Below are 121,896 nucleotides of genomic sequence, written 5' to 3'. Positions count from 1 at the left end.
ATCTGCTGAACATCAGCATTATTCATACACCCAAGCAGAAAAACAGACATATAAAGACGTTCAAGTTTTAGCCATAAATGAGTGTAAGAGAGAACGGACTGTGCGAATCACATCAATAAGAACCCAAGGGGATCTTTGGCATCAGCTTTTGTAACACATTTTATTGCCAAGACCGTTTGACTGCATGACCAGATGAATATGCCACATTTGGATTCTCACATTCATAATTGATACCATTCAAATGGTTTCAAATGACCGAATCATGTCACTTTGTTCCAGGATATCCAATAAACCAGTTCCTCAAAAATGAGAGGTAGGTGAGACATGACCAAAGAAATCAACGCCACAAAACCTCTCTGTTAAAACGCACATGAATGTTGAATGTCAAAGTGTTAACAGACTGAAGTTTGATTAGGAGTTAGGTAGCGAGATAATGGTTAGGAATAGGGAATGTCTGAGGCTGGGTAAAAGTGCCATATTTCATAGCAGGTACAGCAAGTGGAAGTTGGTGGCAATTTGTTTGAAATGAGAAATCAAGGATGTGGCATCAGTTTTACTGCTGGTTAAGTAAAATCTCATTCAACTGGCTGGCAGTTTCTCTTCAAAGCAAACTTTTGTGTCATTCCTCTACAAAAAAAATCACCATCACACAAGAGCAAAGACCTTGTACAGAGCAGACTTTCAATACAAGCATTAATAAATGATTTATGAGAAGCATGGGAAAAAAAAACTGAAGCTACATATATATATTTATACAAACACATTATATACACTCAACAAAAACAGGCCTCAACAAATCTCTGTACAGGTAAAAAATATACAATTTGTGGAGGAAACAAATTAGCACGTGTTACTGTAGCTTTAGGTTTGTGACAAAGGTCGTTACTGAAGCAGCATAAGCGTGTGGTTATCGATTTTCTATAAAGAGGCACTGCCTGTGTCCCTGAACTAACCAACTCTATTCCGCCCATCACATGCACGCATACACACACACATTCACATTGTGACTTCCCTTCAATCCCTCTCACAGCAAGCACGGCAAAAAGAAAACACTGCAGAACATTTAGGAGACAATGCCCCATCACATCACTTTAAACACAGTCCAGGAATACCTCGAACTGAGCCAGAGAAAGCACCACTTTCACCCATCATTTACCAACTTTAAGGTGCTGTACAAGTTGTGCCAGACCAAAAAAAAAAAAAGAAAGGAATCAAAAGGACAAACCGTGGTCCACTGATATATTAAGGCTGTGTCTGAAGGCCACTATCTGATATGGGCTTATATATTGAACAAAGTATTGAAAGACACTTGCAACTAGGAAAACTAAACGTAAAAAAAAAAAGAAATTGGGAAAATAAATACATAAATACAAAAAGAACCAACCTCACCTTCATCAGGGGGTTGGTTTGAGCAGAGAGAGAAAAAAAAACCAAGTCTTAAAAAAATACTAACAATTCATTGGTTTCAGTGCTGTGTTTTACATTCCAACTTAAAGCGACTTGTATGCCAGGTAGTCTTGCATGGAGAAAGGAATGGGCAGCGTATAAACCTGTTGGGTGGGCATGACTCGCCGCAGGGTCAGGCGGCACAGGTGCTGGAGGCTTGCAATGCTGCGGGGAGAAGCCCAGAAATGCACGCTGCCATCACGAGACCTGTGAGAAGACAAACGGATGACATTCAGTCGATTTAACTTACCACTGACACATTCTGCCGTTTTTCGTTAAACTATACCATGATCAAATGTCATCTTGAACAGGGTCTGGTTGTGTTTGTACAGTACAACTAGCCAATTCAGCTTTGTCAGATTGCTGTTATAAAGTGACGTGACATACAGCCAAGTTTATGGAGTCATCTAACTGCTTTTATCTACAAAGGAAGCTGCAGAACCTGTTTAGTGTATTTGTTTTAGAAGAGATCGCTTGGGATACTTTTGAACAAAGTGTGATGAAAGTTATTTATGGCGACGTTTCAAAACAGAAGAACAGTTAGAAGCCAAAACACAGATTTGATCATTTATGTAGTAACACTACCCAGCAAACAATGGAGTAACAGATTCGTACCCAGCAGCTAAGACACTTCCGTCAGTAGAAAAGGCACAACAGAGGCCGTTAGTGAGAGGGGCGATGGCTTGAGGACTCTTCTCACAGATACTCCAGAAACGCATCAGCCTGAAAAATGAAAATACAAGATGATCATTTTATCACTGTGGTTTCCGGTGTCTTGCAACTGATATTCAGTTAGTGAGTTCAGACACTACCATTACAAAGTTTAAGTTTTGGGACAAGAAATTAACTTTTATTCAGCAAGGACACATTAAATTGATAAAAAAAAAAAGTGATAGTAAAGCATTTATAAGATTGTTGTATCTTGTTGAATGTAAAATGTTACAAATAAATTCTGTTTTTCAGAACCATTTCTAAGAAAAAAAAAAAAACCTTCACAGTTTGCAGAAAATTATTAAGCAGCACAACAGAGTTTAACAGTGATTATAAAAATGTTTCCGGAGCACAAAATCAGCATGTTAGAATTAGGGATGCACCAAAATAAAACCTGAAAATTCTGGATGCACTTGGCTGAAGTGAGCATGAGCAGTACATTTATAGAGCACAGCGCGACATTTTCTGCGTTTTCGCTTTTGGCCAAAAAACGAAACTACCATTTTTGGACACTAATTTTTGACAGATTAAATTTCAGTGCATCCCTAGTTAGAATGATTTCTGGAGGATCATGTGACACTGAAGACTGGAGTATTGGTGCATAAAAAAAATAAATAAAAAAAAGTCCGCTTTGCGTCACAGGTATTAAATACATTTCAAAATAAATTAAACTAGAAAACTATTTTGTAGTGTAATAATATTTCAGAATATTTCTGTATTTTTGATCAACTAAAAGCAGTCTTGGTGAGCATGAGAGAACAGTTATTTCATTTGTACATAAAAGCAAAACAAAACTAATGCACAGTAGTGCAACTTCTCTATGTCTGCCATTTTGTAGAGCATAGAATGGTTTCATTCTCTTAGTATGAGAGAGGGACGCCTCCACTCAGAATCTGCAGGAGGCGTGGCGAAGGCAAACCAGGCGCCTCATAGTGATTAATGGACGTCATATGAAGGGCATGTGATCTTTCCCAGAAATAGGCCCTGTGACAAATCACACACTCCTTCTAGAGCCCCGATCACCTTAACGCTTAATGCATGCTACTAACTGCGACACAAACGATCAATATTGTGTTTTAAAAAGCAAATAACCAAGTGTTTGCTTTATCTTACCTGTCATCAGTGACGCTAGCAATGTGCCGTCCGTCATGACAAAAGGCAACGGAACGAACCCATCGATCATTTGCTCCTCCTGCAAATATGGGTGAGGGAGGAGGAAAGAGATGCCTGAAGGGAAGATAAGAGATCAGTTGAACAACAAGAACTTGAGTGAGAAATCACACTGAGCAGAAAAAGCTAGAAACTAGAAGTTTAGTGGATGGCGTAGTCACGTACCCCAGCTCAAGCAGAACGGTGGCTGTATGAGGGTCCCACACTATGATACGGGTGTCGTAGGAGGCTGTGGCCAGCAAGGCCCCGTCAGGAGAGAACTCGCAGGACACCACATCGTTATGATGGCCCTCCAGCTTACGGATCAGAGTGTACTTATCCATGTCCCACAGGAAGACCTGCAATGCAAAAGACATGCATTATAGCCTACTGTGCTTTTCCACACAGTTCAGAAACAAAAGAATTCCAGCAAAGAATTAATTCAAATTAAACCGCAAGATCAAAATGTGCTCAGTGTCATTTTTTAGGAAAATCTTAAGCACTACAATCAAACCCAGAAAAAGTAGCACATGCCAATGAAACAGCAAGGCTTAAATTGCACAATGACAAACTGTACAGAGCAGCTAGCAGTTGCAAGTCTTTAAATTACATCAATGCTCACATTTTCTAAATTAAAATCTACGATACAAATCTGCATAGAAATACTACAGTGTACATATATACAATTACATTATTCCAAGAATTACTACAAAATGTGTAAATAAATATAAAAATACAAAGTAGTAACTTAAGGTAACATAATGTTACTCCACTGGTATCCCCTTTCAGTTTTAGTTCACGTGAGTTTACAATAGGCTTGCACCACGCCGGTGGAGGCCTACGAAGAGACAGAGATACTGCAAGAGAAGAGAACATTTGATGGCCAAAAGGTTGACGGCCTTTGGCAAACACAGAACACAGACATGTCACAACTGAAAACTAATGAAGTGCTAAAACTAGTGCTAATGAATCAACCATGAGGCTTTCTAGTGCTTTATTTGCTCCAGCACAATTTTTACATTTAAGGAAGTGTGAAGGTGTGGTCACATTTACTGCTGTTCGACAAATTTTCTAAATGGTTTTAGAAAGATTGGGAACAGAAAGCCACTTTGTTTGAAAGGGACTTGAGTGTGAGCTATGCTTCATTGCTGCACTGTTAACAAATGATTACAGAGCTTTTTTGACTGCTAAATTCCCCTAATGTGACCACACCTTAACACTGTATATTTTTGAGTGCCAAGAAATCAAGGTGCCTGCCTGCATGGTCTTCATTTATAAGGAAACATTCTTGTTTATTTCTTATAAGCTACGGACACTGCACTTGAGGAAAAGTGTACATATTTATTCAATAGCTATTTGCCGTTTAAACATTCTGGTGTTGGTGGAGAAACTAATACGGTGCATATACTAGGGTAATTGAACATTATCGAACGTGGCAATGTGAGATGAAAAGGCTTCAGGGTGCACAACTACTGCCAAAATTCAAGGGCCAAGCAAAGACCGATATCTTGCACAAGAAAGAAACATTCGTTTTTTTTTGGAAGTTAAATTAGTGCGATTTTATCTACTTTAGGAGAAATAAGTGCTACTATTATTCAGTGGATTCTTGTAAATGAGGAAAACAAGTTGGTGTTTGCTAAAGTTTTCGGGCTGGCTTCATTAAAACAGACTCCGCTTTCAGAACATGACAAATTAGGTTATCCACAAATAGGGAAAAAATTTAAATAATTTCCACTTTCACACAGTAAATACAACCAGCATGGAAAATACACACAGGTCTCGCTTCTGGTGGCTTCATGTATGATGCAACAATGAATGATAAATTTGCGCAACCGGTTTTCCAAATCCGAGTCATTCCACATTAGACCAACATTATCAGTCTGCAGTCTTTTGAGACACAAGGAGCCTTTTCATTGCTCACACATGCCAACAATGCTCCAAATCCCCCCCTCACCTACTAACCCCATTACAAAAGAGTCTGAGTAGGGCTTTAATTACAGAAAAATCAATCAGCAGTCGAGCGTTGCATATTAGAGGTGTCTTGAGTTCAGTTAACTAAGACACTAATGAGTAGGGGGGGGGGGGGGGGGGGCTCTACCAGCTGACTCATGTACATGTACAGCAGACACAATGTCTAGAGCTCCTGTTTTAGGGTAAATGTGTAGATGATGGGACTGCTACTGAATATAGAAATGAAAAGGGAGTTAAGGAAAGGAAGTAGGGGGTAGGAAGGTGAAGGGGATCTCACGGTCAACTCTTCTGAGAGATAAGGTAAAAGTAGTGAGAACTGTGTCAGCGGGAGTTAGACATATGGAGCAGAACCTACGTACAGGAAGCCCTTGTGGGCAGGAGCATGGAAGCCCCTGGGGCATGGGCACATGAGCGTCCAACAGGGGCCACGATGGCAGCCGTGCCCCACGTGGTCCGCACCGGCTGCTCTATATGTCAGCGCGGCGCTTCCCTCAAAATCACTCAAACACAGAGCTCTGCCACCACCTGGGACAGGGAAAGCAAGACACTTATGTACACACAACCATACAGTTCAACCCCTGCTGCCTGTTCATGGGAGGGGAGTTGGCTAGGAGTCAGAAAGACTCCAGAGCTGGTTTCATGGATGACTTACTGACTGGAATACTTTCTTTGTTGTGCCATAAGGGCTTTCACACAACCAGCAAGACAAATACATCCAATACACTACTGTTCAAAAGTTTGAAGTCAGAAAGATTTTTTTAAAGTTTTTAAATAAGTCTCTTATCCTCACTAAGATACAAAAAAAAGAAAAAAATAGCAATATGGAAAAAAAAAAAAAATTACTACAACTTAAAATATCTTTTCTTTTTGATAGATTTTGAAATCTCATTTATTCCTGTGATGGCAGAGCTGGAAGTTTCTTAGGATGTTATTAATAGTAATATGAAGAACAGCTTTATAGGTGGAGAAAATTCATAAACCATTTGCATTTCTATCTACATGCGCATAAAAACCAGGCACTCATTTGTATAAACAAAAACAAATCAAAAACCAAAACTACAGGTAGGTTTTACAGAAGCAGGTTATGGCACTGAGCATTATGATATAAAGATTAATTTAGCACTCATTGATTGGTCATACCAGAACTATTAACAGTGAGAAACACACCAAACAGGTAATAAAGACAAAAAAAAAAAAAGAAAAGAAAAAACTGCAAAACGTACCGCTTTTCCGGCGCCTACGGAACAAAGGACAGATGAATCAGGTGAGAAAGCACTACAGTAGACCCAGTTTTGATGGCCACGGAGTACTTTCACCATGTTACCTATTAAGACAAAGAATTTAGACTGCTTGAACGTATAATAATTTTAATTTGTCGTTTTTATGTTACAATTAAAGATAAACATTATGCAAACCGTTTACAATAATATCAAGTCTTTTCCTGAATTTCATTGTATATCCTTTGAAATGCAATGTTGATGCATAGAGAACAATAAAATAAATATACTTTAGCAAGTAGCTGAATTCCTTCTCACGTCCTAATGGTGCCCACTTTAAGACTGGTGAGAATTTTTAGCTGAACTCTGGCCAACATTCCTTCATGCTTAGTAAAAAAAAAATTATCTTTGCAAATAAGGTGAGCTCCATTTTATCTTCAAGTTCTCAGCATACAAATATGATTCATATGATCCTATTAAAACAGCAAGTTTGTCCTCGGATATTGCAAGACATGGAGAAAATATCAGCAAACATTCTTTTGGGCTTGGCATCCAATTATTTTCCAACTATCCCCCCTGAGTGGGTGTGCTCATGCATGCTCAAGCGAGTGTGTGTGCTGAACTCCATGGAGATAAAATCTAAATAAATGGGCTGCAGAAAACAAAGCAGGCTTCTGTGCAGGAAACTTCTACTCCAGAGACTTTTCAGTTTGGGGTTACACAACGTCTAGCTTTAACATTTTAACATTAATATGTAATGCTTCAAAAGAAAAGAAAAAATAGTAGTGGCATTAAATACAAAATCAACCTTTGGTCCTGCTCACCATCATCTTTGAGGTCCCATACGCGTAGAGTCTTGTCTCTTGAAGCAGAAACCAGCACTAAACTCCCATCTGGGGCAAATGTTAGGTCTCGCACAATGTCAGTATGGTCCATCAGGTTCAGCAAAAGTTTTCCTGTATACAACAAAACAAAATTGAGGATAAAAAGGTAGAAAAAAAATTGGGCCTCAGCCAAATAATTTCAGATCAACCACTGTTTACAGCACAAAGTCCATGTTAATCGATTCAAACTGTGTCAACATTGCTTCAGTATCAACATCTTGTTACTGCATTTCACACATAATTTACCTTACACACTTTTTTTGACTTCTTAGGAATCAAAGAGACAGATTTAAGATATGTTAAGGCTTTTATGCTTATTAAAGCAGATGTCGAAAAGGAACTTCCTGAGGCGATTCAGAAAATAAAGCAGTTATGCACCTTTCTTTATGAATGGTGTTGAATTGCCTAGAGGCATGTGGGAGCACAATCATTGACACCTGCCAGACTAATCCATGTGAAATCCCTATAATTAGCTGCATCTACAGTCATACACAAATCTTTAACATGTGTTTTAAAATGATTACGGATTAGTAAAAGGGACTATTTGAAACCGGTCAACCATGAAAATATACATTCACTTTAGCATATAGAATGATGGGTGTACGCCACAAATCCTGTAGAGATACTGTAGAATATGTTGCTATCAGATTTACAGAATGTTTTCTGAAGGGAGAAAAATACAGGCAGCTAGAGGAGGAGTCTCGCACCCTGAAAAGAGCAAGTCTGCTGGGTAAATTTATTGCAGTGTAGTTTCAGTTAGAAGGGAGGTGGAGTCAAACACTGAAGAAAACATCTCTAACCCCTCAGAACAACCAATGGCAGTGTCTGTACAGGACCTGCCCACTTATTAATACATTTTACAGCTGTGCAAAAATTAATTATATAACTCAGAAGACCTGCAAAGTTTTTCAGCAGTCAACAACCACGTCTCCGTTTCACAAAAACACCAACGCAGTGATTCATTTTCTGATTTACACTCTGTTTATGCCTATTAAAATATAGAACTTAGGCATAACCTAAGTGGCCAAGAAAACAATGGTGAGTTTCATAAAGTGGCAAGATGTATTGTGTAAGGGAAAGCAGAGTGTACCTAGAAGTTTGAATAAATATGTACATTTAGTACTGACGGATGATTGCATAAAAATGCTAAAATCAGTAGGTGTATACAAGAAATTTTAAAAGGAAGTATGATTAAGTGATAGAAATGGGTCAAAATTTAAAAAAAAGGTAGGGCTTAAAAGATCGTGTCAACATCTTATATAATCTAATCACCACCTCCCCTCTCTCTTACACACATGTGAGCACACACATCTGTTGGGAAACAGAAAAACAGGAAGCTGGCATGCAGAATTGTTGAGAAAGGATGGCATGGGTGGACTGATTTCTAAAACATTTACTGTAGCGCAGAAACATAAAAATAAACATGATAAACATTAACTTAGATACTAGATTAGTCTGTGATGATTGATTCAATAAGAAGACCCTCACCTGTATAGACATCCCAGATTTTAATGCGCCCGTTGTTGAGGCCTGTGGCCAGTAGCAGCTGGTCCTGGCCGAACTTGAACCGATGCCATTCGATATTAACACAGCGACTCTGCTTTTCGGGAACAGAAGAGCCAAATGCCAGGCCCCAAACAATGTCACCACAGTCGATGGTGTGCTCTCTGGGCTCACCTGGCAGCAGACTGCCTTCACTGTTCTGCCGGGAGAGCCGTCGAGGACCTGCACCGCTCGACCGATCTTCCTTTCTTACAGAACTAGGGTAAGAGGAAGGGAAAGAAGAAAACGTAATTGTGTTGGTATGAGAATCATGTATCTGCTTGATGGAAAAGAAAACAAATTCACTTAATTAATAAACAGCAAGAGTACATTTTACTTAAAATGGCTTAAAAGCACTAAGAAAAAAAAAAAAAAAAAACACTATCTAGCCTGTCTGTTGAAACACGCAGCACATTTTAACTCCTAGGAATATTTGAACAGTAAGTAAACTCCCAGCCTTTCAACTTTGACCCATTTTAATGTCACTTGGCCAGTTCATGAAACTCAAACAAGGTTCTGGAAACATTACAAGGTTATTGTGTGAAGGCACTGCAGAACTGAAATAGCCTGGCATGTGTCAGCTAAAGCTTTTAATGGCACAGTGGCTTCCTTCTGTTTTAGCATTAAAGGAATAGTTCACCCAAAAAGGATGATTCTGTCATCAAGTACAACTTGAACTTTGATTTTGGTGCCACTGAAATACAATCACAACTTTTTTTTTTTAAGTAAACTTTAAAGTTTTAGAAATGTTGCCGTGTTATCACTTATTAGAACTAGTTTTTTTTATATCTATATTTATCTATCTATATCTATATCTATATATATCTATATCTATATATATATATAAATCATCATGAAATATATTTAAATGAAAATAAACTGAAAATTCATAACATATGGATATATATATTTTTTCCAGTTTATTTTCATTTAAATATTTCATAATTTAATTCATATTAAGAAATTCTAGTTCCAAATCTAAACATACATTTAACTGCCAAATGACATCCTTTGTGTTTACACCTACTAATAAAAAGTTACTACATTTCAACATAGAATGACTGAAAATAGTTTTACAATACCATGGTTCTCTTTTATGGACACATGGAGAAACTGTTTGTTCCAACTATTGTAAATTCTGTTAAAGTTTTACTTGTTTTAAAGTTGTCTGCATGGTTTATGGTGAAATGATGTGTCTGGCATTATTTTTAATGAAGAATATTAGCTTAAGGATGCACCAAAACCACAAGATAATTACTTTTTACAAGAACCCAGAAATACATTTAATATAAATGACAGCCGAAGTTGTTGTTGGGTTGATCAATCCGTCCCCCACTCTTGGAGAAGAGTACAAGATCTACTGTATTTAACACAGGCAAAGAGAGGAGTAAAAAAAACAGCCCAAAAAGTTGCTCACTTGGAGGCATGCAGCCAAAGGGCAATGATGTGAACCTCATAATGAGGACTTTGCATTCAGTACTGGATAATAGCTGGTTGGCAGGGCTGCATGCTTAGTGGCGGTCTCTCTATCCACACAGGGTAAGGTGAGAGGATAACTGGTGGTCTATGCAATGCCACTGAATGCTAAACAATCCCACTGTGGCACAGCCACCATGTGAAAGCCCAGAGGGCCACACCAGACAACCAGCACACGCGCAGACTGCCTTTGTCAGTCCATCAACACACAAGCTGTATTGTAACAATTCACCATAGTGAGAAACAAAGACATCAGTGTGTATACTCACAAGTTGGCTAAGCATTTTTTCCATGGTACAAGTCTCACAATTCGATGCCCTTGAGACCAAGCGAAGTAAGAACCATCAGGTGCAAAAGCTACAGTCCAAGTCTCCCGTCCAGACTTCTGGTCAAAGGGAGCAACAGGAGGTATGAGTTCCCCGATGAACTTAGCTTTACCTGTTGCAACAGAAAGCACATGTTTAAGCTTTAAAAATGTTTAGAAAACCAAACCACTTTTTGTTACTGTTTAACAGCAAACGTGCATGTATGACTTCATAGCCATCATTAAGTTAAATTACATTTGTTCATATAGTTTAACAAATTAAAAACCTTTTAGGTAACAAACTAAAAAGTAGACAATTTTATGGATAATTCAACCAAAAATTATGATCATTTAACTCGCCTTCATGTTGCTCCAAACCAAAGATTTTTTTCCTTGCTGAACACAATTTTTTTTATTTTAAAGAATGTTGGTAATTAAACAGTTTTGGTTACCATTGTATGCTATTGTATGGACAAAACTACCTCAGGCATTTCTCAGAATATCTTCTATGTTCCAGAAGAGGAAAGAAAGTGGATGCAAATGATGCCAATTTTATTTTGGGTTGAACCATCTTTTAAATTAATTTGTTTTTAATTGTACCTTTTTAGACAAATAACATTTTTTTATGTTGTGGATCATCTATTTTTGTGTTTCTAGCACTTTTTGGTAAATAGTTAAGTTAAATTTCAATAGTAACTATTCATTGCTAGTACTGAATTCAAAATTAATATGCATCAATTAGAATGTATAATACTTAATAGTAAAAAGCCAATGCATATAGAATTGAGTGACCAAAAAAAACAATAATACATTAGAAGCTGTTGCCCCCATCAAATTGAAAAAGGTTAGAGAAAAACGTACTGTACCATGGTATAACAGTAATACTCACTCTCTCAAGAAAGTAACTCGTAGTCTTGAACGCAAATGGAGAAAAACTAACTTGGAGGTTTTTAGAATTGCATGGAAAAACAGTATGTCCAGCTATAGACAGGCTCTAAAAACTGCTAGGGCAGAGCATATACACAAACTCATTGAAAATAACCAAAACAATCCAAGGTTTTTATTTAGCACAGTGGCTAAGTTAACAAATTACCAGACGCCACCTGATTCAAATATTCCACCAACGTTAAATAGTAATGACTTTATGAATTTCTTCACTGATAAAATAGACATTAGAAATACAATAGCGAATGTAGATTCTACAGCGTCTAACACTTCAGTTTCATCCATCGCACCCAAAGATAAACTGCAGTGCTTTACAAATATAGGACAGGAAGAGCTAAATAAACTTATCACTGTATCTAAACCAACAACATGTTTATTAGATCCTGTACCCACTAAATTACTGAAAGACCTGTTACCTGTAGCCGAAGAACCGCTTCTCAATATCATTAACTCGTCGTTATCTTTAGGTCACGTCCCAAAACCATTCAAGCTGGCGGTTATCAAGCCTCTTATTAAGAAACCAAAACTAGATCCTAGTGTACTGGCAAATTATAGGAACATTTCAAATCTTCCATTTATGTCTAAAATTTTAGAAAAAGTTGTGTCTGCTCAATTGAGCACCTTCCTGCATAAAAATGATCTGTATGAAGAATTTCAGTCAGGTTTCAGGCCCCACCATAGCACAGAAACTGCACTTGTTAAAATTACAAATGACCTGCTCCTTGCGTCAGATCAAGGCTGCATCTCATTTATAGTTTTACTTGATCTTAGTGCTGCGTTAGACACCATAGATCATGACATACTCATAGATCGATTACAAAACTATACAGGTATTCAAGGGCAGGCTCTAAGATGGTTTAGATCCTACCTGTCCGATCGCTACCATTTTGTTTACTTAAATGGGGTGTCATCTCATTTATCATCAGTAAAATATGGAGTGCCACAAGGATCCGTCCTAGGTCCCCTTCTATTTTCAATATACATGTTGCCCCTTGGTAATATTATTAGAAAATACGGAATTAGCTTCCACTGTTATGCTGATGATACTCAGCTATATATCTCAACGAGACCAGATGAAACTTCCCAATTATCTAAGCTAACAGAGTGTGTTAAAAATGTAGAAGATTGGATGACAAATACTTTTCTCCAATTAAATTCGAATAAGACATATATGAGATATTAATTATTGGACCAAAAAACACTACACAGAATCTTGTAGATTACAATCTGCAACTAGACGGATGTACTGTTACTTCCTCTACAGTCAGAAATCTGGGTGTTATATTAGACAGCAATTTGTCTTTTGAAAATCATATTTCCAATGTTACAAAAACTGCATTCTTCCATCTTAGAAACATTGCCAAGCTACGAAACATGTTATCTGTTTCTGATGCAGAAAAGCTAGTTCATGCTTTCATGACCTCTAGACTGGACTATTGTAATGCACTTCTAGGTGGTTGTCCTGCTTCGTCAATAAACAAGCTACAGGTAGTCCAAAATGCAGCAGCTAGAGTCCTTACGAGGTCAAGAAAATATGATCATATTACCCCAATTTTACAGTCTCTGCACTGGCTACCTATTAAGTTCCGTATCAGTTACAAATTATCATTACTTACCTATAAGGCCCTAAATGGTTTAGCTCCTGAGTACCTAACTAGCCTTCTACCACGCTACAACCCATCACGCACCCTAAGGTCACAAAACGCTGGACTTTTGGTAGTTCCTAGGATAGCAAAGTCCATTAAAGGAGGTAGAGCTTTCTCACATTTGGCTCCCAAACTCTGGAATAGCCTTCCTGATAATGTTCGGGGTTCAGGCACACTCTTTCTGTTTAAATGTAGATTAAAAACACATCTATTTCGCCAAGCATACGAATAATGTATCTTTTAAATTGTGAGTGTAGTTGCATCTGATCAAATGTGCATTTTTATTCATTAGCTTGGGTTAAACTAATTTTACTTTGTTGGATCAGCAGCTATGCTAATGATGTCTCTATTTTGTTTCTGTGTTTTGCCACGGGATGTAGGATTTACACAAGCTCCAGTCTGGATCCAGAACATCTGAGAAGAGATGATGCTGACCCTCAGAGGACCCCAGATGGTGCTAACCTTGAATCAACAAACAGAACTAACAATTATTGCTACATGTGTGACTGCATCATATAATAACTATTAATTAATAATATTGATAGTTCATCGTCTAGCTGACTACGTCTTGTATTATTATTATTTTTTTTTTTTCTAAAATCCTGTCAAATGTGCACAAACTACTAGCTACTACTAAATATTGTAGAAACAATTTTCTGTAAAGTTGCTTTGTAACGATTTGTATTGTAAAAAGCGCTATACAAATAAACTTGAATTGAATAAACTTGAATTGAAAAAAAAAACCGTAATTCGTTACCAGAAAAATTGGATTAAATAATTGTTATTAAGAGGATACAGACTAGTAGCAGGTAATATCTCATAACTGTATAGATACTAGTCACTATATGAACATGTCCTGGATATTACAATTTAAAACCAACACATCACATTAAGCTCTTTTTTTGCCCTTTAAAATTTTTAAAGTGTATATAATTAACACAAAGCATAAGTGGGTAACGTGTAGCTAGCTGATAGTGAATCACTGGTGTGGTGGTGAGTCATTCACAGTGTATGGAAAGCCAAATGGGTCAGAATACGCGTGCTTTTCAACGCCGTATTCATTTTAAAACGCCGTTTTCATAACGCCGCCAGGCGTTAAATAAGCGCCGTTACGTGATAAGTTAACGCCAGACGCCACCAGGCGTTAAAATAACGCCACACGCCGACCGACGTTAAGTTAACGCGACACGCCACTTAAGATGCAAATTTATTCGCTCATCTACATGGACACACCTCTCATGGCTACGAGGACTCTACGGCAAGTCAGAGCATCCAGTTTGCAAGAGCGCGAAGATGGCAAGAAGAGCCCTTACAATTGTACATATAGGGGATAAATGCCCCTGAATAAGCTTTTGTCTCATGAAGTCTCATGAAGTGAAAATGTGGAAATGATTTTATTCAACAGTTAAATTAATAAGGAAGTAATATTATTATTTTATTATTATATTATATTTTGAGTAGGATATCATTTCAATTTAATAAATAGTTGGCCATAGTTTTACAAAAATAGAAATTCTGTTTATTTACATTTACTCAACCCAATGTTGTTTCAAACCTTATGTCTTTATTGCGTTTGAGGAACATAGGAAGATATTTTGAAGAATGCTGATAACCAAACTGTTTTAGTCTGTAAATATATGTTGATTCAGATGCAACTTCTGAAACAAAGCATAGCATGTGTAAACCTAAATTAAATATACATTTTTAAAGCTACATTTTGATTCTGTTTTCTCATTCTTTGCTTTTCTCATTTAACACAATTTGGCTATATGATAAAATATCTTTTGAGGGTACTTTTTCTTCCTTTTTAAAACATAATAACATATGATAAACTGAAATCATACTCAAAAGTAGATACCTGAATTTTTACAATAAAGCACTTACACACACACACACACGTCTGGTCAGCTATCCTTGTGGGGACTCTCCATAGGTGTAATGGTTTTTATACTGTACAGACCGTATTTTCTATCGCCCTACACCAACCCTACCCCTAAACCTAACCCTCACAGGAAACTTTCTGCATTTTTAGGTCAATTTAGGTCCCCTCCGTGACACGAGTCCCCATGAGTCTGTGTGTATTCAGGTTTAAGTCCCCACCAGAATAGAAAAACAAATACACACACACACACACACACACATATATATATATATATATACATATATACATATAATGAATATTGTTATTACATGACACAAATGAGTGTAAATTTGGAAATTATTACAACAGTTAAATAATAAATTTCTTGTAATATATTCCAAAATATATTTATAATCTGTGTTGGAATATATATATATATATATATATATATATATATATATATATATATATATATATATATATATATATAATGACCTTTTGGATGTATTTCATTATAAATCTCTTTGTAATCTATAATAACATTACATTTATTTCATATTTCTATATGTCCTTCTTGAATATTAAGCAATTTTGGCCACATTATAAATACTTTGTGAAATTGCACATGCTAAAATATAAGCATTATTAATGTGTTTAATAAAAACATAAACATTAATTAGTGAAAAGAAAGAATTATTTAATAAACAATTAGAATGATTAGTACTTGTCTCTCATTGGACTGATTAGCCTATCTCTCAAAACCTTTCTTAATTAGTTGTACAGTATTGCATGATTTGTAGATTATATTTAATACACTTTGCGTAAACGTTTGCAATTAGTTTTTAAAAGGTAACATTAAGGTCTTAAGGCGTCTATGCTTACATTCCTTTATATATATATATATATATATATATATATATATATATATATATATATTCAAAGAGTTTTCTTTATTTTCATGACTATGTAAACTGTAGAGTCAGACTGAAGGCATCAAGGGCTATTTGAGCAAGAAGGAGAGTGATGGGGTGCTGCTCCAGATGACCTGTCCTCCACAGTCACCGGACCTGAACCCAATCGAGATGGTTTAGGGGTGAGCTGGACCGCAGACAGAAGGCAAAAGCACCAACAAGTGCTAAGCATCTCTCTGGGAACTCCTTCAAGACTGTGGAAGACCATTTCAGGTGACTACCTCTTGAAGCTCATCAAGAGAATGCCAAGAGTGTGCAAAGCAGTAATCAAAGCAAAAGGGGGCTACTTTGAAGAACCTAGAACATGACATATTTTCAGTTGTTTCACACTTTTTTGTTATGTATATAATTCTATATATAATTCCACATGTGTTAATTCATAGTTTTGATGCCTTCAGTGTGAATCTACAATTTTCATAGTCATGAAAATAAAGAAAACTCTTTGAATGAGAAGGTGTGTCCAAACCTTTGGTCTGTACTATATATATATATATATATATATATATATATATATATATATATATATATATATATATATATATATATATATATATATATATATATATATATATATATATACATTATAGGGCGATATTTGACTCCTTAAAGATTAGTTTTTTAACCTTTATAATCCCCTTTTTCAAACTTTATTAAATGTATTCCATATTTTAAAGCCAAAACATTTAGATTTTAACTTAGCATCAACATTTCATCTTTGCCATGCACTTAACTTTTTTTGTTGCATTAAGGAATATTTACAGACTTCATGCATAATAACGATGTTATGAGATTAATGTTTAAAATATGAAGTTTTGAATATAGAAATATTAAACAATTTAAATGACTCAATTTATAAAATGAAACTGAAACCGCCAGTAGGTGGCAGCATGTCACTGAATCATTTATTAAATCGATTCGTTCAAACGTCTGATTCATTTATGATTTTAAGACAGCACCGGATGTAGTGTCTGGCGCGTTTTTTAGATTGTTAGGTCATTATTAATCTCTTTATCAGAGAACAACAAAGATGTCTGGTGTACCTAATAATTTTAGAAGACGTCTCAGTGGGATTAGGGATCGCATAAATGCCCAACTTGACAGTTTACTTGAAGCATCACCAGCAGAGCTTGGAGAACAAAGTCTTGTGGACAGGTAGGGAATGTCTGTCTGCCTATCTATCTATCTATCTATCTATCTATCTATCTATCTATCTATCTATCTATCTGTAAAATCTTTAAATAAAATCTATTTATTAGCCCTATAAATTAATTGGATGATTTAATTCGACAACTTAAATCATGACATTATAATAACAAACAATAAGTATCAAACTTACTTTATCTCAGATCATTAATTAGGTTATAGCAAATATGTTTAAATTTCGTAGTAGAGTTATGTTTAAATGTTCTCTGAAAGGTTTGAGATGTTCCGCAACGAACAGCCGTTGCATGGTCCTGCTCGTCCCAGAAGGACGCGGAGGAGAAATGTGACATGTACATTTAAAGTAACTCTTCTCCGCACTGGTATTGATCGGTTATCTTCTTTGAGAGGTAAGTCCTTTGCTTATAATGCTATTCATGAAATTGTCATGTTGATTGTAAACAAATTAAACTAACAGCATTTCACATTGTTGACCAATAGATGCCATTGCCAGTCAGAGACTTGTTGTACAGAGAGAGCAGAGTGAGACACAGTTTGCAGAAATTCTCAGAAGCACGTTTCCACAGCTTCAAGGGAGAGAGTTTGAATTATGCAGGGTTGATGCACAGAGGCAGGTTTCACGTTTGAGTCTGGAGTCAAAAACCCCAGCAGCCATAATTGCTAGTGGGCAGCTAGGAAGATCGGCACTTTATGTACAAGAGAAGGTAATCTAATCTAATATTCAAAAGGCCTCTTTGTGTCTGCAGTATTATGTAGAAACTGTGTTCCTATTGTTTGATCTATTTCATATCAGTCTTCGTTTTTTGGACAGCCTAATATTTTATTGCTTCCTTTATATTATGTATAAACAAAAGTGCTACAAATAGTGCAATAGTACATTCAAATGAAAGATCACAGTTGTTCAATTTTACAGAGTACTTATGCACTTGCACAAGTGAACTCCTCTCCAGCTCCAGCCGTGGCCTCCTTCTCATCTCCAGCCGTGGCCTCCTTCTCAGCTCCAGCCGTGGCCTCCTTCTCAGCTCCAGCTCCAGCCGTGGCCTCCTCTCCAGCTCCAGCTCCAGCCGTGGCCTCCTTCTCAGCTCCAGCTCCAGCCGTGGCCTCCTCTCCAGCTCCAGCTCCAGCCGTGGCCTCCTTCTCAGCTCCAGCTCCAGCCGTGGCCTCCTCTCCAGCTCCAGCTCCAGCCGTGGCCTCCTCTCCAGCTCCAGCTCCAGCCGTGGCCTCCTCTCCAGCTCCAGCTCCAGCCGTGGCCTCCTCTCCAGCTCCAGCTCCAGCCGTGGCCTCCTCTCCAGCTCCAGCTCCAGCCGTGGCCTCCTTCTCATCTCCAGCCGTGGCCTCCTTCTCAGCTCCAGCCGTGGCCTCCTCTGCTGCTCCAGCTCCAGCCGTGGCCTCCTCTCCAGAAGTTTCAGTGGCATTTTCTTTACTCAGTCCAGACACAGATATTTATATCTCAGATGAAGATGAGTATGAGTAAGTCAATTGATGTTGTTAGACATGTATTTATACTGTAGTTGGATCAAAAGACGGAGTAACATTCTCTTTTATTTATTTTTTTCAGTGTTGACCTGAAATCATTGTTAAATACAATGTCAAACAAAGTGGATTTTACAGCTGCACCCATTTCCAACCAAATCAATGTAACACGATGCAACATCCTAGACAGTGGCATCAGAGCCTTCCGACGCCAACGTTTTAACCCTGAGGCAAAACTAGATGTTGTGTTCAGAGATGCTGATGGGATTGGTGAGGGAGCCGCTGATGAGGGTGGACCAACGAGAGAATTTTTAACTTTGCTGATGAGGGAAATCCACTCATGCGAAATATTTGATGGAGAGGACTGGAAAAAAACACTTGCCTGCAATTCCAAAGGTAACCTCCTGCCTAATTTGTGTGTGTGTGTGTTTACATTAAGCATTTTGGAAAAATAGTTTGCCTCCTTTATAATTTTCTGTAATTCTGCACACTTTCACATTGAATGTCATTAGGTCTTTATAAAAATCATCTTTAATTATTAAAATTAAAACATAGTCCCCTATGAAAAAAGTGATTAATTTTTTAAGAAGCACCACACATTTTCTAAGCATTGTTTATAGACATAATAATGCTTTTCCCATGTGTTACAGCACTGTACAATGGAATGTACAAAATAGTTGGACGGATGATAGCTGTGTGCCTGATACATGGTGGTGTGGAGCCAAATTTTTTTTCAGAAAGACTGTTCTGTCAGGTGTGCAACCTTCAGCCCCCAGTACCAGACCTTCAAGAGATTGCTGACTATGACTTCAGAGCAAAGATGACCAAGGTTAGTTTATATATTGCACATTTTCATTTATGCCAGCTGTTGCTTTGTTAGTAACTGTAATTTGGCGATAGTGGTAATATCTTAGAATGTTTAAATTGTTAACCTTAACCTTAAAAAGCTCTTACTTAAGGGTTTGTGTGTGCATTAAATATTTAAATGTTTTATATAAGTATTTTGTTTCTTGTATTTAATGGCTAATTTTGTGTTAAATTCATTGTCAATTTAGATCCAGTTGGCACAGAATGTAAATGAAGCACAGTGTGCTATAATGGAGGCGTCTGACCAATTAAGTATGCTGGGGTCTCTATGGCACATCCAGACGCTAGAAGACAGAGACAACTTAGTGGAATCAGCTACGCTACCAAGTTTTTCATCGAGAACAGGTTGAGGGATTCCTTGGAACAGTGAGTATAAGAATGTACAGATATTTTCACCTGACAAATTACCAGTACTATTTTGTCATTGTTTCACATTTGGTACATGTTTTGCTTATCTAGATTTAAAGAGGGCCTGGAGTGTCTTGGGCTTTTACATTTGATGCAAAAGCATCCTCAGCTCTTTAAAGAAGTATTTATGTATGAGGAGAAGCCACTTTTGGCCGAAGACATATCTGCTTTGTTTAAAGCAGAACTTTCTCCAGTTGGCAGCAACAGGAGAGTAGTGGAGAGTAGAACAATCTGTTTCTGGAGGGACTGGCTCATAGAAGTGGAAGGTATGAGATCAAACTGAAGCTATGTTGGATCTCTCTCTCTCTCTCTCTCTCTCTCTGTCTGTCTGTCTATCTATCTATCTATCTATCTATCTATCTATCTGTCTAGTCTGTCTGTCTGTCTGTCTGTCTGTCTGTCTATCTATCTATCTATCATATTTTTTTAAGATAAATTAAATAAAAATGTATATATGTTTGATGAAATCCCATAGCTCATGTGTGCTTTTAACATATTATCCCTGTATTAAAATGTATTTAGTTGCCACTTGAACAAATCTTTCATACACTTTTAAATATATACTGAACCATAGCACACCTTTAACTAATACACTTATAAAACACTTGTATATTTGGTTTACTTTATCTGACTACACTTAAAATCAATTTATATTAAGTGTACTTATGTGGTACAGTTGGGAAAATGTACTTATATTTATTAAAAGTTTAATTTAGGATTACTATATAAAAATCTACTAAGATTGAACTAATTTTTAATGTAATGAAATCAAACTTTAGAAGTACACAAATAAAAGTCCTCTGTATATTTTTGTGATAGGATACTTTATTTCAATGCACTAAAAATGAATTTGAGTATTAGTGCTACTTAATATACTTTTTCAAGTGCAAGTAGAAATACACCTTTAATTAGTGTCTATATAAAATATAATCTTATTTAGCACAAAAAAATGAATTTACTACAAAAGTACTTGCTTGTTTTTAAGTATTTTTAGTACATTCAACTATACTTTATTGTTATCTGGGATGAGGATACTTATATGGGTTTGGAAGAACATGAAGTACAATAAACTGTGACAACTACTTTACTGGTATTCTGTATCTGCAAAATGGTCATTAACTTTTTTTTTTCCTGTTCATTTTTACTAGAAGGAACTGCATATCCCCTCACCTTAGACAAGATTCTTGGATTTGTGTCAGGATCTACTGCTATTCCGAGGCTAGGGTTCCCAGTGGAACCCAAATTGGAGTTCTTACACCCTCAAGAGAATGAGGCCCCTAAAATTTTTCCAGAGGCAAATACCTGCAGCATTGTCTTGAGGCTACCAATCCATCCCAGCTATGAACTCTTCAGAGAAAACATGGAAAGTGGTATTTTGCAATCCCCCACTTTTGGAGTGATGTAGAAAAATTGTGTTGGCTGTTACTGATGTAATAGTTTTAAATATTTTCATGTTTTAAAGTTTTATTATGAAACATGAAGAGCTAAATTGGCACACCACTGCTCTAAGAGTAGAAAAATATTTATATTCTCACCAAAAGTGACATTTCAAGCCTACAAGCTCTTCATCAGACAATGATCACATACATCAAACTAGAGTGACATGATCACCCACATGACCCCCCGCCCCCCAAACCGAATGGCAATCAGATAAAGGCAATAAACATAAAAGTGAAAACAACCATTAACTACAAATGCTGAACCTCAACATATTAAAAAAAAAAAAATACTTGCAAAATATACATAAAAGAACAATACTTTATCTCTCACAAAAATCATTAAATAAAATGCCTGATGTTAAGAAAACAATCAACATCAAGATAGAATCAAATGTAAATTTGATTCTATAATTTATGTATACTTTACAGCTATTTTTTTTATATAGGCTTAGGTTCAGAATTTGTAGTTAGTGGTTGTATTCACTTTTAGGTTTGTTTATTGCCTTTATGTGAGGTGATTTCCTGATTGCCCTTTTTTGGATCATGTGGGTGATCATGTCATTCAGGTTTGTGCTATATATAAAACCTGAACTATGTATGTGTTCATTGTCTAATGAAGAGCTTGTAGGCTCGGAATGTCACCTTTGATGAGAACATAATACTTTTGGAGCTGTGGTGTGCCAAATTTCTTCTTAGTTTTAGGTATTTACGTGGTTGAGCACTCACATTAAGCCCTTCAGCCTGTTGGATGTGTGCACTTCGATTATCTAAAGTTATACAATGGACATTTCATCATACAGTTCTACTACAGCTTTTTGATGTTTGTAGGGGTTGCTAAGTTTTGTCCCTTTCTCCAGTTCTGCTCTGTCTTGGGATATCTGATAAGAATCCACATCTGAAAGTATTCAGATTATACTACAAATTAATGAAATTTACATCACAATTACAATAAAAAGTTGTTTATTAATGTGATTTAGTGTTTTTTTTTTTTTTTTTTTATCTCAGGGATATGACTAGCCCTTACATAAACTATAAATGAGTCAGGAAAGTAGAGGGGAGATACCGATCAGAATATGACACATGCCATGTAAAACACTTCAAACAAGTAACAGTGACACTGTTAAATGTCAATTTACATTCTTAGGTTTTCCACAAAAGAAAGGACATCTTTAAGTACATTTACTCCAAGATTTTCCCGGGGACCTTCAAGTGGATCAATTTGTTCTGTGAGTTGTTTCATCTCATCATCAGTCACAGTGAACTGGTTTGGAGGTACGGTAACTCGTTCAAGCCAATGCACATGAGATACCGCTCCAGATACAGAATGACTGTCACCACCAACAAGCTCTGCTGAATTAGTCTCTCCTCCAGTGGAGTCTGAGGGTCTTGCAAATATCTCCTGCATTGCAGTACTTGGCAGACTCTGTTGTGCCAGGCAATCCCGGACAAAGATTTGTAGAGGTGACTGGTGTCTCTCGGTTCGTAAACCATGATTGTTCCACTGGTGTTTAAAATTTGTCAAGTCTTTGTTAATTCTTGGGATGTAGACATATTGCAGAGCCCACATGTGCATTTCATTATCTACATCCACAATGCCCTCACTCTCAAGAAAGTGGAAAAGGTCATAGTACACATTTGACACCCCACGCCACAGATCGACCCAAAGTCTTTCAATCCTCTGATTGTGTGTACTTCTTCCTCTAAGAGCACTCCCTCGTTCAGTGCCTCTGAACAGGTTCATGAACAAGCACACTGCATTGTTCTCTCCCCCATGGTCAGTCCTTACTCTGGAAGGGACTCCATATTTGGAAATGGCATCCAAGAAGCAGTTCATGACAGTGCTGCTGCGATTGTTGTTAGATGCTTGGAGAAAGGTGACAAGCCGACTGTAGCCATCAATGGCACCATGAATTACTATCCTCCATCTAAATTAACACAAATACATAATTACTTAGTTGAGCATAAAACCTGCATTAGACAACAACAAAATATCCAATGAAGGGTGTGCTTTAGATGTTCTACAAGAGCACTGTTACATCCATTTCAACAACCCTTTTTATGCAGCCATACTGATTTCTGTTAATCAACTGCTTAATTCTGAAATTTAGACTTTTAAAAACAAATTTTAAATTTAGTGACTTAATGGCATTTTGTTAAAGCAACAGAAGAATAAAGTGGTTAAGGCATAATGCAATGTTTAAGATTGCATTTAAAAAGAAAATTACCTTATTAGTTTGTGATTTCCATCAAGATGCCATAAAGAATTAGGTCCTGCGACACGGTAGGACCTTCTACGTAGTCTCTGAGACATTGCTCTGAGAGCTGCAGCCCTTGGGTTGACACGATGCATACTGCTCCGCACTCTGCACCTCTGAACCCGAATTCCCTCTGTCCTCAGTTGTGCTCGAACTGCCTCTGGTCCAAGTTGGTCATTTCCAGCCACTATATCCCTAATTTTTTCATCTAAATCTGCATCAGATATATCTGAGTATGAGGAAGACTGCAACAGATTGAAGCACCTGGAAATATATATCCAAGCATTTTAACATTTAATAGGAGCGCTAAAATAAATCAAAAGTTGCACTCAGCATTTTTCCCAACTCATTATGATCTAATGAGATGAGTACTCCAGTCAGCCTAAACATATGACATTTTAATCTAGGTGGAGCAAATTCCCAAATATGTTTCTATTGTTATAAAATGCTTTGGATAAAAGTGTCCACTAACTGACTAAATGTAAATATAAATAAAATTCACTTTATTAATCGGGTTACACAGTGTAATTACACATTTAAGTACTAAATAATAATAATAATAATCTAGATGCACTTACTATAGGGTTGTGGTTAGGAATAGGATTAGGGTTTAGTTTATGGTCAGTATCATGTAATTATGCACACTACATGTAACATATGTAACTGGGATAAAATAAAATGTTTCCATCATTTTATTAGTTTTGCATGACAAATACACCTGTGAACAGGGTATAATGTGTGTAGTCAATGGATATTAGTTATTATATTATATAACTTACCTTAAACGTCGCTTGACTGTGGATATGGAGGTGTGTAGAATTTGTGCAATCTGTTTTACAGTGAAGCCACAAGACAACAAAAATGACAGCTGATCCTGTGTAATGACATAAGATGGTGCACCTCTGGATCCACTACGAATCAGTGGAGGTCGATATACAGTGCTGTCTGTAGAATAATTATAATATATTGCTTTTATAAACAATTATAAACAGACTTCTTAATTTTTCCAATAGTTTGTATGTCTGTGTGATATGTTATGCTTAGCAAAATTATTCAAAATATATTACTGTAGATGTCAAGTTACTGGCCATCAAAATCAGACAATCTAACTGAAGTTTACTGTGAGTAATTAAGATTGTTTGATTGCATTTACCATCCTGTGCTCTTGGTTCAGAAGTTTGAATCTCCTGAATAAAATCTGATACTTCATGGATGATCTCATCTGCTGCCTGAGTATGTAGAAGAGTCCCCTTTGCCCATTCCAGGCTCCTCAGCATGGTTTGAAGTCTAAAAAGTAAATGTTTTTTTTTTATTATTATTATTTTTATATTAAATAAATTAATAACAATACATAATTTTTTGCTTTGTTTTAAATAGTATATCATGCTATGTTTTTTTAAAAAGAAAGAAAAATAACCTCAAAACTTATTTTAAAGTCTAAAAAATGTTGTTCTAACATGTTGCTTTAGAAAGAAATATTCAATTTACATTTAGGCTACACTGTCAATTTTTTATTTATTTATTTATTTATTTATTGAAGCTGCATCTGAATCATTATTTACATACATTTAATGACTAAAACAGCTTGGTTACCAGCATTCTTCAAAATATATGTTCCCCAAAAGAAATATAGACATTTAGGTTTGAAACAACATTGGGGTGGGTAGATGTTAATAAAAAGAATTTCAATTTTTGAGAAACTATATAGCCAATATATTTTAAACATAAACTAAAAAAGATACTCACTGCTAGTAGGTGTCAGTAAATGTTTAAAAATCATTCAGTCCATTCGTTCAAACGACTGATCATTTTCAAAGTTGGAATTATTTGTGATTCCTGTAATAACTATATGAGACAGTTCATTCTGGCATTTCCAGCAATGCACATTTTGTGTGTCTACCTAATCAAACACACCTGATTTAACTCATTAGCTCATTAAAAGAAACTCAGGGGACTGAAAAGGCAGTGTCAGATAAGGAAGACATACAAAATGTGCAGTGTTGGGGGATGCCCAGGTCCAGGGTGGAGAAACACTGTAATGCATCTTGTTTGCTTCCAAACAACTGCATAAAATGTATTAAGATGACTTAACATAGTTCTGGGGCATAAAAGTTAGTAAATTGTGTTAAAAAAAATATTGTGCCATTATTGTGCCATTAAAATTAGCAAGTTAAATCAACAGCTCATGTAATCGTGTCTATCAAAACGTGACCGTTACAACTCTAACTAAATTATTTTGGAGAACATAAACACAATCTTTACCTGTTTAATGATGACTGAAAAACAGCAGGCCCGGGATTATCAGACAGTAAAAGGCGAGTGCAGTCATTAACAGTGTGTTTACACTGCAAAACAAACGCTCTTCTTGCCATCTTCGCGCTCTTGCAAACTGGATGCTCTGACTTGCCGTAGAGTCCTCGTAGCCATGAGAGGTGTGTCCATGTAGATGAGCGAATAAATTTGCATCTTAAGTGGCGTGTCGCGTTAACTTAACGTCGGTAGGCGTGTGGCGTTATTTTAACGCCTGGTGGCGTCTGGCGTCAACTTATCACGTAACGGCGCTTATTTAACGCCTGGCGGCGTTATGAAAACGGCGTTTTAAAATGAATACGGCGTTGAAAAGCACGCGTATTCTGACCCATTTGGCTTTCCATAACAGTGGTCTGGAGAAACCGCTGCTGAGGTGGGGGAGGGTGTGGAAGCGCTCTGGGTACAAAACTAAAGCACTAACAATAGCTAAAGAAGATTCAAAAATAACTGTCAATATTTTAACAGACATATGCGGCGTACCCATTTGTTTGAGTTCAATCTGAGTCTTACCGACAACTGGTGTTTTAATATGGCTAAACACTGGAATTAGGAGGAAGTCGTTCATAGCTGCACAAATGTAAACACTCATTATATAGGATAACACACACGTTAAAAAGGAACAAACGTTAAACAATAAGACCCTACTACCATGGAAAAACAGTTAACTTAACGTTACGTGAAAAGGAGAAACTCACCTATTTCATTTTCGTTGACAAAATCTGGGAAGCTTGCCATCTAAATCGAAGCGAGTCTCTTAAATCTGAATCTTCTTGGTTAACGAAAACACAGCGTTCAAATGAATGCTCTGAACGGACGGAGAAGGCTGTGTGTTATGGCGCGTCTCCGGTTTGTCAACTGCCTGGGAATGCGGAGCGTCTCACGTCGACGCAACGCCTGACTATATTTACATATACGACTGTTAGCCAAAAGTATTATCTTTAAAGTTCAAATTGAGTTTCATAAAACTGATATTTAAAAAAAAATCAAGCCGGTAATAATCTAGTTCCTTAAATCGCGTTGTACTCGGTTTGAATATAACGTATTGTAATGGCTGCGTGCTTCTTAATGATTCGAACACACACACTGATGGGCGGGATACATTGGCGACGTCAGAACGGTTGCCAGGGCGACGGAGGATCACCGATTTCTGATTTGCGGAAATGCGTTTACGCGTGTCCTCTGATTGGCTGTTTACTCCAGAATATGAATGGAATGGATTGAGACGAAGAAGCGCTAAATTAATCCAGTGGTGTAATTTAAATGTTTCTTTCTGAAAGAGCAACAAAATCTCCAATTCGGTGATGGAATTGCTTGAAAGGTGTCAGGAATTTAATGTCAAATTTATTTCGTGTTATTTTTGGTCTGAAGTCATAGACTGAAGTCATAGTTTTGTTGGAGTCATAGACTGCATAAAAACAGGTTGCAATGTTTAATATCAACGATTCTCTGGAAAGTGACGATTAAAATATGTGTGTGTTTGTGTGTGTGTGTGTATGTATAATATATATATATATATATATATATATATATATATATATATATATATATATATATATATATATATACTTATATATTTATTTATTTATATATATATTTATTTATTTATATATATATATATATATGTGTTTATATATATATATATATATATATATATATATGTGTTTATATATATATATATATATATATATATATATATATATATATATATGTGTTTATATATATATATATATATTTGTTTATATATATATATATATATATATATATATATATATATTCAGGGTTATTTTAATAATTGTATTGTTATTCAGAATAAATGTTATGGGAACATATCTGTTAATTTTATTGGTTGCAAATAAATAGTACTGTTTTATTATAATACATTTATACATGTATATTATCTTATTATATTATAAAAAGCACAATTGTTAATTCATACTGACATGACGACCACGAAAAGTGTTAAACCTGGAGAAAGTTAGAATACTTTTCTAGAACTGTGTTGACCCTTTCAAACAAAATGGGTGAATTTTTTTTTAAATGGATCAAACTATGGGGGTGACACATAATATACAGACTATATTCAAAAATAGCACAGCCTCAAGTGCCTTTTTTATTATACAATGCTTAGTAGGTTAAAAAAAATTTCTTCCGCTAATGGATGTTATGGTTTAATTTATATCAACGAGAACATATGGGCCAGAACATTCTGCTAGCACAGTTCAGATAAGAACTGATAATGTATGATGAATGCAATCTTACAGTTCTGTCTGTCTGTTCTCTTTGTTCTTTATCTGTGGTTTCAGCTATTTACATTTTTTTTCCTACTAAAGTGTTAGATTGAAAAAGAGTTCTGGAATTATGTTTCTGGGTCAAGAGAAATTCATGTTTATTTATTAAGAGATCATTTTGTGTTGAGAAAAACTCTTCAAGGTCAACTTAGCTTGTCACAAAGATAAGTGTGTTAGATACAGGAGAGGTTGTTTTTTTGCCAAAGTGGTTCAGTGAAATGTTTTTATTTTGTCTTTGTCATGTGATGTGACGTTGAATGGGGCTTTGTGTCATGTTTCCTAGTAATTCCAGGAATTTCAGTTCACAGATAGTTGATCAAGGGAAGGTCAATCAACTGTGTAATGAACCAAAAATGGAAAATCATTAAATAGACAAACGTAAATTGATCCATGTAAAAAAAAAAAAAATACATCAATGAGGAAAAACACACCCATTATAAAGACTTGTGCTGCCATCTACTGGTTGCATTTCTATAGAACAGTGGTTTTCCAACATTTTTAATGCCAATAAACCACAAATATCATCCCCCTTATGATGATAAAATTTATAAATACACACACACACACACACACACACACACACACACACACGTGTATGAATACTCATTTGATAAAAAATGAAGTTAAAAAAATTATATTGTGAAATATTATTACAGCTCAAAATAACTTTGAATATATTTTAAAATAGTTTATTGCTGTGACGGCAGGGCTTAATTTGTGCCGGAACAAGACGGATCCGGCACCTCCGAAATCGGATCCGGCACCTCATTTTGGCGGATCCCCCTCCTACGGGGGTGGCGTTTCCAGACAGATATGTGCCGTGATAAATTAACCAAAATTCATATCTCTATTATAATTCGTTATTATTATTTTAAATCAGAGGGTTTTTACAAATATTTCAATGATAATTATTTGAAAGGGCTTGTCAGTAAAACTTCATTACGCCATTGGATCCTCAAGCTCTAAGAGAAACCTCGTCACTTCCCCCGCCTCCACTCAGACGCGCGCACAGCCTGGAGGAGACAGATCTCCGCTTATTCGCAAAGCAAGGGTAAACAAATAACTGTTTGAGTAGTACAGCATTTTTTTTACTCAAACACTATGTCTGTAAAGGCTAATGTCTTTGTGTTTTTGCCATCTAGCCAATATACTTTAGTACGTTTTAAATATCCTGCACATAAGCGCTTTATCGTTTATACCATGAGACATTGGCCAAGTTTACTAAACAACAAGAAAAACTAAGCGCCCATATAGCAACAATAAACGTTATATAGCACGTAAAAGGTGATGATAGCATATAATGCGCTGCACTTTCCTCAGATGCGGACAAAACACAGATCTCCTCATTCGCCGGCCAAAGACGTTGTTAACTCCATTTGAGCTTGTTTTTCATATAGCCTAATGTTAATTGCACTTGTCTGATACAACAAACACTGACGACGCAGTGTTGTTTAATATTTGACCCCCCCCCCCCCTGTATTTTAGTATTAAACTGTTTTATTTGTCTACAACCATCAGACATCGTATTGTGGGTATTTGTTTGCTTAAACTCAACAAACTACGAAAAATAACTCTTATATAGGCCAATACTCGCGAGGCGGCTTGATGCGCGCGAGCTTTTGACAAAGACATTAGCCTTTACAGAGGGCACATTGTTGGAAATTGTTTTAAAATCGCATGGCATTTTCATGACCTTACAGACCCTAAATGCAACTGATGCACGCTCTTAAAATCACTTAAACTGGTCCAGCAATGTGACTGCGCGAATGTTCCGTTACCTCTCCCTCCTGTAATCACATGCCGGATCCGTTACCCCGCTTTGTTCCGGGACCTCGCAATTTATAAATTAAGCACTCTGTTCTTTTACTGTCTATGTGTGTGACGGCAAAGCCGAATTTTCAGCAGCAAAGATCCTTTAGAAAAAATTCTAATAAGCAGCTATGGTGATTAGATATTATCAATTATATGGCTATTTATGACTAATTTAATTACTAATTATAACTAATCAGAGAATGGCATAGTTAGAGTACAACAATTGTATTATTTATTCCCATAGCTAATAAACATCTGCATTGTAAGAAAAGAACTGGAAATAGTAATGTGATGTGGAACAATCACATCGATTTTGGACGAGTAGACAAATATTCAGTTTAATTGGTTTGAGAATCATTCTTCAGAAGAACGTAAGGGGACAGAAATAATAGCTAAATATTTCATATATATAAAAATTGCCAATTTGCATGTACAGTTGCTTTCTTCTAATACAGTATAGATAGTACATTCCACTAATTGTTAAGAGCCACTCAAACTCATGTGGCTCACACATAACACTCTTTGAATCTGCCAGTGATTTCAATCCCATACAATCCCATATCGGTCCCATACAAACACCAATGATGGAAATAGGTATTTTGAAGAGTTTTCAGGTAAACACACAAGGACATGTGATCAAGAAAAAAACTTGACTAAATACTGAAGGAGATCAGCCACACAGTCCTTTTTCAGAATTTTTTCATACCAACCTCAGGTAAACAGATGGTGCTACCTTGCCTATTAAAGAAGCTTCTGCGTTGTGCTTTTAGCAGAAAGTGAAATGAAAGCAAGTTCCCTGAGAGGATAAAATATGTTAACAAGCAGGATGGAAGGGAAAAATCTCACACAGTCGTGCCCGTGAATCACAGGCAACAACGGTACAAGCTGGAAACATTGGCCCTGTGCTGTATGCATTATTTCTCTCAGCAAGGTTTTGCTCTTACAAAACATTTGTTCTTTCAATTCATATTTTCAAAACAGATTACAGACTTGTTTTTTTTGTGTGCTCGAAGTGTGTCAGTAACATGGAGGAATAAAAAAACTGACAGATTTAACTGTTGGACAATTTGATATACATAAAAAAACAAAAACAAACAGCAATGTCACATAGTGTCCTCCAAAGCGCTACTTCACACTCAATCAATACTAGGATGCACAACACTAAAAGAAACATAATGGCACATTCTTATTGGTGGATCACAATTAGACCTCTGACCTTATGACAGTCACCTGACTTACTTGGAAGCACAGCGTTAGGGTAAATCATTCAGTGTGATTTGCAAAAAAAAAGCAAAGCACACAGCAGCGTTTTGGTTGGTTCAGAATGATTCAAACTGTTCTATTTCCATTCTGTTCGTTGCGAAGATAAAAAACAAAACAAACATGTCTACATGACCGGTATACTGACTCAATCTAATCAACTTTTCACCAAGAAACAGTAAAAACAAAAAAAAACAAAACAAAAAAAAAAGTATTTCAATATTTCATAAAACTGATATGGCAGTGCAAACATGAGAAGCAGGCAAACTCAATTTGCCTTTCTTTTTTGTGTAAAACTGAAATCAAATTTTGGCATGTAGGATATACTACATAGAAAGTGTGCATTGCCTTTCTCTTAAAGGAGGGCATCTCATCTGAATGAACTATTGGTTTTAATTTAACTGCATGAAAAAGGAGAATGGAACTGGACTATTCAGCACCTGAAAAATCACACCAGACTAAATGGACACCTGAATAATGATTTCCTAATAGCAATGATAAAGAAAGGTTTATGATTTAGTAATGAATATGACAATCTGGGTACTTTGACAATTAATGTGCCGATTAGACTCTGAAAGTCCATTAAAAATAAGAAATGAGATATACTAATGTGCTGAAATGACTGACCATTAATTTTGGACTGTTATAAACAAATAATTTGCCTCTTTTCAAATGGTGTCAAATTAAATCAAACATATGTGGTGAAATACAATTCCTCAGGTAAATTATATATATTTTTAAACAAACATAAATAGAATTTATTTTCAAATGATTATGGATGAAAAGAAAAAATACATAGCCGGAATCAGTACTATACCCGTTGAGTGTTACATATGAAACCAAATATTAACAAACTGTTGCGCTAAAATAATTATAATAGTGATCAAATGTAGATAACAATCTTAGGCTCGCAAAAGGCTGCTACAAAATGATCATACAGTCCTGCCTCGGCTGGTCTGGGGTGGGCTGTTCCTCTGGAGTCTGAGCTAAACACCAGAGCCACTGGGATACCGAGCTATCAGCCATGGGTCATTCTGAGGTCACCATGGAAACCCTAATTTCCCAAGAGCACAGAGGGATCTGGAATGAAATTAGCAAGAGGTTTGTTACTACTAGATAAATCCATGTCAGTTATAGGACTATGGACCCTTTTCACAGACTGTGATGACACAACAGTTTCTCTATGTTTTAAATAATAAAAAAAACTATAATTAAAATGCACTATAAACTGGTTACTACGGCTGCATGAGTGTTTCTAATGAACAGCTGAGTGAGAGATCCTTCTCTTTTCTGACAAATGCAATCTTTCTGTTATTTCCTTATAGTCAATGAAACGCTAATGTGGATTTTGCTTTGCTGTTGGAACAAATGAAAATGTACAATTACTTTTTTTCTTGTGTTTGTTCACCAATATACAAGTTTATGCAACTATGACGACTTATGCTTCTGAGCTCCCCAGAAATGTGAAAAGGGTACATTATACTAGTGGATTGAGTGAGAACGAATATGAATGAGATCAATCAGTATTACCAAAAGCCCCTCTAATGGGTTTAAAAAACACAAGAGGATACAATGGGAAAGTGGTTCAACTAGCTGCATGAGACACTCACCATGATAGTGGTTCCTTATGTGGCTCCTCCTCTTCCTGTGCAGTCAATCGTCCAAGCTGATGTTCTTCATCTAGAAAGACACATCAACACCCAAAATTAAGCAGGTTTTTACTCCAAAGAAGTGCTGCACAATTAACTAAATTCATCATATGGCCTTATTCAAAAATAAAAGGCTGCTAAATAAATATTATAATAATAATTATACACACTTACCGGCCACTTTATCAGGTACACCTGTTCAATTGCTTGGTAACACAAATTGCTAATCAGCCAATCACATGGCAGCAACTCAATGCATTTAGGCATCTAGATGTGGTGAAGACGACTTGCTGAAGTTAGAACCGAGCATCAGAATGGGGAAGAAAGGGGACATAAGTGACTTTAAACGTGGAATGGTTGTTGGTGCCAGACGGGCTGTATTTCAAAATCTGTTGATCTACTGGGATTTTCACGCACAACCATCCTCTAGGGTTTACAGAGAATGGTCCGAAAAAGAGAAAATATCCAGTGAGCGACAGTTGTGTGGACGAAAATTCAAACCAAAATTTGACAATATACGATTGGAAAAACATTGTCTGGTCTGAAGAGCCTCGATTTTTGCTGCGACATTCAAATGGTAGGTTCAGAATTTGGCATAAAGTCCATGAAAGCAAGGATTCATCCTGCCTTTTCTCAATGGTTCAGGCTGCTGGTGGTGGTGTATTGGTGTGGGGGATATTTTCTTGGCACACTTTGGGCCCCTTAGTACCAAATGAGCATCATTTAAATGCCACAGCCTACCTGAGTATTGTTGCTGACCATGTCCATCCCTTTATGACTACAGTGTACCCATCTTCTGATGGCTACTTCCAGCAGGATAATGCACCATGTCACAAAGCTCAAATCATCTCAGACTGGTTTCTTGAACATGACAATGAGTTCACTTTACTCAAATGGCCTTCACAGTCACCAGATCTCAATCCAAACAGAGCAGCTTTGGGATGTGGAGGAACGGGAGATTAGCATCATGGATGTGCAGCCGACAAATCTGCAGCAACTGTGTGATGCTATCATGTCAATATGGACCAAAATCTCTGTTTGCAAAATCTTATAAAAAAAATATATGCCCCAAAGAATTAAGGTTCTGAAGGCACAAGGGTGTCCAATACGGTACTATCAAGGTGTACCTAATAAAGTGGAAAGTGAGTGTGTGTGTATATATATATATATATATATATATTAATCAACTAGACAGCCCACTCTATCTAGAAAAAATTTCAGCAATCTCAGCAATGAACTCTACCCAAACAAATATATTTTCAAATACCCGGAGATGTAAAGAAAAAATGGCTAGGAACATTGGAGAGAAAGTCTCTTACCACATGGGTTGCCTTCCACATCGTCAAGGAGGTTGGCAGTGGAGTTGGCTGTGCCCAATCTGAGAAAGTGCAGTCAAAGTAAACAGTCAACACTAAATTTACTCAACTGAACTGAACCGAAGTTACTGTGCCAAGAACCATAAATAACATTTGCTGGGAAATTCACAGCCTACTGAACACAAAATAAGAGAGCCACTGAGATTAACAGTAAAAACACAGCATCACAACTTAAGCTATATCTCTAAAATTTTGAGGACTGAAACAAGAAAATTATGCATATACACACAGACACCATTCAGGTGAATGATATCTACCTGTGGAGTTCTCCATGCTAGCTGATAAATGACAGGATTTTAATTTTTTTGACTCATATATATTTAACATTCCTTTAGCTTGCCCATCTGTGCCTTAATTTCTATTTCATGTTTGCTCAAAAAATATTCAGATTTCTCACAGTATTTTATTGTGTAAACTCAAACTGTATTAAATTCAGCTAACATGGTTCTGGCACATTTTGAAGGATATGAATGATGCCGTAGCAACGTTCTTCTTTTAGACTTCCTCCGCTTTGTCTTCTCTGAGAACCCTCTGGCAATTTCGAAAAGCTTTTTCCTGGTTGCTGTAGATGAGATTGCACCAGAAATCTTAATGTCCTGTAAAATCCTGACTACACATGATCTTACAGTGAACTGGGCTGTTTTAGGCAAGTCCCTTACATTTCCCCATGTGCTTTAGCTTGTCTCTAAACAGAGCATCATCTGAGACTGCTGTACAGGCCTCTACTGATCCGGAAGCATAGTGGTCACCTGTGTTTAAACGTAAAAAAGAAAAGCATCTTGATAGCACAAATGTTGCGAGATCGGTCACAGGTTAATTTAATACATTTTTAAACAGGTTGTACACAATTTACTACAAGCCTTTTGTTATCTGATTGATATTACAGGGTTTTATTAAGCAATTAAAAGGCCCTGAGGCAACTTAGGTTTGATTATCCATATGTTAAAATATAAGGATCAAATAAAATAAAATAGGCTTTTGTGGTTTTTTGTAACATTTATTTGTACATCTCTCAATCATCATTGTGTTTTATTGCAGAGATCTTTGATCATAAATCCAAGCATGTAAATATCATTTTACTACATTATTAGGAGATACAGAATGACAACTGATGGAAGTTTTCTGCTATACTGTTATAAAGATCCCATTAATTTACATTGCAAACTAAAAGGATTTCATCAAACTTTTATTTTAAAACTTAAGACTTTTCTGATTATTTCATGTGTCAGGATTTAGAGTTTAAATTTTGAGGACTGGGGGTTTTGAAACAAGAAAATGATGCATATGCACACAGACACACACAGACACTGTTCAGGTGAATGAAATCTACCTGTGGAGTTCTCCATGCTAGCTGATGAATGACTGGATTTAGATTTTTTTGACTCGTATTTCAGTCGATCTACAACACAGAAAGCAGGTATTATGGAAGGAAAGTCTTTGACATTTGGCATTCAACGAGGATATGAGATCATCTAGCGAGGACTGTTAAAGTGTAAAAGCACAAAATGTGCATGACAGAGCATAACAAAATCTCGCTGTGAGAAATAGACAGAGTTAATGGAGAGAAACAGTCAACGTTCACAGCCAATTGTGTGAATTAGCATTAGAATTGACTCTTCAGGTTTTGTGTAGGTGGAGCTGTGAAAGGAGGGAAAGTGGAGTATGCCAGAAACTGCTCATTGTTCCGTTTAGCATGTGGGCGAGCGTCTTCCTACCTCTTTCCAATGCAATGAGGAACTCTCGGTTCCTTTGCAGCTCCTTCATGAATTCCTCGTTCTGCAGGAAGAGTGCAATACGCTCATCCTCCAAATATTGCTTCAGTTTGCGTTCCTGCTCTGAAGTGCCCCCTGTTCCCGCGGCGGCTGCCACAGTGGGGATCTTCTGGGGGACTGAGGAGGAGGAGGAGGAAGAGGGTTTGGAAATGCTACTCTGAGAGCCCTGCAAAATATTGAAGGATAGAGGGATATGTAAAATTACACTAGCTTTTTAAAGCAAACTTAAAAACAGGATGTTTTAGCACAGCTCACCACAGTCAGAATTTCATAAAACATTTCCGAAAATTATCTACTGCCACGAGGTTCATTTTGGTTTGAAAAAACCCCCCCCAAAAACCCTGGTTCTCCAACTAACAGTTTCGCATCATACACAAAGATTTTGCTTATAGTAGATGAAGGCTATTTTTTAACTCTTCAGATTTTGTTTTGTGTTATTTAAATTATTCAATGAATCAAGAATATTGTCCAACAAAATCTGCATTATCATTTTTCTGATCATTTTATTACTACCATAAAGATAATTTTATATATGATTTTGATGAATACTATAAAATACTACATGCTATGGAATAGTAATTTCATTTTTTGTCCCATTATGGTAATGTAAAAGAGAACTGTTCACACTATGTTAATAAAAAAAAAAAATAAAAAAAAATGTGATGGAAATATGCTTAAAACAGGCTGTGTTTAATGTCCATTTAATTTTAAGATAAAATATGACCCGTACATGTTGAGGGGAGATTCATTCTAATAAAAACACACACTGTTAAAGTGAGAAACTTAACATGATTAATGTCATGGTGCTTTAAAAACCAAATACAATCAGTATGACTGTATATGTTTAGGGTGCTCCGATCAGGATTTTTGGAGCTGAACACTAATCGTCATTCACAGGAAGAGCAGTATTTGCAGATACGATCACCTATACAGATCTTTTTGAAGCCTTATTTTTATCATGTAGAATTACAATTATTTCACCTAAATGTTAGATCATGCAGTGTATTTTTGTCTGTACAATGGGGCAATTCTTGCACAATAGCTTACACTCAGCACAAGCCTAATTTTGTGAGCTGCATGTGAGGCGGACTTATGTGTGTGCATTTTGAGTGTATATGAGCTCACTGTCTCTAGGAGAGTGAACGAGTGCTGAATGGTTTAAACACTGGCTAGACGTAAAAATGCAAATTATAAACTTTAGTGACGATGCGACACTGCCTTGATTGTGCAAGTGACATTTCCTGTGTCAACTGTGTAGTGTGAAGATCGCTTATAATGCAGACACGATGTGGTGATTTGAAGCCATTTGTGCATTTTGAGATGTAAAGAGACAGCGTGCAGTGATTCACTAACGCTGTTTGTGAAATGACATCTCACAGAGACTATTCAAATGACTTTGTAAGTAGTTCAATACAAAAATTGGAATTGTACCTCAGCTTTAGCATAATAATTGTTTTACCCATGCCGGTCAGAGACTGAGATGGTCGTGCTGCACGTCATGCCAAACCTCTCAAGGCAGGCCCATCATCAGCTTGAGATTGGCCATCAAACTTCCCAAAACTATTATTGGCCAATAGCAAACAGTAGCCAATAAATCGGAGCACCCCTAGTAGATGTACAGTGTATGTACATTGACAAGACCAAAGGAACCAGTTGAGTCCTCTGCACAATCTGACTTTGCTGATGATTGCAAAGATACTATTTAAACTGAACTGAGATGATAACATCACTGAATTCAATGATGAACTGCCTTTAACTGTCATTTTGCATTACTGACACACTGTTATTCTAGTTAATGTTGTTCAGAAATAGATTCATAAAAAGAAACGATCCACTCGCAAGTCTCTGCTCATCATGACAGGACCTGGATCAGTGAGCTGCGTCTCGGGCGGATGACGTCACTTCCAGGGAGGCATGTTGTACACGTCCCCATCCCTTGACTCTGTCCCCACGTCAAAACAGTGCCACAAAAAGAGACGTGCAGAAAAGTGAAGCGCAAAGGAAAAATGGTATCGCAAGCTCAAACTAGACTGACAAAATAAAAAGCAGCGTTGCAAATGAATTAATAGATATGACCATGGAAAATATGTATTGCAAAATCATTGCTTTCGTGCTGTTTCATTTATGTTTTGCAATTCTTCATTTTTGTTTGAAAAAAGCAAATTTATTTTCCTCAATACTTTAATTTTAGTTTGCAAGACTTTATTTTCTTTTGCAAAACGTACATTTTTTGCGTATATTTAGCATGAACTAGTTTTTGACATCAGTCAAGCCCAGAGGCCGTGTGGACTCAAGAGTTTGAAATAGGTAAAGTACAGACCCTTTTTAATCCTTAAGTGTTAAAGGCAGTGTGATACTCTAGATAGGCCTATGAGACACACCACTATTCAGTTTGGAGTCAGTAAGATTTTTTTAACCTTTTTGAAAGAAGTCTCTTATGCTCACTAAGGTTTCATTTATTCAATCAAAATAAAATAAGACCAGTAATATTGTTAAATAGTATTGCAATTTTATATAACTGGTTTCTATTTTAAAATGCAATTTGTTCCTTTGATAATTTTTTTTTTAATAATTTTACTTCAGTGTCATATGATTTTGCAGAAATCACTTACTATAATGTTGAAAATAGTTGCTGCTTAATATTTTTTGGAAAGTGTGATGTATTTTTTTCAGGATTGAACTCTCAGATAATCAGACTGTTCAAAATAAATTAATTTTAAAATCGAAATATTCTGTAGCACTGTAAATATCTTTGTGGTCACTTTTGATAAATTTTATGCATCCTTGCTGAATAAAAGTACTGATTTCTAAATTTCTCAAAATATTACGTCATAACTAAAAATTTAATGAAAAATAGCATAAAATATCTTACTGAATTTAGCCATTTCTGCAGTACATGATAAATGCTCACTTGTATACTGTCCAACTGTTGGGGCAAGATTCGCAGGAAGTCATCAGGCAGATTGCCAAGTAATGGTGGGTTCCAGTTTTTGTAACCTTGCACTTGTCTGTGCGCAGGAGGAGGTTGGGCCTCAAATCTGAAAGATAACAGAGCCCAGTGTCACTGACACTTGTTTCAATGCCAACTCTCAATACTTACATCAAAGTTATAATACAATTACAGATTACACAATTCATTTACAGGTGTGTCTAACCTTTTTAATGTTTGTGAATTCATGGATATTACTATCTGTGCTATATAAATGCAATTACATGCACATTGTACATTAAACCACATACAGAAGGATCAACAAGAATAAAAGTTAAGTTAATGAACACCAGGGGGCATCATTTAGATAATGTTACTAAAATGAACAAGGATCTTGAGACAGATGATGACCCCATTATGTTTCATGTTATTATACAAAAGTTTCAGTTTCAGCTTAACTCATTTTAAATTCCTCTATAATTCATTTTTTTTGTTTTAAGTGGAAAGAAAGATAAGTCAAGAACATCAAAGTGCTTTTTATAACCTGGGTGGAGGAACAGGAGGAGCATCCGGGTATTTCCTGTCATATATATGCATGTCATATGTTGGTGGCGAGTAGACAGGGGGCGGCTCTTCGTCTGAGCTGTCTGGCTCGAGGGTCCGCTCAAGAATCTGGTAAAAGCACATGAGAAAACAAATGCAAGTAGCAGCAACATGAAACTTTTAGTGCAAAAAAATACCAAATTATATTTCTATTGCACAGATAAATTCACATATTTAATAGTGGTCAGCTAATAAAACTGTTAATGGTAGAAGGAATGTAAAAAACACATAGGTTCTTTGGTAAGTCGATAATTAAAACTAGACTAATCTTTGCTTGAAAGCCATCACTTTCATTTAATCTGTTCATAAATAAATTGAATTAAATTAAATTACTGCTATAAGCATTAGCTAGTGAAATTCTGGTATCATGACAACTCTAAATTATGGATCTTCTGTACACGATGTAATGAACACTACTAATATACTATTTTGTCTTTATTTTTATTGTATCACAGATCAATGTTTGCTCTCATTTTCATATAAACAGAATATTTAGCACAATCAACATATCCAAGCTGATACTAAAATAAAAATTTCAAATGAAATATGAAATGAAAAAGCCATTCTTTAAATGTAATTGTTTAAGCGTAAATAAAATAATAATTTTACTTTTTATTGTTTTTAATTGATTAATGTTTGCTGTGATATTCATACAAACTGCATATGCAGTACAGCACGTGTATATAAAAAAAAATAAAACGTAATGTCTTTAAAAGCCATTGTTTTAATCAGCCGGTTAATATTTGAATTTTAACGACATTAAATTCAATTAAACATTATTAAAATCAAATTAAATGTAGGTTATATATTAGACTGACATCATCAGTATGAGCTTTAATTTTTTTTTTTTTTTTTTTTATTGTGCTTTTGGGCAATGTTTCCTGTGTTTTCATACTAATAGCATATGCAGTAAAGTACATACTGTTTCAGCACATCCCTATCTAAACATAATATCATAAATAATGCAACAGAAAAAAATACACCAATGGGGATGTCCTTAAAAGCAGAGAATGACGGCAGAACATAAACAAAATGCACTGCAGTTTATGCTTCACTTAGGATCGCATCAAAGTCTAATAGCAGAGCATCTCCACTGGTCCATGAAGTAGACGCTGACAGAGACACAGAAAGATAGACATCTCGGGGGGCCCAGTACTGACACACTTTCTTATCAGAGCAGTCAGGAGTAAGAGGATTGTGGGTAAGAAACGTATTGATTACTACCCCCTGCTTAAAATAAGGTGTGAAAGATTGCAACAAAACAGCTTCAATTTCAGTGTGTTTCTGATGCAAAAACTATTGTATGACTTCAAAAGACTTTTATAATAAACACTAATATAGACCATAAGCTGTTTGGGCTACTTTATATATATATATATATATATATATATATATATATATATATATATATATATATATATATATATATATATATATATATATTAGGGGTGTAACGTTACGCAAAAATCACGGTTCGTTACGTACCTCGGTTTTAAAGTCACGGTCCGGTCCATTTTCAGTACAGTAAGGGAAAGAAATGCAAACATTAAACTGCAGGTTGTTTATTACTTTTTTTTAACAATTTGTTTACACTTTTTTTTTAAATACTTTTTAATAAAGTATATATAAAATAAAAAAAGAATAAGAAATAAAATACTGCTAAAAGTCCTCCAATAAATAAAATACTCTCAGTCTCAAACCAATATCATATAATAAAATATAATGAAAAATATAAATAAATAACTATTATTACAGTGCAGCATTACCAATCCCAGCTTGTAGGCCTGCTCATATTTAATATATATATATATATATATATATATATATATATATATATATATATATATATATATATAACTATAATATATATATATAACTTTTCCAAAGTGTAAAGTGCAGCATCAACAGTAGACCTGCTCAGATTTCGTTATTGCGTTGGACCGATCGGAATTAAGAGCAAAGGTCTGTTTAAATGCCGACGGGAGCTGCGTTTGAATTACAATTGTTTTTTTCCTAGTTGTAGTGATGTTCACACTCGCGTGATGCCTTTTGAAAACCTTAGGCCGGTGACACACTGGCATATTGCACCTGTCAAACATAGTCTATTTTGCCGTCAATACTGTTGACGGTGTCCTTTATCAGTAGGCTATATATTTATGCTCAACATGAAGTATAGATATTGTTGTCGTGAAGACAAGATCCTGGTCTGTCTGCGGCCTCCCTCTATGTTACCTACAGTAGCAGCAGCGCGCCAGCGCCACGTCAGGCACGATTCTGGTGTGTAAAGACTCAGAAAACGCGAAGCAGCCGTCACACAACTGACATGCAGCAGAAACGTCACGCAGCCAGTGTGTCACCGGTCTTAGAATCAGCTGCAGGGCGGGATTTACGCTGAACGTGGAGACTTCCGACACTTAATATGTTCGTTTGGAAACACGAAAATGTACCTATGTTCCGCAAAACAAAATATTGCATTCGGTACAAACATGCACCGTACCGAAAGCCCTGTACCGAAACGGTCCGGTACGAATACATGTACCGTTACACCCCTAATATATATATATATATATATATATATATATATATATATATATATATGTCAATTTTTGTCTTCCACTGAATAAATGCAATAATACGGGCAATAAGTGTTATAACAGGTACTTTAAAAAACACTGACCTCTGGTGGGATGCTGTCATCTGAATCCGAACTGTCATCCGAGCCTTGTCCGTCAATGCTCATCTGCAGGAGTTGGTCGATGGTGGCATCCACAGCCCCATTATTAGAGCGCAGTACACACTCGATCACCTCATAGTCCATGCCAGGGAACATGGTTTTAAAGTCCTCCATGGCCTGGTTAAACTCCAGCCTTCGAACTTGCCGGTTGGTCCTGGAGTTGTTGAGCTCACCTGTAGCTGAGCCCTCGCCACCCCGAGACCCTCCATTACTGCTGCTGCGTCGGAAAAGGCTGGTCATCCTACAGGACCTGTTCTCTTACTCGACCAACGGTGCCACACGGGAAATGTTGGCGCCTACTACCACCTGAAGTCTCCCACAATACAAATCGGTCCTCTTTAACTGGATTCTTTAGTTTCTGGAACTATTCAAGTTCACTTTTTCATCATTCCGAACACAATCTAGTCCATTGGAGTGAGGGAAATCCTTTCTTTCTCTTCTTCTGCTTGTTAAGCTGCATCCAACACGACTGTATGGAGTCACTGACACAAGGGAAGTAGACGGTCTTGAGCTCTCTAGCTTTGTGTCCGACTGTGCGATCTCCCCATTAGCCCTGCTAAAACTGAAAACAAAAACAAAAAGACAGGGTTCAAAATCATACAGTTCATTATAAAAACATCCGACTGCCAAACATCAACCGTTTAAATGGTTTGAACTTGCGCTTCTCATTGGCTCGTTAGGAAGACTAACCAGCCTGTATTTAGTCCACACACGTTGCTACAAAGTCATCTATCCCTTAGAAAACAGATATAATGACATCCGCAGATATAATAACACAGGCAGAAATTAGCAAATGAAAGAGGAGGAAGCCAAAACCCAAAGATAGCGAGTGTAGTCAAATTCTAGGGGAGAAAATATATATAAGGGCGAGAAATCCAGGAGCTGGATGACAGAAAGGGTATCCAAATACTACATACGGAAAGGCATCATTATACTAAAGTCAAGATTAACTTGCCCTGCCAACGTTTTCAGTGGCCCAACCAGTTTTTTTTTTTCTTCCAATAATAGCTGTAAATAATACAATAGGTCAAATTAAGTTCATAAGCTCATGTACACTAATGTTCAAAAGTTTGAGGTTGGTGAGATCATTTAATGCTTTTGAAAAGAAAAAAAAAGTATTTTATGCTCACCAAGCTGAATTTATTTGATCAAAAACACAGCAAAAAAAAATTCAGGATGTTTTGATAAATAGACCGTTTGTCACGGCTTACGCTGCTGGAAGGAACACGGAGCCGAGGGATAAACGAAACAAGGATTTATTAAGTCAAACATAGGCAAGGTAAGTAGTAAATAACAGGTGGCAAGTGGCAGGTAACAGGTAAACGAGTGGACAAGTAGACAAGTTGACAAGTAACTAGTAACGAGTTGACAAGAAACTAGGAACGAGTAGACCCGACAAAACAGAACTGAAAGGACAAGGCTTTTATACAAGGGATAATGGGGAAACACAGGTGGATGGCATGACTAAATTAACAGGGACATGGAACACATGCGGAAATGACTAGACACACCTGGGAACTAATCAAACCACACACGGAAGACAGAAACTGGGTCACAGGGGCAAAAACACACAAAATGAGTCCAGGTGTGTGACACCGTTCAAAGAAATATCATTTATTTTAACAATTTTTTTTAAATATCTTTGCTGAGAGAAAGTTTTCATTTCTTTAAAATTAAGTGTATACTGGAATATATACTTGCAATTTCAACAAAACACTATATTAGCCAGCAACGTACTATGACCTTATTTGCTAACCTATATGTCAGACAAACATTTAAAACTGAAAGGTATAAAAATACTAGGGATGCACCGAAATGAAAATTCTTGGCCGAAACCGAAAACCGAAAAAGAGAAAACCAAGGCCGAAAACCGAAACACCGAAAGAAATTATGCCAATTATTAGTACCATTGCATTTATTGCTATGACCGTGTACTAACTTTACTAAAATTAGGACATTGCAATTGCATAAATTAATATTAAAGTTTCAAAGATAATTACAATTACATAAATTATTTAAAAAAAACCTTAAAAATACTTATTAAGCACATTGCAACAATGCACAGTATTAAAATAAAATTCAAATTAAAAATTTTAGTTTTAAAAAAAATTGTTTAAAATTTGAGTGTATTTAAATAGGGCCTGGGCATAAATCATTTTTTTTAATCAAATTAAAGCAGAAATCTAGCAGAAGCAGAAAAATGGCTACAATCTGATATTATGTATATGTGTGTGTGTATATATATATATATATATATATATATATATATATATATATATAAATAATGTCACATATATAGTAGCCTAAGAACAAAATAGCCAACGTATTATTATTATTTGAGGCACTTTCTTGCAGAATTCCACTGAACACATCAGACAACGAGGGTGCATGCCCCTCATCTGGTGCAGACACGAGTCTTTTTTTCTGTGCTCTGATCTCAGTCTCCTGCGCTTGGCGCTTCTCCGTCTCCACCATAGACTGTAATACACGCGGGTTCTCCGCATCCAGCGCGGCCTGGATCATTTCTCGTGCGCCCTGTTTCGCTGCCTTATTTCCGCATCCAAGTAATGGTCTTTATAACGTGGATCAAGCGCATTCGCGATGAAGTGCAGAGGATCCGAAAAGATCTCAGTGAGACGTGTGCTAACAGACTCTACTTTTCTTTGTTTTCACTTCGTGGTCCGTCTTAATCTCTTTGTTAGGAGCCGCTTTAGTCCTGCGAATAAAGGAATAAGAAGAGAGAATGTTCTCACTGGTGTGAAGTGAATGTCGAGGGGAGCTCGTGGTCTGCGCTATGCAGGTGCACGTGTATGGGCTGAAATGTGTGCCACCAGAAACTGAATTTGAATTGCTAAACTTGAATAATTGCATTGAATAACTGAATTTGAATAACATAATTTGAAAGTTCTATGTTTAATTTGAATCATTGCATTGAAAAACTGAATCTGAATTGTATAATTTGAAATTGTATTTATTCAAAAACTGAATCTGAATTGTAGTCTAATAAATTTTGTCCAATAAAATTTGATCCTCACTTAAAATTAAACTCTCCATATATCTTCACATTCACATCTCACAATTCAGATTCAGTTCTCAAATTCAATTTCAAGTTACTGAGACAGACATCCGGGTAGTTGGAGGATGAAGGAAGAGCAATCGAGCACCGATCGATAGATAGCGTTCATTGGCGCACAGGAGCCAATCAGAACCTACGTTTTGAAGCATAGTACGTACCCACCATGAAACAAGGAAGAAGTGCTTGCCTTGCCGACTGACTTGACCACCATGGATCCGGTGTGATAAGAATTTTTATTTTTAAATATGAAAGACAAGAAAAGGAAAGTGCTAGTATTAGTTGGTTAAGTGCTGGCGAAAAAGATGAGTCTTTAGATGTTTCTTGAAAATGAGTAAAGACACAGCTGTACGAATAGAGATCAGGAGGTCATTCCACCAGCTGGGCACAGTCCAGCAAAAGGTCAGTGAGAGTGATTTAGAACTTTTTTGGGATGGCACCACGAGGTGTCGTTCACTTGCAGAGCGCAAACTTCTGGAGGGCACATGAGATTTAACCATTGAGTTTTGGTTTGTTGGTGCCGTGCCAGTGGTCGTAATAAGTGTAATAATTAATTATGTTGTTATATATGGTTTTGCTTACAGGCAGTTAATGTACTGTAATTACTGATTGTCTATTATTTAAGAAACTATTGTTTTCAAAGAAAATCATACAGTAATTATCACACTATTTAAATTATGATGACAGAAATTACAATTGTAATTGACCTTAACTCATAACACAGTACATAAAATAGTACATTATAATAATAATTCTACTGATTTTTTTTTTTTACACATAAATTGTCAAGCAATATGCACACTATCAATGTAATCCATTATTACATTTTTCGAAATACATAACATTTCAAAGAATCTTTACAGAAAGACATACTGTTGTGTCTATATGGTCAAAAACACCCTCACTATTTTAATAGTTGGTGCTAAATGATTTAGTCTCCATACATACAGCAAGCAAGCCATAGGCAACAGTGGTTAATAAAGAAAAATCTGCAAGATGTTGATAATGGAGAAAAAAACCTTTGGAGAAACCAGACTAATCAAAAACACTGGGGACCAGTTCTCCTCTGTATATTCAGTCTGAACATTTGGTACAATGTCAATAGTAGTTAACAGTGTTACTGCATTGATTCAGCTGTAAGGTTAAAGGTTAATTGTGCCATGTACAGGCAGTAACATTGTTTTCTCTGTGGCCCAGGTGATGCAGGCAGTGTTAGTGAAGAGTTCTAAGGTGCAGTCATCCATTAATGAATCCTTGCTGTTTTGCTGAAACTGGAAACAGTTCATCCTACAGTATGTGAAGTCCATTGTGGAAGATTGGGGAATCATCAGTCTCAACGTAACTCGAGAGTGTCTCGGGACAGAGTTTCTGTGGTAAATAAAAATATAAAAATGTTTAGGAACTGTAATATAATAACAATAATTATTTCCTCTCTGCCGGTGTAATATACAGTACAGTATGCTGGAAGACTTTCTTGACATCATGCAGAACGGGGTCAGAAGACATCAGAAGCAGGAAACATCAAAAATCATTGTTAACCGTAGAGCATCGGTTTACAAATCTTTCAAAATCAAGTTATGATTTATGTTTATATGTTGTTATAAAAACAATTAAACAGACATAAATGTAATCTGTTCAACTCAGTCTATTTTGCATTCAAACATTGCTTTAAATTCTTTCACCTGCCTCTTGTTTCTCAGAAACTGTGGTGTGTGTACGTGAATTATTCTTTCTCTATTGTGTGTTTGCAAATTTGTGCCATTTACTTTTTTGTTGCTTCTGTAGGGTCATCGCTTACAGGTGATCCCTGGATTCTTTGACATGATATGAGGTACTTGGCCCCAAAAGTTTGAGAGGCTTAGGTTATTTACATTTGAAGGAGACTATAGAAGAGTACAAACCTAGAAATGCTCACTTTTGTTTTGAAGTTGAAGGAATGAAGTCAGCTTTGCTGAAATGACAAAACACAAGTATGAAATATAATGTAAAATTAAAATGTAAAAATGTGTACAATAAAGTTAAAAAGTGGACTTTTGAGAGAAAGCAATTTTGCTATGGTCAGGACTAACTGATCAATAATAATCATATGGGAACAGTGACAACCAAAAAAAAAAAAACCTTTGTACTGTTGAAAATAAATGTATATCACACAGCACAGTCAGCCTTTATGGTAACAGCTCAGTCAATTTAAAAAGTATTAAATCCAACTGGTCAATGCATTAATCCATTGGTGGGGAGACAGATGCTTGGAGGGATATATCTAACTAAAATGCGACAATATATTGACATTTTTTTATTGACTAAAAAAATATACTAAAGTTTGATGTTGGGCACTGGGCCCAACAGGACCATGGGAAGGTATTGCATCTGTGAGCAAATATGTTGAATTTACTATTTCTGAGTTGTCTCCTTGTAAAAACATAGTGAGACATACAAGCTTACTACTCTCTCTCTCCCTCTTAGTAAGCAGTACCCTGACAATGACAATCACGAGGAGTAGTTATCGTAAATAATCACGCTGAAGACATGACCAGTCTACTTGGCGGCAACAACATTTTCACCGGAGGAAGAGGCAAATGCTTAGAAATAATAAACGCCAAGCAAAGATGTTGTTACCAGAGCTACATAACCACAAAAACGTGGGATAATAGCTACTGTGTTTGCAACATCTCGAGAAAGATGTAATTTCCCCCGTTTCTACAAAATAGCTACAACATTAAACTAAAGATAGTTAGATCGTGAAAAAAAAAAATTGTCATTACCATATTTGTCCCAGGCGGATCCATGGTGGTCAAGTCAGTCGGCAAGGCAAGCACTTCTTCCTTGTTTCATGGTGGGTACGTACTATGCTTCAAAACGTAGGTGCTGATTGGCTCCTATGCGCCAATGAACGCTATCTATCGATCTGTGCTCGATTGCTCTTCCTTCATCCTCCAACTACCCGGATGTCTGTCTCAGTAACTTGAAATTGAATTTGAGAACTTAATCTGAATTGTGAGAAGTGAATGTGAAGATATATAGAGTTTAATTTTAAGTGAGGATCAAATTTTATTGGACAAATTTTATTAGACTACAATTCAGATTCAGTTTTTGAATAAATACAATTTCAAATTATACAATTCAGATTCAGTTTTCAATGCAATGATTCAAATTAAATAATACACTTTCAAATTATGTTATTCAAATTAAGTTATTCAAAGCAATTATTCAAGTTTAGCAATTCAAATTCAGTTTCTAGTGGCACATATTTCAGCCCATACACGTGCAGGTCGCGGTTTCTGTTTGCGTCATCATAACATTTCGGCCGTATTGTTTCGGTGATAAAAGTCTATCGGCCGAAAACCGAAAATGCCATTTTCGGCCGAAAATTTTCGGTGGCCGAATTTTCGGTGCATCCCTAAAAAATACACATGATCAATAAATGTAGTATTCAATGACAAAGCAGTCTTGGTCCAGTTATCATATATCTGGCCCGTACTCTTCCAGACTGGTCCCATAGGGCATATGTTATTATATATAACATCAGTTCAGCTCCAGTAACAGCACTAGCTTGGAGGAGCTGCAGCGAGGGGAGATTTGAGAAATTACATCTTGCCAGTAAGAGATAGCTTGGATAGACACATAAGCTCAAGAAAAAGTCATGCTGAGCTCATCCCAAAACACAGTGAGGCCAGGCCGGATTAGCGAGAAGGGTCGGGCTGCAGACTTGCACTCAGACACTTGTGCTTCCGCTAGCGACGTCACTTGCAGTCTTTATTTTTTTATTTTGTTCTGTTTATTGATAACTTTTTGTTTGAATCTCTCAACATTTTACAACAGTAGCCAGGTGGTGAAGACAAGAAAAAAGAAACTAAATTACAATGTCACTTGCAATCGCCACTTTCACTCTCCGCTACCTGTGACGTCACTTGCAATTAACACAAATCGTGGGTGTTGCCAATGGAGACAAGACGCTGTGGTGGTGATTAAACGATTAAACCTAAATTAGTACTTTAACGTACAGGGTCCTGCAAGAAAAAGACAAGACTGGCAAATCTGTGGCCAGAGAACAGCAGAATATGAACGCAATGCACAAAGTCTTTCGTTAAGTGTTTTCCTCCTGTAGAAAAAACAAACACTTAATATGGCATAATGTATTAAGATACATGAAGTTTAATTAAAAGACCAAATTCGATATATAGTTATTAATGTACTACAAGGCAAGTCGATGTCTATGAACACAATGCGCAAACTTTGTCCTCCCATACAGCAAAACGCTTAATGTGGCCTAATAACAGACTAAGATGATAAAGACAATTCAGTAGGCCTAGCCTATATGTCTTGTTGATGACTCAACGTATATCGAGACCAGCAAATATGAACGTGCATTATGAAATGTATTAAGTGATTTTAAAAGGATCAACTCCGTACGAGTACAGAACGCAGTGCGTTAAATTGTACTTTAAACTTTTTCCTCCTATAGAAAATCATTACACAATGTAGTTTAACGGACAAAGACAGTGATATAAACGAGTTGTAGACAGTTTATTCTATATGGAAAAATTATTAACGCGAAACTTTGCATGTTGCGTTTATTCTGGGCACACCTGGTTGCCTGTACATATTAGTTATGAATTTTAATAATGTAGAGAAGCATATTGAGTTTGGCCTTTATCATCTTAGTCCATTATGCCACATTTTGCGGTATGTGAGGAAAATACTACATACATATTCATTAAAATAATGAACTGTATATTTAATTTGATATTTTAATAGCATCTTAATACATTAAGCCATTAAGTTATTATGTTTTTCTACAGGAGGAAAACGCTTAGCAAGAGACTTTGCGCTAGCATTCATATCATGCTGTTCTGGCCACGGATTTGCCAGTCTTGTCTTTTTCTTGCAGGACCCTGTTCGTTATAGTAGTAGGCCTACTAATTTAGTTTTAATCGTTTATTCACCACCACAGCTTCTTGTCTCCATTGGCATCATGCACAATTTGTGTCGATTGCAAGTGTCGCAGGTAGCAGAGAGTGCAAGTAGCGATTGCAAGTGACATTGTAATTTAGTTTCTTTTTTCTGGTCTTCGCCACCTGGCTACTGTTATAAAATGTTTGGGAATTAAAAAAATAAGTAATACAATTAATACAATTCAACAAAATAAAAAATAAAGACTGCAAGTCTGAGAGTGCAAGTGCAAGTCTGCAGCCAGACCCTCTTGGGATTAGCACTAGTCAGTGTCCATGAAAAAAAACCATAACTAGTGAGTAATGGGAGTTAAACCTGGAGTAACTGAGCAACTGTAACTAGTGGAATTGTCTCCACTCAATAAACTAGATCCTGTAGGGCTTGTACAATTTCTTATTTCATGAATCAGTCAGTTATATTGGTTCTTGTCCTGTATGAAATGTAAGTGATAATATTAAAATGACTCTTCATTATCCTGCTCACTATAGGACTACCTAACAAACAAATAAATAAATGGACATGAAATATTGACTTATATTGAAATTATTTCATCATATGAAATCAAAGTGACCATGGAGACAAGAAACTAAAATAGTTCTGTTGAAAACTGGTTGCTGTGGACAATGGTCAATTATATATTATATAGTTTTTCTGAGCACAGAATGCCATAAATAAAAAAAGTTATAATTTCAGTGTAAAGTAAAATAAATAAAATAAAAATGATATAGTACACATGCGTGCGCGCACACACAGACACACACACAAACATTTTATATTTATAAAATTTAATAAATATATTTTAAAATGATATATTTCATATTTTTTTAATGATATAGAAAATAATTTCAATTATTGTAGTATTACACATTTAACATTTTTCAACATCCAAAAACTTTTATTTCGAGGTTTAAAATTCCTTTTTTTTTTTTAAGAAAAATCTATATCTGTTAAATAGCAAATATTATTTTAAAATGCATTCATTTACCTTTTCTGGACTACGTAATGCAAATCCTGACCATCCTCAGGCCTCAGTCTAGGCCTGTCACGATAATATTTTCGTTCTAAGACCAGTTTCAACTAATATAATGATAATGGCATAATAATGCAGGTACACCTTTTCAAAGATCAATAAACTTTTACTTCTAAAGAATATTTAACACTGAAAACATTTTAAATATCCACAATAAATGAACAAAACAACCAAAAACAATAAAAGCAATGGACTCTCAGTCTCTGTTAAAAAAGCTCTTTAATAAACACCAAAAACAACAAAAAACAATAAATAAAATGGATGTAAACAAAATTGCACTTCAAAAAATATTAAACATTAGGCTCAGACATAAATAGTGCCAGTAAAGGACCTTTGTAAACAAACAAACAAACAAACAAATCCTCAACAGGCCATATGCAAAAAACTTAAAAAAAAAATAAACTCCAGCATAAAGCTTTGTTCAAATAAAGCAAAAGTGAATTGCCATCTATGTCTACCAAGGACGAGAGAGAGATTTTATGGCAGATTCCGAGCAAGAAATAACAACATGTTGACTTTGTGTGGCTTAAAATTAATTAAATTTGTATGTTTTTATGTTATATTATGTTTATATGCAGTTAGGGATGCTCATATAAACCGTTTAACCATTAACCGAAAGTAAACATTTTGACTGATACTCTCAGTTAAAGGTTTAGTTTTTTTGCTGCATGGTAATATATTATATATATATGGTATATATGGTATATATATATATATATATATATATATATATATATATATATGGTATATATATATATATATATATATATGGTATATATATATATATATATATATATATATATATCTAACATATAGCCTATATTCGTTTACTCACTGGGCGCAATGACATGCGCAACCACACACCCACAGACATATTTAGCTGAGCAAGCCAAATGAAGCGAGTGAAAAGGCTACTATGTGGGACCATTCTGACAGAAAGGGCAATGAAGTTACTTGCAAAATATGCTATGCGGTATTAAAATAAAGCAGTAGTGCAAGTACAATGCAATATTACTTGCGACGCAAACATCCACAAGCAAATGAAAGGCGATTCCCAAAGCTGGTCACTCTAGCGAGACGTTACCTCTTTATTACCGGGACATCTGTGCCATCTGAGAGTGTTTTTTCTGCCACGGGCTGTCCACAGGCTGCGCTCCAGACTAACCCCACATCACATAATGACATGTTACATTTTTTAAATAAAAATTGGTAAAAGAAATTATCGCGGCAGGAAAAATTATCGAGCTCATTTTTTTTTATCGTGTGATTAATTGATTTATTGACTATTGCGACAGGCCTACCTCAGTCTTCTCCAAATCTAGTGGTCCAAAGTTTTCCATATATCTGCTTTCGGTTATGATGCGAAATTGGAATGCTAAAAATATGCCAGTCTGCAGAGCACAGCTGCAACTTTGTTGTGATGTTCTGGGATCTCATATGCCTGTCTCCTTAGCTGCCCCATTTCCACCCTCCTTTTCTCTCCCCTCTCAGTACAGGGCAGAGAAATCCCTGCTTCACTGAAACAATGCACACAGCCGAGCCCAACCATAGCCCACATGGCACTGCCAGGACCCAGCACCCCTTTACCAGCCTCTCGTTGGCAGAGGTGGAAAGTAACGAATTACATTTACTCGCGTTACTGTAATTGAGTAGCTTTTTTGTGTACTAATACTTTTTAAAGTATTTTTTTAAATCTGTAATTTTACTTTTACTTAAGTATATTTTGTTTAAAGTATTGTACTTCGCTACATTTTAAAACACATTAATTACTGAGTAAAAAAAAAAACAAAAAAAAAAAATCGCTCCCTGGAAACTACGTCAGTAAATAATGGGCAGGAGGGCAAACTGGCGCTAAAATCACAAGAAAGATGCAGACGGTCAAAACAGGCGTTAGTGGTGCAGACACCGCTGAAAACGAAACCCCGTCATATTCTGAAGTTGAACTCGAAGGAAATGAAGTGAACCCCTGGCCATATGTATGCTCTATTATGCAGTGTAAGCTGTACTTGCCTAGGAAGACCAAACTAGCAGCTTATAAAATCTCGACAAGACATCAACCCTTCGCAAGAATGTAGAGGTAAGCTAAATAATTGCATCGTTGCATTGGTGGTTAAAATGAAGCTTTGACATTTTAGCAAGAGGTTTTGCACAAATTAGCCAAAAAGACAGTGGTGAGGAGTGTGCTATATATATCATCTGCGATAATATCATATTTTTTGTTTTAATGATGTGCGCGCTTATAGTGCGTTCTTTCACTGTGTGATTCAGTCTCCTAAAATGCATTTAGAATCATAGGCGCCGATACCGTGGAGCACCCACGGAAAATACCGAGCACCCACGGAAAATGAGCACCCACGTGTGCCAGTGCCAGACTGCCAGTAGGCTACATTTATTTAAAATTAAACATTGCAGTTGGCGCTATGAAGCGTCTGCCACACTGTGATTGGTTATGTTGTTGTCAGTGACAGTGACATAACCAGTCGCATGCATGTTCCATATCCTATCCACCAATCACAGCGTCTCTGAAAACGTCCCATCCCCCACTATACAGTGCCGTGCGAGTATGTAATCATTTAATGCTTTCCGTAATCACTAAATCATTAATCAGACTAAAATGGACAGATTTGTTATAAAAAAAAGCCAAACCTATTAATATTGATATATCGACATTATTTTACTGGATCTAGTGGCTTTGGCTTTTTGTGAATAAACGTCCAGTATTTTTTCTCTTTCAAAGTTTTGTCTGTCATGTTCTTCCACCTCATTTCATACCCAGCAGTACGTTAATATGTAAATGTTACGGTACATTCCCTAGACTCCTTAAAGTTCGTAACAGGGTTTAAATGGGAACATTTTTCTGCTCAAGTATAGGCCTATATACGGTTTAAAAGAGGAAAAACTAATGGACACAAAAGTAGCCTACTTTTGGACAGAATACAAGTTCTTTGTTAAATACATAAAATAAAAAAATATTTTTTTAGCCTATATGAATAATGGATTCGAAACCTCAAAGAAAAGCCATGCCACTATCAAAAGAAACCTCGAAACATAAATGAGGTAGACATTCCCAGAAACTCATTATTTTAGTCGCAACAATCGGTTAATGGAAACGCTGTCCTTTCGCAATAGTCTTTTAATCAATATTTACAAAACATTAATTTCCCAAGAAGCTGAACGCATTAGCGGTTACTTGTCAGTTAAACTTTTCATCTCCAATCCTGTTTGTATTTTTGAGAAGTGACGCTGTTGTGTGTGTTTGTATCGGCCGCTGTCCATTAGCCCTAAGGTTCTGAAATGCAATATTTTTTTAACAGCCTAGTCTATTTTTTTATTTTTTAAATGGCTTGCGCCCTTGAGCACCCACGGAGAAAAACATAAATCGGCGCCTATGTTTAGAATGATCACAAAATTGAAGATATAGGGGCAGAAAATTCACATATTTATATAATTTCATACATTAAATCAAAATCACACAAAGAATGCCGTCTTTTCCTCCAAAAATCATCATGAATATATACATACATACATATATATATAACAGTTCAGTAAACAAGTTAATTAAGAGACTTGCGTTTTAGACACCATATTGCCTTTTTTAGCTCTATTTCTAAAACAGAAAATAATTCCAAACACAGCCACCAAAGCACAGTTTTGCGTCTCTGAGCAACGTGACAGTGTTTCGTTCCTGAATGAATCAACCGTTTAAATGATCCGGTTCAATCGCAATGACTCACTTATTAACAGTGACTTGCTGACACATACTGGCCATTTTAATATCACATTTAAAGTATCTTTTGATTTTTTTAAATAATTAATTTCTTATAATTTCAAATGAGTATTCAACATTTTATGTTTTGTATATCAAAACATTATTCATGCATTTGTAACTGCAGGTTAAATGCATTCTTGTCCTGCACTAGTGTAATACATCTAAATGCCACTTCCAATGAATCTTCTGCATTTCCTCTGCATTAAAAGATGAGTTTGTTGATACTGATTTGCCTGGTAACAGCCCAAATGTTTTATTATTCTAAATAACTGATTCCTTTAATTAAAAACAACTAGTTTGAGATTAATAGACCTATACCAGGGGTGTCAAACTCAGTTCCTGGAGGGCCGTAGCCCTGCAGAGTTTAGTTCTAACCCTGCTCCAGCACACATATCATGTAGTTTTCAAATAAACCTAAATGATTAGATTAGCTGGATCAGGTGTGTTTAATTAGGGTTATATCTAAACTGTGCAGGACTGTGGCCCTCCAGGAACTGAGTTTGACACCCTTGGCCTGTCCCATTTTTGACTCCCTCCCACTGTTAAAATGTAACTAAGTAATTTTTACTCTGAGTAAATTTTAAATGAGCTACTTTTTACTTTTACTTGAGTTGATTTTTAGACTGGTACTTTTACTTGTACTTAAGTAAAATTTCATTAATGTAATGGTACTTTTACTTGAGTAGAATATTTTTGTACTCTTTCCACCTCTGCTCGTTGGCATGGAGACATTTTGTGATGTAAACAGGATGCTCCTCCGTGCACTGATATGAAAGTGCATAGACGTCTGCAGGGATGCACGGTTTAGTGTTTGAGGAAAAATGATTCTCGTGGACTTGAGTATTGTGTTCTGAGTGAAATGGTATTGTTTTATCTCCCTACTGAACCAAGCTCCTATTTTGCATCTACTTAGTCGTTCGGGTTAGACGCTGCGATGCCTTGACGATGCACAACAAGAAAGGTCACTGAAACAAGAGTGGCTTTCTAAGAGGATGACCTATTTGGCTAGGAGTAATGGCAACTCAGAAAAATAAGCAGAGGAAAACTGTGATTTCTGGAAAATCCTTGGTATAGGAGAAGTTAAAGGGTTCATCATAGTACTTTCAGGGAATGCTGTGTTGATATTCCTTAAAACATGCAAATTCAGGGTTTGGCTAAAATTAGACTTCTAAAATAAATTCTGCCTGAACCGCTGAACATATAAAAAATATTTTCATTATAATTTTATAAGCTTTCTTTATAAAAGAATAAATGTCTGGTTTTGTGACAGCGCAAAGGAAATCTGTGTGCGAACAGAGAGACTCGCGCCCGTGCATTAATTTAATGTGCTTTCGTGTTATATTTATATGCTCTCGCTGGTCACCGCATACACATACTGTATACACACTGCAAACACCTGAGGCACCGCTACAATTAATGAGCTCTATGAACAATGCATGGCAAAAAATAAAAAAAAAAAGTCCCTGGACACGGGATTTTTTTTTTTTTTTTTTTTTCTCCATAAGTCTATACATTTTGTTACATCTTTACTAGTGATAATTTTGACTTATGTCTGTTCTAGAGACGTTACAACTTTTTGATAAAGCTCTAATTGGTTTTCTTTTGGAAATATGTTTCAAATTAATCCTGAATGCATTTATGACTGTAAAAGCATATTAGTGTGTGTCACAATCGCAAAATTTATCAAAGAGATCGCGATAGTTTTTTTTTTTTTTTGTCCGTATCGCACAGCCCTAGTCCATTCAATAAATACAGTTAACAATCTAGCTTCTGAGTACTTAGTTATTAACCCAACAATAGCGGGGTCAGTAAATTTTTTTTAAGTGGGCCGCGCAAACATATGTGTGTGGTTGTGTGGGCCGCGAGCTGAAAAAGGTTGGGAACCACTGCAATACTATATTTAGGGCAAAGCTGCTCGTTGCCTAGTGAAGTATTCCAGTATGGAATTCTTTCAGTATTATTTCAACTCCCATCAGGGATCCCTGGAGACCGGAAATGGGGAACAGTATGCTCCATAACAAAGCCTTTAGAAGTCCCAGAAACTTGTAGCACGTTTAGTGCAGAGACTATATTCTATAATGTAATATGAATGTCAACACATCCTTAGTGTAAAAGATTATCTATTTGTTCACAATGAATGCAGGGACATAGACATAATCTGGAGTTTGATGCAGACAGGTACAAAAAGCTGAAGTCAATGAGCTCATCATAACACTTTCCATGCTTGAGACTCTCACTTCCTGTTGTGAAATACCCGTCTGACCCATCACTAACACCCCATATCAAAGAGCTCTGAACTGAAGATGATGAGCTGCAGAGCACGTATATATGTGTGCGCTCAGAGTTGGCAGAGACTGCACAAAGTCAAGGCCGTACATTCCACAGAGCTATTTTTCACTTGACTATGATCTGTATCCGAGAACCTTCTATAATGGGAGCCAGATCTTGATTTTACTCCTCCGGAAAATCAACTCACTCTCTCCACTGCCAATGTAATGACAAAAAAAAAAAAAATCTGAGCAGATGTGAACTATTTATGCTAAATGTGCTACCTAAATTGTTCTGTTACCTGCCTAGGAATTACGGCTAAAGGAATGTTTTACAAACAAGCAAAGGTAGTGGGACTTTGGGCAGTTATTCTTACTAGGTAATATATAACCTAAAAAACACCTAGGAAAGTCCTTTGACCACAATCCAATGCTTTAACAGTCGTCATATAGCTGAATAGAACACTGGTTAAATATCTATACAAAAAAAGAATAATAACTCCAGAAATGTACTTTTTCATTACAAATGCTGAAAACTAAGCAGTGTTGCCATACCTTTTTTATTTGGATGAAAAGAACAGCATTTATTTAAAAGAAAAATAACTTTAAAATTTAAACAATATTTACTGTTACTTATGATCAATTTATTCCACACATGCAAAAAAAAAAGCATTATTTTCTTTCAAAACATAAAATAAACTAATATTTCCTCTTTTGGAAGGCCAAACAAAGTAGTTTCGCTTTCACAATGAAACATAAAGCATCTCTACAACGGTGGCAGCAACAATACTACAGCGAGAATCAAAGTTACGCCTCCTTTCTTTGCGTGAACATTTGGGCGGTGTTTTGCAAATCTTCCCACATCGTGATGTAGACATGGTGTGGTTTAATCGTAAATTTTATAAAGAATATCTCTTTGGATTTGAGACTTTAGTCTTTGCAACTTTACAGATCTTCTTTATGCACCAAGAGCTTGTAACACTTCAAAGAGAAAAGACAAATTGAAATCGCATCATATGACCCCTTTAACATTAAAGGGAGAGTTCACCCAAAAACTACAATTCTGATATTATTTGTTCACTCTCATGTAGTCCCAAACCTGTATAAAATTTATTTTTTGTGCTGAACACAAAGGAAGATATATCAAAAAGTTGCTGGTCCCCAGAGACTTCCATAGTACATATTTGTTCCTACTATTAAAGTCAGTGGGGCCCAACAACTGTTAGGTTATCCACATTCTTCAAAATACCTTCTTTTGCGTTTAGCACAGGAAAGAAATTAATACAGGTTTGGGACAACATGAGAGTGAGTAAATAATGGCAGAATTTAAAATTTAAGCGAACTATGACTTTAATGACAAGCGGCAGCATGTTTAGTACAATTAGTTTGCTGTCCCTTTAACCCTTGTGCGTTGTTGGGGGCGTTTTCGTCCACTAGGGGGTAAAGTTGAGTCTTATTTTGGCCACAACTTTCTCTGTGTTTGAGCTAATGGAATGATTTTTGGTGACAAATCTTATTTTGACCCATATTTTGGGAAAATGCTTTGAAACTTTTCAAAAACTCAGCGGTACACTGTGGGCAAATTCACTACCCTTTCGGGATGTTCGTAGATGAAAACATCCACTAAATTAAACTGCTGTAAAAATGTATCAGATAAATATTTTTTTCAATTTTTTTTGCATAAATCTATTAATCAACCTCAGTCCTGATCAAAACTACCAAATTTTTAAAGAAATTCCAAGATTTTAACTTTTTAATTACCAAGTTCATAAATGATGTAACTGATTTGGGGAAAAATACACAAAATTACATATTTTCAATATAAAAAGTGATTGTGGACTGGATTTTTTTTTTACCTTTTATCACAGTCTTGGGCATGTCAAAGATTAGTAAAAAGATTAGCTTTGATGCATTGTTAGCTTTTGTGCAGCATTAGATTTAATTTTTTTCTCCCTAATTTGTTGTTGGTGGCTGTTTTTGCCCCATTGACTTCCATTATAACAACATTTTTTGATTGCAAAGCCATGACACCATATAATCATGCATTCTTGATTGTTTGTGGTTTTCACTTTTGGGAAGAGGTAAAAAAATGTATTTTTACAGTTGATCACTAGGTGGGACCATTAACCCTTTAGATAGGCCTGTGCAAAAAAAGGCTTCGTTTCTGGCTTGTATATGGAGTTATATGGAGTATAACAGTAAATTATAGTGTTTGTGTGTGTGTGAGATTCTTGATTGTTGGTGGTAAAAAAAAAATCCAGCCACAATTACTTTTATATTGAAAATAAGTCATTTTGTGTGTTTTTTTCCCCCAAATCAGTGACATCATTTATGAACTTGGCAATTAAAGAGTTAAAATCTTGGATTTTTTAAAAACATTTGGTAGTTTTGATCAGGACTGAGGTTGATTAACAGATTTATGCAAAAAAAAATTGAAAAAAATTTGAATCTGATACATTTTTACAGCAGTTTAATTGAGTGGATGTTTTCATCCCGAACAACTCGAAAGGGTAATGAATTTGAACAATCCACAAGGGTTAAGACCTGCACAGATCTGTTTTTTTTCTCTCACTTTTTACTTTCAAAATGTAGGTGAAGCAGAGATCTGTTAATTCCTCACCGCGCTGACACTGAGATCATTCACCAGCTTAACTGAAAGTTAACGTGCCTAGCGTTTTCGACTCGTACATTACTAGGGGTGTAAGAAAATATTGATACACATAAGTATCACAATATTTTCTTTGGCGATACTGTATCGATTCTCAAAAACATAATATCAATATTAAAAAATACATAAAAAATCATACATACAAATTAAACTCTTTGTGGCTGTTATGTTTTGAGCCCAAACTAACTCAGATAGTCATAAATATATGCCCTTTATGTTGCACAAGGCTTAATTTCTAGGGGAATTTTTTTTTTAATCAGCCATTTAAATTAAACAATTTAACTAAGTTACATTATAATATAAACCAATACTAAAATGTTCAGAAAAAACATCCCTGTTACTGCACAAAGTTCCGTTTTTTGAATTACCGTCTTGTTTTATAATAATTTTACAACTTTTAAATGTATGCAATAATATAAATCCATTAAATGACAACACCATTTGATCTAAAGGTATCAAACCGACTGTAAAATATACATAATATTATTCAGTATAATGCACAAAGCTTAGATTTTCAGATTATGCCTTTATTGTTTTTATATACAGTACTGAATCCATATTTTCAACTGTTTTTTTATACTATACCCACTTTAATTAAACTCTGACACCATTTGAGATAAAGGTATCAAACCAACTGTAATATATTCAGAATATTATTCTTTATAATGCACAAGGCTTGGTTTTTAAGATTATGCTTTTATTGTTTTTATATTGTTTTATTTTATTAAAGGATCCTGCAAGCACTTTCATTTATCCCCCTTTACTCATACTGAAAATAAGTGGTTCAATAACACTGAATGTTACAGGGACTGATTGCAAATGCAGATCCCACTGTGTTCTGGTTAAACTATTTTTATTTATTTATTTATTGCTAAGGTTTGCATATGGTGGTGTTCTTAATGACAGCTTTCCTTACAATATATACTATTCCTAAAAAATCTAGCCACCTGGGAACAACTGCCGGGACACATTACCCATGTACTTTCTGGAATCGCAGTGTGAAAGGGGCTTTAGTGTGTAAGGTTGCTGTTACAGCATAAACAACATGTGCAAAGTTACGAAGCTCAAAGTTAAAAGCAAAGGGAGATTACAAACATAGGCTGGTAGGGATTATAACAAGCTTCTTCCTGGATTTGTGACATCACTATCCCCAATGTTTGCTTAAACCCTGCCCCTGGGAACATGCAACTACCCGTAATGGTAAGGGGTGATATGTCACACACCCCTAGCTCTGAGAATACATGGATGTGAGATGTCCACTTTCACATGCATTATTCAGCTCTATTCAGACTTATTGTTTAGACAGAGTTGGATTAAAGTGGGCAGATCTTGATGGGGATTAGAAAGAATTAAACTGATACCCTCTACTTGAAAAACCAAACAGTGCTTGGTCTCAGAATTCATGCTTGATGTAACATCAATGGCAGTTTAAGACAATTTTTAATTGTTCAAACTGTGAACATCTGAGTTTTACACAGATTTTTTTTTTGAGAAATTAAGTGAAATGGATTTAAACATAGTACAGACACCCAGACTAATAAAAGAGAGGGGGAAAAAACAAATCTAAGAGCAGAAACTAAAAAGAAAAAACATTATTTCTGCATTTCACAAATAAGCATCTACTAATAATATTAAGCATTTTGCCTCATTATATTAATAGTTCTGCAGCAAAGCACAGAATTTGAGTTGGGATGCAAATAAAGATGAGAAATGTATTGATATGTAAACGGTACAATCATGCATAGGCTCAATACCATGGTTAAATATAGCAATGGTTTAAAACCTTTTTCTTTTTTTTTCTTTTTTGTTAAAAAAATATTTAGAAACGGCCATATTTTCATAATAAAAATTAATGTTACTGGTAGCTGAAAATCATCAAATTAGCCAAAAATTTGATTAAAGAGCACAAGACAGGGGATTTGTAAAGATTAGTGATTAACAGTCATTCCAATTAAGTGCAAATCTGGAGCTTTCTGCAGATGACGTGTGGGTCAGTAAATAATTAAAGTTAAAAATGGGGAAACAGATGGCCAACTAATTAATCGTTATGTGAGAATCCATAAAAATAAATAAATAAATAAAATAAATAATAATACAAGAAACACAAGAAATTACCCACATATAAAACAGGCACATTCTAAATCTAAGGCAATGATAAGTCAAGGAAACAATGAGACATTTTGGGTGTTGACCCACATTAGTGCACGATGGCCCTGTCTCCAGCCCTCCTGATTGCGAGCACTGAACTGGTTGCACACAACTTGTTTTGACAGCTGATAAAGGCCAATTAAACCCTGCAGGTTGTGTTTTCACAGGCCTTGTCCATGGCGTTATCAAGAAGCTATTTTTTCAGAAACTGGTTTCACTTTGCATTAATAACGGTAAATCTGACAGAATGCCAAATGCTGTCAGGATGAAGGACTTCAAAGGATAATAAAATGCCTTATTGGCATGCAAACTTTCATGTAATGTTTCCTCAAGTGTGCGCTGTAATCAATATTTAACAGCTCTAATAACATCAAAGTGCCTCAATATAGGAGTGGGAGAGTATGGATTAAATCGTTCAAAAAATGCAGAAGAACCCAAAAACATACAAAAAGACTAAGCTACATTTTAGATGGGAAACTATTTGGCAAAATCAGCAGAAGCTAAAAAAAGATAACAAACAGGCTAGCATATCAGGAAAACACAGAAGTGAGAAAAACACTCTTTCACCAAGAGTGAAAAAACAAACATGGGTTTTGTTGAAAGAAGATCTTTTCCAAGCAATGTGTGCCATGATCAAATGAATGCTAAATCTGGACGCTCAAATATCAGGCCGTTATGTTCCTTCGAGGCTCTCCGACTTCAATCTGTCAAACACAGATTAAAGACAACCCTTGCTCTGTTAGATACAAAATCAATCTGGCATAAACAGGCAAAAATGAAGTTAACAAATAGACAAGAACAATATAATGTCTTGTGATTATATTCTGGATAAAAAAATGGAGCAGTCAGAAGCAAAAATATGGCTGTTTGGGCTGGAGATGAACAGAAAGGACCCTTAGGGGGAGAAACTGGAAAGCCTCCATGCGTTCTCAACACCTTGGCAGACAGACAAGAGCAAAACTAATTGCAAAACAGTCCGTCTGTGACGTCTGGCTGATTGTGGTTGTATGTGTTTCTGAATGAAGGAAGTGTGAAGTCTGCAAAGTATAATAATTCACGGTTGAAAGGGAGTAGCTCACTGCTATCTCTAATGGGATGTGCATCTATCTGAATGCATCACTGACTGGATTGATGCCACAGAGCCATATTTGGCGAAATCACAGTTTATGATTTGATTCATGGCTATCTCTGCATTCATTCTGGATGCACAATTCGAAAAGGCTTGTATGAGGAGCTAATATCCACAGTATTTTGGTGGAAAAGCACTGTGTTCCAAAGCCATAGTCAATATGAGGAAACTGGGGTTTCTGAAACAGGAAGGTGAAAAAAAAGGGGTGACTTGACTACGACACCCGCAGCATGTCCACCGTCCCGCTGCTGGATGGTCTTCAGAGTGTGGCCCCCGACCCCCGCCCCCCGGCCCCCCGCCCCCTAAGTGCATCTGTTGAGGCTCAACGCCATAAACCCAATAACAATAGTGATGATCATAACAGACCTTTTCTGGGCCATCTGTCACAGAAGGTACAAAAGTCTGCCACTGTCCCCTGCTCACCAAAAACGGAAAACATTTGCTAGAAACAGCCTCTGAAATTACAGTAGCACTTTTTAGCTACATTTCCACTATGCACTCAAATACATGAACATATTGTAAATGCTAAGATGTGATAGGTCTATAAAAGTTTAGCTTTGGCATCACAGGAATAAATTACATTTGAAAAAACATTAAATAAGAAAACAGTTATTTGAAATTTTAATAATATTAGTGTTTTACTACACTTTTTAATGCACTTCATTTAATAAAAACTGGTGACTTGTCTTTTAAAATTGCTTATAAGAATAGGCACATAAGATTTGTTCAGACATCAGACTACACTGGTCACGTTGTATAGTTCTGATTCAATTTTGATTTGTTGTAACGTTATGTTTTTATATAAAACAAAAACAAACAAAACTGTGGCAAATAGATTTAAAATGTCCTTCATCGGTTTTACTAAATACACACTAATAGCCTTGAAGCATTAAATCGCTTATTTACTGATATTTGTATGTACAGTTTATCAAAACTAATCCGTTATATAATAGTTGTTTGAATTATCTCTTCTACAATAAGAAAGACTCCTCGGAGTTTGTTGTCCTAGGGTCATATTTCAAAAATACAGAAGCTTAAACACATTAGACAGCGATGAGCTATTTTTGGACTAAACACATTCAGGTATTAATCTCTCTGAATATAAGCAACATCTCAAAGCAATACTGGCTGCTCTGCCTGCACTCGATTCCCAAAAAGTCTGACCAAAATCTCTGACTGCAATCTATTCACATGCTAAGAAAAGACTAATTAATATACAATGTATGTAGCCATTTAACACATGTAGGCAACCTGAGCATTGACATCATTAATAAGGAGGGGTCGATCTACATCCAGTTCATCACCCCTGAGGTCCTGGGGTGGATCAAGAGGCACCTTAAAAGCTTTCAACGGGATAATGCCATACAAAATGGGAGGTGTAAGTGGATACAATGAGTCCATCATCCCCTCCAGCATACTCAAGAAGGGCAAAAACAGGACCAGTGGCCATATGCAAATCAAGACTTGGTTAAGAGGAGTGGCACCAGCTGTCCGACAGACAGACCTTCACCACCTCCTTCATCATTTATAACACCACGAGAACCAGGAATATGTAAGATCTTTGAACTCAAAATGTACTTCACAAGCCAAACACTTCTGTTTTGTGTCTTAAAATTTAACAGTGGGGTTTTCTCGCAAGGTACATTAGCACAAACTATACTTTAGAAAATAACAAGAAAATATAGACTAGACTGGTTGACTAAAAATCTAATTCCAACTGTGCAAAAGCAATAAAAACAACAGCAACCACAACAAATAATACTACTTTAACTTCTTGAATGCCTTGTACTACATGAAGATGATAACACACTGGAATGGGCCTCTGGTTCGTCAGAGCTGAAATCTAAGGAGAAAAACTGAAGGCCTCTAACAAAATGGTTATTTTGGTGGGTGGAACAGCATGTCTGCCTCAGCCAAGAAAGAAAGCACTTCTGGGATTTTATTAAATAGGCTAAAACTGGTTCCTTAGTGTAAAGTTGTAAGGAAGCTGTCAAAAGTGTAATGAGTAAAAAAATTGCAATTAAAATCTGTTGTGTTCGCTGAACCACTACAGTGTCTACAGACTGAGGGGCCTATAAAGCTTATGAAAATTGAGCCCAGATAACCTCATTTCCGTGAATCGGTTCTTTCAAATAACTTATTTCAATGAACTGATTCAAAAAAATGTCATGTTGGGCCGCATATTATTAATCATTATTATTGAATATTATAAAAATATCATTCTGTATTATAAATAAAGAGGTTACTGTAAATGCGTGTCTCCAAATTCCGTTTGTTTTAGACAGGATTCAGCTAACATAAAAAATAAATTAAAATGAAATATAACGCGAGTTTGCATTAAACACTGCGAAAATTTATTTACATATCTCTAATGAAAGATCTCGCTTGTTTTAATAGAAATAACGATATTTTTAATCTCCGAAGGAGGGGATTCTTGCGAGTTTTGACATTTTGATACAAGTCAGAATTAACAAGTCCGCAAGAAATGGTGTTCGGATCCATCACTTGTCCTGTTGTCCGATTCAAAGTGAGACGGAGCTGAGAACCGCTGGAAACGAATCGTGAGCAAATCGTACAGACCAGCGAACAGGTTCACCACCGATTCACTGAAAAGATCCAAAATAACGATTCATTCACAAATCCAACAAAGCTATCGAACGAATCCCAAGAACAAATCCCATAAAAATGCTGTCTAGGTAGACAGCGAAATAGCTTTTAGACACAACCAACCAGATTAATGGCAGAAGGACAGCGCTTCTCAGATCCAAGATGTGAACTTCACAGTCTTTATTCTCACACGAGCACGGCATAATTACCTTTCACATATATAAACTCATACCATTTAGGTGTAAATAGACGGAAGGCCGCAGCAGTTCACGACACACTCATCAACAACAGCGAGCAAACAGCCATACTCTAAACAAAGGCGTAAAACAACCATAAAACATTGGCATAGCGATTTTATCGGAGTATAATATAACGCTAACATAATGTGCAATCTATGGAGTTAAATGTTTCAGTAAAAAAACAAACAACAACAAAAAAACGGCTACTTACTCGAGGTGAACAGGAGCAGAATGCCACAGCGCACGTTCCCAATCCGGGTCTTCCTCTTTTATCTTAAAAATAAACACTATTTACGCATTTTCGTAGGCTTTAAAAAACCATACACGTCGGCATGCATCATCTCTATCGACACAGACTCGGTCCCGGTCGGTGCGTTGATGCCGCAGCGCCTGCAATCCCACAGAAAGGGAACTAGCAGTGTTTTGTTGTGTGTTGGGATGAATCAGAGGTGGGAAAAATCTGTCAGTCAGAATCTGTGCGGGAGGGAACAAAGAGCAACACCGCCGCCTAGTGTACAGAGAGCGGAAGTACACCTGCTGAGTCTGGACATCAAGGCGGAAGGGAAATGTTGAGAAAATAAAAATAATCACGTATTTCTAAAGAAACAAAAAAATGCATGATTAAAATAAGACTGTATAATTTATCATGTAATTAATTTAAAGGGATAATTTTACCCTCATGCCAAACCTGTATAAAGTTTCTACTTCTGTTGAACAGTCTTCAAAATATCTCCTTTGTGTTTAGCAGAAAGACGAAAGAAACTGAGTAAATGATGATAAATTAATCTACAAATTAATTACCTGTACATATTATGAAAGTATGTATTGCCTAAATATCTATTTAAAAATGAATATGAATATTTTGTTAAATATCAATTTATTTAAAATATTACATTAAGACTTATAAATATTTTTAGTGATTCTATTGTATTTAGGGGTTCAGTTTTCAAATGCATATAATTTCCAAACAAGAAGTATACTTAAAATGTTATAAAAGTTGTACTTGTATTTACAAATAAATGATTATCTGCATTATAATTCTTATGGCCCCCTATCACGATTCTTAGTATAATGGTTTAAGATTGATATGTATCAAGAAGAATATTTAATAATAACGGATCAGTATTTAGCTCATAGCATTAGCAGACAAGATATGAAAATTTTATTTTGTCATTCTGTATAGTGACATCCACAAATACCGAATGAGATGATGGATTTAAATCTGTATGACATTCTGGTCAGATATACAAAACACATGAAAGCTCATATCCACATCAGTTATTGCTTTTAATCAGATGTATGCCCTATGTATTCATTTTTATTAAATTTTAATGTTTGGCAGGCCTACTCAAGAAACATTTATTACATTATTATTACTATCAATGCTGGAAACAGTTATTTGATAAACAGAAAGTCTAAAAGAGCAGCAATTATTTGAAATCTATCAACTGGCAAAAGCAAAATTCCCTGAAAAGCACAGGGGGAATGAGGCAAATCATACTTGACAGTTTTCTTTTATTCAGACAACCCAAATAAAAGGCACAGAAAACATTGCGCAATGGGTTTACATAATTATTCTTGACATACAAAAAAAAAAAAAAAAAAATGTAGGAATGTTTTCACCTTTCTGCTAACCAAAAAATGCCTAGTCTTCATATGTATATATATAATTTATACATATACACACACACACACACACACATACAAAATTACCAATGTTAATGTTCTAATACAAAATGTCTTATAAAAGGTTATTTTACTTGTGTTTTTCCTTGCATGTGTCTATCATAACTACCACGTTCTCTGAGCTAAATGTTTTTACAAAGATATACATTCATTGGCCTTCACATGAGTTTGCCAATTTCCACCCAAGGACATGAAAGGACTGGAATCATTCTAAACTCTCCAATCCAAAACCCAACACAAAGATTTTCTTGTTTTTCCACCATTAATGTTCTTTAAAAGATACTGATGCATAAGGAGTAACTTCATGAGCAATACTTTATAAGATATAAAAAAACTAACAAATTCATAATTCCTCAAACATGGCAACTTGATATTTCATACGCAAAATAGATTCAAAATCTCCACACACATTTGGTAAACAGTTAAACTGCAGTTGGCCGACCCAAACAGTTTCCATCGCTGAGAACCGCTCGTCTTATCAGAGAGAAGACTGATGGGTTTCACGGTGGCATTTTCAGACATGCAGTTCAGGCACGGGAGTGACACCATTGTGGAAGGACAAACAATTAAATCACAAGCACAATTAAAACATTTCGTTTGGTTTTTTTGTTGTTGTTGTAGTGTTTTCAGTCACATTCCTCGAATTCCAGTTCTCAGTCGAAATAATCCGCCTTTACCGAAGGCAACATTTAAAAAACAAAACGAAAACATAAAATAGGCCAGAGCGATTTTAGCTTTCACATACCTACATGTAAGTCCATGTAATACAAATTTAAGAGCACAAATGCTTGGCTACCAGGTCAGCGCTGGTTGGGAAAACACTGGGGGTGCGAGTTAACACAGACTAAACCTTTTCCGGTGATTTATGCCCAGGCGGTGGTAGCTATTACATCATTTAAAGTACAATCACATTCAGCTGGTTTTACTCTTTGTTTGAGACTAATTCACATCACACAAGGGCACTCAACCCTGGTTTAGAGGGCCACGTGAGACTACAAACCTTGCATCGGTTTCCTCATATCATAACATAAAATGTACACGACAGCTGTCCAGCTCGGTCAAAAGGAGGACTGAGAAAGTTATATTGCTTTTATATATCCAACACAGAGAGGAAAATCAGAGAAAAACTAGGTTGGGGATTTCTGCAAAAGCCGATTCTGTTATTTTTAAACAGGGTTACTCTGAACAAGACAACAAACCCTGAAAATTTGAAGGCAGTTTTGGTTTTTACTGTGACTTGGGTAAACGAATAAGGAATAGAGGTTAACTTTCTGCTCCTGGGACGGACGATCGCGTCAGCGGCTGAAGAGTATACGGCACCTCGACCTCTGAGGTACATCTCAGTTTTCGCCAATAAAGGGAACTATGTTTAGTGTGCTAATTGTGTAGAAAATTAGGTCTGGAAGAGAGTGTTAGGTGTGATGCTGTCCATTACAGGAGCAGAGCAAGTTGGGACACCCTCAGCAAATTTCCTGAGCAAAAGGTCCTATGGAAAAACAGCCCTCGTCCTTCAGAAAGGAAGAGCAGAGACGTCTCGATTACAAAACTAAATGCTCTTAAGAATAAAAATTGGCCTTTCAAGTGATGAAGTCGGCCACTTGGTGACCAGGCATCTATACGAACACTCAAAATATTTGATCTAAAATAATACTGCTGTCAGAATAACCACCGAAAGAGATATGTGTCCAGTGCAAGATTGTAACTGTATATGTTCAACCCCACTAAGCAGAAAATATCCCAGCTATTGAAACAGAACCTAATTATTCTACAATCAGGAATAACCAACTCCAAAGAATACCTATAAAGAATAATAATTATAATAATAATAAAAACACAGCTACAGATTAAAAGGCTTACAATGAAATGAGGCCTTTTAAAATCTTATTCTAAAATTTCCTCATTTGTAGAGTATTGTCTTATAAAAAAAAAAAAAAAGCTCTCATCTTCCACTAATGGAAACCACTGTCCCTTTTGTTTTACGGGACTCATTAAAATGCATAAAACTATGAAATACTGATAAGCAAGCTAACGTAACAAAAATAAAATCCTCACAGTAATATTTGCCAAAGTCCTTAAACCGTTAACACTAACAATGAAGCGGCGACACGCTCTGCTTCAAACAGCCGACTGGCAAGGATTTTCTGGCACTTGAAAAGTGAAATCACCAAACATACATGTCAGTCTTCCACTCCATGCAATAACTATTTTTTCTGTTCGTCACTAAACCCTAGACAATCTGCTTATCTCTCAGCCGAACGAAGGAGGCGCAAAGTGCCAGCTAACATCCGCATGATTCCTTGCAGCTGCAGACTGTCATTTTCCTATATTCCCCATTCCTCCAGGCTCTTTTTTCCCTCACAGCTGGAGAGGAAGTCTAAAATGGGAGACATGAGGTTTACTAGAAGGACATTGGGTTCTACCAGGGCGGGCTGGAAGGCAGGACCTGTGAGAGGAAAGACATGCTTTCCATCGGCCTCATGGCAATGTTGAGTGGACCGGTGATGTTCATCGACATGGGCGAGGTGATGGCGACGGGATGGGCTATGTTCATGGGCGCCGTGGCTGGGATGTTGACTGAGGTGATGTTGACGGGAGCAGTGATGGTGACCGGGTGCTGAAGGCTGACGGGGGAGGTGATGTTGACCGTGTTGGTGGTTATGTTCATCTGAGCGGCGATGGTGATGGGATTGCTGATGGTGCAGCGGTTCATGGCCGTAGTGTTGGACGCGGTTGAAGAAGTGACTGATGTGGCTGAGGCAGAGTTGCACACGTTGTTAGAGTCTGACCGGAAAAAGTGAAAAAGGAAAGAGTGTATAAAACATTGGGGTGATTTCTAGGGTTACACTGTGGGTAAGACAGAAAAAGCAGAGTTCATTCATTTATTGATGTTATACATCTACTTCTACATTTAGTTTACTGCTATGTATTCCACATTGTTTTTGCAAATTTTTCACCAAAATATTTATTTCTACCTGGTTGTTGTTTTTTAGCAAAATCTTAACAACATTATCTTGTGTATATATATATATTTTTTTAAATATATATATATATATATATATATATATATATATATATATATAAATACTTCAAGTAAATATAAAACATTGATAAAGACAAATGTTTCGAAAGCAAAATGTTTAAATTTTCTTTGTAAATAAAATTGTGGACTTAAGCAAACATTAATTTTTTTTTTTTAAATATAAATATTTCTAGTAATTAAAGAAATACATTGTTAAAAAAATTGTTTTCTAAAAGATACAATTTTTAACTTTTTGTATTTGTAATGTAAAAAGTAACATTTTATCAAAATAATGCAATAAAATATTTATTAATTGGAGTAGTATTACATAATGTGCTGGGACTACTGAAAAGTAAACATCAGAACTGAAGAAAAATCCTTACAGTTGAGGCTGAATATCTCTTATTTTTACCTAACCTCTACATATTTGAATATCTAACATTCACACTAGACAGCTGACATTTGTGGACTTTAAAAGGCCAGGCTGGGGAAAATACTCTTTAGCACCGAATATTATGAAAAGTGAACAAAAAGGAAAATTCTATTTTGTATAGGCAACATCAAATCACACAGATGGCAAACAATCGGGAGGCACTAATGTATGTGGCAGGATCAAGAGAAACCAGTGGCATCTCTCGGAGTGTGAAAGTCATCCCAGAAGACTTCTGAAAATTGTTGGAGAATTGACATACCTTTGTTACAGGGGGAGGTGAAGCCGGCCTGGCCGTGGGTCTTGAGATGGCTGGTGATGTAGGCGGCACTCAGCATCTTCCCGCAAATGTTGCAGGTGACCTTGCCTTCATGCCGTATCATGTGTGAACGCAGGCGGTCTTTGGTGGCGAAGGCAGATGTGCAGGCCTGCAGTGACAGAAAGACAAATCACTGTGTGGACAGAGTGCGATAAACCAATGAAGCATACAGGAACTTCGAGAATGGAGGAGAGCGAGGGGCATGTGCACTCTTACCGTTACTTGGCATTTAAAGGGTCGTTCTGTGGAGTGTACATGCTTGACATGACAGCTAAGATGATCCGGCCTATTGGAGAGGAAATCACATACAATAAATAAAATATGTCACTGTACACAGAACAAAATTTAGAACTGATCTGAGCTGCACGATGACACTGCGTGATAATGGATAAACTGATAATCACAAGTAATCATGATTATTGTCATTTTACATATTTCTTTTTACATTTGATTAGAATTACTGCAATTTCACATAAGCACAAATCAAGAGAACATCAACTCAAATAGCATATTTTACCTCATCTAGTTAGTCCTGATAAATTCAATTTCTCAGATAAATTACATTAAATTATGAAAACTGGTACAACAAGAAGCTTTCAGGCTGTATCGTACTTTCATTTGAGCATGTGTTTTCCGATGCACTCTTTTCTCAAAGCAGAGACGGTGCATGGTTGCCAGGTTGGGAAGATTAATCGACTGGGCAGATTGGGGGTTTGAGGGGATTTAAAATTTTGTCATCTGGCAACTGCAAGCATGCAAGCTTGCGGAGGCTTGTCAAATGAAAATGAAACATTTTCAGGATAAATTACCAATGGAAAAATATCACATATTAAGACACTATTGTCTTATGTAGAGATGCTTTACAGCAGAACTTGGAATTGTTATAAAGAATTTTAAAGAAGTTTGCATCATTGATTCTGTTCTTTTCCTGTTATTACTGTGAAGCTGCACTGAAATGATATGTATTGAATAAAGCACAATATAAACAAACATGCAAGACATTCAAGACATAATGGTTTGTTCCTTAAATCAATCATGAGACATGTTTCCCTGTAGTCAGTAGTGACTTGCTGAAACTACCTAGAGAAGCCTTTCCCACAAACGGAGCAGATATACGGCTTGTGCACGCCACCGTCATGCGACCGCACGTGATAGGTCATGCGGTCCTTCCTTTTGAAGCGCTGGTGACAGATGGGGCACTCGAAGGGCTTCTCGTCCGAATGCGAGAGCTTGTGGCGGTTGAGGTGGTAGACGTCCCGGAAGGCCTTGCCACACATCTCGCAGCCGTGGTTCTTCTTCACTGGTTTGGGGGGTTTCTTGGGCATGGCTGGTTGCTGCTGAGGCAGGACCGACATTATACCTGCGGCCGTGGACGCAGAGGTGGTGGCTGTGGTGAGGATGTCCGCCATTGTTGAGACATAGGAGGGGTTGCCGTTGTTATCACGTGGCACAGTGGAAATGAGAGGCACCATGGTGGGCGCTGTGGTTGTCTTCTTGGACCGTGACACCATCTTAATGCCCGTGTGACAGGACTCATGTCGCCGGAGGTGGTAACTGTCCCGAAAGGCCTTGTTGCAGTAGCCGCATATGAAGGGCGTCTTTGACTTGGGCTCCTTCTTTATTACCACCTGACCGCCGCCACCACCCCCTCCACCCGTCCCGCCTCCCATGTTGTCTTTGAGGAGGTCAACTGAACTGACTGGGGGTTTCTGGTCGAGCTGGATAGGAAGAACAGGCTTTTGATCCTGCGGCTCAGAGTTGAGCAGCGGCAGAAGGCTGTTCTGATGCTGGTGGTGGAGGGCTTCATTGGCCTGCTGGGATAGAAAGAGAAGACTTCTTAGTATGTCTTTAAGACAAAACAAATGGTTGGTAAGGTTATTTTTTTAATGTTTTTGAAGGCTGCATTTATTTTATCCAGAATACAGTAAAACAGTGATAGTTAAATATTTGTGGCAATGTCTTCTGCTTTAATATATTTTAAAATGTAATTTATTCCTGTGATGCAAAGCTGAATTTTCTGTCACATGATCCTTCAGAAATCATTCTAACATGCTGATATTTTTTTCCAGGATTAATTTACGAATAGAAAGTTGAAAACAGCATTTATTTGGAAATATGAATCATGTGTCAATATTGATCAATTAAATGCATCCTTGCTGAATAAATGTATTAATTCTTTTTTTTAAAGGAAATACTCAATGGCTGTACAAATACACTTGGCTGTGATATTATAGGCCAGTGTTGCTATTGGCCAGCATGAGGTAAACATGACCTCAGCTGAGAGATGGTGTTAAATGTTTAGCAAAAATAGAAACTGACTCATTTCCAGGGCATCTGTGCAACTTGGAAAACAAGAGAAGCCCTGACTGGGACCTAGCAGGGGGACAGTCAGCTGTTCAGTACAGTGCAGGATTACTAATGAGATATTAGAGAGAGTGAGAAAGCTAGACGAATAGTGAAGGAGAGAGAGAGAGCATGAGAAGGAATGTGGATTATAATGCATTCAGATGAATGAGAAATTGCCAAAAACTGTCCATAAAAAGCAACACATTTTAAGAGGAGAAAAAGCAGAAGCATAAAAAAAGATGTAATTCTTGGCAACCCTAATCCCACTGTGACTAACAGGAATCCTTAGATCACGTCAGGGCAAGACGCATGTTTGCTGACATGTGCATCATATCAGAGACTTCAGTGCTTTTGCATACGAAATTGACAGCTTCCTGCAGCTTGCAAACAAATCTACTGCAAGTAAAATTATCTGAGACTATAATGAATGCAGTTCCTCATCTATCTGGCCACACATGCCCAGGACGTTCTGCTAAACATACATCACGTCATACGCAAAACACACATGGTGAGAGACTACATGGTCAAAGGAGCATGAAGGCAGAATGTTCACATGGGTAAAAAGTGTGCTGCCATGCACCGAAAATGACAAAGCGCTGAAAAATATCCAATGCATTCCATAAATTCTTGCATTTTTAAAATCTCATTTGCATATTTAAACATGGCAAAACAAGACGTCAGTCTTATGTTATTGGTTCATATATGAAAATGTGGAAGTGCAAATTACATTTGAGAGCTACTGTGGAGGGGAAAACCATCCATTCATGACAAAAAAAAGCTACCTTTCATCTGAAACTAAAAAGAATTATAGTCAAAAGACTAAGACTAAAACTAAATTTAAATTTCGTGTCAATTAACACTGGTTCCTTTTCACTGTTAGAAGGAAGAAAATCAAGTGATTGCGTTGGTGCCGCAAGCGCGCACAAAGTTAAGCTTTGCTACTTTAACAACTGCTCAGTTTAAATATGTAATAAAATCTGTGCTGTTAAGTTTATATTTTAAGTTTTACGTGGCTATCGGAATGCGAGTGAAGTATGCTACATAACAAATAATAATTTGGCATTCAAATACATTGCGCATTTGGAAACATTTGATTTTGTGTGTCGAATGAGAAACCCAATGTTGGTTTCAGTTTCATTTTAGCTTTAATTCGATTTGGCTTGTCGTTTGTGTTGCTATAACTTGTAATAGGCTATTTTTTATTCTTGTTCTTTTTTAAATAGGCTACCGTTAATTGAACGGATTTGCTGTGGAGTGAGGGGAACTAAAATAGCATAGCTATGTTTACAGTGTTTAATATGTTTGTAAACATTTCGAGTCGGTATTAGGCCCATTTCTGAATGAAATAATAAAATGCAACTTATTAAAAAAATGTGTATGTTTTTTTCTCTCTCTAAAATCAAAACATTTTATACACGTACTAGTGTAGCCTATTTTAACAATGCAGTAAACCTTTTTAAATATTTTTATAAATTACTGAAAATAAATGAATACATACATAAATGACTTTTTAAACAGTTTAACTGATTGTATTAATAGGTCAAAATTCTTAATGGTCGGTTAACAGTTAACTGGAACATGATGAACATCAATAGTAAGAACAGATATGTTCAGTTCGCGTTTTCACCTAAAAGCCCAGTAGGAGGTCTATGTCAGCTTGATTAGATGACTTAACTCTACAAAATGTGCAATTAGAAGTCGATCTGTGAGGATATTTGTATTTAGACGTATTCAAGTTTGCCAAGCATCAAGTGTTCAAACAGTGACAGTGGGCTGCTCTTCACGCTGCTTGGATGATTTTGATACAAATCTGCATTGAAGGCTGACGTCACTCCAACAGAAATAATTTAGGCTTAAGGTTGAGCAGTGCACATACAAACGCAAGAACACTGTACGCAGACCTAGATCTAACCTAGATGCAAAATGAAATCTGAAGCAAACTTGCTGCATTTAAAATATGCTGCTATTGTGAGCCTATACTTTAATGATGTATTGGTACATAGGTTAATCTGCATTGTCTGCACAGCCATAATGTGGAAAATTAATTTGAGATTCATATTTATATATATATATATATATATATATATATATATATATATATATATATAAAACTTTAATCGTAATTGGTGAAGATGGCAGATGCACAGTTAGATCAGTTTAAGCCTATTACAGAAGCAGGCGAAATAGAACAAAAAATGTTCTTAACAACGCCAGAATTAAATATCTGTGGCATCAAAACCAACATATCTGCTTATGTAACCTGTCAAAAAAAATTAAGGAAAGAAAAAGAGCGAGAAGAATTCCTTTCCTCTAAAGACAGAACCCGGTGAATCAGATTCTTGTTTGCTGCAGACAGATTAGGAGATGCCTGTTGGGAGCCGGACAATGCCTTGCTCATGAATAACCTCTGACGCCTGCAGAACAATGAGGAGTGATGCGCTAGACTGTCGTCTCATTAGATGCTTTATCACATGGGTGGAATCAAGCAGAACAAATTAAGCACTTTTTACACCAGTTTTAATAAGTCTGTAAACTTAAAGTTTATTAAGGTGTAAAGATTCCATAGATACAGCGATATTAAGGAGTTAAAAAGACATTTTGGAAGCACTTTGAGGAATATTTGAAGAAACATTATGTTATCTCTCTCTTAAATGGTCAGTGAAGTCTGATCTGTTACTGACAATATCCAGATCAGCATGTGTAGTGAAAGCTGACAGAAAATCAAATATGGATTATAACTGGTGCATACAACATGTTGGAGGAAGTGAGCAGTGTACAGAAACTTCTTCTAAGATCCTTCTGTAGACAAACATGCATAATGTGGTCAAGGAAGTTTCAGATAGTGTCTAACAATGTTTCTATGCTAACTAAAAATGCTAAATCTTATGTTGGAGCTGATTTCAAATTTGTCTCAGTACATGTCCAATTAAAATAACTTAAGAGGATGTTGATGATGATGAAGCACACACCGAAGAAGCCTTTCTAACGTTAACTCACAACAACATTTTTGGACATTGTCTGCTTCTGCTTCTATTTCCAAGTAAATGCATTTTGGGAAACTTTTCTGGAACAAGGCCTACAGCCATAGAGCACTTTAAATGTTTTCTCTCCCAAGGGAAAAGTGAACAGAAAAAGCTTTGAGTCACTACTTTCTTATACTCATAATAGTTGGACTAAGCTGAACTTAATATTCATACATCTATATTTAACCAATATATATACTTTTCCTACTTATTCTTTAGCTTTCCTGTAGCTCAAACAGTACAGTATAGTGCTAGCAAGACAATGGTCATGGATTCAATTCCCATGGAAAGCAAGAACTGAAAAAAAAGTGCAAAGTAGTCTTGAATAAAAGCATCTGCCAAATGCAGATATATTACCATTGGTTCCACTGATAAATTGCATCATTCAGTGGATCTCTAAAGAATAGCACCTAGTAATTCCAATGCATTCAATAGGAAACAACAGTTTCAACAGGTAAAGTAGCCTAACTTATTTGTTATCAGTTAGGCTACTTAATTATCAAAACACATAAACAAAAACAAGCATCATCAATATCATATCAATATGTGCAAAACAAGTGGGTTGATCTATACGAAATCACATCGATCCCTTAAGCAAAAGACTTACAAAATGAGGAAGACCAAAGGAATTCGCCATAAGAGTGAACAATATTTGTTACTTTTATGTTAAGTTAAAAGTGTAAGGTCCTATGAGATGAATGGTAAGAAGAGCCATAACAGCCATAACCTAAGCTTTGATATTTCAGCGTAAACATGCAGATTCCTCATGCATCAGAGCAACATTTGCACCTCACTTACATACCAATGCAATGCATGCTTTAACAACATCAATCATGCATTACATGCATAAGCTTATGGATGTCCGCAGCAAGAGCATGGGCTGACTATACAGCGCAGTTTAATTTCAAATTGAATACCTTTTTAAGGGTTGGAGAGAGAAAATAAGTCAAAATGTAATAATTGTTTTCAAACTTTATCGAACAACGACTAAGTTATTCATAACGACTGTGAGATTCTAGGGCACCAGAATAGTAAATTTTCGAAATTCCGTAAAGAACCTAAATCGTATATTTGTCATCATATGCACGTTCTATTCGATTATGATGTCTAGCTAGGCAGCTGAGATCTTGAAACACAGCCATTATCCCCATGTTCCCTCCAATAAAAGTAGCCAAAGGAGCTGCGAAAACAGCGAATAAAAAAAAAATTCAAGTAATTAAGGAGAACCATGGAGACCGATTGGAAAATAAAAATGAAGTATATATAAATAATAATAATAAAAAAATATATATATATATATATATATGCCAAAAATGCATACAAACACCGTTTTATATTATTACACACGCAGACATTGACGTTGTGTCTGGTCAAAACATCCAAACTGTGTCAGAACAAAATTAATGAGTTTACAAACTAAGGAATAGCTGTCAGCTAAAAGTGTTTAACTTAAGATAAAAAAGGCAAAAAGCACGTAAAAAGAGTGTGAATGAGAAGGAGAAGGGGGAAAAGAGGGAAATAAATCCCTTGTACGTCTCCCTCATAGTTCACAGCTGGAAATCTGGGAGAGATTCAGCATTAGCGGCTAATGTGAGCTAGCTTAGCTACCATTGTTTTTACTGCCTTAAAATCCCGCTTTTAAAGCTCAAATCTCCGCGCCTCGAGCTGTTTTAAGAGTCCCGATCGATTTTCTATTTTTTCCCGCGCGGTTGTGATTTATTTCGAACTGCTAGCTTACCTGAAATAAAAATGAACTCCAGCTCTGCTCCATTGCAACTCTTAAAAAAATCCGCAGGAAACCTACAAGAAATCTACAACAAAGCAGCTAAACATGGCAGCTGTTACAACTTCCTGTAACCCCGAGAGCCAAACCATTTCATCTGATATACGCGCCGCTACTGCTGAGATTCCGCCAGCTCACTCCATCACAGCACTGCACTCACAAACACACTTTAGAGCAACGAACAATTTTTATTTTTAGTCAAACATTTATATATTATATAATTAAACGACTATAAACGCGACTGAATGTCAACGACGTTGAAATAAATAACAAGATAATTCTTAAATAAATATTGCATGATGTGCTAGCCTAGCAAATATAAACAACTGACTTAAAGTAAAATTATTGGAAAATGTCCAAACATTACGCATTTATTTTTAAAAACGTCAATAGGAGTCAACTAATTATTTACTTAAATGGTTGTCTGCGATCTTGCATTAAGCTTTTGTAGCTATTAAGATAATTTGCATTAAGAGAATAGCCTACAGGTATATGTATGTGTGTGTATGTATATATATATATATATATATATATATATATATATATATATATATATATATATATATATATATATATATATTATTATTATATATTATTGTACAAACATAGAAATACACAAGTACCACAAATAACAAAGTAAACATGAAGTGTGAGGACCAGATGCTAAATATTAAGATTATGTACATGGAGTAAACAAGACAGATGTTGAGACGGTGAAAATTATGTTTGTCTCTGGATATTGTGTGTTGGGGGCAGATGGTAAGGTAGTGAAATCACTGACGATGAGCAACATGTTAACTGTAAAATGCATATAAAATGTCTGTCTTTTGTTTGCTTGCGGTTTTTATTTTGCTTAATTTCACATAAAAAAGTTAATCCTCTGGCACAGCAGATGCAACTGTAACTTTAAAGTTATCAACTTGGCAGCTGTTTTCTTACCATGATTTTACCATGAAAACTATATTGTAATGCATATTTATATCATTAATTAGAAAAAAAGAGTTCACAGAGTTTACATTTTCTCAAAAGCTCTAAATAAGATCTTCATGATCAAATCAAGCTATTATAATTTTTTTTAAAGGCTATTGGTTTTGCCTTTTTTTCACCCAACAGGTGACATATTGTGTTGTGTATTTATAATACATTTCAACATTAGAAAGCATATGTTACTTGAACATAAAGCAATAACAAAATTGGGTCAGTAGATTAAATGTTGTTTATTTCCATATTGTGGTGTATGTATGTATCTCTCATGAATTAGCATTGTTTCCCCATTCCAGCAGGTTCTTTTGAACAATCTGTTTGACTGTTCAGGGAAATTCGGAGATGGTGCATCCCATTGTATTTTTAAATCTTTGTGACATTGTACATTTGGAACTCTTTGTCTGAATACAGTACAATGAGGGTTTGGATAGATGCCTGTGGTCAGCCCATTTCCCCCGGCTCACTCACTGAGGTCTTTTCCTGGTGACAAACAGACATTTTTTCAAATGCAGCAATGCAAATTGTATTTTTTGTACATTTTGTCATTTTTGTAGACAAATTATCCAAAGGTAAGTGTTTTTTCCTTGTCTATTTTATTATATGATTTTTAAAAGAGTGAGCCATTTTATTGTCCAACCAAATTACATGACTGTAATGAGGATATAATTCAGGATAATTGGGCCATTTCCCCCAGTCACCTCAATGGCAAAAAGTGACCCAATTTCCCTAAATTTGCCTCTATGTAGATTACACAAGTAACCAAGAAATTATGAACCTTAAATAAATTTAAAACTGCATGGTGAAGAACTTAAAATGCACATAAAACAACATATTGGTATCACAAATTGACATTTTCTAAAATAATTTGTCTAAACAGATTATTTAACACTCTTAAAGGAATAATTCAAATGAAAATGATAATTTGCTGAAAATGTACTCACCCTCAGGACATCCAAGATGTAGATGAGTGATTGATATAAATTTTTCCTCTTGGATGGGCTGAGAGTGAGTAGATTTTGAGTTAATTTAAAATTTTGGATTAAAAAAAATGCAATATATTAGATGACAACATAACAAAATATCTTTGCCTTTCCACTATTTTCTTGTTTTCTCCAGATTAAAAATGGGGGACTGGTCAATTCTGAGCCGTTTTCTAACAGAGGTTCAGAATCATTCAACGGTCATCGGTAAGATCTGGCTGACAGTGCTCCTGATCTTTCGAATCCTGCTGGTTACCCTGGTTGGAGACTCTGTGTACAGCGATGAGCAGTCCAAGTTTACATGCAATACGCTGCAGCCGGGCTGCAACAATGTCTGCTACGACACTTTTGCACCCGTCTCACACTTGCGCTTCTGGGTCTTCCAGATTGTGCTGGTCTCAACACCTTCCATCTTTTACATCATCTATGTGCTTCAAAAAATCACCAAAGATGAGAAGCTGGAGACAGAGAGGGTCCAGACAGAGGCCAAGCACACCGTGGGAGACTATTCTGAGCAGCTGGAAGGGGACAGTGTCAGAATGGGATATGGACTCCAAGGAGAAGAATGGGGTGGTCAGGATGAGGAAAGCGTGGAGGAAAATCTCCTCCAGGATGATTTTGGTGAGGATGGCAAGGATCCAACCACACTCTCCAGTCAGATTCTCCTCATCTATATTGTTCACGTCCTGATCCGCTCCATCCTAGAGATCACGTTCCTTGTCGGACAGTACTACTTGTTTGGATTTGAGGTGCCTCATTTGTTCAGATGTGAAACGTACCCTTGTCCGACACGGACTGACTGTTTTGTGTCGCGAGCCACTGAAAAGACCATTTTCCTTAATTTTATGTTTAGTATCAGCCTGGGTTGTTTTCTCTTGAACATTGTGGAACTTCACTACCTCGGTTGGATCTATATTTTCCGCTTGCTGTGTGCTGCCTGCTTCCTGTGTTTCACGCCAGAGAGGGATCTGTACTCTCAAAGGAACTCTTTGCTGCTACGCCTCAGGCACTCAATGCGGAGCAGGCTGATTCTGCAGTCCCCCACAACCACCCTGTCTGAGGAAAAGACGGGGACGGCTTTGCTTTCACACGGCCCAGCCATCTCCTTCGATACTGACTGTACTGTTGAGTGCACCTCAAAGAGGAACCCAGAGGAGAGGGAACATATGAGGCTGAAACTGGCCAACATGGCTAGATTTACTGGCAAAAAGTCCTGGTTGTAATGTGTATTGATGTTTTTTTTTCTTTATGTTTTGTCATGTTGTAACGTTCAGTGCCATTTTGTGTTTGATTCAAATGCTTGCAATGCTTGAGCTAAAAAGTTTCACCCTTTTAGCGCATTGATTGTAAATCTTTTTTCAAAATCTTTTTTGAATTGCCATAAAAATGAATATTATATATTCGGCATATGACCATCAAATTATAAATGTATATTACATCTCCTTAATTGTATTATTACTTGACTATTATTTCAGTAATGACATCCATGACATAATGACCATGATTTATTGTTGATTTTCTTTTTGACACATGATGTAGTGTCATGCACAACAACTCTTAGGCCAGTGCTTTTTCTGTGCATGTAATACTTGCACATTAGTTTGATCTGAGCGTTTATTTAGATTCATATGCATTACAAATGCTACTGTATAAGCACTGCACAGTAAGAGATTGTTTGACACTCAAAAAAGTTTTAATGTAAATAATTTTTTATTTATATTTAAAGTATTAAAGTAAATTTAAGCTGATCTTCTGTTAGATTTAATAGAATTGTTTCTTTTAAAATAGGGCATATAGTATCAGAAATATATATATACAGTACTGTGGAAAAGTTAAAATGTATTTAATGTATTAAAAAAAAATGTTCATGATTTCCACAAAATTTTAAGAAACACAACAGTTTTCAACATTGATAAAATTCATAAATGTTTCTTAAAGGGATAGTTCACCCAAAAATGAAAATTTGATGTTTATCTTACACCCAGGGCATCCAAGATGTAGGTGACCTTTTTTCTTCAGTAGAACACAAACTGAGATTTTTAAAACAAACCGTTGCAGTCTGTTAGTCATATAATGCAAGCAGATGGGGATCATGGCTAAGAAAACATATACAAACAAAACCAAATTAAAAGCTGCAGCTCATTATAACACACTGTATGAACGCCTCCTCGTGATGTGTCTTCTTCTTCTTGCTTTACGGTGGATTGCGGACTTAGCGCCACCTATCTCTCTATCTGACACTCTATCTACAATCTTAGTTAGGAGTGTTTTTTATCTTTACACATCAATGTATCGTCATGAGCCGCAGGGTTTAATTTGGTTTTGTTTGTGTATGTTTTATTTGTTTTTGTTTTATTGTATGTTTTAGCCATGATTCCCATCTGCTTGCATTATATGACTAACAGACTGCAACGGTTTGTTTTAAAAATCTTCGTTTGTGTTCTACTGAAGAAAAAAGGTCACCTACATCTTGGATGCCCTGGGGGTAAGCAGATAAACATAAAATTTTTCATTTTTGGGTGAACTATCCCTTTAAGCAGCAAATCAGCATATTAGAACGATTTCTGAAGGCTCACGTGATAATGATGATTACTGGAGTAATAGCTGCTGAAATTGTAATAATATTTCACAATATTACTGTTTTTACTATATTTTTGATAAAGAAATGCAGTGTAAATGTGACTTCTTTTAAAAACATTAAAACATTTTAACAACCTCTAACTTTTGAATGGTTGTGGGTTGGTTCTTTTTAGAGAAAGAGCACTTAATGTAGAATAATGTATGCTTGATCAGAAAATGATTTACAGAAACATTTCCAAAGGCATGAACCATCTTCGTTAGCTTATTAGAACATGGAAACATAGAGGCAATGACTTATTTTACATTTAGAATGAAGAAGTTGTTAGAGGAAAAACACATAAAATGATGAACAAAAATATTGATTGATATTATCCTGAATTTAAAAGATACCGAACACTAACAACAAGAGCTGACCTCCTCAGCTACTGACTTCTCTCCACCAGGCCATAATGGGGCACTGTTTATTTTGGATCCCATTTTAACAGTTTCACTCCGAACGCTGTCTGTCCCGATCCTCTTCTTGATTTCAGAGGCCATTGTTAAAAATGCCTTCTCTACGTTGTTTGCGTTCTTGGCACTTGTCTCCAGAAATCGGATTTTGAGCGACTCAGCAAATTCCTGAAAACAGCAAGTTTGAATATTAGCTTAGATCTGCCATTCCTGTAGAACAGACTTCACAACAAGTTTGCATAAGCAGAGGGCTCACCTTTGCTGTGGTAAAGTCTACCACCTTTTTTGAGGCAAGATCACACTTATTACCCACTAGCAACTTGGAGACATTTTCACATGCGTAGCGATCAATTTCTTCTAACCATTGCTTCACATTGTTGAAAGACTCCTGTAAAATTAAAGTACTTTGCATTCTGTACTCAAAATGTTATAACATTCTGTAATATTTAAAAGTATTACCTGCTCGGTGACATCATATACAATTATAATGCCATGTGCCCCTCGATAATAGCTGGATGTTATTGTTCGAAATCGTTCTTGCCCTGCGGTATCCCACTACAGGACAGAGAAACACATGAAACATTTTATAAAAAACTCTGTAATGTCTTGTTTTCATAGGGGTGCGCAGCTGCAAGTTTGCTGGAGCCATTTGCTCTCTTGTCTGCATGCCCTGTTTTCTTGTTTCATGTTGGAGCGTGGTGTTCGGATGCCGGGACTCATGTCTTGTTCAGTTTTGGTTTTGTGTTGGAGTTCAGACACTCACGCTCCATGTTCTGTCTTGTGTGAGCACATGGCTTGTGTTTTGTTTGTTTCTATGTGCCACGTGCTGTCATATCTATTATCTTGACAGCGCCATTTTTTGTTATCTTATTATGTGTTCATTCGCCCCACCTGTCCTCTCTTGTTACCTTCCTTCTTTATTCCCTATTTATTTCTCCTTGCATTTGCAGTCCGGTGCTAGTTCATTGTCTTATGCTCCCTTGTTGGATCCCATTTTATCCTGCCCTCCTTGATCCTGCCTTGCCTTGCTGTGCCCTGGCCTGCCTGCTTGTTGGAAACTATCCCTACGGGGTAGTTTTGTTAGTTTTTTCTTTTTTAATTGAATTAATAAAAATAGATCATGTAATAATTAGATCAAACAAAAAAGCAACTCAGACACAGCCAGACACAAACCAACTAGTTAAGTCTGAAAATGAATGAATATAAATGTCTGTAATATCTATACTCACAATCTGCAGTTTAACAGTCTTCCCCTCCATTTCGATAGTTCTGATTTTAAAATCTACTCCAATAGTGCTGATGTAGCTCTCTGTATAAGTGTCATCCTGTTGGAATGATTGTGTGTCAACAACAGAATTATCAACTCATTTTATAATCTATAAAGGTCAACACTTCATCCATAGCAGGTTCTTTAAAAAAGTTTTACGTTGATAAAAAACAACAACAACAACCACCAGCACATAGATTTGAAACATCACGATATTGAGGAAATAATAGAACATTTTTTTAACATTTTTGGGCCAGCTACTTTAAATGATTCACTGAAGAAACTTTAAACAGAAAATTAGGCATAAAATATTTAGCTTACCGCAAACCGTAGAAGTAAACATGACTTTCCCACACCAGAGTCCCCAATCAGCAGCAACTTGAACAGGTAGTCACTGAGAAAAACATTAGAATATTATTAACATTTTATGTTACTCAACTGGTGTCCACGCTCCAATTAAGCTGCATCGTATTTACTTATTATTATATTGGGCAAAATTAGTTATACTAATATCAATGTCACAAATTAGAGGCCTCCTCTATTCACTGTAATTGAAGAAAATCTGTCGACCGTTTATAACACAATGCATTGTAAACAAAAAACTAGCACCACAATAATGTAGACAAACAATCTTTAGAGCCAAAACTACTTACTACTCAGGATTCATCATTAGGGTTATTGATAGCAGGATGCTCTGTAAACGTGTTTCAGCTTGATTATCTTGATTCGGCTGGTTTGTGTCCTTGGAAATGCAAACAGCCACAACCAGTGAACTCAGATACTGCTCCATCATTTATTCAAGCCTTGATCAAGTTACAAAGGTGCCGTTGCCTGTATCTTAAAGTTGTAGTAGGCCTGTAGTAGTGACAAGAAGCGTGATAGTCATGTCACATAGAAAAGCATATGTTGGTTTCTGCTAAATTCTGAAGACATGAAGTTGTTCATGAATTATGTAACTGTACCAACCACCCAACATGATTTTATTGTAGTGTCAGTACAATTTAATGACAAAAAAAGCAAAAACAAAACAAACAAAGTCATAAAGCTCATGAAATTCATATTAACAGCCAAGAAAAAACTGTGAACCCAGTGAACAGAGAACTTGTAATAGCAAACCACTGCCGCTAGAGGACGCAGAAGAATGAGAGAATCCACTCATCTCATAGTTGAATATTAATCAATGAAAGATAATACATTCCACAATATTTATACATAACAAAGGGTTATAAAATTGTAGAATGCTGTATATTTTTATATAGATTTTGTCAAAATAATTATCTGAAATAAAAAGGCGTATGTTTTGTTTGAGAAAATATGTCTGAAGATTAGAGGTTTGACGATTATTGAAAAAATCACCACAAATGATTAAATAATTTACAATCGAATGTTCTTTTAAAATATATTTTATACTTCACCCTTTATGAGTGTCATGCTTAACATTTTAAATTACTTTTAGACTTTGAATGTTTGAATAATTTGAACCAGGCTCACATTTTCAGGTCGGTCAATGTTACACAGTGTTGTTGCTATTTTATTTTTAAATTTCATGCTTTTGTTTTTACATTACAATTTTGTCTCTTAGAAATGTCATACAGTTTGGAACAGTTATGGCAATAATATTGCAGCAAATAGATACGGAAACAACAAAACAGTGCAGGCCAAGAGATCCAAGAGGGCCAGTTAATGTGTTCCCTGGACTCTAATACACTCAAAAGGACTGCTGAAAATAGTGCAGCAGATGATACAATAAGTAATTCCATAAAATAAGACTGTTTACAGGTCTACATACAGCACTCAGAAATACACATGACTTTCAACATTGAGAAACAATTAGCTCCTCTCATAGAGGTCTGATCACTTTGACAGGGCAATTTGTTTGCATTCCTATCTAACTCAGTTGCAGAGATCTTTTTACTTCATCTTTTGAACCAAGCATGTGACTCTTTACAGCAGACAGGAAAAACATAGAAAAGTTAGTTTTACACTGTCACTATGAAACCACTCCAAAAACTAGTGACAAATGAAACACACACATGTACATGGCTATTTCTAATTGGTGTCAATATAAAAAGATGCTTTTTGGGCGCAGATGTGAAGGTGTAGTTAGTAGTTACAGACTCTACCAGTAGGGGCAACATTTAAAGTGACCCGAGGCTTAATTCACTTAACTCGATTCAGGCCCTTGGTCTCAACAGTCTTAATCAATTCACAGCAGCTTTCCCTTGACCAATGATTTAAAGACTTAATTAATATGTTTCCCCTCTGATCTTTAGTCCCAGTAGGGTCCGTGCATGTTTTCATGGTATACCTTGACATAAATCTAAAGAATTCTGTATTCCTTTAGACTTGTGTCTCTCATTATGGCACATTTCATGTATCTAACTAATTTGACACTCCCAAATCAAGGTCAGGGAGCTCTTTGCTAATGTACTAAGAAATATATAAAGTGAATCAGACTGTTATAGAAAGAAAACGTTCATAATAATGCACAGTAAAATAGGTTAATGATACAGAATCATAGTTCAGTCTATCTCAGACTCTCACTAAATTTGTTCTTGCATTCTCAGTGCAAACAAATTTGTGAACTGAAGCCTGTGATGTGACAATGATATGTCTTAGTTCATGATAGAAATATTTAATTAAAGCAAAATTGTAAAATCTGTTTTCTTGGTGAGAAAGTCTCAGTTAAGTTCAGTTAAGAATAACACTTGCAAGTATAAGGGTCTTTGACACAGATCCCCAGGGTTTTATTAGAAACAGTGTTTGCAGTTAGGGAGTTGGATAACTGGTGCAGGTTTATTATCAAAGGATTTATTATAAGTGGCAAAACAAAACTAGGGGCCATTAATAGATTCTCCCACAGGTCTCATCAATGAGACATTTTAAGGTGATGAAATGGTCTGGTGTTGTTTTTTTAAGTCACAGTGGCCCAGTAAATATATGCCAGGATAGGTATTTCATATTATTCATATTTCATATTTGGATGATCCAAAGCTGTTTTGTTTTGTGATAGTTGTTCATGAGTCCCTTGTTCGTCCCGAACAGTTAAACTGCCTTTATTCTTCAGAAAAATCCTTCCAGTCCCACAATTTTTTTGGTTTTCCAGCATATTTTATGTATTTGAACCTTTTCCAACAATGACTCTATGATTTTGAGATCCATCTTTTCACACCGAGGACAACTGGTGGAATTATTACAAAAGGTTCAAAAGATCACTGATGCTCCGGAGGGAAAAACAATGCATTAAGAGCCAGAGGTGTAAACTTTTAAACAGAATGAAAAATAAATACTATATTTATTTTGCCTAAATAAGGTATTTTTTTCATTTACTGGACAAAAGGACATAGGACAAGAACAAGGATTAAAAGGACAAAAAGTTTTATTTTGTTCCAAATTTCATGCCTACTTAAATTCTTATAATAGAGAATGCAGAAGTGCATTATGTCATTTTGGTCTGCTATCATAAATGGCATTTTCTGACAAACATAAATTATCATTAGGCAAATGTCAGGACCTATCATTTTATGATACTTTCTGTATATACAATCTTCAGATGCAGTAGGTTTACAAGATATATCTAACATAAACCTACACAGAGAAGCATATGTGTAATGACAAAATAGATGTAATGTAATGATACATTTGGTGTCCTGTGTGCTACTGTATAAAGACCATAGAACATTGTGAAAATGATTTTTTTGTTTGTTCATTTTTTAGTTTTCTTATTTGTCACTTCAGTGTGGTTCAGTGTTTCTTTATTTTTCTATGTAAAAAGACAAAAAAATTAAAAGTTGAGATAATCCTTGTTCTGCCTGCTTCTGTCCATTGATATCCAAACTTCAAATAATAACACATCATTTCTTTAAAGTAACGGTCACATTCAATTGAAAATATAATTTGAAGGGAAGAGAAATCTTCTGCAGGAATCTGCTGAAATCTTACAGTTTTTTTTACAGACGCTAGGACACATTTCTCAATACTTAGGTCACTTTTGCAAAACTCTTCACACAGTGAGCACAACAGAAGTCTATTTGGGCTAAACTGAGGATCAATTATCAATGCTTTGGCACAAAATGCATTCGATGACTACATCTCTCAAATTTTATGAATTATTTTCTCACTCAGACACAACAACTGCCAAAACTCTTTGTACAATTTGGAATTTGCACATGCTTACATACTGTTTTCAAAACTGTTAAACTTATGTTCAAAACAATAACATAATACAAAACTGAATAAGACAGCAATTTGCTACATTTCTACAGTAATATTTGAATGAAATATATTTTAAATCTTAAAATTAAATGCTATAATAACAATTGGACAATTACAGTTTTTTTGGATTGCTTAAGCACGATTTTCAAAACAAAACCTGTGTTTTCAAAACACTACACACAATAAGCACAACCACACACCCAATTAACAAAACACTACAGATCCTTTGCATAATTAAACACTCTTGTAAAAAGTATACACTTCAGTTTAAAAACCACACTTTGTTACCATATGAAACACACATTTCACATTACTATACTCTGTTTGCACGAGTTACACTCTGCTGTGATAAACCTAAAACACTTTTAGCACTTCTACTTCCCTATGATTAGAGTAGGCTACCATCAACAAAGTACAAATATATTGTAAATTCACCAAACAAAACACAAGACCAATGTTGCAGACTGAAGAAACTCATTTCTCAACACGCCCAAAATGTTGACATGGAGATTCATAACAAAAATGTCACTTTACATATTGTACTGCAAGTTTACTGTAAAAAAAAAAACAAAACAAAAAAAAAAAACACTAGACATTGTCTCTTTGCTTAGCTGGATCTGGCCAGAGAATTTCAGCAACATCGCAGGCAATGTTGTCATTAGCAAGACACCTTGGAAAGAAACGTCTTGAATGGCGAATCCATCCTTGTATTGCTGCTACCTCCATCTGGTCACAAGCCTCCTCCATGGCTTGGATGAGGGGTACCTCAGCCTGGAGATGGAGATCATATGCCTTCCACCGCCATGCCGAGAAAAACTCTTCTATAGGGTTGAGGTATGGAGAGTATGGTGGAAGATATAGGACGGTGAAATGTGGATGTTGCTGAAACCAGTCCTGAACCAGAGCAGAGCGGTGGAAAGACACATTGTCCCAGACAACAATGTATTGCATATGATCGATTTGATTTGCTGCGGTTATGTTGTGCAATTGGTCCAAGAATGGAAGTATGAGTGCTGTGTTGTAAGGGCCCATATGGGCATGGCGGTGGAGGACCCCATTCTGTGTAATGGCTGCACAGAGTGTTATATTACCCCCACGTTGCCCTGGGACGTTGACTATAGCCCTGTGGCCAATGATGTTTCTTCCCCTCCTTCGTGTTCTTGCCAGGTGGAACCCAGCCTCATCTACGTAAATTAACTCATGCTGGATCTCCTCTCCATCCATTTGTAAAACTCTCTGAAGAACAGTGTCAGGCAAAATTGTGTAGTTCAGTGTAGATCTAGTATACATATTACAGTACAGTAAAAGATATGAGACAGTATGCAAGATCACACTGCTAAAGTGAGTACATACCTCTGCATAATCATGCCGCAGTCGTTTCACCCTTTCGGAATTGCGCTCGAAAGGCACTCGATAAATTTGCTTCATTTGAATATGTTTTTTTTTTTTGAGACCTGATGGATATTGTTGAAACTGACGTGGTTATTGACAATGTTAGCTTGGAGCTGATTGAGTGTTATAGCATTGTTGGCTAAAACCATGTTTACTATCTCCCTCTCTTGCTGTTCTGTGAACATAGGAGGCCTTCCCCCTTGTCGTTCCTGACCCTCAATCCTATGTAGAAAAAAAAAAAAAAACAGTATACAATAGTACAGTAATTTCACAGGAAAAGGTAACAGATGCTGATATAGTGCATAGAATACAGTACTGTAAGCAATTACTGAAACCGTGCAGATGTTTTTGATATGATGATATTTTTACAATACCTATTTTCCAGTCGAAATGTTCTTATCCCACTTGCCACTGTGTATCGGCTTAGATTTGGCTGTACTCGCAGTCCAGTGGTCAACGTGGTCAACCAGTGTTGCGCGGATCTCATTCGTCAGATTCAGTCCTCTTTGAGCACCTTCTTGTCTTCCTCTTCATCCTCTTCCTCTTCCTCCTCCTCCTCCTCCTCCTCCTCCTCCTCCTCCAGCATGACCTCCATCTCTTCCTCTGTTGATTCCTCCTCTGTTGATTCCTCTTCCTCCCCTTCCTCGTTGTCCTGCTCCACGTTCTTCTCCTCGTTCTCCTCCTCGTCTTACTCTTTCTCTGACTCTTTCCATTGTGCTTGAAGACAGATGAACTCACCTGCTGCTTTTTATAGTGCTTATACACCTGATTGGTGTGTCTACAATTAAGCAAACAATTGGTTTCTCAATACTTAGGTCACTTTTGCAAAACTCTTCACACAGTTCTCCTAACCAACTTTCATCTTGGCAAAGCAGTTCATTTCACATTCAAAATGCACTACAATTACCAAAACACTTTATTCAGGTCTCAAATCAACTCATTCTTCCAGAACACTAGCAAAGGTTGACAGCCGACAGACACAGTTTGTCACCCACAAAACAATGACCTAAAAAACACTAACAACATGTAGCATTATACAATGTTTTCTTGTGTAAAACAAGGACACATCTCTGTTTATAATTCACTGCAATATATGTTACTGGAATGAATCAGACATGATGCAGAATTTGTCAATATTTTATGTCGTTGTGACGAGTGGGGCGGGGCCGAGGGACGTGGGAGCGAGGCCGGTGGAGTGATTGGAGATGAACTACACCTGTTCGACCCGCCGGTCTCGAGGCCCACGGAAGATGGAAGGATATAAAACTGGAATGACAACAGTGAAGGACGAGAGAGGACCAGGCCTGGACTTCTCTAGTCCTTCGCTGTCGTCGCTCCAGTTTTATATCCTTCCATCTCCTATGTGGGACTCGAGACCGGTGGTGGGTCGCAGGTGTCGCTGATTTCCCAATCACTCCACCGGCCTCACTCGTGTTCCCACATCCCTCGGCCCCGCCCTACTCGTCACAGTCGTTTATTTATTTTTATTTTTTTGCACTGAGTAATTCCAAAATAGAAGAAATTGTATACACACCATCCACTGATACAGATACAATAGTAATGCTAATCTACTAATTGTCCAATTGTTATTATAGCATTTAATTTTAAGATTTAAAATATATTTCATTCAAATATTACTGTAGAAATGTAGCAAATTGCTGTCTTATTCAGTTTTGTATTATGTTATTGTTTTGAACATAAGTTTACAGTTTTTTTCAATTGTTTACACGCAATTTTGAAAACAGAGTTCTTTTTGTCAAAATATAATCACAATTATCCAAACACCACAATCAATTAGCAAAATTACTAGATTGTTTGCAAAATGACACACTTCAGTCAAAACATATACACATATTTGTGAAAATGCTATTTGTTTTCATTTAACCAACACAGTCATCAATGATCATACACTATTGCAGCCAGTTTCACACTGCTGTGATAAATAAAAAACACATTTGTAAAAAAAAAAAAAAAAATAGATTTTTGGCCAGACATTCTTATTGTATGTAAGAGATAATTTGGGTGACAAAAAATAGTGAGAAACTCACAACATTATTCATGATTTGTTTTGAGATATAAGGAAAATGTAGACAAATACTGTAGGCCTACTATAACCTTACCAAGCACTGCACAACACTTGATGCTGCAGACTGAATATTTCAAGTATTTATTTCAATACTTACAGTATTTCTTACCATAATCAGTTACAGTAATCAACCAACAATGATATCAATTACTGTAAACAAATAAAATCTATAGACAAATAAAAATTACTGCATGAATTACAGTACATACACTTTGACTCTGAAGAAAAGTAAAGTAAAAGTAAACAGAAATGAAAGAAAACTACTGTAAAAGCAACAAGAATACTGTAACTATCCATCTCTCCGTCTGGCTGGATCAGGCCATAAGATTTCATCCACATTACAGGCTATGTCTTCATTGGCAAGGCACCGTTGGAAGAATCGCCTTGTGTGACGAATCCACCCCTGCACTGAAGCTGCTTCAATAAGATCACATGCCTGTTCCATGGCCTGAATGAGGGGCAAACGGTCATAAGGCCGCAGGTCATATACCTTCCACCACCACGCTGAAAAAAATTATTCTATAGGATTCAGGAAGGGGGAGTATGGGGGAAGGTATAAAACTTCAAAATCAGGGTGATCATGGAACCAGTTCTGGACCAGAGCAGCCCAATGAAAGAGACATTGTCCCAAACGACAATGTACCGCATCTGGTCCACTTGGTGTAATGCTGTGACAATCTCATGCAATCGGTCAAGAAATGCAAGTATCAGATTTGCATTATAGGGTCCCAGATTTGCATGGTGGTGGAGGACCCCATTTTGTGTGATAGCAGCGCAAAGGGTGATGTTACCCCCTCGCTGCCCTGGCACATTGGTTATTGCCCTGTGCCCAATTACATTTCTCCCTCTTCTTCTTGTTTTTGCAAGGTTAAATCCAGCCTCATCCACATATATAAATTAATGTTGAATTTCAGCAGCATCCATTTGCAAGACTCTCTAAAACACATTAAAGAAAATAGGATGCTATTCAATATCTATAGCACAGTATTTTTTTTGGTACCCGGTATAAATGGTACCCGATACAGTTGCTTCATGTATATTTGATTTTTCTTTAGGATTCGACCTAATGTTGACAGAGAGACTCGTTGGATGTTATTGAAAATATTGTCATCATTGATGATATTGGCTTGGATTTCTCGTAGCCTGATACAATTATTGGCCAAAACTATGTTCACAATGGCGGCCTCTTGTGCACAACTAAACATAGGGCCCCTTCCACCTTGGTGTCCTCGACCCTCAATCCTATGTAAAAAAAAAAAAAAAAGATAAAAATAAATAAATATATATATATATATATATATATATATATATGCAGCCTACTGTCAAATGTCACAGTAAACAATATTGATTATACAAGCTTCAGTTTCAATGTATACTGTGTGGTTAGCTTACCTGTTTTCTCGATGAAATGTCCGAATTACTGACGCAACAGTATTTCTGCTGAGATTTGGTTGAACTCTTTGTCCAGCTTCCATCAGTGTCAGTCCATGGTTGATAACATGGTCAATAAGTGTTGCACGGATTTCTCGAGTCAAATTTGGTCCTCGTCTTCTTTGTTCAGGTTCTATCACCTCTTCAAGTCCTTCTCTACCTCTTCCTCTACCTAGGTGTCTTCCTCTACCTCCTTCTCCTCTTCCTCTACCTCCTTCTCCTCTTCCTCTACCTTCTTCTCCTCTACCTATGCCTCTTCCTCTACCTTCTTCTCCTCTACCTATGCCTCTTCTTCTACCTCCTTCTCCTCTTCCTCTACCTCTACCGCCTTCATCTCCTCTTTGAGCTCCCCCTCTCATTCTCACTCTTCTTCTTCTTCTAACTCCTTCCATTTTTGTTGAAGACAGGTGAACTCACCTGCTGCCTTTTATAGCACACCTGAGTGCTGCGTTTTCAAATTAGCACATGTGTGCTTCCACACCTGGTAGATGTGTTTATCCAATTCGTTCATTAGTGTGGTAATTGGCAATCCGGTGCTTTGTAATTACAAGGAAGTAACCTCACAATCCTTATCTGTGTCTAAGGTGTGAAAATGTGTGTAGAGTTTTACAAATCACTGTGTGTAATGTTTTGCAAAAAGGGTGAAGCAGACATTGTGTGTAATGTTGTGCAAATCTGTGGAGGTGTTTTGCTCATTGGAGTAAAATTTTGCTAATTGTGTGGAAATTTTAATTTTAGTGTGTAAACAATCGTAAAAAACTGTAACAGTTTTGAAAACAGTATGTAAGCATGTGCAAATTGACTTGTACGTACAAAGAGTTTTGGCAGTTGTTGTGTCTGAGTGAGAAAATAATTCATGAAATTTGAGAGATGTAGTCATTGAATGCATTTTGTGCCAAAGCAATGATAATCGATCCTCAGTTTAGCCCAAATAGACTTCTGTTGTGCTCACTGTGTGAAGAGTTTTGCAAAAGTGATCTAAGTATTGAGAAATGTGTCCTGGCGTCTGTAAATAACTGTAATTATCAAGTTGTTTATTATATATAACAAAATCAAATGGATGCCATTAATGAAATCCCCCCAGGACTCATCAATCAGATTAACACTGGCCTACTAAAAGTCCCAGTGGACCAATAAACACATGCATGTGCAAATGTTATTATTAGTACAGTGAATTTAAAGTACCAGTGAATGTTTTGTTACAATGAATTACAATGAAGAAATGTAATCACAATTTTGACCATCCAAAGTCTGTTGTCTTAAATTGCATGGTTAGACCTCCAAGAGAAGACCATCAAAAGTGTATGCAGTGTATTTTTTAGACTAGCGATTTTTTACATATTTTAAGTGCAGTGAATTATACAGTGCTTTGTGTTCTGGAAACATCCACACTTCTATCTGATTATCTGATAAATTAGTTTTATTCGTGTAAATTAATGTATTTGATAGATTTGGTGATATTAAATAATATTTTTAACTTGGATAAAACCAGTTAATTTAGGTACCATTTTGGGCATTTACACAACAGTTACTAATGTAACCTCGGTTCCCTGAGATAAGGGAATGAGCATTGTGTCAGCTTTAATGCTATGGGGAACACATCATATAGCGTCATGCTATAAGAAAGTAGAGAACAGGCCATGCCCTGGAGCGCCCATACTGAGGGGTCCTGTAATCATGAGCTAAGCATGAGACCTGAATTTAGCAGACAAGTTAGATGTAACAGAGTTATGTAATTTAATTATAAAATAAATGTAACAGTAGTCTGTTACAATTCCTGAGAAAAACAATGTTTAATTAAATTAGTTACTTATCTGAATCTGAATATTCACACACACACACACACACACACACACACACACACACACACACACACACACACACACACACACACACACACACACACACACACACACACACACACACACAACAATGTTTGTTTTTGTGAAAAGTGGGGACATCCCATAGGCGTAATGGTTTTTATACTATACAAACTGTGTATTCTATGGCCCTACACCTAACCCTAGTCCTCACAGGAAACTTTGTGCATTTCAACTTTCTCAAAAAAACTCATTCTGTATGGTTTATAAGCGTTTTGAAAAAATATGTCCTCATAAGCCACCCTCTCCTTGTAATACCTGTGTCATACCCATGTCATTATACAAAGTTTTGTCCTGATATGTCACAAACACTCACACACACACACTTTCACAAAATGCATTGACAGCTCTAAAATATGAGACATCAATGTTTTATGAGTTTAGGACACAGAATAGGACACATGCTTATTCGAAAAAGTTTTTTTTCTCTCTATTTGGGTTTGTGTATGAGCTTTATTTAAACTTTTTTTTTTTTTACCAAAGGCATTGTTAGATGTCAGTGTTTTCTGACATATTTTCTATGCAAAGATTTGATTTCAAAAGCAGTATCATAGCTATAAAACTATATCTTGTTATGGTTTTAAATCTGAATTTAACCACAGAACAATCTCAAAGTAAAAAGAAGTGGTAAAGTCTGATTTTGTGGTGACTGTGCTTTAAAATAAATTTTTTATATCTTAATCCAACTTGATTTTTAAAGATTAAAAAAAAAATCTGTCAGGAATCAGTGCTGAGTGCTGTAATGTAAGGCCTGGCAGGTTTAATTGCTTGAAAATAATTAACAGTTGAAAACAATCATTAAAAGTAATCAAATGTAGTCAGTTACATTAATTTAATAATGTAAATGAAATAGTTACACTACTTATTAGGATGCAGTGGTAGGATGTCAACGCCAGCAAAACCTTCTCTGCTGGCTTAAACACTATCAGAATCACTGACTTAGTTTTAAATTTTTTTTCCAACAAATCTGTATTTAATTATGTCCAATAGTCTATTATCTCTATTACCTCTGGTGGAGTTGTCCCTCATACCTACAGTACAGGGCACTGCATGCTTGCTGAGGCATGAGCCAAGGCTATAGCATCCACTATCCAGCAAGATAGCCGCCGCTTCGTAACGGCAGCCCTTTAGAGTGGCTTCCAAAGCTTCCAAAGAACTGCTCTGAGTGCGTGAATAGAGCACTCAACATAGGGCCCTATCCTACACTCGGCGCAATGCGACGCAAGGCGCAGCGCAAGGTGGGGTCCCCTGCCGCTGGGAGAAAACTGCTCCCACTCCTGTCGTCAAGGCATCCACTTCTACCATGAAAGGAAGCTCTAGGTTAGGATGAACAAGATGTTGATTGCTGGTGAATGCTCTCTTAAGGGTGGCGAAGGCTTTAGTGGCAGCTGAGGTCCAGGACAGAGACTTGGTCTTGCCTCGAAGGAGGTTTGTTATAGGGCTGGTGATGGTGCTGTAATTCCATATGAAATGGCGGTAGAAATTGGCAAAGCCCAGAAAGCGTTGGAGTTCTTTAATGGTGGTAGGTACTGGCCAGGATGAGATCGCCTCTCTCTTTCCCTCGTCCATGTGGATGCCTAGGAAGTGGACTGAGGACTGATGGAACGTACATTTCTCGGCTTTTAGGAAGAGTTGAAATTGTCTCAGCCATTCAAGGACTGCTCAGACGTGCTGGCGATGTTCAGCCAAGCTCCGGGAGTAAATGAGGATATCATCGATATATACAATGAGGAAGTGGTGAAGGTACTCCTGGAAGACCTCATCCATGAAGTCCTGAAATACTGAGGGTGCATTGACAAGGTCATACGGCATTACCCGGTATTCATAGTGGCCAGTAGGGGTCACAAATGCTGTGTTCCATTCATCTCCCTTGTGGATTCGGATGATGTTATACGCACTGCTGAGGTCAAGCTTTGTGAAGATAGTGGCTCCACAGAGTTGTTCCAGAGCAGCTGGGATGAGGAGAAGAGGATAACGGAAATTAATTGTGATCTTGTTTAGTGCCGGGTAGTCAATGCAGGGTCGCAAGCATTTTTCACCACGAGTAAGAAATTTGATGCGGCAGGGGAGCTGGATGGGACAATGTAACCTTGCTTGAGTGCTTCTTTCAAATACTCCACCATGGCCTTCTGTTCAGGTAGTGAGAGAGGATACATTTTATCATGGGGCATTGGTTCATCTGGAATCAGATCAATCACACAATCCCAGGGACGGTGGGGTGGTAGTTGGGATGCCTTTTGGGAACAGAATACATCATGGAATTCTTTATAACATGGGGGTATTTCTACTGAGCGCTTCTCAAGGGGGCTTTCAATAAAAGTGATGTTGACTGTGAGGGTTTCAGGGGTCTTTTCCGGAGGAACTGGATGATTTGGGAAGCATTCTGGAAAAAATTGGTAACCACACCGGCGGATTTCTCCCATCGACCAGGATAGAATTGAGTTCTGCTGCACCAGCCAAAGACGGACAACCCACAATGATGTCTGCCGTGGAAACCTCCAGGACCAAGAGACAGATGGATTCTTGATGTAATAATCCCAGAGTTAGCTGTAAGGGGGCCTATGCTGTGTCTCACATGCCGACGATTCAGTGGTTTCCCAGTAATTACCACTACTTATGGGCTTATGTCTAATCTACTAGCTCTAAACTAGAGGATATACGTCCATGAAAAATCTTCAAACATTGACATTTTGTGATGCTGCTTCAGTTTTGGTTTTTAAACTGGAAGAAGGAAATAACAAAAAAATAAAATAAAACAAATTATTTCCCCCTTTAAGTCTGGACTTGGCACCATGCACTTGACGACTTTGTAAACAGTAACAGCGAAAAAATCATGCACTAATTGCTGATCACACATTAGCAGATTTTTAGTCATTCCGATCACAAACTTAAAAAAATAGGGAACAGGAAAGGGAACTCGGAAGACGAGAGGTTAGGGTCAATCTCGGGAGATGAGAAGATGAAGGGGAAACCCGGATGACGAGAAAGCTGCATACACGAAGGGTAAGGACTCCATACAAACAACAGGGAAAGACAGGTATTTATAAGGAGGCTAATGACAATCAAGTGACTGCACTTGGTGGACACCCAGGGAACTAGTGGACACCCAGGGAAACAGAGACTAGACAGCGTGACATTACCCCCTCCTCCACGGAGCAGCTGCCAGATGCTCCACCCGAACCCAAGGGAAAACCAAACAGACAAAGAGACCAGGAGGGAGGTGGAGCGGAGGAGGACTAGGGGGAGGGACGGAGGGCCAGATAAAATGGTAAAACAGAGACAAGAGGACCAGGTAGAATGGGGAAACAGAGACAAGACAACCAGGTAAAATGGGGAAACAAAGACAAGAGAAGTGCAACACAAAACAAGGAGTCCAGGAGGGTGGTAGACCAGCGGAGGATCAGGGGGAGGGACGGAGGGCCAGGTCCTTAGAGGGAAACGGAACGACAGACACAGACTAGAAACCCAGGAGGGAGGTGGACCGGTGGAGGATCAGGGGGACGGACGGAGGGCCAGGTCCATAGGAGGAAGACAGACATAAAAAACAAAAACACAAAAACATAAGTCCATGAAGGACATCACGTGACTTGGTCACTTGGTCCTTGAAGATCACCAGTGACTTGACTTGGTCCTTGAAGATCACCAGTGACTTGACTCTGTCCTTGAAGATCACCAGTGACTTGACTCTGTCCTTGAAGATCACCAGTGACTTGACTCTGTCCTTGAAGGTCACCAGTGACTTGACTCTGTCCTTGAAGGTCGCCAGTGACTTGACTCTGTCCTTGAAGGTCGCCAGTGACTTGACTCTGTCCTTGAAGGTCGCCAGTGACTTGACTCTGTCCTTGAAGGTCACCAGTGACTTGGCTCTGTCCTTGAAGGTCACCAGTGACTTGGCTTAACTCTGGAAGGTCAACGGTGATTAGCCCTGACTCTGGAAGGTCAAAGGTGACTAACCCTGACTCTGGCAGGTCAACGGTGACTAACCCTGACTCTGGAGGGTTCCTGAGCACCTGACTCGACTCTGGAGGGTCCACGAGCACCTGACTCGACTCTGGAGGGTCCACGAGCACCTGACTCGACTCTGGAGGGTCCACGAGCACCTGACTCGACTCTGGAAATCCAACGGGCATCTGACTCGACTCTGGAAGGTCAACAGGAACTAGCCCTGACTCTGGAAGGTCAGTGGTGACTAACCCTGACTCTGGAGGGTCCATGAGCACCTGACTCGACTCTGGAGGGTCCACGAGCACCTGACTTGACTCTGGAGGGTCAACCGGAACCTGACTCAACTCTGGAAAGTCAACGGGCACCTGATTCGACTCTGGAAGGTCAACAGGAATCTGACTTGATTCTGGAGGATCAACTGGAACGTGACTCGACTCTGGATGGTCAACAGGAACTAGCCCTGACTCTGGAAGGTTCTAGCCCTGACTCAGGTTGAGTTGAGTCAGGTTCCTCTCATGGGAGAGTGATGTCGGACCTCCTCTCGACCACTCACTCCTTTGCGACCTCCCCTGGTCCCACGGAACATGACCAGGCGAGGAACCTCAAAGTAATTCCTCTCCCGCTTGGTGGCTGGGGAGGAAATTGGGATAGACATACCGCTGGATCTCTGTAGTGATGGAGTCCTTCTGTGACGATTCGCACAGCAGAGAGACACAGGGAGAGAGCGAGATCCAATCGCTGGTATTTATTCAAGGGGTAATCCAAATCGTTGTCAATAAAAGCAGAGGTCAAAGCCAAACAGACAGTCCAAAAAATAAACAAAACAAATTAACAAATAGGGAACCGGAAAGAGAACTCGGAAGACGAGAGGTTAGTGTCATTCGCGGGAGACGAGAAGATGAAGGGGAAACTCGGATGATGAGAAAGCTGCATACACGAAGGGTAAGGACTCCATACAAACAACAGGGAAAGACAGGTATTTATAAGGAGGCTAATGACAATCAAGTGACTGCACCTGGTGCAATTAACAGGAGTGCAATTACTGTGAAGACAGGACCAGACTAGAGGAATTCTAGTGCCTACGGTGAAGTGCCTAAGGGGAAGTAAGCCCACTAGTGGACACCCAGGGAAACAGAGACTAGACAGCGTGACATCTATGCCCATCATACATTATGCGATTTTCTGTGAAATACTTTTCAACTTTGACTGCAGACTTTAGCAGCTAGAATCAACTCCAAAAATCTGAGTAAATATTATGTCGTGTATTCCAGCCATTAGTGTTTTAAATAATGTGTGGTATCATTTATTTGAAAAATGTGCAACATATATCTGTTAACATCTCCAAAAATGTGTTTTAGGGTTTCATGGCTGTTTAAGCTCCACTATTCTAAAATGGCAAATTCAACTGACATCTGTTGAAATACAGTGAACATCTTGTGTTCATTTAGACACATACATTGCATCATCTGGTGTCATAGTCAAGTCCCACTACTATGTTTTGTTCTGTATTAAAGGCGATGCTGCACCATAGTCTATAGTGGTGCATATAGCTAGTGTATTCCTGTCATACAATTTAAAATCAGTAAGTGAACTAAGGTAAGACTTATTGTTACTTAATCTGTGTGGTTAAGCATGTGGTCAGATTTACAAAACTTGATACATGACCATTTATATTAAATTCTCTAGGGTTAAATTTTATTTTTTGTTTTCCATCAAGGTTTTTAATGGCTGTGAATCTTTCAAATCCCACTTTCACATTCAACCTTAAAATTGCTCAATTTGATATCCATCCCAAAGCATTGTATCCAGTGTTCTTGGCTGGAGTTCTGATCTATGTGTTCTCTGTACTCTGTAATGGAGCCATTCTTGGCCTGATAATCACTCAGAGAAGCCTTCACAAGCCAATGTTCTACATCCTCTTCAGCCTCCCTCTAACTGATTTAATTGGAATCACTTCTGCTCTGCCCAGGGTTCTTGTGGACATTTTAACAGAAACAAATGATGTATATTACCCTACATGTGTTCTTCAGGCTTTTCTGCTACATTTGTATGGAGGTTCAATACCTTTTTTACTGGCAGCCATGTCTGTAGACCGGTATATAGCAATATGCAACCCGCTCAGATATAATTCTATCATGACTCCTTGCAAAATATGTGGAATCATAGTGCTGGCATGGGGCGTTGACTTTGCTTTAATACTAGTGTTGTTTTCTCTTCACTCTAGAATGGAAAAATGCAAGTCTTTTATTTCCAATGTGTACTGTGACAACCCATCTTTGCTTTTGCTTTCATGTGAAAGGGATTTTACTGTGAACAATATTTATGGTTTATTTATAACAGCATTTATGCAGGTGAGCAGTATCTCTGTCCAGCTGTTCTCTTATACGCATATTCTCATCACATGTATAAAACAAACACATGCTGATTCAAAAGTTAAGGCTCTAAATACATGTATAGCCCAGATCGCTACATTTTTCCTCTTTGAAATAGTGACAACTGTTGCTATATTATCATATCGGATCCCCAGCATCTCTTCCAGTGCTCAGAGGATTTGTGGTTTGATGATTTACACAGTCCTTCCGACTGTCAATCCAGTCATATATGGAATGAAAACTAAAGATATTAGAATAGCTTTCTTTATGGTTTGGAAAAGTCACAAAGTTAGCCCAGGTAAAAATACGTCTGATGTTAAAAACAGCAGAAAATAATAATAATTATACATAAAAAAGTAATAATTGAAAAAAGTCTCTTGGTGTTGTTTAACTGTACATTTCAGTCTTGTTAAACTGAGACTAATTATAAATAATTCATATAATTAATTAATAATTAATAAAATAACATTTACTAAACAACTGTATCATAAAAATAATGTCAAAATATTATTTTACCACATCATCTTTTGGTGAAAATATTACATTTTTACTTGTTGTGAAGGCATTAAAAACATATTTAAATAAATGTTTTATCTTTTTATAATGTACTTATTCCTACTCTTTTTCATGTGTGTATTAATAAGCTAAAATAAAATAAATTAATAAATGTGGGATATATATACCAGATCTGAGGATTTGTATATTGTCAATGAATGATTAGAGTATTTCTGATTCTATATCCTCAATTAAAAGTCATCAGATCTGCAGTTATAACTAAATTACAGTCAATATCCATGGTAAGAGAATGAAACAAACCATTTTTTATTTTAAATTTTTTTGATCATGAAATAAAGAGAATGACATTAACAAATAATAAAAATGAACCCTAATCCTAACTATTATGAATAAAAATATTATTTCTCCACAAACACTATTGATGTTGTTGTACAAAAATCTTTTGTTTCCACTAAACTAAGAAAATCAATGAAAGAGATCAAAAAAGCAAAGGCAAGATTTGGACTTGTATAATGCTGACAGACACACTAAGATAAGCAGTGTAAATGAATCAAAACACAGTTCAACATTTGCATCAAAATATAGCGGCAGATACAAATTATTCATTAAGTTTGAGTTCTGAATGCAATACAAAATAAAATATTGTTTATGCAAAAAGCTTGAATATATTTGAAACATCTGGCTTTGTTACTCCTGAAGGGAATTATTTTATATTAATATAAGTTGCTATTACTGATATCAATAAAAACAAAGAATTGCTTTCAAGTGGAAGGCATTTCACTATGAACAGAATTTATGGTTTATCTATAACAGCATTTATGCAGCTGAGCAGTATCTCTGTCCAGCTGTTCTCTTACACAGATTCTCATCACATTTTTTGAAAAAGTGACAACTGTTGCTATATTATCATATTGGATCCCCAGCATTTCTTTCAGTGCACAGAGGATTTACACATTCCTTCTGAATTTCAATCCAGTCATACGGTTGCCGTGATTTTGCCAAGTAAGACATCTTCATCTTCTGATGATCCTGGATCAACATTATTGTCCAAAAATATAGACTTAACCCAATACCTACCCCTAAACCTAACCCTACCCATAATTTATTCCTACAATCAGAGGGCAATGATAGCTGAATAACAAGGGTGTAGAAGCACCTAACTCTGGTTGTAAACCTAAAAGATATTTTCTTAAAAGTTATATCTCAATTCTGATTGGTTGATTGGAATGTTGTTCCAGGATCAACAAGGATATTGATCCAGGAACATGTTGTACTTAGTGAAATCACGCTCACCCCAATCACAGTGCCTCCGCTATTATTGGCACCCTTGGTAAATATGAGCAAAGGCAGCTGTGAAAATAAATCTGCATTGCTTATCCTTTTGATCCTTCAATCCAAAAAATTCACAAAATTGCAAACTTTCATTGAAGTAAAACAATTGAAAGTGGGGGGGGGGATCTCTCTCTATTCTCTAGTTTATGTTGGCCACAATTATTGGCACCCAATTATTGCAACATCCTTTTCCCAAGATAACAGCTCTGAGTTTTTTCCTATAATGCCTGAAGAGTTTGGAGAACACTTAAAAAATCAGAGACCATTCCTTCATGTCTCTCCAGATCCATCAGATTCCCAGCTCCATGTTGGTGCATCTTTTCTTCAGTTCACCACACTCATTTTCTTCAGGGTTCAGGTCAGAGGATTGGGATGGCTTTATCTTGTGCTCAGTGACCCATTTTTTTGTGTTGATTTTAATATTTGTTTTGGATTGTTATCCTGATAGAAGATCCAACCACAGCCCATTATATAATTTCTAATGGAGGCAGTCAGGTTTAGATTTTTTATCTTGTGGTATCTGATTGAATACATTATGTCATGTATCTGAACATGACGTCCAGGACCTCAGGCAGTAAAACAGGCCCACAATTTTAAAGATCCAGCAGTATATTTAACCCTGGACATGGGGTACTTTTTATCCCTGTTGTTTGTACTAAACCCATCTGGTGGGTTTGCTGCTCAAAAGCTCTTTTTTTTTTTTTAGTTTCGTTGGCCATAGAAGCCAGTAGCATTTTAAGTTCCAGTAGTGTCTGACAACTGAATATGCTGGAGTTTTTTTTTTGGATGAGCAAGGATAAAATTTTTTGAAACCCTCCCGAACAACATGTGGTGGTGTAATGGATCTTTGATAATTTTTTTTAGGCTTTCTGACCCCAAGTCTCAACTAATCTCTGCAAATCTCAAGCTGTGATCATTGGAGAGTCTTTAGCCACTCAAACTCTCCTCCTCACTGTGCATTAGTATGATATAGACACATGTCCTCTTCCAGGCAAACTTGTAACATCTTTAGTTGATTGGAACCCCTCAATTATTGCTCTGATGGTGGAAATTTAGATTTTCTATGCTTTAGCTCTACAGCCACTTTCTGTTTTGTGAAGCTCAACAATCTTGTTCAGTACATCAGAACTATATTCTTTGGTTTTACTCCTTGTGTATTTGGCTTTTGCATTGCATGCCTGGACAATTTCATGCTGCTAGTCACCCTGGTGTGCAAAAAATTTAAATATCAATGGTATTATAAATCAAATATTTTTTCCCCAAATAATTTCCTGGGGTGTCAATTATTGCAATAAACATGAATTGGAGAAAAACTAAAGATAATTGTAACTTTCTTTTTGGTTTGGAAAAGGCACAAAGTTACTCCAGGTGAAAATACATCTGCTGCAAAAACAGCAGAAAATAATAATAAATATTGCATGTAGTTACTGAAAAAGAAATGTATTCTGGGTGTAAATAGACAGTTTTAACTGTATATTCCATTCCTGTTAAACTGAGAATCATTTCAAAATATGATTTTATCACATCATCTTTTTGTGTAAATAATTTTGTTGTAATTGTTGTGAAGGCATTAAAACATATTTAAATAAATGTCTGTGTATAATGTACTTTTCATGTGTGTGTAAATGAGTAAAATATAAAATAATAATTGTGGGATATATACTGGATCTGAGGATTTGTATATTGTTACTGAATGAATAGAGTGCTTCTGATTCTATATCTTCAACTTACAGTCATCAGATCTGCAGTTGAAGGGAATTATTTTTTTATTACTGTAAGTTTCTATTTTCGATAAGAATAGTAGTACAACTTCATAAAAGATTTACACAATTTAAAACACATATGTACATTTTTGTTTAATAAAAACTGATATATCAGTATAGTAGAAAAAGCTTTTATTTAACATAAGGCAGGTTGTCCCATCATGGCGGCATCATTAAATAACCAGCCAAATACTACTCACTTTTTCTCATTAATATGCCTATTGTTTGACACTTTATAGATAACAATATGATAAACAGATTTAGCTAGACACAACTGTAACTGAAAAAGTTACGCACAAGGAGCTGTTTACTTCAGAAACTTCTTATCTTGTTTTTGAAACAGGTGAAAATTTTCTGTCTGATCTCTTTAGTTTTAAAACCATACACAAGTGGATTCACAAGAGGAGGAAAGATAAAGTTGGAAATAGAAAACACCCTGCGTAGAAAAGCAGGAATAATCTCAGATCGATGAGATAGAAGAGGAAAAAGAGTATTGAACTCTAACAACAGGAAGATGACTAAATGAGTGCCACATGTCTGAAGTGCCTTAATCTTTGCATCAGACTGCTTATTAGTAACACAAGTGATTAATATGTGAATGTATGTGAATGCAACAACAGAAAGTGAAAGGCCGTGGTAAAAAATTATGCAACATAACCCAAATATATTGTTTACCTCTGTGCCATCACATAAGAGTTTCATTAATGCTGTCTTATAGCAGACTAGATCTGTCATGTGTGTCTGACAAATCCTGTAAGGTATTAGAAGAGAAAAAACTACTATTATAATAATAAAATTAAAAAGCCACATCCCAGTTATGATTTTCACCAAGTTATTGTTAGTCATAATGGCTCCATATCTCAGCGGACAGCAGATAGCGATATACCTGTCATAAGCCATAGCGGTAAGAATAAGATAAGATGCTCCACCATTCAGATGTACGAAAAAGCCTTGAAACAAACATGCAGGATAGGATATTGATCTGTCCTGAGACCATATACTATACAGCAGCTGAGGAAAAAGGCTTGTAGCACCCATTGCATCATTGAGTGGCAGGTTAAGCAACAGTATATACATTGGTTTGTGAAGATTTCTGTTCAAGCTTATTGTAATAATAATTGTTAGGTTGCAGAGTAAGATGAACAAGTATGTAATTAATCCAAATATGAATGCAGGATAAATGCTTGTCTCAGTCAGTTCCAAAGAGTGCAAAGTCAGTACCAGTGTGAGGACAGATCCATTTGGATACATGACGAATGTTCTTACTATGAATGGCCCATGCAAACCAGCATAAACAAGCTGTGAATGCTATCAATATAAATAAAGAATAATTATCAAAAATAAGAAGTTAAAATCTTGTCAGAACTTATGGGAAGTTGGTGTCCAACATTTACCCATTTCATCCTTTTATTTTGCCATATCCAGCATCTTACTTAGGCTACAACCTAAAAAAGGAATAAACATTCAACAACATCAGGCTAAATTTGCCACAATATGATTTTTTTTTTTAATTTAAAATCCACATCTCATCAGATCATTAAGGCACATCTTTCACTTTATAATTTAAATAATTGTTTGTCCTCATTTGCTTCAAAACAAAACAGTTTATATAGATTTGAAATAATGTGGTCTATTTGCACAAACTGTCATGCATAATGTCACCTCAAGTGATTATCCTTCAGCACTGTTATATGTCACCTGTGGGCTAATGATTTATACTCATGACGTTCGGAGGATAAACTCCCGTTTGCACTGGATTAGTCATGGGAACAGGTGTTGTTTCGCAGAATGTGCACAGCCCTGCTGTCTGGTTTAAAAAGCATCTTTCTGCTTTGTCATTCAAAATTTGCAAAAATACTGAAATATCACATTATACCTGGGTTGTTGACAAATTAAATATCAGTTAATGTCTTTGGTTGATGAAAATCTTTCACTCAAATTAATAAATATATGTTATGACTTCCCACACAACAGGCGATCTTGGTGTGAATGTGGTCTGGAATGTTTGGCAATTGCACTGTGTCTGACAGTAAAAACACATTTGAAAATTTTTTTTTAAAATAGATTTTTTTAAGGATTGTCTAGTTGATAACCAAGTGCAATACTTTCTTAAATTGGTATAATGAGTTTTTTTTTCTAAAGCCATTTCCCCATCATATCCACATTTGTTACATACTGAAAGTGTATGTTTTGGGTTGTTGTTTTAAAGTTTGGAAGTTTTCCCCTTTCACCCTCCCATGCATGTAGCTTAGGGCAATGTGTAAAAGTTTAGATCCATTGGATACATGCTGTTTACAAAAGCAGCAGTATTGGCCTAATGGTTAGATAGTCAAACTTATACAGTAACCTGAAGGTTGTGGGTTCAAGTCGCAGAACCAGCAGGAATTTTAGGTGATGGGAATGAATGACCAGTGCTTTCTTCCACCCTCAATACAACTGAGGTGCAAAACCCCCAACTGCTCCCTGGTCACTGCAATAAAAATGGCTGCCCACTGCTCCGTGTGAGTGTGTTTCACTACTCACTGCTGTGTGTGTTCACTTGGATGGGATAAATGCAGAAGAACAATTCTGAGTATGGCACACCATACTTGGCTACATGGCTGTTTCTAGCCAATTTTACGACCTAGGTGAAATCACTATTGGCGCTGCCCCAGATTATATATATATATATATATATATATATATATATAAATATAAATATATATATATTCTTTTCAGACACCAGTTTCTTGTCACATTCTAATTGGTTGTCATAGTAACAACACTAACCTGTGGAGATTCAGCGCACTTCCACAAATCTTAATGCATTACTTGTAAATTGACTGTTAAGATAAACATTTTGCACAATTTATTAGCTGTAATATCATATCACTATATGCCTGTATAGCCCTGTGTAACAATCCCTAGTAGCTAAAACATTGCACTTAATTGGCACATAAAACACACATGAATTAATTTTATTACATTTGGATTTGGATACGTTTGGATATTATCAATGGCTACTTTTTTATTTATCCGTTTTTTTGTAAAAAACAAAATTGTTGTTATTGCTTGAAACATTGATTTAAAGTGTCAGTCATTGCATTGTTATTTCATTCAACCCTATAAAACCCTTTGTTACCCCAAACAACATATAAAAGCCTGATCAGTGGCATAAAATTAATCAATGCAGCTACTTAATCCTTTGCTAATCAGTAACACATGAAGGATGCATTAAACTCAACAAAGCAGTTTAATAAATTATGTAATGATCTTGTGAATTAGTGAATTTTACCATACCAATATTTTTTAATTGGCTATTAAAGTTTATATGGGAATATTACATGACACACTGAGTCTTTAACAATGCATTGGCAAAAACACACACCTTTTGGACAAATCTTGCAACATGGTTTATTAATTGCCAGAAATATTGGCAAAACAAAATACAGATTTTTTGCACTTAATTTACTGTACCAATACAAACTGTCATCTCATAATAGTATGCAAATCAAGTTACATATCCACAAGACAGCTCCGACAAACTGCCTTAAAAGCAGCACAAGTATATTTAGTCGCTTTAAGTGAACATCCTTCAGCACTGCTAAATGTCACCTGTAGGCGAATGATTTGTACTAATGGATTTGGGCGGAAAAACTCCAGTTTGCATTGGGTTAGTCATGGGAATGGTTGCTATTATGTAACATGTGCACATTGCATTTATATCATCAAATGAGAACCCTACAGGTGGATGTCATGACTACACTATCTGGATTTATTATCCGGTTTCCCGATTGCTGTTGATTGATTACAAATGCAGAGCACACTAATTCGGATCATAGATACTGACAAAAATAGTCTATACTTTGATTTTGTCAAGACTGTCTGTCAAACCAAAATTTAAGTGCTATATACACCATTACACAGATGTAAAGTAATTATATTTTGATCTAACATTTGGCCTGTGATAAAATTATGCCATCTGGACAAAATTATTCACTTAATGGGTGTGAGTGGGGATGGCTGACACGATGGTTTAAGAGTTGGTTGCATGACACATAAAATAATTTATAATTCATTGATAGTTCAATTGAACCAAACATTTATTACTCAATCAAGGACCAGTGTCTTAAGTGCATTTCAGAGTTAAAAAAAACATGCCAAAAAGTACTTCTTCTTCCTTGTAGCTTATTAGAGAAAAATTAAATGAATATTATATGGAAAGGGTCAACAACAACTTTTATCTGAAGCACTTGTGAAAGATGAAAAATATCAGATAGATATGTAATTTATATATTTCATCAAATATGAGATACAGATAATTATAGAGCAATTATAGAGTCATTTTATGTAATTTCTTACATAAGCTTTATTTTATTGTTTATTGCACACTGCTTTTCTTTCTTTTAAAACTGTTGACAATTTTCTGTCTAATTTCCTTGGTTTTAAACCCATAAACAAGTGGATTCACAATGGGAGGAAATACAACAACAGATGTAGAAAACACCCTGCGTAAGTGAGCTGGAATATTTTCAGACCGATGTGCAATAAGAGGGAAAAAAGTATTGAATTCCAAGAACAGGAAGACCACTAAATGAGTGCCACATGTCTGAAGTGCCTTAATCTTTGCATCTGTCTGCTTATTGGTAACACAAGTGATTAATATATGAATGTATGTGAATGCAACAACAGAAAGCGAAATACAGTGGTATGAAGATAAAATAAACAATCCATAGATATTGTTCACTGTTGTGTCTTCACACATGATTTTCATTAAAGATGGGTTATAGCAGATAAGCTCTGCCATGTATGTCTGGCAAATCTTGTATGGCATTAGAAGACAGAAAAGTACGAATATTATAATAAAATGAATGAGCCACATCACCGTTATGATTTTTACTAAGTTACTAGTAGTCATAATGGCTCCATATCGCAGTGGGAAGCAGATAGCAATATACCTGTCAAAGGCCATAGCAGTAAGAATGAGATGAGATGCACCACCATACAGATGTATAATAAAGCCTTGAAACAAACATGCAGGATAGGATATTGATCTGTCCTGAGACCATATACTATACAGCAGCTGAGGAAAAAGGCTTGTAGCACCCATTGCGTCATTGATAGGCAGGTTAAGCAACAGTATATACATTGGTTTATGAAGATTCCTGTTTTCACAAATGGTGACAACAATTGTAAGATTGCAGAGTAAGATAGTCAAGTATGTTGCTGTTCCAGCTATGAATGCAGGGTAAATGCTTGCCTGAGGCAGTTCCAAAGAGTGCAAAGTCAGCATCACTGAGAGGACAGATCCATTTGGATACATGATGAATGCACTTATGGCCTTGAAACATAAAAACCAGTATAGACAAGCTAATAATGATTGTTTACATCATTTAAATCTCATTAGAACTTTCCAAAATAGACATAAATCATCCTTTTATTCTGACATATCCAGAATCATTGTTCTTACAGCCTAAGGAAAAAAAGCAAGAATTCTATCAATAGCATGTTAAATCCTCCATAAAGCCTTCAAATACAAACAAACAAAAACAATCGCATAACAGAATATACAAGACAGAAGTTGTAGCATATTAGCAGATTAATGATCCAAATTACTTTGAAGTAGCTACATTTTAATATTATTTAAGTTTACATCCAATTTAATGTCTCATAACTGTAACTTGTTCACATGAATTTGTAATCTGATATGGCTTAGACAAAAGCTGTACATTTAATATTTAGCCAGTTTAAGTGATCCTCCTTCACTGCAGCTGAAAATTGCTATGTTCCGGTAATCTGTAATCATCTGATTTATACTCATGGATCACGCTGGGTGAAAAACTCTTTGTTTACTTTGGGTTAACCATGGGAATGGGTGTTGTTAAGTATCATGTGCACATTATTACATTCAAATCTTGAATATAACAAATGACATACTGTTTTCACATAGGAAATCATACTTTTGAGTTGCTTTGCCTTGAGAATATAAAGACTATTTATGTTACCTAAATCCCTCCTGAAAATACCAGTTTAGACCAGAAAGGAGGGATGATGGGAAATGTAGTTCTATGGTGACTGGACTGGTGATTGAGGATTGTGATGGGAGATTATGACAGAGTGAACTATTCCGTTAATATTAAATGGAGAACTTCATGAAAGGGTACATTAACTTTTATTACAGTGTTCACTGGTTTTGAGAATGACTCCACTTTGCTCAAAAATCTTGTTGATCTAGCTCTTAGGCAAGTACTGTTACAACTTGGGTAGTGCTAAACGAAAGACAAAGAGCTTGAGGAGAATCGGGATCAAAAGAGGAGTTTACTGACATTAGGTTAGGATACAATACAAATAACAGCATTAACATAGACAGAAGTGTTAATACACATTCACATTCAATCACGGACAAGGGAGAACTGAACAGAGCGGGTATTTAAACACACAGAAGGTAATGAGGGAACTGGAGACAGGTGGGGAATAATCAATTAACAAAAACTAGAACAGGAAGACCAAATAAGGATACAGAAAGTTCATAAACGTAACAGTTCGCCCCCTCCCGAAATGGTGCGTCCTCGCACCGCAAGAGGAATACCAGCGGAGGGAGGGTGGGGGTTCTGGAGGCGGGCGAGGAGCAGGCAAGGAGCAGGTGAAGAGGGAGCATGGAGGAAGGGACCAGGGCGGAGTGGATGGAGGGAGGAGCCAGGGAGGAGCCCGGAGCAGGAGGAGCCAGATGGTCCTCCAGAGACCAGCCAGGACGGAGATCCATAGTGGAGTCGACGGCGGGAGGAGCTATGGTGGAGAATGGGCAGACGACACCAGGGGGCCGACAGGAGGAGACTGCACCGGTGGGTGAGGAGCCCAAGATGGAGCAGCACAGCCGCAGAGCCAGGGTGACGTCGAGGATCTGGAGGGCCTAGGTGGAGCAGAAGGCTCAGGCGACCAAGGCGGAGATGGGGTCCTGGAAGACTGCTGTGTAGCCGGAGTGACTGAGGATGAAGGTGGAACCAGAGGGAAGGAGGAGCCTGACAGAGCCGGAGGGATGGAGTGACGAGGCGAAGCCAGAGGAGTGGAGTCCCGAGGCTGTGGATGGTCGACTACTGACCAAGGTGGAGCCGGAGGGACGAGGGAGCCCGGTGGAGCAGGTGGGATGCCCGGCCACGTTGGAGACGAGGGAGCTAAGAGCCAAGGCAGAGCCGCTGGGTCGAAGGATCGAGGAGGAGTCCACGGCTCGGAGGCGGAGACAGGGCCTTGACACGCCAAGGCGGAGCTGGAGACTGGCAGTCCAGCGGCGAACCATCGCACCCAGATGGCGCGGACTGAGGGTGAGCTGCGGGACAGACTGGCACCAGCAGAGATGACATCGAGGAACTGGCTGGTCTAGGAGGAGGAGAGAGAGGAAGGATGGGAGGAAACACAGGTGGATCAGGGCTGGACGGAACTAGCGGAAGTGGAGCAGGGGAACTGGCAGGTCTAGGAGGAGGTGGGAGAGGGAGGCTGGGAGGGAATGCAGGAGACACAGGAGATTCAAGGCTGGGTGGAACCAGCGGAAACACAGAAAATTCAGAGCTGGGCGGAACCAGCAGAGACACAGGAAATTCAGAGCTGGGCGGAACCAGCAGAGACACAGGGAATTCAGACCTGGGCGGAACCAGCAGAGACACAGGGAATTCAGAGCTGGGCGGAACCAGCAGAGACACAGGAAATTCAGAGCTGGGCGGAACCAGTGGAGACACAGGAAATTCAGAGCTGGGCGGAACCAGCGGGGGCCCAGGAAATTCATAGCTGGGCGGAACCAGTGGAGAAACAGAAAATTCAGGGCTGGGCGGAACCAGCGGAGAAACAGAAAATTCAGGGCTGGGCGGAACTAGCGGAGAAACAGAGAATTCAGGACTGGACGGAACCAGCGGAGAAACAGAAAATTTAGGGCTGGACAGAACCAGCGGAGAAACAGAAAGCTCAGGGCTGGGCAGAACCACCGGAAATGGAGCAGAGGAACTGACTGGAGGAGGTGGGAGTGGGAGACTGAGAGGGTATACAGGGGGAACAGGGCTGGACGGAACCAGCGGAGAAACAGAAAATTCAGGGATTACCTCCATAGACCAGTCCATAAGATCCAGAAGTTGCTCCATATCATTTCCCGAGACCGAAAACAGCTCACCCTCAGTCGCGGAAGTGTGGGCTGGGCATTCCTCCATGCCCTCGATCTCCACTAAGACTCCCACGATGCACTGTGTTGCCGGCTCACACACCTGGTCAGTCGCGCTCTCGAGGTCCTGCACCCTGTCGGTGATTGGCTCGGGCTCTGCGGCTGCGGTGGGCTCTGGCTCCATGCGGCTTGATGGTGGCTGGCTGGTCTCTGGGTCGGGAGTGGGGCTGGAGATATCCTCTTCGGCAGTGCTGATGGTCCATGAAGATCCATTTTTCTCCAGCACCCACTCCACGAAAGTGGCGAAATCCTCTCGGGGACCGTTCGCTTGTAGGCGTGCCTTACTCCGCTCGCTCAGGCCGGTGTAGAAGAAGTTGGAGAGTGAGCGGTCGGGGAAGTGGGTAAGGCACGCCAGATCGAAAAAAAACCTGGTATGGTCCTCCAGCGAACGGTCCAGTTGCTCCAGGCATAGGAGACGGACTGCTGGGATGGCCATTCCGGGAGAGGGAGGAAAATAAAAAAACCAAAAGAAAGAAAAAACGCAGCTAAATAAACTATACTGTTAGGTCCGTGATTCTGTTACAACTTGGGAAGACAAAGAGCTTCAGGAGAATCGGGATCAAAAGAGGAGTTTACTGACATTAGGTTAGGATACAATTCAAATAACATCATTAACATAGACAGAAGTGTTAATACACATTCACATTCAATCATGAACATGGGAGAACTGAACAGACCGGGTATTTAAACACACAGAAGGTAATGAACTGAAGACAGGTGGGGAATAATCAATTAACAAAAACTAGAACAGGAAGACCAAATAAGGAAACAGAAAGTTCATAAACGTAACAAGTACATGATCTAGACAATGAGCATCCGCAAGAGGATGGAAGAAAATCCCATGTATGGACACTAGGGGTGCAATGATTCACTCGTTTTTGTCAATGTTTCGATAACAAACCCTGATGATACATATGGATCAATCTTGAAACATAGATTTCAGAGAGTAATCAATTTAAAACGCTAAGAATGAAATGAATCGTCATTTGTATAGCGATTCAATGCTTTCAAAATATATGCACATTAAATTACTACAAGCACAAATTAATGGAGACCTTGAAAAGTTTGTGCCTCGGATTTATCCTTTACGTGCTCCACTATTTACCATCTGTGACTGTCACAGGATTGCGCTCGCGCTCCTTGTCTCACTACAGACACATTTTTGGAGCAGCTGATCTCTCCTTAAGACTCGTGGCTAGTGTGCTAAAGTGAAATAGTTATACTTTTCTGTAGTTTTTCAATGGCTCTTGGCATCTTACCGATGGTGTTATCTGAGCAGTCGAAATATGCAGATTTATTTCATGGATGGAGCAGAAATGTAATTGTCTAAAGCATATGAGCACAGTTCCATTGAATGAAACATGTTTTTTAACAATGTTGTTAAACCGAATGTATGAAAGAAACTGTTAAATAACCACAGCATTAACAACAACATTGAGCTTGAAATAAGAGCATGAAAGTAGCATTCGCTACTATAGAAACTATAGACATGCTATAGACATCAGGCACGTTTACTTTCAGAATCATCATTTGACGATGGAGAATAAAAGTTAAATAGTAGGTATAGCATTTTATTTTATGAAAATAAGATAAAGAAGTTATTTCACTGAAAGAGAAGTGATCTTGCACTCATAGACATACCAGGCTATATCTGCAGTTCTGCAAAAAAACCCACAATGAATAATTAAAATTTATGAGTAATGCAGTACTAATTGACATATAATTTATTACAGTACAGAAACTATTAAGTATATTTTCTACCTTATTCTGTGCAGGAAATGGAAATAATTGTTTGTTGTATATAAAACATTCATAAAATTGCCATTAGGAAAAAGTATAGATTGCAAATGATTTATTGTCCAGCAGTGCATTTGATTTCTTATAGCAAATTCAAAGTAACAGATAAGAAAATAATTCCTTGTAAAAAATAAAAATAAAATAAACAAATAATAAAAAATACAAATACAAATAATTATAATTATAATAATGCAAACATACATAAAATTATTGTATTTTATATTTCTGTCACTTCTGAAATGATGGCTATCCCCATGGTGTGACAAAATGTTAGCCTATGCATAATACTTTTAAAGCTCTTTTTTTAAATCTTGAATTACATAAATTTTTACATATGCCATGTCATGCCATAGCATCATTAAACTAGCATCTAACAATGGACAAAAGAGTTCTGTAACCATAAAGACTTCTGTATAATTTGCTCCCTGACAAAGCATTTAAATAATCCTGTCAACGCACTTAAAGAATGCAGAATCAAATAGTTATAGTCGAATCAAATCAAATTGAATTGCGAATCAAATCGAATTTAATCATTGTAAATTTGCTAATTTTTCTTGAATTGAATCGAAAACATATGAATTGTGAATCAAACCACTGTCTACCCAAAGATTCACAGCCCTAATGGACACTGTTTGACTGTGTTTATGCAAATTACTAGCCAGGGCTCACATCCAGTTTGCTAACTTTTACTGCAGACATAAATACACAAATTGTTTGAAATTGTTTGTGAATGAAGAAAAAATTATGCAACTTAACCCAAATATATTGTTCACCTCTGTGCCGTCACATAAGAGTTTCATTAATGCTGTCTTATAGCAGACTAGATCTGCATGTGTGTCTGATAAATCCTGTAAGGTATTAGAAGTATGTGAAGATTTTTGTTCAAGCTAATTGTAATAATCATTGTTAGGTTGCAAAGTAAGATGAACATGTCACAGCCACGCCATCATCTTCACTCGCTCCACCCTCTCGTTCACTCTCCCCTGAGTTCTAATCACCCTCACCTGGCCATCTCATCATCTCATACCCTTTATAAACCACTCTCACTCACCAGTCATCGTCTGGCCTCGTCAATACCACTGACAACAGACTCACCCGCGCTACTCACCTCAAGAGAAAACCACTTACCTTCAGAAGCCTTCATTCCCGTTCGTCAGCCGTCAGCCTACTGTCCTCCTTCTGAGAACCTTCCCGCACTCTTCCTCCAGCTCCTAAACCAGAGACTTGGGTTACCTCTCAGTTAAGTCACAGTGAACGTTATCATCTACTTCATTACTCACCTTTGCATCCCGGTTCTGCTGCACTTGTAAAAATAAATCTCATTTCAACTCACCACCTGATTACCTGACAGAAGGACAGACCAATCACAATGCAAGCTGCATCAGAACCCGAGGATTCGCCGCAGTGGGACACATTAGCTGAACTGGTTCAAGCCGTCAGTCAAGCCATACTAAAAAATCCTCCTGTCATCGCTACTGACCGCCAAGATCCTAACTCACCTTCACTTCCGCAAACACCCTCTGCTTCGGTAGCTGCCTCTGCTAGTCCCATGGCCCGACCAGCGACATACTCAGGCGAGGCGGAGAACTGCAGCGGCTTCCTACTCCAGGTTTCTCTATATTTCGAGATGCAACCGCATCAGTTTCATAATGACTCTGCCCGTATTGCTTTCATTATATCTCTGTTATCTGGCCGCGCTCTTCAATGGGCCGAATCTATATGGAACGCTAACTCACCCATAACCCAGTCTCTTTCCAGCTTCCTTCAACATTTCAAAGTGGTTTTCGCTGTGTCCGCTGAAGAACTCTCCATTCATGACCAGCTCTTCAATCTTCAACAAGGATCATCTTCGGTATGTGACTATGCTCTCCGATTCCGCACCCTGGCGGCCTCTAGTGGCTGGAATGAGACCGCTTTAATGACAGTGTTTCGACACGGCTTAAATTCGAAAATCCGGCAATTAGTGGTTGTTTATGATGACGCTATGGGTCTCGAGAATCTCATCCAAAAAACTATCCAAGTCTCTCAACGTCTCACAGCCTGTGGTCATACACCATCAGCCACTGCCAGTTCTCCGCTCCCAGCACCCTCTCTCGCTCCTCCAGCACCAGAGCCCATGCAAGTCGACTCCTATCATCTCTCCACCGTTGAACGGCAAAGAAGGATTCAGAATCAGCTGTGCTTATATTGCGCTTCTGATCAACATCTCCTCAGTGGCTGTCCTGTGCGTCCTCCGCGCACTACGGTAAGCACCATTCAAGTCCCTCCTAAAATTGAAACTCTCAATCGTACTATGGTCTTACTCCTAACCCCTCGTCTTTGTGTCTCAGCGCAAGCCCTACTCGACTCCGGTGCCGAAGGGAGATTTCTACCGGAGATTCATCAAGGGTTTCAGTCTCATCACTAATCCATTAACTTCCTCTCTGAAAGGCCGGCCGAAGTCTCTGTCCTTGTCATCTGAGGCCATCCAAGCATTCCACGACCTCAAAGATGCGTTCGCCACAGCCCCTGTACTGGTATATCCCAACCCCGATCTTCCATTTATCGTTGAAGTCGACGCTTCATCCACTGGAGTTGGTGCTGTATTATCTCAGCGGCAGGGTGAGCCTCCTAAACTCCATCCATGTGCCTTCTTTTCCAAAAAACTGTCCCCGGCGGAGCGGAACTATGATGTCGGTAACCGGGAACTTCTGGCTATCAAATTAGCACTGGAAGAATGGAGACACTGGCTGGAGGGAGCTAATCATCAATTCGAAGTCATAACCGACCATAGAAATCTGGAATATCTGAGAGAAGCTAGAAGGTTGAACCCTCGTCAGGCCCGTTGGGCACTCTTCTTCACCCGATTCGATTTCCGGGTCACCTATCGTCCCGGTAGCAAGAATTCCAAGGCTGACGCATTATCTCGTATTCATCAAGCATCCTCTGATGAAAACCCTCCTGAACCTATCCTCCCTCCAGCCATCTTCCTCAACCCCAAGCTAACAATCTTCAACCCGCTCCGCCGGGAGGTCCAGAAGGCCTCATCTTCGTACCACCTCAACTCCGTACCAGCCTTCTGGAGCACACTCTATCCCGGGCTCTGGACATCCAGGTAGTAGGCGTACCCTCTCGCTCCTCCTTCAACGGTACTGGTGGCCATCCATCTCCCAGGACGTCTCACGTTACATCAAGGGATGCTCAGTCTGCGCCGTTACCAATACTCCCAGAAGACTACCGGAGGGTAAACTCGTTCCTCTACCCATTCCTCAGCATCCCTGGTCCCATCTTGGGATAGACTTCATGACAGATCTCCCTCGTTCCAACGGAAACACTTGTGTGTTCGTCGTAGTGGACCGGTTTTCCAAGTCATGCAAGCTGATACCATTGCCCGGATTACCTACCGCATTCGAAGCAGCCGAAGCTCTCTTCACTTTCGTCTTCTGAAACTTCGGCATCCCTGAAGAGATTGTCTCAGATCGTGGACCACAGTTCATCTCTCGGGTATGGAAAGCCTTCTTCAAACTCCTCGGAGTCACGGTAAACCTTTCCTCTGGATATCACCCTCAGACTAACGGCCAGACTGAGTGGAAGATCCAGAAGATTGGACGGTACCTCCGATCCTATTGCCACCAGTACCAAGACAGCTGGAACCAGTTCCTCCCCTGGGCCAAGTATGCCCAGAATTCCCTCCGCCAGAGCACCACTGGACTCACACCTTTCCAATGTGTCCTAGGTTACCAACCTCCTCTCTTCCCTTGGTCTGGTGAACCGTCTGAAGTTCCTGCTGTCGACTGTTGGTTCCATCAAAGCGAGAGGGTATGGGACTCAGCTCATGTACACCTTCAGCAGGCAGTGCGGAGACACAAGAGACAAGCCGACCGTCGTAGAACCGAACCCCCTCAATACCATCCCGGGCAGAAGGTATGGCTCTCGACGCGGGACATACGTCTCCGCCTGCCCTGCAGAAAGCTGAGTCCTCGATACATCGGACCATTCACTGTGCAGAGGCAGCTCAATGACGTCACCTATCGTCTCAACCTTCCTCCTGAGTATAAAATTGCACCATCATTCCATGTATCCTTACTCAAACCTCACACTGAACCTGTCACTCCTCCCTCCTCAGGTCCTGCCCCGGCGGATGAACCTCCTCCTCCCGTTCCTGTTGAAGAGGAGGCCATCTACAGAGTCCGTAACATCCTAGACTCTCGGCGACGAGGTCCCCGGTTGGAATACCTGGTCGACTGGGAGTACTATGGACCTGAGGAGCGCTCCTGGGTTCATCAAGATGACATCCTTGATCCTACTTTACTCACCCAGTTCCATTCTGACCATCCGGACTGTCCTGCACCTGGAGGTCGCGGGAGACCTCGTCGCCGTACTCGTCCCTCTTCTCAATCGTCAAGAGCCGCCTCGGGAGGGGGGGGGGGGGGTACTGTCACAGCCACGCCATCATCTTCACTCGCTCCACCCTCTCGTTCACTCTCACTTGTAAAAATAAATCTCATTTCAACTCACCACCTGTCTGCCTCTTGTGATTACCTGACAGAACAAGTATGTTATTAATCCAAATATGAATGCAGGATAAATGCTTGTCTCAGAGAGTTCCAAAGAGTGCAAAGTCAGGACCAGTGCGAGGACAGATCCATTTGGATACATGACGAATGTGCATAATATTAATGTCCCATACAAACCAGCATAATCAAGCTGTGAATGCTATCAATATAAACAAAGAATAATTATCAAAAATAAGTCCAACATTTATCCATTTCATCCTTTCATTTTGCCATATCCAGCCTCATCTTACTTAGGCTACAACCTAAAAAAGGAATAAACATTCAACAACAGCAGGCTACATTTTGCCACAATATGATTTTTTAAATGTAAAATCCACATCTCATTAGATCAATAAAGCACTCCTTTCACTGTATAATTTAAATAACTGATTGTCCTCTGTTTGCGTTGGATTAGTCATGGGAACAGGTGTTGTTTTGCAGAATGTGCACAGCCCTGCTGGTAGATGTCGTACGTATACCATCTGGTTTAAAAAGCATCTTTCTGCTTTGTCATTCAAAATTTGCTAAAAAAAAACAAAAATTATACCTGGGTTGTTGTCAAATAAAATATCAGTTAACCTCTTTGGTTGATGAACATCTTTTATTGAGATTAATAAATAAATGTTATTACTTCCCACACAGCAGACGATCTTGGTGTGAATGTGGTCTGTATACTGTATACGTTAAATTATAATGTTCTTATTAGGAGTGCTTAAGCCAATAAGCTGTTGTTGAGATTTGTAATAATGGCCTCTCTGCACAAACTGTAATCTCATAGTATGCAAATCAAGTTACATATTCTCAAGACTGCTCCGACAAACTGCCTTAAAAGCAGCACAAGTATATTTAGTTGCTTTAAGTGATCATCCCTTCAGCACTGCTAAATGTCACCTGGGAATGGATGCTATTATTTTTTATTGCATGTGCACATTGCATTCATATCATCAAATGAGAACCCTACAGGTGGATGTCATAACTACACTATATGGATTTATTATCAGGGCTCCCCATTGCTGTTGACTGATTACAAATGCAGCGCACACTGTGATAAAATATGCCATCTGGATAATATTATTCGCTTAATGGGTGTGAGTGGGGATGGTTGACACAATGGTTTTAGGATTGGTTGTATGGCACATAAAAATGTAGAATTCAGTGATGGTTTAGTTAAACCAAACATTTATTACTCAATCAAGGACTGAGTAATAGTGTCTTAAAGGTGACATATCATGAAAATATTGACT

General features: G+C 37.3%; 8 protein-coding genes and 1 long non-coding RNA gene across 10 annotated transcripts; 3 read left to right on the top strand and 6 right to left on the bottom strand.

The window, feature by feature from the left end:
- Nucleotides 1-874: 874 nt before the first annotated feature.
- On the bottom strand, nt 875-27,112 carry LOC132123562 (WD repeat and SOCS box-containing protein 1). Its single transcript, XM_059534262.1, has 9 exons — nt 26,732-27,112; nt 10,666-10,834; nt 8,867-9,138; nt 7,319-7,450; nt 6,501-6,601; nt 3,493-3,665; nt 3,271-3,384; nt 2,062-2,169; nt 875-1,653 (listed from the first exon to the last, which is right to left on the bottom strand). The coding sequence occupies exons 1-9, from the start codon at nt 26,769-26,771 to the stop codon at nt 1,491-1,493; spliced, it is 1,272 nt and encodes a 423-aa protein (XP_059390245.1). The 5' UTR covers nt 26,772-27,112; the 3' UTR covers nt 875-1,490.
- Nucleotides 19,946-22,438, top strand: LOC132123554 (uncharacterized). The gene is made up of 3 exons (XR_009426532.1): nt 19,946-19,990; nt 20,084-20,298; nt 21,181-22,438. It is a non-coding gene; the product is annotated as an uncharacterized LOC132123554 (long non-coding RNA).
- A 4,463-nt stretch (nt 27,113-31,575) lies between the features above and the next one.
- Nucleotides 31,576-66,795, bottom strand: LOC132123553 (CUE domain-containing protein 1-like). Of its 2 annotated transcripts, none has more exons than XM_059534244.1 (11): nt 66,551-66,795; nt 42,403-43,021; nt 39,667-39,794; nt 39,105-39,231; nt 36,137-36,359; nt 35,752-35,820; nt 35,081-35,170; nt 34,890-34,983; nt 34,365-34,423; nt 33,007-33,076; nt 31,576-32,476 (listed from the first exon to the last, which is right to left on the bottom strand). In XM_059534244.1, coding segments are annotated over exons 2-11 (1,158 nt in total). In that variant the 5' UTR covers nt 42,700-43,021; nt 66,551-66,795; the 3' UTR covers nt 31,576-32,475. The 2 variants fall into 2 exon arrangements, with proteins under 2 accessions (XP_059390227.1, XP_059390228.1); XM_059534245.1 differs by lacking the exon at nt 66,551-66,795 and adding an exon at nt 52,814-52,942.
- Nucleotides 66,796-67,837: 1,042 nt separating this feature from the next.
- On the bottom strand, nt 67,838-79,088 carry LOC132123551 (vascular endothelial zinc finger 1-like). The gene is made up of 5 exons (XM_059534243.1): nt 78,901-79,088; nt 72,874-73,607; nt 72,010-72,079; nt 71,737-71,902; nt 67,838-70,806 (listed from the first exon to the last, which is right to left on the bottom strand). The coding sequence occupies exons 1-5, from the start codon at nt 78,931-78,933 to the stop codon at nt 70,442-70,444; spliced, it is 1,368 nt and encodes a 455-aa protein (XP_059390226.1). The 5' UTR covers nt 78,934-79,088; the 3' UTR covers nt 67,838-70,441.
- A 1,964-nt stretch (nt 79,089-81,052) lies between these two features.
- On the top strand, nt 81,053-82,361 carry LOC132123222 (gap junction delta-2 protein-like). The gene has a single exon (XM_059533795.1). It carries the CDS (start codon nt 81,053-81,055, stop codon nt 82,130-82,132), a length of 1,080 nt encoding a protein of 359 aa, XP_059389778.1. The 3' UTR covers nt 82,133-82,361.
- A 1,390-nt stretch (nt 82,362-83,751) lies between these two features.
- Nucleotides 83,752-85,873, bottom strand: LOC132123221 (ras-related protein ORAB-1-like). Its single transcript, XM_059533794.1, has 6 exons — nt 85,860-85,873; nt 85,528-85,600; nt 85,169-85,264; nt 84,399-84,494; nt 84,196-84,327; nt 83,752-84,107 (listed from the first exon to the last, which is right to left on the bottom strand). The coding sequence occupies exons 1-6, from the start codon at nt 85,871-85,873 to the stop codon at nt 83,886-83,888; spliced, it is 633 nt and encodes a 210-aa protein (XP_059389777.1). The 3' UTR covers nt 83,752-83,885.
- A 16,006-nt stretch (nt 85,874-101,879) lies between these two features.
- Nucleotides 101,880-102,863, top strand: LOC132123397 (putative gustatory receptor clone PTE01). The gene has a single exon (XM_059533986.1). The coding sequence runs from the start codon at nt 101,880-101,882 to the stop codon at nt 102,861-102,863; it is 984 nt and encodes a 327-aa protein (XP_059389969.1).
- Nucleotides 102,864-106,450: 3,587 nt separating this feature from the next.
- On the bottom strand, nt 106,451-107,389 carry LOC132123047 (olfactory receptor 51B5-like). Its single transcript, XM_059533574.1, has one exon. The coding sequence runs from the start codon at nt 107,387-107,389 to the stop codon at nt 106,451-106,453; it is 939 nt and encodes a 312-aa protein (XP_059389557.1).
- A 156-nt stretch (nt 107,390-107,545) lies between these two features.
- On the bottom strand, nt 107,546-111,440 carry LOC132123046 (olfactory receptor 52B2-like). Its single transcript, XM_059533573.1, has 2 exons — nt 110,510-111,440; nt 107,546-107,583 (listed from the first exon to the last, which is right to left on the bottom strand). Exons 1-2 carry the CDS (start codon nt 111,438-111,440, stop codon nt 107,546-107,548), a joined length of 969 nt encoding a protein of 322 aa, XP_059389556.1.
- Between the last annotated feature and the right edge of the window lie 10,456 nt (nt 111,441-121,896).

The sequence above is a fragment of the Carassius carassius genome, chromosome 41 (genome assembly GCF_963082965.1).
Source record: "Carassius carassius chromosome 41, fCarCar2.1, whole genome shotgun sequence".
Lineage (NCBI taxonomy): Eukaryota > Metazoa > Chordata > Actinopteri > Cypriniformes > Cyprinidae > Carassius > Carassius carassius.
This window is presented reverse-complemented; position numbering and strand designations above follow the sequence as displayed.

Coding starts and splice junctions, on each gene's coding strand:
- LOC132123562 (XM_059534262.1), bottom strand. CDS start 26,771: ATGGCAAGCTTCCCAGATTTTGTCAACGAAAATGAAATAG. Junction 7,451..8,866: donor AATCTGGGATGTCTATACAG/GTGAGGGTCTTC, acceptor TGTTGTATACAG/GAAAACTTTTGCTGAACCTG. Junction 6,602..7,318: donor ATGGGACCTCAAAGATGATG/GTGAGCAGGACC, acceptor TTGTCTTAATAG/GTAACATGGTGAAAGTACTC.
- LOC132123553 (XM_059534244.1), bottom strand. CDS start 42,699: ATGACCAGCCTTTTCCGACGCAGCAGCAGTAATGGAGGGTCTCGGGGT. Junction 36,360..39,104: donor AACAGTTGGACAGTATACAA/GTGAGCATTTAT, acceptor AATATTTTGCAG/GGCTCTCAGAGTAGCATTTC. Junction 35,171..35,751: donor TAGCATGGAGAACTCCACAG/GTAGATTTCATT, acceptor GTTTAAACACAG/GTGACCACTATGCTTCCGGA.
- LOC132123551 (XM_059534243.1), bottom strand. CDS start 78,933: ATGGAGCAGAGCTGGAGTTCATTTTTATTTCAG. Junction 71,903..72,009: donor CCTTTAAATGCCAAGTAACG/GTAAGAGTGCAC, acceptor CTGTCACTGCAG/GCCTGCACATCTGCCTTCGC. Junction 70,807..71,736: donor CACCTCCCCCTGTAACAAAG/GTATGTCAATTC, acceptor TTTTCCGGTCAG/ACTCTAACAACGTGTGCAAC.
- LOC132123222 (XM_059533795.1), top strand. CDS start 81,053: ATGGGGGACTGGTCAATTCTGAGCCGTTTTCTAACAGAGGTTCAGAAT.
- LOC132123221 (XM_059533794.1), bottom strand. Junction 84,495..85,168: donor AGACTGTTAAACTGCAGATT/GTGAGTATAGAT, acceptor TCTGTCCTGTAG/TGGGATACCGCAGGGCAAGA. Junction 84,108..84,195: donor TAGACTTTACCACAGCAAAG/GTGAGCCCTCTG, acceptor TGCTGTTTTCAG/GAATTTGCTGAGTCGCTCAA.
- LOC132123397 (XM_059533986.1), top strand. CDS start 101,880: ATGGCTGTGAATCTTTCAAATCCCACTTTCACATTCAACCTTAAAATT.
- LOC132123047 (XM_059533574.1), bottom strand. CDS start 107,389: ATGTATCCAAATGGATCTGTCCTCACACTGGTACTGACTTTGCACTCT.
- LOC132123046 (XM_059533573.1), bottom strand. CDS start 111,440: ATGTATCCAAATGGATCTGTCCTCTCAGTGATGCTGACTTTGCACTCT. Junction 107,584..110,509: donor TTTTAAAAGAAAGAAAAGCA/GTGTGCAATAAA, acceptor TTCCTTTTTTAG/GTTGTAGCCTAAGTAAGATG.